Source organism: Saccoglossus kowalevskii, chromosome 1, assembly GCF_978046115.1.
Source record: "Saccoglossus kowalevskii chromosome 1, keSacKowa6.1, whole genome shotgun sequence".
NCBI lineage: Eukaryota > Metazoa > Hemichordata > Enteropneusta > Harrimaniidae > Saccoglossus > Saccoglossus kowalevskii.
The window spans coordinates 19,560,812-19,667,730 of NC_140641.1; the positions used below are offsets into that span (position 1 = coordinate 19,560,812).

At 35.3% G+C, this 106,919-nt stretch overlaps 7 protein-coding genes and 1 long non-coding RNA gene across 8 annotated transcripts; 2 read left to right on the forward strand and 6 right to left on the reverse strand.

Annotated features, from left to right (window-relative positions):
* Positions 1-24,001: 24,001 nt before the first annotated feature.
* On the reverse strand, positions 24,002-24,421 carry LOC146750418 (uncharacterized). Its single transcript, XM_085496718.1, has one exon. The coding sequence runs from the start codon at positions 24,419-24,421 to the stop codon at positions 24,002-24,004; it is 420 nt and encodes a 139-aa protein (XP_085352844.1).
* Positions 24,422-24,527: 106 nt separating this feature from the next.
* On the reverse strand, positions 24,528-24,857 carry LOC146750419 (uncharacterized). Its single transcript, XM_085496727.1, has one exon. It carries the CDS (start codon positions 24,855-24,857, stop codon positions 24,528-24,530), a length of 330 nt encoding a protein of 109 aa, XP_085352853.1.
* Positions 24,858-26,428: 1,571 nt separating this feature from the next.
* Positions 26,429-33,706, reverse strand: LOC146750420 (uncharacterized). Its single transcript, XM_085496736.1, has one exon. The coding sequence runs from the start codon at positions 33,704-33,706 to the stop codon at positions 26,429-26,431; it is 7,278 nt and encodes a 2,425-aa protein (XP_085352862.1).
* Positions 33,707-33,794: 88 nt separating this feature from the next.
* Positions 33,795-38,206, reverse strand: LOC146750421 (uncharacterized). Its single transcript, XR_014929613.1, has 3 exons — positions 38,184-38,206; positions 35,202-35,232; positions 33,795-34,363 (listed from the first exon to the last, which is right to left on the reverse strand). It is a non-coding gene; the product is annotated as an uncharacterized LOC146750421 (long non-coding RNA).
* A 26,077-nt stretch (positions 38,207-64,283) lies between these two features.
* Positions 64,284-66,744, forward strand: LOC100371718 (solute carrier family 68 member 1-like). Its single transcript, XM_085499769.1, has 3 exons — positions 64,284-64,348; positions 65,543-65,626; positions 66,150-66,744. Exons 1-3 carry the CDS (start codon positions 64,290-64,292, stop codon positions 66,424-66,426), a joined length of 420 nt encoding a protein of 139 aa, XP_085355895.1. The 5' UTR covers positions 64,284-64,289; the 3' UTR covers positions 66,427-66,744.
* An 882-nt stretch (positions 66,745-67,626) lies between these two features.
* On the reverse strand, positions 67,627-77,940 carry LOC100371566 (uncharacterized). Its single transcript, XM_002734204.4, has 8 exons — positions 77,913-77,940; positions 77,727-77,794; positions 75,510-75,635; positions 75,164-75,299; positions 73,063-73,226; positions 71,927-72,188; positions 71,087-71,288; positions 67,627-70,079 (listed from the first exon to the last, which is right to left on the reverse strand). Exons 1-8 carry the CDS (start codon positions 77,926-77,928, stop codon positions 69,821-69,823), a joined length of 1,233 nt encoding a protein of 410 aa, XP_002734250.1. The 5' UTR covers positions 77,929-77,940; the 3' UTR covers positions 67,627-69,820.
* A 467-nt stretch (positions 77,941-78,407) lies between these two features.
* Positions 78,408-80,586, forward strand: LOC100371408 (parkin coregulated gene protein-like). Its single transcript, XM_006815779.3, has one exon. The coding sequence runs from the start codon at positions 78,522-78,524 to the stop codon at positions 79,230-79,232; it is 711 nt and encodes a 236-aa protein (XP_006815842.1). The 5' UTR covers positions 78,408-78,521; the 3' UTR covers positions 79,233-80,586.
* A 3,430-nt stretch (positions 80,587-84,016) lies between these two features.
* Positions 84,017-101,398, reverse strand: LOC102810056 (uncharacterized). Its single transcript, XM_085496744.1, has 5 exons — positions 100,961-101,398; positions 96,814-100,741; positions 87,383-87,577; positions 86,699-86,861; positions 84,017-84,486 (listed from the first exon to the last, which is right to left on the reverse strand). The coding sequence occupies exons 1-5, from the start codon at positions 101,396-101,398 to the stop codon at positions 84,417-84,419; spliced, it is 4,794 nt and encodes a 1,597-aa protein (XP_085352870.1). The 3' UTR covers positions 84,017-84,416.
* Between the last annotated feature and the right edge of the window lie 5,521 nt (positions 101,399-106,919).

The following is a 106,919-nucleotide window of genomic DNA, read 5'->3' on the forward strand; positions in this document are numbered from 1 at the left end:
ATCTTGGATTTAATAAAAAGTGAAAGTACGCTATAACTCATGAACAATTTGCCAGATTTAAACCAAAGTTGGCATACAACATCCCTTCAATAAGATGATTATGTGTTCATAAAAATATTTCCCATGATTCAAGTGGTTTTGGCGGCCATAATGAATTTATCAAAAAATTGCAAAAAACCTCAAAAAATTATCTTCTTAAAAACTGCTTGTTTGTTTGACAATCAATTTAGCATATAGTATCTCTGTTGATAGCTCTACAAAGTTACGGAAGCAGATTTTTGAAAAATGGCTTTCTTTGGCAGCCATCTTGGATTTAGTGAAAAGTGAAATTACGCTATAACTTATGAACAATTTGCCAGATTTAAACAAAACTTGGCATACAACATCCGTTCAATAAGATAATTATGTGTTCATGAAAATATTTCCCATGATTCAAGTGGTTTTGGCGGCCATGTTGAATTTATCACAAAAATGCCAAAAACCTCAAGAAATTATTATCTTAAAAACTGCTTGCTTGTTTGACAATCTATTTAGCATATAGTATCTCTGTTGATAGCTCTACAAAGTTACTGAAGCCGATTTTCGAAAAATGGCTTCCTTTGGCAGCCATCTTGGATTTAGTAAAAAAGTGAAAGTACGCTATAACTTATGAACGATTTGCCAGATTTAAACAAAACTTGGCATACAACATCCGCTTAATGAGATGATTATGTGTTCATGAAAATATTTCCCATGATTCAAGTGGTTTTGGCGGCCATGTTGAATTTATCACAAAAATTCAAAAAACCTCAAAAAATTATCTTGTTAAAAACTGCTTCCTTGTTTGAAAAGCAATTTAGCATATAGTATCTCTGTTGATAGCTCTACAAAGTTACTAAAGTAGATTATCGAAAAATGGCTTCCTTTGGCAGCCATTTTGGATTATTTCGAAAGTGAAAGTACGCTATAACTCATGAACAATTAGCCCGATTGAAACTAAAGTTGGCATAAAACATGTGTTCAATAAGATGATTATGTGTTCATGAAAATATTTCCCATGATTCAAGTGTTTTTGGCGGCCATGTTGAATTTATCACAAAAATGAAAAAAACCTCAAAAAATTATCTTCTTAAAAACTGCTTGCTTGTTTGAAAAGCAATTCAGCATATAGTATCTCTGTTGAAAGCTCTACAAAGTTACTGAAGCAGATTTTTGAAAAATGGCTTCATTTGGCAGCCATCTTGGATTTAGTAAAAAGTGAAATTATGCTATAACTTATGAACAATTTGCCAGATTTAAACAAAACTTGGCATACAACATCCGCTCAATAAGATGATTATGTGTTCATGAAAATATTTCCCATGATTCAAGTGGTTTTGGTGGCCATGTTGAATTTATCACAAAAATGAAAAAAACCTCAAAAAATTATCTTCTTAAAAACTGCTTGCTTGTTTGAAAAGCAATTCAGCATATAGTATCTCTGTTGAAAGCTCTACAAAGTTACTGAAGCAGATTTTCGAAAAATGGCTTCCTTTGGCAGCCATCTTGGATTTAGTAAAAGAGAAAAAGTTCTATAACTCATGAACTATTTGTCCTTGCATTAAGTTTATCATATTCCTGTGAAATCAAATCCATATGTTGTGTAGTTTGTCTGCTATCTTTCATTCTAGACATGAAACATTCGTCAAATAATCACATTGAGCAAGTGCAATTTGCCATGAGCCACGCAGGCTCGAAACCCGTCATCGCTGCTATGCAGCTATATTTATTAGGGTTTCGAGCCCTATGGGGCGAAACCCTATTGTAATTGCTATGTTTATTATTATTATTATTATTTTTCCGCCGTTTTTTGTAACCACTGTAACTTGAAAAATAATGCTGCGATTGACTTGCCATTTCGCATTCTGATAAAGGGCCATGAGTTGTGGTGCATATCCCAAAACCAGCTATGTAGGTCACCTGACCTGGCCGCCATCTTAGGTAGAACACAGACCGGAAGTACTCAATTGCACCACTTTCTGAGGGTCTAGGAACTTCCGGTTTTTTTGTGTGGCATCATTTGCTCATGTCTAGCAAATATAAGCAATAAAATCTTTAGCGGTCATGTGACCTTGGCCGCCATATTGGATTTTCCGAAAATTGACAAAAAACTTTTAAAATCTTCTTCTCGAAAATGGCTCATTCATGTGATTATACATTTGCTTTGCAGCACCTATGGCCATAGCTCTACAAAGTGACTGAAGCAGATTTTTGAAAAATGGCTTCCTTTGGCAGCCATCTTGGATTTAGTAAAAAGTGAAAGTACGCTATAACTTATGAACAATTTGCCAGATTTAAACCAAAGTTGGCATACAACATCCCTTCAATAAGATGATCATGTGTTCATAAAAATATTTCCCATGATTCAAGTGGTTTTGGCGGCCATATTGAATTTATCAAAAAATTGCAAAAAACATCAAAAAATTATCTTCTTAAAAACTGCTTGTTTGTTTGACAATCAATTTAGCATATAGTATCTCTGTTGATAGCTCTACAAAGTTACTGTAGCATATTTTCGAAAAATGGCTTCTTTTGGCAGCCATCTTGGATTTAGTAAAAAGTGAAAGTACACTATAACTTATGAACGATTTGCCAGATTTAAACAAAACTTGGCATACAACATCCGCTCAATGAGATGATTATGTGTTCATGGAAATATTTCCCATGATTCAAGTGGTTTTGGCGGCCATGTTGAATTTATCACAAAAATTCAAAAAACCTCAAAAAATTATCTTGTTAAAAACTGCTTCCTTGTTTGAAAAGCAATTCAGCATATAGTATCTCTGTCGATAGCTCTACAAAGTTACTAAAGCAGATTTTCGAAAAATGGCTTCCTTTGGCAGCCATCTTGGATTTAGTAAAAAGTGAAAGTACGCTATAACTCATGAACAATTTGCCAGATTTAAACCAAAGTTGGCATACAACATCCCTTCAATAAGATGATTATGTGTTCATAAAAATATTTCCCATGATTCAAGTGTTTTTGGCGGCCATGTTGAATTTATCACAAAAATGCCAAAAAACTCAAAAAATTATCTTCTTAAAAACTGCTTGCTTGTTTGAAAAACAATTCGGCATATAGTATCTCTGTTGATAGCTTCACAAAGTGACTGAAGCAGATTTTTGAAAAATGGCTTCCTTTGGCAGCCATCTTGGATTTAGTAAAAAGTGAAAGTACGCTATAACTCATGAACAATTTGCCAGATTTAAACCAAAGTTGGCATACAACATCCCTTCAATAAGATGATTATGTGTTCATAAAAATATTTCCCATGATTCAAGTGGTTTTGGGCGGCCATATTGAATTTATCAAAAAATTGCAAAAAACCTCAAAAAATTATCTTCTTAAAAACAGCTTGTTTGTTTGACAATCAATTTAGCATATAGTATCTCTGTTGATAGCTCTACAAAGTTACTGAAGTAGACTTTTAAAAATGGCTTCCTTTGGCAGCCATCTTGGATTTAGTAAAAGAGAAAAAGTTCTATAACTCATGAACTATTTGTCCTTGCATTAAGTTTATCACATTCCTGTGAAATCAAATCCATATGTTGTGTAGTTTGTCTGCTATCTTGCATTCTAGACATGAAACGTTCGTCAAATAATCACATCGAGCAAGTGCAATTTGTCATGAGCCACGCAGGCTCGAAACCCGTCATCGCTGCTATGCAGCTATATTTATTATTATTAGGGTTTCGAGCCCTATGGGGCGAAACCCTATTGTAATTGCTTTGATTATTAGGCTTTCAAGTCCCTTCAGGCTTGAAAGCCTATTGTTTTTGTTATGTTTATTATTATTATTATTATTATTATTATTATTATTATTATTATTATTATTATTCTTCCGCCAAGTTCAAACGACTTCTTCTCTGAAACGGCTGGACCGTTTTGCCTGAAAATTTGTATATACCTTCTACATGTCATGCCATTAAAAGTGACTGAAACAGATTTTCGATTAGTCACGTGGTTCGGCCGCCATCTTGGAACTCATTAAATATGCATGTCTCTTGTATCTCAAAAACTATTGCATGTACAAACATGGAACTAATGGTATATTGAAGGCAACGGACAAGAGAATTGGCCAAAATATTCGTTGACCATATATGGTCATAGAACTCATTTAATATGCATGTCTCTAATATCTCAAGCGCTATTCCATGTACAAACATGGAACAAACACTATATTGAAGACAATTGAAAAGAGAATTGGCCAACATATCCGTTGACCATATAAGGTCATATACCTCATTAAATATGCATACCTATAATATCTCAGGCACTATTTCACATACAGACATGGAACCATTGCTATATTGAAGGCTTTGGACAAGAGAAATTGTCAACATCTTCAATGACCATATATGGTCATATAACTCATTAAATATGCATGTCTCCAATATCTCAAGCACTAATGCATATATAAACATGGTACCAATGCTATTTTGAAGGCACTGGGAAAGGAAATTGGCCAACATATCCGTTGACCATATATGGTCATAGAACTCATTTAATATGCATGTCTCTAATATTGCAAGCAGTATTGAAGTTAGAGACATGGAAATAGCGCTATAATGAAGGCATTGGGCCAGAACGTCATGTAAGCTACACTTATATACATTGCACAAATCAAATCTTCAAACTTTTTTTTCCAAATTTAATGGTGTTATGGCCCTTTTTTCTTGAAAGCCGTTAATAGCTGCTCTGCAGCTATATTTATTATTATTATTATTATTATTATTTTTCCGCCGTTTTTTGTAACCGCTGTAACTTGAAAAATAATGCTGCGATTGATTTGCTATTTTGCATGCTGATAAAGGGCTATGAGTTGTGGTTCATACCCCAAAACCAGCCATGTAGGTCACATGACCTGGCCGCCATCTTGGGTAGAACACAAACCGGAAGTGCTCAATTGCACCACTTTCTGAGGGTCTAGGAACTTCCGGTTTTTTTGTGTGGCATCATTAGCTCATGTCTAGCAAATATCAGCAATAAAATCTTTAGCGATCATGTGACCTTGGCCGCCATATTGGATTTTCCGAAAATTGACAAAAAACTTTTAAAATCTTCTTCTCAAAAATGGCTCATTCATGTGATTATACATTTGCTTTGCAGCACCTATGGCCATAGCTCTACAAAGTGACTGAAGCAGATTTTTGAAAAATGGCTTCCTTTGGCAGCCATCTTGGATTTAATAAAAAGTGAAAGTACGCTATAACTCATGAACAATTTGCCAGATTTAAACCAAAGTTGGCATACATCATCCCTTCAATAAGATGATTATGTGTTCATAAAAATATTTCCCATGATTCAAGTGGTTTTGGCGGCCATATTGAATTTATCAAAAAATTGCAAAAAACCTCAAAAAATTATCTTCTTAAAAACTGCTTGTTTGTTTGACAATCAATTTAGCATATAGTATCTCTGTTGATAGCTCTACAAAGTAACTGTAGCAGATTTTCGAAAAATGGCTTCTTTTGGCAGCCATCTTGGATTTAGTAAAAAGTGAAAGTACACTATAACTTATGAACGATTTGCCAGATTTAAACAAAACTTGGCATACAACATCCGCTCAATGAGATGATTATGCGTTCATGGAAATATTTCCCATGATTCAAGTGGTTTTGGCGGCCATGTTGAATTTATCACAAAAATTCAAAAAACCTCAAAAAATTATCTTGTTAAAAACTGCTTCCTTGTTTGAAAAGCAATTCAGCATATAGTATCTCTGTCGATAGCTCTACAAAGTTACTGAAGCAGATTTTCGAAAAATGGCTTCCTTTGGCAGCCATCTTGGATTTAGTAAAAAGTGAAAGCACGCTATAACTTGTGAACAATTTGCCAGATTTAAACAAAACTTGGCATACAACATCCGCTCAATGAGATGATTATGTGTTCATGGAAATATTTCCCATGATTCAAGTGGTTTTGGCGGCCATGTTGAATTTATCACAAAAATTCAAAAAACCTCAAAAAAATATCTTGTTAAAAACTGCTTGCTTGTTTGAAAAGCAATTTAGCATATAGTATCTCTGTTGATAGCTCTACAAAGTTACTGAAGTAGATTTTTAAAAATGGCTTCCTTTGGCAGCCATCTTGGATTTAGTGAAAAGTGAAATTATGCTATAAATTATGAACAATTTTCCAGATTTCGACAAAACTTGGCATACAACATCCACTCAATAAGATGATTATGTGTTCATAAAAATATTTCCCATGACTCAAGTGGTTTTGGCGGCCATCTTGAATTTATCACAAAAATGCCAAAAACCTCAAGAAATTATTATCTTAAAAACTGCTTGCTTGTTTGACAATCTATTTAGCATATAGTATCTCTGTTGATAGCTCTACAAAGTTACTGAAGCCGATTTTCGAAAAATGGCTTCCTTTGGCAGCCATCTTGGATTTAGTAAAAAAGTGAAAGTACGCTATAACTTATGAACGATTTGCCAGATTTAAACAAAACTTGGCATACAACATCCGCTCAATGAGATGATTATGTGTTCATGAATATATTTCCCATGATTCAAGTGGTTTTGGCGGCCATGTTGAATTTATCACAAAAATTCAAAAAACCTCAAAAAATTATCTTGTTAAAAACTGCTTCCTTGTTTGAAAAGCAATTTAGCATATAGTATCTCTGTTGATAGCTCTACAAAGTTACTAAAGTAGATTATCGAAAAATGGCTTCCTTTGGCAGCCATCTTGGATTTAGTAAAAGAGAAAAAGTTCTATAACTCATGAACTATTTGTCCTTGCATTAAGTTTATCATATTCCTGTGAAATCAAATCCATATGTTGTGTAGTTTGTCTGCTATCTTTCATTCTAGACATGAAACATTCGTCAAATAATCACATCGAGCAAGTGCAATTTGCCATGAGCCACGCAGGCTCGAAACCCGTCATCGCTGCTATGCAGCTATATTTATTCTTATTATTTTTCCACCGTTTTTTAAAGCACTGTAACTTGAAAAATAATGCTGCGATTGATTAGGCATTTTGCATGCTGATGAAGGGCCATGAGTTGTGGTGCATACCCCAAAATCAGCCATGTAGGTCACATGACCTGGCCGCCATCTTAGGTAGAACACAAACCGGAAGTGCTCAATTGCACCACTTTCTGAGGGTCTAGGAACTTCCGGTTTTTTTGTGTGGCATCATTGGCTCATGTCTAGCAAATATCAGCAATAAAATCTTTAGCGGTCATGTGACCTTGGCCGCCATATTGGATTTTGTGAAAATTGACAAAAAAATTTTAAAATCTTCTTCTCAAAAATGGCTCGTTCATGTGATTAGACATTTGCTTTGCAGCACCTATGGCCATAGCTCTACAAAGTGACTGAAGCAGATTTTTGAAAAATGGCTTCCTTTGGCAGCCATCTTGGATTTAGTAAAAAGTGAAAGTACGCTATAACTCATGAACAATTTGCCAGATTTAAACCAAAGTTGGCATACAACATCCCTTCGATAAGATGATTATGTGTTCATAAAAATATTTCCCATGATTCAAGTGGTATTGGCGGCCATATTGAATTTATCAAAAAATTGCAAAAAACCTCAAAAAATTATCTTCTTAAAAACTGCTTGCTTGGTTGACAATTTATTTAGCATATAGTATCTCTGTTGATAGCTCTACAAAGGTACTGAAGCAGATTTTTGAAAAATGGCTTCCTTTGGCAGCCATCTTGGATTTAGTGAAAAGTGAAATTACGCTATAAATTATGAACAATTTTCCAGATTTCGACAAAACTTGGCATACAACATCCACTCAATAAGATGATTATGTGTTCATAAAAATATTTCCCATGACTCAAGTGGTTTTGGCGGCCATCTTGAATTTATCACAAAAATGCCAAAAACCTCAAGAAATTATTATCTTAAAAACTGCTTGCTTGTTTGACAATCTATTTAGCATATAGTATCTCTGTTGATAGCTCTACAAAGTTACTGAAGCCGATTTTCGAAAAATGGCTTCCTTTGGCAGCCATCTTGGATTTAGTAAAAAAGTGAAAGTATGCTATAACTTATGAACGATTTGCCAGATTTAAACAAAACTTGGCATACAACATCCGCTCAATGAGATGATTATGTGTTCATGAAAATATTTCCCATGATTCAAGTGGTTTTGGCGGCCATGTTGAATTTATCACAAAAATTCAAAAAACCTCAAAAAATTATCTTGTTAAAAACTGCTTCCTTGTTTGAAAAGCAATTTAGCATATAGTATCTCTGTTGATAGCTCTACAAAGTTACTAAAGTAGATTATCGAAATATGGCTTCCTTTGGCAGCCATCTTGGATTTAGTAAAAGAGAAAAAGTTCTATAACTCATGAACTATTTGTCCTTGCATTAAGTTTATCATATTCCTGTGAAATCAAATCCATATGTTGTGTAGTTTGTCTGCTATCTTTCATTCTAGACATGAAACATTCGTCAAATAATCACATCGAGCAAGTGCAATTTGCCATGAGTCACGCAGGCTCGAAACCCGTCATCGCTGCTATGCAGCTATATTTAGGCTTTCAAGTCCCTTCAGGCTTGAAAGCCTATTGTTTTTGTTATGTTTATTATTATTATTATTATTATTCTTCCGCCAACTTCAAACGACTTCTTCTCTGAAACGGCTGGACCGTTTTGCCTGAAAATTTGTATATACCTTCTACATGTCATGCCATTAAAAGTGACTGAAACAGATTTTCGATTAGTCACGTGGTTCGGCCGCCATCTTGGAACTCATTAAATATGCATGTCTCTTGTATCTCAAAAACTATTGCATGTATAAACATGGAACTAACGGTATATTGAAGGCAACGGACAAGAGAATTGGCCAAAATATTCGTTGACCATATATGGTCATAGAACTCATTAAATATGCATTTCTCTTATATCTCAAGCACTATTGCATGTACAAACGTGAAACTGACGCTATATTGAAGGAAATGGTCAAGAGAATGAGCCAACATATTCGTTGACCATATAAGGTCATATACCTCATTAAATATGCATACCTATAATATCTCAGGCACTATTGCACATACAGACATGGAACCATTGCTATATTGAAGGCTTTGGACAAGAGAAATTGTCAACATCTTCAATGACCATATATGGTCATATAACTCATTAAATATGCATGTCTCCAATATCTCAAGCACTATTGCATGTACAAACATGGAACTAACGGTATACCGAAGGCAATGGACAAGAAAATTGACCAACATATTCGTTGACCATATATGGTCATAGAACTCATTAAATATGCATGTCTCCAATATCTCAAGCACCATTGCAAGTATAAACATGGTACCAATGATATATTGAAGGCAATGGACAAGAAAATTGGTCAACACATCCGTTGACCATATATGGTCATAGAACTCATTTAATATGCATGTCTCTAATATCACAAGCGCTATTCCATGTACAAACATGGAACAAACACTATATTGAAGGCAATAGAAAAGAAAATTGGCCAACATATCCGTTGACCATATATGGTCATAGAACTCATTAAATATGCATGTCTCTAATATTTCAAGCAGTATTGCATGTACAGACAGGGTACCAACGCTATAATGAAGGCAATGGAAAAAAGAATTGGCCAACATATCCGTTGACCATATATGGTCATAGAACTCATTAAATATGCATATATATAATATATCGAGCACTATTGAAGTTAGAGACATGGAAATAGCGCCTTAATGAAGACATTGGGCCAGAACGTCGTGTAACCTACACGTATATACATTGCACAAATCAAATCTTCAAACTTTTTTTTTCAAATTTAATGGTGTTATGGCCCTTCAGGCTTGAAAGCCGTTAATAGCTGCTCTGCAGCTATATTTATTCTTATTATTATTATTATTTTTCCGCCGTTTTTATAAACCACTGTAACTTGAAAAATAATGCTGCGATTGAATAGGCATTTTGCATGCTGATGAAGGGCCATGAGTTGTGGTGCATACCCCAAAACCAGCCATGTAGGTCACATGACCTGGCCGCCATCTTAGGTAGAACACAAACCGGAAGTGCTCAATTGCACCACTTTCTGAGGGTCTAGGAACTTCCGGTTTTTTTGTGTGGCATCATTGGCTCATGTCTAGCAAATATCAGCAATAAAATCTTTAGCGGTCATGTGACCTTGGCCGCCATATTGGATTTTGTGAAAATTGACAAAAAATTTTTAAAATCTTCTTCTCAAAAATGGTTCGTTCATGTGATTAGATATTTGCTTTGCAGCACCTATGGCCATAGCTCTACAAAGTGACTGAAGCAGATTTTTGAAAAATGGCTTCCTTTGGCAGCCATCTTGGATTTAGTAAAAAGTGAAAGTACGCTATAACTCATGAACAATTTGCCAGATTTAAACCAAAGTTGGCATACAACATCCCTTCGATAAGATGATTATGTGTTCATAAAAATATTTCCCATGATTCAAGTGGTTTTGGCGGCCATATTGAATTTATCAAAAAATTGCAAAAAACCTCAAAAAATTATCTTCTTAAAAACTGCTTGCTTAGTTGACAATCAATTTAGCATATAGTATCTCTGTTGATAGCTCTACAAAGGTACTGAAGCAGATTTTTGAAAAATGGCTTCCTTTGGCAGCCATCTTGGATTTAGTGAAAAGTGAAATTACGCTATAAATTATGAACAATTTTCAAGATTTCGACAAAACTTGGCATACAACATCCACTCAATAAGATGATTATGTGTTCATAAATATATTTCCCATGGCTCAAGTGGTTTTGGCGGCCATCTTGAATTTATCACAAAAATGCCAAAAACCTCAAGAAATTATTATCTTAAAAACTGCTTGCTTGTTTGACAATCTATTTAGCATATAGTATCTCTGTTGATAGCTCTACAAAGTTACTGAAGCCGATTTTCGAAAAATTGCTTCCTTTGGCAGCCATCTTGGATTTAGTAAAAAGTGAAAGTACGCTATAACTTATGAACGATTTGCCAGATTTAAATAAAACTTGGCATACAACATCCGCTCAATGAGATGATTATGTGTTCATGAAAATATTTCCCATGATTCAAGTGGTTTTGGCGGCCATGTTGAATTTATCACAAAAATTCAAAAAACCTCAAAAAATTATCTTGTTAAAAACTGCTTCCTTGTTTGAAAAGCAATTTAGCATATAGTATCTCTGTTGATAGCTCTACAAAGTTACTAAAGTAGATTATCGAAAAATGGCTTCCTTTGGCAGCCATCTTGGATTTAGTAAAAGAGAAAAAGTTCTATAACTCATGAACTATTTGTCCTTGCATTAAGTTTATCATATTCCTGTGAAATCAAATCCATATGTTGTGTAGTTTGTCTGCTATCTTTCATTCTAGACATGAAACATTCGTCAAATAATCACATCGAGCAAGTGCAATTTGCCATGAGCCACGCAGGCTCGAAACCCGTCATCGCTGCTATGCAGCTATATTTAGGGTTTCGAGCCCTATGGGGCGAAACCCTATTGTAATTGCTATGTTTATTATTATTATTTTTCCGCCGTTTTTTGTAACCACTGTAACTTGAAAAATAATGCAGCGATTGATTTGCCATTTTGCATGCCGATAAAGGGCGATGAGTTGTGGTGCATACCCCAAAACCAGCCATGTAGGTCACATGACCTGGCCGCCATCTTGGGTAGAACACAAACCGGAAGTGCTCAATTGCACCACTTTCTGAGGGTCTAGGAACTTCCGGTTTTTTTGTGTGGCATCATTGGCTCATGTCTAGCAAATATCAGCAATAAAATCTTTAGCGGTCATGTGACCTTGGCCGCCATATTGGATTTTCCGAAAATTGACAAAAAACTTTTAAAATCTTCTTCTCAAAAATGGCTCGTTCATGTGATTATACATTTGCTTTGCAGCACCTATGGCCATAGCTCTACAAAGTGACTGAAGCAGATTTTTGAAAAATGGCTTCCTTTGGCAGCCATCTTGGATTTAGTAAAAAGTGAAAGTACGCTATAACTCATGAACAATTTGCCAGATTTAAACCAAAGTTGGCATACAACATCCCTTCGATAAGATGATTATGTGTTCATAAAAATATTTCCCATGATTCAAGTGGTTTTGGCGGCCATATTGAATTTATCAAAAAATTGCAAAAAACCTCAAAAAATTATCTTCTTAAAAACTGCTTGCTTAGTTGACAATCAATTTAGCATATAGTATCTCTGTTGATAGCTCTACAAAGGTACTGAAGCAGATTTTTGAAAAATGGCTTCCTTTGGCAGCCATCTTGGATTTAGTGAAAAGTGAAATTACGCTATAAATTATGAACAATTTTCAAGATTTCGACAAAACTTGGCATACAACATCCACTCAATAAGATGATTATGTGTTCATAAATATATTTCCCATGGCTCAAGTGGTTTTGGCGGCCATCTTGAATTTATCACAAAAATGCCAAAAACCTCAAGAAATTATTATCTTAAAAACTGCTTGCTTGTTTGACAATCTATTTAGCATATAGTATCTCTGTTGATAGCTCTACAAAGTTACTGAAGCCGATTTTCGAAAAATTGCTTCCTTTGGCAGCCATCTTGGATTTAGTAAAAAGTGAAAGTACGCTATAACTTATGAACGATTTGCCAGATTTAAATAAAACTTGGCATACAACATCCGCTCAATGAGATGATTATGTGTTCATGAAAATATTTCCCATGATTCAAGTGGTTTTGGCGGCCATGTTGAATTTATCACAAAAATTCAAAAAACCTCAAAAAATTATCTTGTTAAAAACTGCTTCCTTGTTTGAAAAGCAATTTAGCATATAGTATCTCTGTTGATAGCTCTACAAAGTTACTAAAGTAGATTATCGAAAAATGGCTTCCTTTGGCAGCCATCTTGGATTTAGTAAAAGAGAAAAAGTTCTATAACTCATGAACTATTTGTCCTTGCATTAAGTTTATCATATTCCTGTGAAATCAAATCCATATGTTGTGTAGTTTGTCTGCTATCTTTCATTCTAGACATGAAACATTCGTCAAATAATCACATCGAGCAAGTGCAATTTGCCATGAGCCACGCAGGCTCGAAACCCGTCATCGCTGCTATGCAGCTATATTTAGGGTTTCGAGCCCTATGGGGCGAAACCCTATTGTAATTGCTATGTTTATTATTATTATTTTTCCGCCGTTTTTTGTAACCACTGTAACTTGAAAAATAATGCAGCGATTGATTTGCCATTTTGCATGCCGATAAAGGGCGATGAGTTGTGGTGCATACCCCAAAACCAGCCATGTAGGTCACATGACCTGGCCGCCATCTTGGGTAGAACACAAACCGGAAGTGCTCAATTGCACCACTTTCTGAGGGTCTAGGAACTTCCGGTTTTTTTGTGTGGCATCATTGGCTCATGTCTAGCAAATATCAGCAATAAAATCTTTAGCGGTCATGTGACCTTGGCCGCCATATTGGATTTTCCGAAAATTGACAAAAAACTTTTAAAATCTTCTTCTCAAAAATGGCTCGTTCATGTGATTATACATTTGCTTTGCAGCACCTATGGCCATAGCTCTACAAAGTGACTGAAGCAGATTTTTGAAAAATGGCTTCCTTTGGCAGCCATCTTGGATTTAGTAAAAAGTGAAAGTACGCTATAACTCATGAACAATTTGCCAGATTTAAACCAAAGTTGGCATACAACATCCCATCGATAAGATGATTATGTGTTCATAAAAATATTTCCCATGATTCAAGTGGTTTTGGCGGCCATATTGAATTTATCAAAAAATTGCAAAAAACCTCAAAAAATTATCTTCTTAAAAACTGCTTGTTTGTTTGACAATCAATTTAGCATATAGTATCTCTGTTGATAGCTCTACAAAGTTACTGAAGCAGATTTTTGAAAAATGGCTTTCTTTGGCAGCCATCTTGGATTTAGTGAAAAGTGAAATTACGCTATAACTTATGAACAATTTGCCAGATTTAAACAAAACTTGGCATACAACATCCGTTCAATAAGATGGTTATGTGTTTATGAAAATATTTCCCATGATTCAAGTGGTTTTGGCGGCCATGTTGAATTTATCACAAAAATGCCAAAAAACTCAAAAAATTATCTTCTTAAAAACTGCTTGCTTGTTTGAAAAACAATTCGGCATATAGTATCTCTGTTGATAGCTTCACAAAGTGACTGAAGCAGATTTTTGGAAAATGGCTTCCTTTGGCAGCCATCTTGGATTTAGTAAAAAGTGAAAGTACACTATAACTTATGAACGATTTGCCAGATTTAAACAAAACTTGGCATACAACATCCGCTCAATGAGATGATTATGTGTTCATGGAAATATTTCCCATGATTCAAGTGGTTTTGGCGGCCATGTTGAATTTATCACAAAAATTCAAAAAACCTCAAAAAAATATCTTGTTAAAAACTGCTTGCTTGTTTGAAAAGCAATTTAGCATATAGTATCTCTGTTGATAGCTCTACAAAGTTACTGAAGTAGATTTTTAAAAATGGCTTCCTTTGGCAGCCATCTTGGATTTAGTAAAAGAGAAAAAGTTCTATAACTCATGAACTATTTGTCCTTGCATTAAGTTTATCATATTCCTGTGAAATCAAATCCATATGTTGTGTAGTTTGTCTGCTATCTTGCATTCTAGACATGAAACGTTAGTCAAATAATCACATCGAGCAAGTGCAATTTGTCATGAGCCACGCAGGCTCGAAACCCGTCATCGCTGCTATGCAGCTATATTTATTATTATTATTTTTCCGCCGTTTTTTGTAACCACTGTAACTTGAAAAATAATGCTGCGATTGACTTGCCATTTCGCATTCTGATAAAGGACCATGAGTTGTGGTGCATACCCCAAAACCAGCTATGTAGGTCACATGACCTGGCCGCCATCTTAGGTAGAACACAGACCGGAAGTACTCAATTGCACCACTTTCTGAGGGTCTAGGAACTTCCGGTTTTTTTGTGTGGCATCATTGGCTCATGTCTAGCAAATATCAGCAATAAAAACTTTAGCGGTCATGTGACCTTGGCCGCCATATTGGATTTTCCGAAAATTGACAAGAAACTTTTAAAATCTTCTTCTCAAAAATGGCTCATTCATGTGATTATACATTTGCTTTGCAGCACCTATGGCCATAGCTCTACAAAGTGACTGAAGCAGATTTTTGAAAAATGGCTTCCTTTGGCAGCCATCTTGGATTTAGTAAAAAGTGAAAGTACGCTATAACTCATGAACAATTTGCCAGATTTAAACCAATGTTGGCATACAACATCCCTTCGATAAGATGATTATGTGTTCATAAAAATATTTCCCATGATTCAAGTGGTTTTGGCGGCCATATTGAATTTATCAAAAAATTGCAAAAAACCTCAAAAAATTATCTTCTTAAAAACTGCTTGCTTGGTTGACAATCAATTTAGCATATAGTATCTCTGTTGATAGCTCTACAAAGGTACTGAAGCAGATTTTTGAAAAATGGCTTCCTTTGGCAGCCATCTTGGATTTAGTGAAAAGTGAAATTACGCTATAACTTATGAACGATTTGCCAGATTTAAACAAAACTTGGCATACAACATCTGCTCAATGAGATGATTATGTGTTCATGAAAATATTTCCCATGATTCAAGTGGTTTTGGCGGCCATGTTGAATTTATCACAAAAATTCAAAAAACCTCAAAAAAATATCTTCTTAAAAACTGCTTGCTTGGTTGACAATCAATTTAGCATATAGTATCTCTGTTGATAGCTCTACAAAGGTACTGAAGCAGATTTTTGAAAAATGGCTTCCTTTGGCAGCCATCTTGGATTTAGTGAAAAGTGAAATTACGCTATAACTTATGAACGATTTGTCAGATTTAAACAAAACTTGGCATACAACATCTGCTCAATGAGATGATTATGTGTTCATGAAAATATTTCCCATGATTCAAGTGGTTTTGGCGGCCATGTTGAATTTATCACAAAAATTCAAAAAACCTCAAAAAATTATCTTGTTAAAAACTGCTTCCTTGTTTGAAAAGCAATTTAGCATATAGTATCTCTGTTGATAGCTCTACAAAGTTACTAAAGTAGATTATCGAAAAATGGCTTCCTTTGGCAGCCATCTTGGATTTAGTAAAAGAGAAAAAGTTCTATAACTCATGAACTATTTGTCCTTGCATTAAGTTTATCATATTCCTGTGAAATCAAATCCATATGTTGTGTAGTTTGTCTGCTATCTTTCATTCTAGACATGAAACATTCGTCAAATAATCACATCGAGCAAGTGCAATTTGCCATGAGCCACGCAGGCTCGAAACCCGTCATCGCTGCTATGCAGCTATATTTAGGGTTTCGAGCCCTACGGGTCGGAAACCCTTTTGTAATTGCTATGTTTATTAGGGTTTCGAGCCCTATGGGGCGAAACCCTTTTGTAATTGCTATGTTTATTATTATTATTATTCTTATTATTTTTCCACCGTTTTTTAAAGCACTGTAACTTGAAAAATAATGCTGCAATTCATTTGCTATTTTCCATGTTCATAAAGGGCCATGAGTTGTGGTGCATATCCAAAAACCAGCCATGTAGGTCACATGACCTGGCCGCCATCTTAGGTAGAACGCAAACCGGAAGTGCTCAATTGCACCACTTTCTGAGGGTCTAGGAACTTCCGGTTTTTTTGTGTGGCATCATTGGCTCATGTCTAGCAAATATCAGCAATAAAATCTTTAGCGGTCATGTGACCTTGGCCGCCATATTGGATTTTGTGAAAATTGACAAAAAAATTTTAAAATCTTCTTCTCAAAAATGGCTCGTTCATGTGATTAGACATTTGCTTTGCAGCACCTATGGCCATAGCTCTACAAAGTGACTGAAGCAGATTTTTGAAAAATGGCTTCCTTTGGCAGCCATCTTGGATTTAGTAAAAAGTGAAAGTACGCTATAACTCATGAACAATTTGCCAGATTTAAACCAAAGTTGGCATACAACATCCCTTCGATAAGATGATTATATGTTCATAAAAATATTTCCCATGATTCAAGTGGTTTTGGCGGCCATATTGAATTTATCAAAAAATGCAAAAAACCTCAAAAAATTATCTTCTTAAAAACTGCTTGCTTGGTTGACAATCAATTTAGCATATAGTATCTCTGTTGATAGCTCTACAAAGGTACTGAAGCAGATTTTAGAAAAATGGCTTCCTTTGGCAGCCATCTTGGATTTAGTGAAAAGTGAAATTACGCTATAAATTATGAACAATTTTCCAGATTTCGAAAAAACTTGGCATACAACATCCACTCAATAAGATGATTATGTGTTCATAAAAATATTTCCCATGACTCAAGTGGTTTTGGCGGCCATCTTGAATTTATCACAAAAATGCCAAAAACCTCAAGAAATTATTATCTTAAAAACTGCTTGCTTGTTTGACAATCTATTTAGCATATAGTATCTCTGTTGATAGCTCTACAAAGTTACTGAAGCCGATTTTCGAAAAATGGCTTCCTGTGGCAGCCATCTTGGATTTAGTAAAAAAGTGAAAGTACGCTATAACTTATGAACGATTTGCCAGATTTAAACAAAACTTGGCATACAACATCCGCTCAATGAGATGATTATGTGTTCATGAAAATATTTCCCATGATTCAAGTGGTTTTGGCGGCCATGTTGAATTTATCTCAAAAATTCAAAAAACCTCAAAAAATTATCTTGTTAAAAACTGCATCCTTGTTTGAAAAGCAATTTAGCATATAGTATCTCTGTTGATAGCTCTACAAAGTTACTAAAGTAGATTATCGAAAAATGGCTTCCTTTGCCAGCCATCTTGGATTTAGTAAAAGAGAAAAAGTTCTATAACTCATGAACGATTTGTCCTTGCATTAAGTTTATCATATTCCTGTGAAATCAAATCCATATGTTGTGTAGTTTGTCTGCTATCTTTCATTCTAGACATGAAACATTCGTCAAATAATCACATCGAGCAAGTGCAATTTGCCATGAGCCACGCAGGCTCGAAACCCGTCATCGCTGCTATGCAGCTATATTTATTATTATTATTCTTATTATTTTTCCACCGTTTTTTAAAGCACTGTAACTTGAAAAATAATGCTGCGATTGATTAGGCATTTTGCATGCTGATGAAGGGCCATGAGTTGTGGTGCATACCCCAAAATCAGCCATGTAGGTCACATGACCTGGCCGCCATCTTAGGTAGAACACAAACCGGAAGTGCTCAATTGCACCACTTTCTGAGGGTCTAGGAACTTCCGGTTTTTTTGTGTGGCATCAATGGCTCATGTCTAGCAAATATCAGCAATAAAATCTTTAGCGGTCATGTGACCTTGGCCGCCATATTGGATTTTGTGAAAATTGACAAAAAAAATTTAAAATCTTCTTCTCAAAAATGGCTCGTTCATGTGATTAGACATTTGCTTTGCAACACCTATGGCCATAGCTCTACAAAGTGACTGAAGCAGATTTTTGAAAAATGGCTTCCTTTGGCAGCCATCTTGGATTTAGTAAAAAGTGAAAGTACGCTATAACTCATGAACAATTTGCCAGATTTAAACCAAAGTTGGCATACAACATCCCTTCGATAAGATGATTATGTGTTCATAAAAATATTTCCCATGATTCAAGTGGTTTTGGCGGCCATATTGAATTTATCAAAAAATTGCAAAAAACCTTAAAAAATTATCTTCTTAAAAACTGCTTGCTTGGTTGACAATCAATTTAGCATATAGTATCTCTGTTGATAGCTCTACAAAGGTACTGAAGCAGATTTTTGAAAAATGGCGTCCTTTGGCAGCCATCTTGGATTTAGTGAAAAGTGAAATTACGCTATAAATTATGAACAATTTTCCAGATTTCGACAAAACTTGGCATACAACATCCACTCAATAAGATGATTATGTGTTCATAAAAATATTTCCCATGACTCAAGTGGTTTTGGCGGCCATCTTGAATTTATCACAAAAATGCCAAAAACCTCAAGAAATTATTATCTTAAAAACTGCCTGCTTGTTTGACAATCTATTTAGCATATAGTATCTCTGTTGATAGCTCTACAAAGTTACTGAAGCCGATTTTCGAAAAATGGCTTCCTTTGGCAGCCATCTTGGATTTAGTAAAAAAGTGAAAGTATGCTATAACTTATGAACGATTTGCCAGATTTAAACAAAACTTGGCATACAACATCCGCTCAATGAGATGGTTATGTGTTCATGAAAATATTTTCCATGATTCAAGTGGTTTTGGCGGCCATGTTGAATTTATCACAAAAATTCAAAAAACCTCAAAAAATTATCTTGTTAAAAACTGCTTCCTTGTTTGGAAAGCAATTTAGCATATAGTATCTCTGTTGATAGCTCTACAAAGTTACTAAAGTAGATTATCGAAAAATGGCTTCCTTTGGCAGCCATCTTGGATTTAGTAAAAGAGAAAAAGTTCTATAACTCATGAACTATTTGTCCTTGCATTAAGTTTATCATATTCCTGTGAAATCAAATCCATATGTTGTGTAGTTTGTCTGCTATCTTTCATTCTAGACATGAAACGTTCGTCAAATAATCACATCGAGCAAGTGCAATTTGCCATGAGCCATGCAGGCTCGAAACCCGTCATCGCTGCTATGCAGCTATATTTCTTATTATTTTTTTTCCGCCGTTTTTATAAATCACTGTAACTTGAAAAATAATGCTGCGATTGATTTGCCATTTTGCATTCTGATAAAGTGTCATGAGTTGTGGTGCATATCCGAAAACCAGCCATGTAGGTCACATGACCTGGCCGCCATCTTAGGTAGAACACAAACCGGAAGTGCTCAATTGCACCACTTTCTGAGGGTCTAGGAACTTCCGGTTTTTTTGTGTGGCATCATTGGCTCATGTCTAGCAAATATCAGCAATAAAATCTTTAGCGGTCATGTGACCTTGGCCGCCATATTGGATTTTCCGAAAATTGACAAAAAAGCTTTTAAAATCTTCTTCTCAAAAATGGCTCATTCATGTGATTATACATTTGCTTTGCAGCACCTATGGCCATTGCCCTACAAAGTGACTGAAGCAGATTTTTGAAAAATGGCTTCCTTTGGCAGCCATCTTGGATTTAATAAAAAGTGAAAGTACGCTATAACTCATGAACAATTTGCCAGATTTGAACCAAAGTTGGCATACAACATCCCTTCAATGAGATGATTATGTGTTCATGGAAATATTTCCCATGATTCAAGTGGTTTTGGCGGCCATGTTGAATTTATCACAAAACTTCAAAAAACCTCAAAAAATTATCTTGTTAAAAACTGCTTCCTTGTTTGAAAAGCATTCAGCATATAGTATCTCTGTCGATAGCTCTACAAAGTTACTGAAGCAGATTTTCGAAAAATGGCTTCCTTTGGCAGCCATCTTGGATTTAGTAAAAAGTGAAAGCACGCTATAACTTATGAACAATTTGCCAGATTTAAACAAAACTTGGCATACAACATCCGCTCAATGAGATGATTATGTGTTCATGGAAATATTTCCCATGATTCAAGTGGTTTTGGCGGCCAAGTTGAATTTATCACAAAAATTCAAAAAACCTCAAAAAAATATCTTGTTAAAAACTGCTTGCTTGTTTGAAAAGCAATTTAGCATATAGTATCTCTGTTGATAGCTCTACAAAGTTACTGAAGTAGATTTTTAAAAATGGCTTCCTTTGGCAGCCATCTTGGATTTAGTAAAAGAGAAAAAGTTCTATAACTCATGAACTATTTGTCCTTGCATTAAGTTTATCATATTCCTGTGAAATCAAATCCATATGTTGTGTAGTTTGTCTGCTATCTTGCATTCTAGACATGAAACGTTCGTCAAATAATCACATCGAGCAAGTGCAATTTGTCATGAGCCACGCAGGCTCGAAACCCGTCATCGCTGCTATGCAGCTATATTTAGGGTTTCGAGCCCTATGGGGCGAAACCCTTTTGTAATTGCTATGTTTATTATTCTTATTATTTTTTTTCCGCCGTTTTTATAAATCACTGTAACTTGAAAAATAATGCTGCGATTGATTTGCCATTTTGCATTCTGATAAAGTGTCATGAGTTGTGGTGCATATCCGAAAACCAGCCATGTAGGTCACATGACCTGGCCGCCATCTTAGGTAGAACACAAACCGGAAGTGCTCAATTGCACCACTTTCTGAGGGTCTAGGAACTTCCGGTTTTTTTGTGTGGCATCATTGGCTCATGTCTAGCAAATATCAGCAATAAAATCTTTAGCGGTCATGTGACCTTGGCCGCCATATTGGATTTTCCGAAAATTGACAAAAAACTTTTAAAATCTTCTTCTCAAAAATGGCTCATTCATGTGATTATACATTTGCTTTGCAGCACCTATGGCCATAGCCCTACAAAGTGACTGAAGCAGATTTTTGAAAAATGGCTTCCTTTGGCAGCCATCTTGGATTTAATAAAAAGTGAAAGTACGCTATAACTCATGAACAATTTGCCAGATTTAAACCAAAGTTGGCATACAACATCCCTTCAATAAGATGATTATGTGTTCATAAAAATATTTCCCATGATTCAAGTGGTTTTGGCGGCCATATTGAATTTATCAAAAAATTGCAAAAAACCTCAAAAAATTATCTTCTTAAAAACTGCTTGTTTGTTTGACAATCAATTTAGCATATAGTATCTCTGTTGATAGCTCTACAAAGTAACAGTAGCAGATTTTCGAAAAATGGCTTCTTTTGGCAGCCATCTTGGATTTAGTAAAAAGTGAAAGTACACTATAACTTATGAACGATTTGCCAGATTTAAACAAAACTTGGCATACAACATCCGCTCAATGAGATGATTATGTGTTCATGGAAATATTTCCCATGATTCAAGTGGTTTTGGCGGCCATGTTGAATTTATCACAAAACTTCAAAAAACCTCAAAAAATTATCTTGTTAAAAACTGCTTCCTTGTTTGAAAAGCAATTCAGCATATAGTATCTCTGTCGATAGCTCTACAAAGTAACTGTAGCAGATTTTCGACAATCAATTTAGCATATAGTATCTCTGTTGATAGCTCTACAAAGTAACTGTAGCAGATTTTCGAAAAATGGCTTCTTTTGGCAGCCATCTTGGATTTAGTAAAAAGTGAAATTACGCTATAACTCATGAACAATTTGCCAGATTTAAACCAAAATTGGCATACAACATCCCTTAAATAAGATGATTATGTGTTCAAGAAAATATTTCCCATGATTCAAGTGGTTTTGACGGCCAACTTGAATTTATTGAAAAAAAACGGAAAAACCTCGAACACATTTTCTTCTTAAAAACTGCCCGCTTGTTTGACTAGCAATTTAGAATATGGCACCTATGTTGATAGCTTCACAAAGTTACTGAAACAGATTATTAAAAAATGGCTTTGATTGGATTGAATCTTGGATTTAGTAACTCATGAACTATTTGCCAGACTGATACAAAATTCGGTATGTGGAATCCTTGCATTAAGTTTACCATATTCATGTGAAATCGAATCCATATATTGTGTAGTTTTTTTGCCATCTTGCATTTAGTTAAAACAACAAAGCTTCCTAAAACTATCGTTATGCCATTCAACATACGGTCTCCATGTAGTGAGTAGATCATGTTCGTGAATTTAATGTTAACTACAAATGCCCTACAGCATATGAATGAAACACAAATTTTAGCATATTTTATCATTATAAGGTCTCAAAAGTACTTTTATTAATGATGATATAAAAATATTGAAAATAATTATTTTTATTAACCAAAAGTATCACAGAATAAGGACTGTCATTCCAAGTGGATATATAGATATATTTTCATCCGTTTGATTTAATTGCAAACATGTTAGTCAATAGTATATTATTCATTAAGTGTGCCTGAACCTAATGTTATGAGAACTATTGTAGATAGAGAAGGAAGATTGAAAAAAAAAATATGGCACAATATGTGGCAAACCGTTTAGATAGATATGGTTAAGTGGTTCATCAAATGTGTACAATTATAATATCCTGAACAGTTTTTAGTATGAATATGCATCATGTGTCATGCATTCATTGTTCTAATTCTCACATTTGTAATATAAGAAACATTTGCTTAGGAGATTCCTTAACATATAACTGAGTAAATCACGTAGTTTTGTTATTTCAGTAATGAGTCATTTATTTTGGCAACATCAATAAAAATATGTACAAAAACTATTACATGTGGTTTAGGATACATCTGATACAGTCATCTAAATAAGCAAATGACATTATATATCAGTAAAGAAGTTCATTAGGTAAGTTCATAATGTGAAACAAAAAAAAATCATGTATATTCAACAACACTAGAATATATCAACAGTTACATGATTATACAATCAATACAATGTAGATGATGCGGTATTCATTGTCTTTCTTAGATAACTATGTCTATCACGTCAGATTTCATGTTTTTAGCGTTCTGATAGAGTCATAGAGTGTATACACACGCACAAATAATTTTTGACTGACACTGACATTATAATAGATGCTCCTAGTACTTCACTAAATATATAATATATGGTCTTGTTACATATTCATAATATATATGGCAAATATGAGTGCACAAATTCAGAGAACGCATGCTCGGATTTCTTCTATGAAAATATGTTTAACATAAAATTGAGAATCAACAAGCCTACAGGATTAAAAATGAATCTTTACATTTCGTTGCTTTGAAGACATTGTTCTAACCATACATTAAAGTTTCGTTTATTTTACCTAGTTGGTGACACAACAACGTACAACACATGCACGATAATATGAACAGTTTATCCATCACATGACAGTAAATACTATGAATAGTTAATTGGGTCCATATTAGATGAATACAAAGTCAATGAAATTACAATGTTATATCAAGTATTGCCGTCGTTGGCCTCCGTCCGTCTAGGAAGACGATTGGTTGCACCATGATTTGGTTGAACTTGAGCAGCATCTGTAGTGGCTGTAGAGCCCAATCCTTGAGTGACAGTTTCTGTCACAGTTCCCGCAGATGAAAACTTAGTTGTTGAGTGAGCTGGTAGATACTTTACTCCTCAGTCGCTTCTGTCGCTGTCTTTCATGTATGTCCTCCTCCGCGCCATGGATGCCTCTGCTGACTGTTTGTCTCCATGCTGAGCAGTCATCGGCTGTTATCTCCCATGACTGTGTGTCTATGTGAGTAGCCTTGAAGTCTCTTTTACAGACATCAGAGAACCTCAGGCATGGCCGACCAACTGGGCGTGTTCCTTCCTCTAGTTGACCGTACAGCAAGTCCTTTGTAAGACGTCCCTTGTCTATATGGCTAACATGACCCAGCCAGCGCAGTCGTCTTTGGCTCAGCATGGCGAAGATTGATGTTGTCTTGGCCTTGCTGAGAACTTCACGGTTGGTGATTCTGTCCTCCCAGGTGATCCCTAATGGTCGATGTAGGCACCTCATGCGGTTGGCGTTTAGTTTAGCCTTCTGTTTTGTGTAAGTTGCCCATGTTTCACTACTGTATAGAAGAGTGCTGAGAACACATGCATAGTAGACTTTCAACTTCGTCCTAAGAGTCAGGGTTTTTGGTCTCCCAGACTCTCTTTGTCAGCTTGGACATCACTCCTGTGGGTTTTCCAATGCGAGCATTTATCTCTGCATCAAGGGACAGGTTCTGAGAGATGTTTGAGTCCAGGTGTCTGAAGTTGTCGACCACAGTCAACTGCGAGTCATCGATTTGGATGGAGGGTGGTATTTGAGGGTCCTGTGCCATTACCTCTGTCTTCTTAATGCTGATTGTGAGCACGAACACTTTGCAGGCTTTAGAGAAGCAGTCCATAAGTCGTTGAAGACCGTCATGGGTGTGACTCGCAAGAGCAGCATCATCAGCAAACAACATTTCTCTGAGAGGAAAACGTGTGATCTTGGACTTAGCCCGGAGCCGAGTCCGGTTGAAGAGTTTTCCATCGTGCCTGGTGTGGATGTAGACGGCTTACCAGGTCAAAGTCCTTGGTAAGGTCAACGAAAGCCAAGTATAGGTTTCCCTGCACTTTTCCTGGAGTTGTCTCACAGAGAAGATCATGTCTATGGTGGAGCGACCTGATCTGAAACCACATTGTGATTCTGGATAAACTTGTTCTGCGAGGGAACCAGTATTGACATAGGCAATATGTGACATCAAGTGCATGGTGTGGCTCGGTTTACCATTTCAAACTTCTACAACATATATTCGTTGTCCAGTAGGCTTATATGTTTGATGTAATTCGGTTATGGAGCGGGGGAGACGTTAATCAACTTTTATCATAATGCTGTCACCACATTAAGTGATTATGCTATCCGACTGTGGCATCGATGAAGTGTTCACCAGCCTGTATGAAACGATAATTCGATCACATCATCCATGAGATCATTGACTCGGCTTGGTCATTCACCTTGGTTTGATTTATGTTCCAAATGCGCTGAATTTGACATTGATGGCCATAGTTTGGCTGTTAAAACCTACGACAAGATGGTATCACTCTCATCTAAAGTTGTCACAAATGGGTGACTTAACCTTAGTCATTTCTGTGCTGTTGAAACGTTTTGACACATATAGTGTCACAGTTATTATTTGTCCACTTCCATGCTCAAATTATTAATGACGTGGTGTCATGCGCTGTAGAATGTGTGACAACATAACATGCATTCAAGCAGGTTTATGATAAACTTTTCAATTTCATTGCTACATTTAATTTTCCTATATTGGAACCCAAACCAAACATGCAAGGTTGTGTCAATATAACAGTTACTTAACATTAAACAATATATAATGTCAGATGATTGTGTTCACTAAATTGTTTTGAGTAGTATAGATAAATTATATTTGTTTATTGGGAGGGGGCACTTGACCGTATAATTGAAATAATTATAAATGATGTCTTAAAGTAAAGTTGCAATTACGTTACTGCTCTGTTGAAATTATTAGACCTCACAATATAGATTCTATACTCAAAGTCCTTAATTACATTATATATCTTGCATAACAACCTATACTAAGCACGTGCAAACAATGACATTATGGTGGTCAACATTATTACATTGATCAGCAAAACAATTTAACATAAAATAGATACAATAAATAAAAGCAACGTAACTGCAACTATCTCATCTGTTAAAAAAACAATCAAATTCATTTTTTGTTATAAAAAAATAAGTTAGCGAGATATCCATGTCAGTAAGTGCCCCCCTCCCAATCCTATAATGAGTGAAGTGGAGTGGATGGGTGGGCGTGTCCCTAGTTTTACTTTCACGCCCAGGAATGCTATTTGTGCAGTAAAAGTAGGGAGTCTTAATATCTTAATACATTGGAATATTTTCCCCTACAATAGACTTATCACTTAAGTGTGATTCTAGCATTCCAGTTGTAGCAATATTGACATATATATGACGGTAGGAAATTGGAATTTCAATAATAATAAAATAATGATACATTCAGAACCGAATAATCACAGCATCGTGAAACCCATAATATGTTTGTATAACTTCAACATTAAGAATGTCAGCGTTTTTAGTGTATACATGGTCAATCAACGTTCCACTTTCTGTAGTTGGTAAGGCAACACATTGTTTGAATCCTTGCTTTTCCAAAATGTTCTGCACACTGGAAGACACAAGTATATTTTCGTTGAAATCACCAATAATAATATTACTTGCAGATATCTTACTCATTTCACTAACCAGACACAATAGGTTTTCTCTAAACACATCAGCTCTATATGACCGCGGTCTATATATAACAGCTATTGACACACGTACATCTTTCACATAAAAAGCTAAGTACTCCAAGTTAGACACACGTAGCTTGAGGAATTCAGTATCTTTATGAATGCTAGAATAAACTGCTACACCTCCATGTGTCTGTTGTTTCAAATCTGACGTTATCTCATTAGATGTATCATAAGATAATGGCCGTGGTTTGTGATGAAAATCAAAATCTTTTAATTTCAATTCACTATATAGTTGCCCATCCAGTAGCCAGGTTTCTGTCAAACACATAAAATCAACATTAACAAGTCTTTTATCGCATTTGATGTCTTCAAAATGAGATAATAATCCTTCAACATTGTGTAGCAAGATAGTATATTGGCAACTTCTGTCTGACACTGATTTTGACGTCAAGTATTTTGGCATGCTTAATAGAGCTGATTCAATCCTTTCATTGCAATACATGCTCGATTCCTTGAAATCTTCAATAATAAGGCCACTTAATGTCTTAACTCTACTCAAGGCTACATAAGCTTGCCCTGGAGAAAATATTTTATTTAATGATACTACAGCTTTCTCCACTGTTAATCCTTGTACTTTGTGTATAGTGCATGCATAAGCTAGCTTTAATGGATATTGTCTTCTAATGCCTCCGCCATTGTTTACTCTGTCCTCTGATGGCTTTATAGGTGTGCTATTTGGTGATAATACAGAGAAGCTTCCAGATTTACTGCGTAGTTTAGTACCAACCTGCACGTTATCAAACAATACATATATACAGGATGGAAATATGTTATTCTCTTCAAAAGAAATATGTGAAATTTTGCCAAAAACACCATTTACTAGACCATCAGATACATCAATGTTTTTAATTAACATCACACGAGCATTTATAGCCAAAGTAACCGTCTTTGCCAAGTTTGTATTGTAGACTTTGACATAGTTCCTCTCTCTATGTTCTAGTTTTTTAGTTTTAGTATTTCTAGAAAAGTCTTGAGCATTAATACATATGGGGTTTGAACATGTTGCATGAAGCATGTTTATATTACATAGATCCACATCTTTATTTGTTGCAAATATATGCATACCATTGTACTCTTCACCAGTTTCACACTGACGAAACATGTTCACAACACTTGCTGGTAATTCATCAGATTTTCTTCGTGTTCTGACTCTATTTAATGCCTCAGCAAACTGTTGATCTTGCTGCCTTACTACATCTGTTAATTCAGCAATGGCGAAATAATCATTCCACAGATCTATACCTTCGCTACTAACATATAAAGCCTTTCCTTTCACAGGTGGTAATTGATAAAAATCGCCTACAGCAATAACAGAAACATTTCCAAATGGTGAATAGTCACCAGTCTGTTTGATTTGCCTTAATCTCCCATGTATATAACAAAGCAACTTCTTGTCAACCATTGAAATTTCATCAATAATAAGAATCTGCAGACTACTAAGTTTGGAACGAATGGTAGTTAATGTATCTTGTCCTAGTGGTTGATATGGCAATTTGGCATCAACTGCTATTGAGAAAGTACTATGGACAGTGGTTGCATTTATGTTGAAGGTAGCTACACCGGTCGGTGCTGTCAACAGAACAGAAATATCATCTGGATTGGGTAGAATACGAGCAAGAATTCTTGAAGCCTCATAATACAAAGCCTTGATAACATGAGATTTTCCTGTTCCTGCTCCTCCACTTAAGAACATGTGAAATGGTGCAACATTCTTGCCATTAGCTTTATCTAAACACCATTGTCGAACAGTGTAAAATATATCACGCTGTTTATCATTAAGTGATCTCATCAATATTTTAGCCTCATTTTTGGACATTCCACACTGATTATATACTTCTTTACAGACGTCTTTTTTATCTTTGTGCAACAAGTCTGGAATTGAATCTTCACTTTCTGATTCATTAGATATCGAATTCGTACTAGCTGATTCCAAACATTCTAATCTTTCCTTCTCGGACTCTGGGTGAATTTGTGCCCATGCATCTTCCAAAAGAGGGCATGACTCAAGCATTTGCTCGGCTGCATCCATAACATCAGCATCTTTCTCAAATATTGCTTTATTTCTGTCAACTATAGATTTTACCCTTTCAGGCCAATTGTTCCTGTATTTTACAGCACCAGTTTGATAAAACTCTTCAAATGAATGGAATTGTTTAGGTTTCAACTGGCATTCAGCTCTGTATGGTAGAAACAGTTGCAATATACTTTGATAATGCATCTCTGGTTGCTTGGTTACTGAAAATCTTGCATATCTGACAACTGCAGGATCAGTTCTTGTTCTCTTTTGCATATAACCTAGACCACTATTAAGTTTAATAACTTTATTGTTATCAATATTTCTTTTTCTTTCTACCTCTGACGTAGGTACAATTCTGTATTCAGAAGCAAAACTTGCAAGACACATGGTATTGATTTTATTTGGTCTATTCTTATAACGATCAAGCATACTTGTCATCCAGATGTTTTCATTGTTGAGATCTCCGCCTTTACTCATGCTCTTTAAAATTGCTAGTGGAAGACTCATTTTAATTGGATTATCGCCTGTAGGAATAAATTGTACTTTTCTTGAGCATTCTTTTAACCTCAAATTACAAACTCTGTATACAGCTTCCTGGGCACTCAACTCACGGTTGTGAAGATATACACCTCCAATTTTTTTCATTGCAAGTTTTGCATCCATATTCCCTTCTTTTGATGCTTCCCTCTGTGCATGATCTAACAACAAACCCATTTCTCGTTCCGCTTTTGAAATGTAGCTAATAATGTACACAACACAACTGTAGGCATCCACAATATATTGTATGTCCATATTTGCATTCCAACATCTCAGAAGATCTTTGTTATATTGATTTACCCAAACATCAGAAGGTTGCCGTTTTAAAACTATGCTTGTTTTTTTTGTCAACACGCCACATGCTTTCTCAAAGTTTTCTTGGGTTAATTCAATGTAAGCAAACAAGGATGAAACAGATGTGAAGTTCTTTTCAGAATTCAGAAGTATGTTCCAGATTTTTGTCAGAATTGCCGTGGCTGTATCTTTGGTCATCTCGTTTTTTTGGTCTGTTTCTTGATATTCTGTTTCACTATCAACACAATCCTGTATGACATTATCAGTTTCAATTGTTTTCTCTTCTTTGTCCTTAGCTTTTTCTGCATCAGTTCGAGCAATAAAGGTTTTCTCTGAAGGTGGGCGCGGGAAATTAAATCTACAAGTAGTACCAAGTTTTCTGCAAGTTTTTGAATGTCTTGTACTGTGTTTTTGTACACTATTCACAATCTCATTAAGTTCTTCATCTTGTTCCAGAGATGGCATTTCACAAGTGACATATTTGTCCACAAATGTTGTTACTTCTTCGTCATCATTTTTATCAATAATTGGTGCATCCTTTACCCAAAAAAGACAATGTGTATGAGGAGAACCACGTTGCTGAAATTCAACACGGTAAAAATAATCTACTATTTCGCCAATAGGTGCTGCGGGTGACATTATTACCTGTTTTAAAAAAGAGTGGAATCTGTGTTCAAACATTCGAGCTGCAGTTACAGGATTATTTCTTAATACAGAACATTTTTCAGACCAATCAAGCTCTTCAAAACTTCGTGTATCACCTTCTTCTCGAAGAATACATTCAATTATTTCAGGCCATCTTGTGTCAGCTGATGAAAATGAACAAAACCATGTAGGTATGCCAAGCTGTCTTAACATTGCAAATAAATCTTTCTGTGCACTTTGCCAAAAAGGTGGTGTTCCACGGATGGGTTTCAAAAACTTGTATCCCTCATTGTGCTTAAGAATGTCAGTCAATGACTGGGAATTTGTTAAAGTTGCAGCTGTTACAGATTGACCACCTGCTTTACCAGAACCTTTGCGTAAGGCAATAGACACATTTGACACAACTTGTTGTACTTCTGACAAATACTGTGCATAAAATATAAAATCTGTATTTTTTGCAAATCTACCATCTGCATTCATCAAACGAGTATGCAGATATCTTGACAATGTTATTTTTTCACTGCGTTTGTCATGAAATGTTGGTGATCCTTCAGGATACAATACAGGAAAAGACTTTGCTTCATTGCCTTCATCCATTAACATTTTAACTGGACTATTTCCTTCGGCAGGAGCAATACAAGATATTTCATCAGAAGGTTGATCAAGAACTTTGGGTCCGACATCAACTGGTTGAAGACATGTATCTAAAAGTAATCCATCTTTTTCTTCTTCATTGTCCTCAAAATCTCTATTTTTTTCTTCAGAATGTTTTGAGGCACTATCCTTGTTATCTGGTGTTTCAATTTCTTCTTCAATTTTTGCTAAAGGGTTAACCCAATCTTTGTTAAAACAAACATCGCTATACCATTTATTGTTCTTCTGAAGATATACTAATGCATTTTTAATGTGAGCCTCATTTACAAAGTGATACTGATAATGGCCCTTGTATGTTAGTTTCCGCTTCAGTTTTACTTTTATCATTTGGTCATCTGATTCACATCTTGGTAAAATGGATGTAGCTTTATCAATGCTAGAAGGGACACATACAACAGGTCCATGAACACCATTCTGTCCACCTTTTGGCAAAGCTAACAGTTTCATAAAAGGAATGTGCAATGCCACCAAATGTTGTTCAAGAGAGTTTAAGCATTTTAATTCATCAGGAATAGGCTTCAGATTAAGATTGTTGGTAACTGCTTCACATGGAATTTTACCACTCAGAATTTTCCTTTGACAAGTAAAACAAATCCATAATTTACACTGTTCATTTTTCAAATATAAACATTCACTATTACTAGAACACACACTGCTACATTTGTGTAGATAATCTTCAGTAATACACTTATCTGCAATTAATGCAACATTCCCACCTTTTTTGGTGTACACCTCTTTTTTACAGTGAATAACTTGATTTCTGAAAAGTCGCCGATGGCATACTGCACAGACAAAATCTGGACCATTGGCAATTTCATTTCTAAACATAGCCAATACATTTCTAAAATGTTGTTTCTTATTGGACTCTATTAATCTCTTGGTGGTTGTTCTATTTAAAACATCTTTTCTATGCTGTTCATTCTTTTTATTTGTTGTAATACTCCTTGCTTTCACAGCTTCTCTGTGCGACAGATTATATTTATATTTTGCTCTACTCCTTGTCTTACAAACTTCCCTATGTATGTCATTCTGTTCATATTTCACTTTGCTTCTTGCCTTTACAGATTCTCTGTGTAATTCATCATGTTTATATTTAGTAATGCTTCTACATTTCACAGACTCCCTGTGTAATTCATCCTCTTTATATTTAGTAATGCTTCTAGTTTTTGTAGACTCCTTGTACATTTCGTCATATTTATATTTTGTAATGCTTCTTGTCTTCACAGCTTCTCTGCAAGACTCATTATTTGCATAATGTTGAATCATGTTCTTTTTTTTTCTTTGGCAAAAACTGTCATCATTGTAATATCGCTCTCGCTCTTTCTCTAGTTTACGTTTTTTACCCACACGTTGCCCAGCTTGTTTAGCACCTTGTTTTCTTTGAAAATATTCTTTCAAACATTTAAGATGGGCACGTCTGCCCCGAGATCGTGTAATTTTTGCTGGTTTAGTTAAAGTATTTGGTACATCATCTGACTCTATATTGCTATCATTTTTAAATAATTTCATTGTTGTTCCAATATCAGTTTCTGTGCTTTCTAAACGTCTTTTCTTCATTCCAATTTTTGACACCCTGTGTTGTTCTATAATATTGCTCTGGGAGCAGTCACACAACACATCACCAGCATGCTTGACACATTCAACCACTTCATAATGTATTTCCATGGCGTGTTTTAAGTATATTGCTTTTCCATTATTGGATACACTCTTGTTAAGCTGATAGTTGGAGTATTTAATCCATTTACCTCGGCTAAATGTGCAAATATCTGTTCTTAATAGATCAGCAGCTCCAAGTATTTCAACTTCTGTTGCCCATGTTTGAGCATATTGCATACCAGATGCTATAATGTAATCATCAACAGACTCATGGCCTGGTCTTAAAAATGGGCAAAATACAGGGTTATTCTTCTTTAGATGATTTACAATGGCTAATCTGATTTGCATGTGGTTATCCTCACTTCCAGATAGTACATATGACAAAGCCCGGAAAAAACAATTACCATCCCCTTGGATAGATTTGGTTTTGCATGGTTCACCCATTTCAAAATTTTCAGTATGAAACCCAAATCTTTCTCTTTCATTTTGTAAACTAAGTTCAGTGCACAATCTTTGACACATCTCAGAGGACAAGGGTTGATATAAAAAAGGTGTATGATCTGATTCAACTAACTCCACTTCATTATCTGACTGAGTTTCAGTGTCAATAACATACTTTTCAGCATTAACATTTATACCCGTAACTTCAAACTGTTCATTTTCATGCACGTGCATGGATACAGCAAGATCACAACAATGTTTATACACCATCTCAATACTACTGAACTTGATTACTATGCTTAATCCATTAGGTGCTACCATGCCTTTGGAATTTCTTGAATGTGAATCAAAGATCCAATAAAATCCATCATTCTTGATCACAGCAAATGCTGCTCCGCCAAATATAACAAAGCATGAATTATATTCAGTTAATGATATATCAAGAGCATTGTCAAATGGTGTAAGAAATGTGTTCTCATCATCACTTTCACCAATAATACCAAATAATGAGTCACCAACACTCAAAGTAAACTGGGTGTCAAATAAATCAACTGTTTGTGGTAATTCTGTCACTAATAACAGTTCTGAATTAACAGTTGTAGACTGTTGTAAAAAGCCATACAATTCATTACCAGTTTGCAGTATTATATCCAAGTCTTCCGATTCCCATGAATCTACACATTTGATTTGACTGAATATCATAGAAACTAAGCTATTTGCAACACACTGTTTTCCACTGTTATCTAGAAATTGATGATGACCTTGATGAAAACTTCCTTGTACTGAAGTTTTTAGCATGAACTTATTACCTGTTGTCTGATCATTAACATTTCCAACTGAATCATTTAACAAATGAAATTGCTCTAATGAGAAACTCTCTGCAACATTATTTGTTTCTTCATCATGTACTTTATTAAAAATACTTTCAGCACTAATTTGCAACTCGTTCTGATCCCGAAAGATAATACTTACAGATTCATTCTGATCCCGAAGGACAATACTTTCTGATTCATTCTGATCCCGAAGGACAGAACTTTCTGATTCATTCTGATCCCGAAGGACAATACTTTCTGATTCATTATGATCCCGAAGGACAGTATTGCAATGATCCCGAAGGACAGTATTGCTATGATCCCGAAGGACAGTATTGCTATGATCCCGAAGGACAGTATTGCTATGATCCCGAAGGACAGTATTGCTATGATCCCGAAGGACAGTATTGCTATGATCCCGAAGGACAGTATTGCTATGATCCCGAAGGACAATATTTTCTGATTCATTATGATCCCGAAGGACAATACTTTCTGATTTATTATGATCCCGAAGGACAGTATCGCTTTGATCCCGAAGGACAGTATCGCTTTGATCCCGAAGGACATTGGTTGGTGGGTTTCTACCCAAGGCCAACCTCTTCTTTAGAGCTTCACCTCTCTTCCATCCTTTCTTTCGAGGCATCTGAAAGATACAATTGTCAAAATACGAGTGATTTATTTAATATATTTGCTAAATTGAGCACTGTTTTTACCTACAAGAGATAGGTACATTGTTATTAAAATACAGATGCTACCTGTGTCAATTTCATTAGCAATGCTGCAAGCAAAACAGTGAGATAAATTGCAAACTTGCATTGTGAGTTTTTTCCTTCACAGTTAAATACCACACAGCTGTCTTGAATTGGATCATCACACAAATGCATGTACATAGGTCTGATGTCTGTGTTTATGATTTTTGAAGTTTATACAGTTGTTAATAAAGAGCTAAACATACACTCATATCTACCCCTAAACATGTTCAAACATGATCTAAGTGTTTGTGTGAATGAGATCTGGTTGTAAAAAATGGTTGATTTCAAAAATATGTTACCTAAAAATTGTGGACATACAGCTGTCTTGAATTAGAACACTATACAACTTTATTTACTGCTTAGAATGTCTATTGAATTACTAAACTAAAAACCTGATTGGTCCAGATATGTATGCATAGGCTAGAAAGATTGACACATATATATATATATCAATTCCCCAGTTGAGTGACAAAATGATCTACATATAGCACTAACTCCCACAAATCATGTGAACTTGGATATATTTTACCATAATGCTGACATGTAGTAATAATGTGTATAAGTATCAATACATACTGAGCAGTATATAAGCATATATCCAGAATTCACACTTCATTATTAACGGCTAATAAAATGTGCACATGTTTGATACATAATTTTTAACCAAATTAAAACTATATAAGGTATAGATCATAACTAATTCAACTTTCATGCCTAGACATTTCTTACCTTTCAATATACAGGAATAGATTGTTATAGACTGCAAGTGAAATATAGAGAACTGTTAAATTATGCAACATAGTGAATTTACAATTATTATAGTAATGTGACGGTCAACACAGCAATTTTTGGTATTAATACATTTACAGTATTGTAAATGGCAAACCAATCTCTATTCACTAAACTATTCACTCTTCGCTACAAATTATTTACAAAATTGTTCGCCCTGTTAATTGATTCAGGTTGATTTCAGGAAACGTGAAATAGCAAATCATTACAACCAATGATTATTGACAAAGGGTCATTAACTTGACCAGTGGCTGAAACTGCAACATGCAGTTAGTACTATAGGTCAAAGGTCACAATACAAAATAAAACAAGCAGCCTGTCAGCTGAGATAGCCCCGATGTTAGCTGTTCAAAATTAGATATCATCATGAATTGAACAAATCTCAGATAGGTATACCTGAGGTACCTATATGAATGGTATCCAAACAATAGGCTCAAAATCAACCATTAGATAGTACACACAAGACGATTGAAATATCAATGCAACATACCCACAAGTAACAAAAATAGCAATTAAGGGCCAGCAAGAAAATTTGGTAAAAAACACATGTGCAAAGAACTGGATGACTCCAGGTTTTGAAATTGTTAACACAAACTATGGGGTAACCCTGAATCTCTGGCCCCCGGTCAAATTGAATGGCCCCCTGGCCAATGAGCCATTTACATGTTTTTCTCACATATTTTTGTACATTTAACACCACTAGCCAATCTCTGGCTCAGGCCAAATTGAATGGCATACATATAAAATATGTTCTTTGAAATTCAGTCCCTCATCCCCTTGGCTTTTATCGCCAATTTTTTCGTCACCAGAGTGATTTACATCATCAATTTTGTTTCACGAGCGTCTCTAATGAATAACCTATCTAACTGCTGGACTGAATTAATGATATTATCAAAAAATCATAGAAGATTTGGCGAAAATCGGTCATTTTTGGCATCAACATATTTTTGCTCAGAAACGCAATGGCGATAAGACTCATTTTCAAGGACGCAGGTTGTTTGGATCGAAATGTTTCCTTTGTTTTGGGTTCGTTGTGAGTCTAGAGACATAACAATGTTATTTTTAGAGAATATAAAATATGTTCTGTTTCAATACAAGATTTTGATATGCCAATCGGGCAATTTTAACAATTTCTTACTGGAGCGTCCCCCTGTATAAATAGTCCTCTTCTGTCCAAAAATTGGCAATGGTACTAGCACAGAATGGACTTCCTGTTCTGCGCGTCTTTGATTGTAGCAATGTTCACGGCACTGTACGAAATACGCACACTCACGAATTTGACAACATTCACGGAAATACCAGTTATATCACTCATAACGATTGATGATTCGATTGCTGGCAGGGATAGATGTGTTTATTTCTTAGCTATATGTCTACACTTGCGTTTCTCAATTTCGATGTTTGAAATCATATCGCTGCTTTGGATGCAGTCGATTGACAGATTGTTTTGCCTTTGCGGCTCTTTGGGCATGGGCAATTGATTTTTAGGTTTCTTTTTTTAATATTCTGACGTTTACTTGGTCGTATTTTGTATATACCAGTCAGACACTGACAACAAGTAAGTAAACAGGCCTGGACTCAGAAGGCCCCAGAGAAAGCGTCATCGTACAACATTAATGAACTAAATTTACATTACAATCTCATGCTTCCGAACAATTCGATATTTATGATGGAAAACAAAGTATACAAGTACTGTCTACGATATACTGCAAAGTGGAAATAATATACTTATTTAACCATTGATTTTTGTACAAAACTCCAAGAACACAAAACAAACAACTGACAACAAAAGACAAAAAAAAAACTGCCGAGTACACTACACAGTCACTGTAGTCACACCAATAAGAAAAACATACAAAATAAATGTCAGTGAACACAATCTTTATAAAAAAAATTGCAGTTTGCAGCCTCTATGGACAAGTTCACAACCTCTAATATTGCAAAACTGTCAGTTGTGAACTGTACATTAAATCTTATTAGGATTTCCACATAAAGTTACACAGATCAAAAAAAAAATTCAATATTAAGACAAGGAAAAATAATGCTTTTTTGTCAAGGGTATAAACTAAATTCTCTTATCCTGAGGGTATTTTTGTGGGTGTACAAGTATGCATTAAAATTATCGAAACTTCAAAAGTAATCATAGTACAAATGTTAAGTGAACAAAATTATCAAGTGATTTTGGATTTGTTGGAAAAGTGGCCGAAAGGCTGTGACATTGTTTATTTGGTGATGAGAACTGCCAAGCCAGTTTATAAAACAGTGAACAAGGATTTTTTCGTAAATATTACCGACCACGAAAGACGCCCATCGCGAAATGTCTCTGTATTACTGTCGAGTCATGGTAACTTATCGGCCAATTCACTTCCGCGTTTTACGTACATTGGCGAGTGGCGTTAAATATATAAACATTTGCGAGAAAAACATGTAAATTAATAACTCATTGGCCAGGGGTCATTGGCCGGGGCCTGAGATTCGGGTTACCCCATACATTGCTAGTTTTGGGAATTGACGTTTGACCTTTCTAAATAATCGACACTATAAAATAGCGCCATTGTTCAATTATGTCACCCATTAGAGCTGTAAAATAATGTCTTTGTTTGTTTGTGACGCTCAAATGACACGTCTGTGACTTTCTAAATTGCCAAATTGATTAACATGTGCAATGTTTTCAAGAGTTGAACACGGTGCACGCACTTCCGGTCGACATGACTGGGCGACGCCATGATTGTTTTACACGATAAATGACTAGAAAATGCACAAAATCTATCATGTTTAATATCTTACACCGAAAACTGGACCTGAGAATGCGACTACTAGACCTTTACATTTCGGATACGTTCACTTATAGTAACATATATTGTCATATATTATCAATATTCAACTTTTGAATCTCCGATCATAAAATAAACGTGTACTCACCAAAACGAAAGCGCAGCATATAAACTTCGACCGTCTGGTGGCGCTATATAGTTTTCACAGTCACGGCCTAAGAGACGGGTCGTTGTCCAAGTCCAACATTCTTAGTTATACCATGGAACTATAAACCAGTTCCATGGTTATATTAGTAATTAGTAGTGCAATAAAATTTACGAAATCAAATCACATCTATTTTTTTTTCAGATTGATTTGTGGAAATTTTATGCCTTTATTTTAATCGTGTTCAAATGCAAAAATGTGCATATTTTGCACACGAATTAAAGTTATATATACTTGTAGAGGCTGTAAATATAAACGACGCTGTATTGATTGTCAGTGTTTTATCGAGTACATGACATGATTTATGTACGGTTTACATTAAGACTATACATGTGTTGTAAATTGATCAAAATTAAAGTACGCGTCTGTCACTGCTAGACCGTCGTTTGTTTTTTTTTGGTAACTGTTATGATATGACAGTTTATACTGGGCGTACTCTGTCCCGGGACTCGCCCACACAGATGTAAACAACATATTATACATATTAATTTTATAACCAGAACTTGACATGACTTAGACGTCTCTGGTATCATATTGACAACATAATTTTACAACATATATATAATAATAATTATAAGTTATTAAACTAAGTACAAGATAGAATGCGAGAACTGGGGCACATGTGCAAGAAAATATTTAAAATGTTTTGTTTATGGTGCGCCAATTAACAGTTTCAAAAACGACTGTAGGTTCTATCATGTAAGTTCCGTGGTTACATGCACTTCTAGTATAATGTGCGCCCTCTATGGCAGCCAGGCCGCAGTAACTTCTTAATACATCTCCGCAATGAAGCCTCATATTTTACGCTGACATGACATGACATGCGTTATATTTTAGTATTTAAAATGTTTTCAGGTTATTTCAAATGTGAAATACACGCATTGCCGGATTAGTGAGTCACAAGAAATTAATTCATCCAATAAAGAAAGAAACTGTATAATGAAATCACTGCAATCGCCGCTATGTCAACCAGCCAGAAAACAACATGCTTGATTTAAATTACTATGACAAACAGTAAACTACAGGAAGAGTCATGTCTAGCAAATATTATCAATAAAATCTTTAACGGTCATGTGACCTTGGCCGCCATATTGGATTTTCTGAAAATGACAAAAAACTTTAAAAATCTTTTTTTTTTAAATGGCTCATTCCTATGATTAGAAATTTGCTTTGCAGCACCTATGTTGATAGCTCTACAAAGTTAATGAAGCAGATTTTTGAAAAATGGCTTTCTTTAGCAGCCATCCTGGATTTAGTAAAAAGTGAAATTACGCTATAAGTCATGAACAATTTGCCAGATTGAAACTAAAGTTGGTATACAACTTCTGTTCAATGCGGTGATTATGTATTCATGAAAATATTTCCCACGATTCAAGTGGTTTTGGCTGCCATCTTGAATTTATCCAAAAAAATGTAAAAAAAAAATCAAAAAATCATTTTCTTAAAAACTACCCGCTTGTTTGACAATCAATTTAGCATGTAGTATCTCTGTTGATAGCTCTACAAAGTTACTGAAACAGATTTTCGAAAAATGGCTTCCTTTGGCAGCCATCTTAAATTTAGTAAAAAGTGAAATTACGCTATAACCCATGAACAATTTGCCAGATTTAAACCAAAGTTGGCATACAACATCCGTTCAATATGATAATGTGTACGTGAAAAAATTTCCCATGATTCAAGTAGTTTTGGCGGCCATCTTGAATTTATCACAAAAATGCAAAATACCTCCAAAAAAATCATCTTTATTATGAATAACATTGGACAGATGACTATCAATGGTTATGTCTGTTGATTCCAGTGTGGTTCATAAACCAAAATACCAGAGGACTTGTTAAGAACATTGCATTCAAGACATGAAACGGTCGTCAAATAATCACATCAAGCAAGTGCAATTTGCCATCAGCCATGCAGGCTCGAAACCCGTCATCGCTGCTATGCAGCTATATTTAGGGTTTCGAGCCCTATGGGGCGAAACCCTTTTGTAATTGCTATGTTTATTATTAGGGTTTCGAGCCCTATGGGTCGGAAACCCTTTTGTAATTGCTATGTTTATTATTAGGCTTTCAAGTCCCTTCAGGCTTGAAAGCCTATTGTTTTTGTTATGTTTATTATTATTATTATTAGGCTTTCAAGTCCCTTCAGGCTTGAAAGCCTATTGTTTTTGTTATGTTTATTATTATTATTATTATTATTATTATTATTATTATTCTTCCGCCAACTTCAAACGACTTCTTCTCTGAAATGGCTGGACCGTTTTGCCTGAAAATTTGTATATACCTTCTACATGTCATGCCATTAAAAGTGACTGAAACAGATTTTTGATTAGTCACGTGGTTCGGCCGCCATCTTGGAACTCATTAAATATGCATGTCTCTTGTATCTCCAAAACTATTGCATGTACAAACATGGAACTAACGGTATATTGAAGGCAACGGACAAGAGAATTGGCCAAAATATTCATTGACCATATATGGTCATAGAACTCATTAAATATGCATGTCTCTTATATCTCAAGCACTATTGCATGCACAAACGTGAAACTGACGCTATATTGAAGGAAATGGTCAAGAGAATGAGCCATCATATTTGTTGACCATATAAGGTCATATACCTCATTAAATATGCATACCTATAATATCTCAGGCACTATTGCACATACAGACATGGAACCATTGCTATATTGAAGGCTTTGGACAAGAGAAATTGTCAACATCTTCAATGACCATATATGGTCATATAACTCATTAAATATGCATGTCTCCAATATCTCAAGCACAATTGCATGTACAAACATGGAACTAACGGTATACCGAAGGCAATGGATAAGAAAATTGACCAAAATATTCGTTGACCATATATGGTCATAGAACTCATTAAATATGCATGTCTCCAATATCTCAAGCACTTTTGCATGTACAAACATGGTATCAATGCTATATTGAAGGCAATGGACAAGATAATTGACCAACATATTCGTTGACCATACATGGTCATGGAACTCATTAAATATGCATGTTTCCAATATCTCAAGCACCATTGCAAATATAAACATGGTACCAATGCTATATTGAAGGAACTGGGAAAGAAAATTGGCCAACATATCCGTTGACCATATATGGTCATAGAACTCATTTAATATGCATGTCTCTAATATTTCAAGCAGTATTGCACGTACATACAAGGTACCAACGCTATATTGAAGGCAATGGAAAAGAGAATTGGCCAACATATCCGTTGACCATATATGGTCATAGAACTCATTAAATATGCATATATATATATAATATCTCAAGCACTATTGAAGTTAGAGACATGGAAATAGTGCTATAATGAAGGCATTGGGCCAAAACGTCGTGTAACCTACACGTATATGCATTGCACAAATCAAATCTTCCACCTTTTTTTATCAAATTTAATGGTGTTATGTCCCTTTTTTCTTGAAAGCCGTTAATAGCTGCTCTGCAGCTATATTTAGGCTTTCAAGTCCCTTCAGGCTTGAAAGCCTATTGTTTTTGTTATGTTTATTATTATTATTATTATTCTTCCGCCAACTTCAAACGACTTCTTCTCTGAAACGGCTGGACCATTTTGCCTGAAAATTTGTATATACCTTCTAAATGTCATGCCATTAAAAGTGACTGAAACAGATTTTCGATTAGTCACGTGGTTCGGCCGCCATCTTGAAGCTCATTAAATATGCATGTCTCTTGTATCTCAAAAACTATTGCATGTACAAACATGGAACTAACGGTATACTAAAGGCAACGAACAAGAGAATTGGCCAAAATATTCGTTGACCATATATGGTCATAGAACTCATTAAATATGCATGTCTCTTATATCTCCAGCACTATTGCATGTACAAACGTGAAACTAACGCTATATTGAAGGTAATAGTCAAGAGAATGAGACAACATATTCGTTGACCATATAAGGTCATATACCTCATTAAATATGCATATCTATAATATCTCAGGAACTATTGCACATACAGACATGGAACCATTGCTATATTGAAGGCTTTGGACAAGAGAAATTGCCAACATGTTCCATGACCATATATGGTCATATAACTCATTAAATATGCATGTCTCCAACATCTCAAGCACTATTGCATGTATAAACATGGTACCAAGGCTATATTGAAGGAACTGAGAATGAAAATTGGCCAACATATCCGTTGACCATATATGGTCATAGAACTCATTTAATATGCATGTCTCTAATATCTCAAGCGTTATTTCATGTACAAACATGGAACAAACACTATATTGAAGGCAATAGCAAAGAGAATTGGCCAACATATCCGCTGACCATATATGGTCATAGAACTCATTAAATATGCATGTCTTCAATATCTCAAGCACTGTTGCATGTATAAACATGGTACCAATGCTATATTGAAGGCAGTGGAAAAGAGAATTGGCCAACATATCCGTTGACGATATATGGTCATAGAACTCATTAAATATGCATGTCTCTAATATTTCAAGCAGTATTGCATGTACAGACAGGGTACCAACGCTATACTGAAGGCAATGGAAAAGAGAATCGGCCAACATATCCGTTGACCATATATGGTCGTAGAACTCATTTAATATGCATGTCTCTAATATCTCAAGTGCTATTTCATGTACAAACATGGAACAAACACTATATTGAAGGCAATAGAAAAGAGAATTGGCCAACATATCCGTTGACTATATATGGTCATAGAACTCATTAAATATGCATGTCTCTAATATTTCAAGCAGTATTGCATGTACAGACAGGGTACCAACGCTATACTGAAGGCAATGGAAAAGAGAATCGGCCAACATATCCGTTGACCATATATGGTCGTAGAACTCATTTAATATGCATGTCTCTAATATCTCAAGTGCTATTTCATGTACAAACATGGAACAAACACTATATTGAAGGCAATAGAAAAGAGAATTGGCCAACATATCCGTTGACTATATATGGTCATACAACTCATTAAATATGCATATATACAATATCTCGAACATTGGGCCAGAACGTCGTGTAACCTAAACGTATATACATTGCACAAATCAAATCTTCAAACTTTTTTTTCCCAAATTTAATGGTGTTATGGCCCCTTTTTCTTGAAAGCTGTTAATAGCTGCTCTGCAGCTATATTTATTATTATTATTATTATTATTATTATTCCGCCAACTTCAAACGACTTCTTCTCTGAAACGGCTGGATCGTTTTGCCTGAAAATTTGTATATACCTTCTACATGTCATGCCATTAAAAGTGACTGAAACAGATTTTCGATTAGTCACGTGGTTCGGCCGCCATCTTGGAACTCATTAAATATGCATGTCTCTTGTATCTCAAAAACTATTGCATGTACAAACATGGAACTAACGGTATATTGAAGGCAACGGACAAGAGAATTGGCCAAAATATTCGTTGACCATATATGGTCATAGAACTCATTAAATATGCATGTCTCTTATATCTCAAGCACTATTGCATGTACAAACGTGAAACTGACGCAATATTGAAGGAAATGGTCAAGAGAATGAGCCAACATATTCGTTGACCATATAAGGTCATATACCTCATTAAATATGCATACCTATAATATCTCAGGCACTATTGCACATACAGACATGGAACCATTGCTATATTGAAGGCTTTGGACAAGAGAAATTGTCAACATCTTCAATTACCATATATGGTCATATAACTCATTAAATATGCATGTCTCCAATATCTCAAGCACTATTACATGTACAAACATGCAACAAACGGTATACTGAAGGCAATGGACAAGAGAATTGGCCAACATATTCGTTGACCATATATGGTCATAGAACTCATTAAGTATGCATTTCTCTAATATCTCAAGCGCTATTGCACGTACAAACATGGAACTAATGCTATATTGAAGACAATGGACAAGGGAATTGGCCAACATATTCGTTGACCATACAAGGTCATATAACTCATTAAATATGCATGTCTCCAATATCTCAAGCACTATTGCATGTACAAACATGGAACTAACGGTATACCGAAGGCAATGGACAAGAAAATTGACCAACATATTCGTTGACCATATATGGTCATATAACTCATTAAATATGCATGTTTCCAATATCTCAAGCACCATTGCAAGTATAAACATGGTACCAATGATATATTGAAGGCAATGGACAAGAAAATTGGCCAACATATCCGTTGACCATATATGGTCATAGAACTCATTAAATATGCACGTCTCTTATATCTCAAGCGCTATTGCATGTACAAACGTGAAACTAACGCTATATTGAAGGTAATGGTCAAGAGAATGACCCAACATATTCGTTGACCATATAAGGTCATATACCTCATTAAATATGCATATCTATAATATATCAGACACTATTGCACATACAGACATGGAACCATTGCTATATTGAAGGCTTTGGACAAGAGAAATTGTCAACATGTTCAATGGCCATTTATGGTCATATAACTCAATAAATATGCATGTCTCCAATATCTCAAGCACTATTGCATGTATAAACATGGTACCAATGCTATATTGAAGGCACTGGGAAAGACAATTGGCCAACATGTCCGTTGACCATATATGGTCATATAACTCATTTAATATGCATGTCTCTAATATCTCAAGCGCTATTCCATGTACAAACATGGAACAAACACTATATTGAAGGAAATAGAAAAGAGAATTGGCCAACATATCCGTTGACCATATATGGTCATAGATCTCATTAAATATACATGTCTCTAATATTTCTAGCAGTATTGCATGTACAGACAGGGTACCAACGCTATATTGAAGGCAATGGAAAAGAGAATTGGCCAACATATCCGTTGACCATATATGGTCATAGAACTCATTAGATATGCGTATATATAATATCTCGAGCACTATTGAAGTTAGAGACATGGAAATATCGCTATAATGCAGGCATTGGGCCAGAACCTCGTGTAACCTACATGTATATACATTACACAAGTCAAATCTTCAAACCTTTTTTTCCAAATTTAATGGTGTTATGAATCCTTTTTTCTTGAAAGCCGTTAATAGCTGCTCTGCAGCTATATTTATTCTTATTATTTTTCCACCGTTTTTTAAAGCACTGTAACTTGAAAAATAATGCTGCGATTGATTAGGCATTTTGCATGCTGATGAAGGGCCATGAGTTGTGGTGCATACCCCAAAATCAGCCATGTAGGTCACATGACCTGGCCGCCATCTTAGGTAGAACACAAACCGGAAGTGCTCAATTGCACCACTTTCTGAGGGTCTAGGAACTTCCGGTTTTTTTGTGTGGCATCATTGGCTCATGTCTAGCAAATATCAGCAATAAAATCTTTAGCGGTCATGTGACCTTGGCCGCCATATTGGATTTTGTGAAAATTGACAAAAAAATTTTAAAATCTTCTTCTCAAAAATGGCTCGTTCATGTGATTAGACATTTGCTTTGCAGCACCTATGGCCATAGCTCTACAAAGTGACTGAAGCAGATTTTTGAAAAATGGCTTCCTTTGGCAGCCATCTTGGATTTAGTAAAAAGTGAAAGTACGCTATAACTCATGAACAATTTGCCAGATTTAAACCAAAGTTGGCATACAACATCCCTTCGATAAGATGATTATGTGTTCATAAAAATATTTCCCATGATTCAAGTGGTATTGGCGGCCATATTGAATTTATCAAAAAATTGCAAAAAACCTCAAAAAATTATCTTCTTAAAAACTGCTTGCTTGGTTGACAATCAATTTAGCATATAGTATCTCTGTTGATAGCTCTACAAAGGTACTGAAGCAGATTTTTGAAAAATGGCTTCCTTTGGCAGCCATCTTAGATTTAGTGAAAAGTGAAATTACGCTATAAATTATGAACAATTTTCCAGATTTCGACAAAACTTGGCATACAACATCCACTCAATAAGATGATTATGTGTTCATAAAAATATTTCCCATGACTCAAGTGGTTTTGGCGGCCATCTTGAATTTATCACAAAAATGCCAAAGACCTCAAGAAATTATTATCTTAAAAACTGCTTGCTTGTTTGACAATCTATTTAGCATATAGTATCTCTGTTGATAGCTCTACAAAGTTACTGTAGCAGTTTTTCGAAAAATGGCTTCCTTTGGCAGCCATCTTGGATTTAGTAAAAAGTGAAAGTACGCTATAACTTATGAACGATTTGCCAGATTTAAACAAAACTTGGCATACAACATCCCTTCAATAAGTTGATTATGTGTTCATAAAAATATTTCCCATGATTCAAGTGGTTTTGGCCGCCATCTTGAATTTATCAAAAAAATGCAAAAAATCTCAAAAAAATATCTTCTTAAAAACTGCTTGCTTATTTGACAATCAATTTAGCATATATTATCTCTCTTGATAGCTCTACAAAATTACTGAATCAGATTTTTGAAAAATGACTTTCTTTGGCAGCCATCTTGGATTTAGTAAAAAGTGAAATTACGCTATAACTCATGAACAATTTGCCAGATTGAAACCAAAGTTGGCATACAACATCCCTTCAATAAGATGATTATGTGTTCATAAAAATATTTCCCATGATTCAAGTGGTTTTGGCGACCATCTTGAATTTATCAAAAAAATGCAAAAAAACTCAAAAAATTATCTTTTAAAAATTGCTCGCTTGTTTGACAAGCAGTTTAGAATATGGCACCTATGTTGATAGGTCTACAAAGCTTTTGAAGCAGATTTTTGAAAAATGCCTTTTTTTTGGCAGGCATCGTGGATTTAGTAAAAAGTGAAATTATGCTATAACTCATGACCAATTTGCCGAACATTAGACAGATGACTATGAATGGTTATGTCTGTTGATTCCAGTGTCATTCATAATAGCAAAATACCAGAGGACTTGTTAAGAACATTGCATTTTAGACATGAAACGTTCGTCAAATAATCACATCAAGCAAGTGCAATTTGCCATGAGCCATGCAGGCTCGAAACCCGTCATCGCTGCTATGCAGCTATATTTATTATTATTATTAGGCTTTCAAGTCCCTTCAGGCTTGAAAGCCTATTGTTTTTGTTAAGTTTATTATTATTATTATTATTATTATTATTATTCTTCCGCCAACTTCAAACGACTTCTTCTCTGAAACGGCTGTACCATTTTGCTTGAAAATTTGTATATACCTTCTACATGTCATGCCATTAAAAGTGACTGAAACAGATTTTCGATTAGTCACGTGGTTCGGCCGCCATCTTGGAACTCATTAAATATGCATGTCTCTTGTATCTCAAAAACTATTGCATGTACAAACATGAAACAAACGGTATGTTAAAGGCAACGGACAAGAGAATTGGCCAAAATATTCGTTGTCCATATATGGTCATAGAACTCATTAAATATGCATGTCTCTTATATCTCAAGTACTATTGCATGTACAAAAGTGAAACTGACGCTATATTGAAGGAAATGGTCAAGATAATGAGCCAACATATTCGTTGACCATATAAGGTCATATACCTCATTAAATATGCATACCTATAATATCTCAGGCACTATTCCACATACAGACATGGAACCATTGCTATATTGAAGGCTTTGGACAAGAGAAATTGTCAACGTGTTTCATGACCATATATGGTCATATAACTCATTAAATATGCATGTCTCCAATATCTCAAGCACTATTGCATGTACAAACATGCAACTAACAGTGTACCGAAGGCAATGGACAAGAAAATTGACCAACATATTCGTTGACCATATATGGTCATAGAACTCATTAAATATGCATGTCTCCAGTGTCTCAAGCACCATTGCAAGTATAAACATGGTACCAATGATATATTGAAGGCAATGGACAAGAAAATTGGCCAACATATCCGTTGACCATATATGGTCATAGAACTCATTAAATATGCATGTCTCGAATATCTCAAGCGCTATTCCATGTACAAACATGGAACAAACACTATATTGAAGGAAATAGAAAAGAGAATTGGCAAACATATCCGTTGACCATATACGGTCATAGATCTCATTAAATAAGCATGTCTCTAATATTTCAAGCAGTATTGCATGTACAGACAGGGTACCAACGCTATAATGAAGGCAATGGAAAAGAGAGTTGGCCAACATATCCGTTGACCATATATGGTCATAGAACTCATTAAATATACGTATATATAATATCTCGAGCACTATTGAAGTTAGAGACATGGAAATAGCGCTATAATGAAGGCATTGGGCCAGAACGTCATGTAACCTACACGTATATACATTGCACAAATCAAATCTTCAAACTTTTTTTTCCTAATTTAATAGTGTTATGGTCCTTTTTCTTGAAAGCCGTTAATAGCTGCTCTGCAGCTATATTTATTATTATTATTATTCTTATTATTTTTCCACCGTTTTTTAAAGCACTGTAACTTGAAAAATAATGCTGCGATTGATTAGGCATTTTGCATGCTGATGAAGGGCCATGAGTTGTGGTGCATACCCCAAAATCAGCCATGTAGGTCACATGACCTGGCCGCCATCTTAGGTAGAACACAAACCGGAAGTGCTCAATTGCACCACTTTCTGAGGGTCTAGGAACTTCCGGTTTTTTTGTGTGGCATCATTGGCTCATGTCTAGCAAATATCAGCAATAAAATCTTTAGCGGTCATGTGACCTTGGCCGCCATATTGGATTTTCCGAAAATTGACAAAAAACTTTTAAAATCTTCTTCTCAAAAATGGTTCATTCATGTAATTAGACATTTGCTTTGCAGCACCTATGACAATAGCTCTACAAAGTGACTGAAGCAGATTTTTGAAAAATGGCTTCCTTTGGCAGCCATCTTGGATTTAGTAAAAAGTGAAAGTACGCTATAACTCATGAACAATTTGCCAGATTTAAACCAAAGTTGGCATACAACATCCCTTCAATAAGATGATTATGTGTTCATAAAAATATTTCCCATGATTCAAGTGGTTTTGGCGGCCATGTTGAATTTATAACAAAAATGCCAAAAAACTCAAAAAATTATCTTCTTAAAAACTGCTTGCTTGTTTGAAAAACAATTCGGCATATAGTATCTCTGTTGATAGCTTCACAAAGTGACTGAAGCAGATTTTTGAAAAATGGCTTCCTTTGGCAGCCATCTTGGATTTAGTAAAAAGTGAAAGTACACTATAACTTATGAACGATTTGCCAGATTTAAACAAAACTTGGCATACAACATCCGCTCAATGAGCTGATTATGTGTTCATGGAAATATTTCCCATGATTCAAGTGGTTTTGGCGGCCATGTTGAATTTATCACAAAAATTCAAAAAACCTCAAAAAAATATCTTGTTAAGAACTGCTTGCTTGTTTGAAAAGCAATTTAGCATATAGTATCTCTGTTGATAGCTCTACAAAGTTACTGAAGTAGATTTTTAAAAATGGCTTCCTTTGGCAGCCATCTTGGATTTAGTAAAAGAGAAAAAGTTCTATAACTCATGAACTATTTGTCCTTGCATTAAGTTTATCATATTCCTGTGAAATCAAATCCATATGTTGTGTAGTTTGTCTGCTATCTTGCATTCTAGACATGAAACGTTCGTCAAATAATCACATCGAGCAAGTGCAATTTGTCATGAGCCACGCAGGCTCGAAACCCGTCATTGCTGCTATGCAGCTATATTTCTTATTATTATTATTATTTTTCCGCCGTTTTTATAAACCACTGTAACTTGAAAAATAATGCTGCGATTGAATAGGCATTTTGCATGCTGATGAAGGGCCATGAGTTGTGGTGCATACCCCAAAACCAGCCATGTAGGTCACATGACCTGGCCGCCATCTTAGGTAGAACACAAACCGGAAGTGCTCAATTGCACCACTTTCTGAGGGTCTAGGAACTTCCGGTTTTTTTGTGTGGCATCATTGGCTCATGTCTAGCAAATATCAGCAATAAAATCTTTAGCGGTCATGTGACCTTGGCCGCCATATTGGATTTTGTGAAAATTGACAAAAAATTTTTAAAATCTTCTTCTCAAAAATGGTTCGTTCATGTGATTAGATATTTGCTTTGCAGCACCTATGGCCATAGCTCTACAAAGTGACTGAAGCAGATTTTTGAAAAATGGCTTCCTTTGGCAGCCATCTTGGATTTAGTAAAAAGTGAAAGTACGCTATAACTCATGAACAATTTGCCAGATTTAAACCAAAGTTGGCATACAACATCCCTTCGATAAGATGATTATGTGTTCATAAAAATATTTCCCATGATTCAAGTGGTTTTGGCGGCCATATTGAATTTATCAAAAAATTGCAAAAAACCTCAAAAAATTATCTTCTTAAAAACTGCTTGCTTAGTTGACAATCAATTTAGCATATAGTATCTCTGTTGATAGCTCTACAAAGGTACTGAAGCAGATTTTTGAAAAATGGCTTCCTTTGGCAGCCATCTTGGATTTAGTGAAAAGTGAAATTACGCTATAAATTATGAACAATTTTCAAGATTTCGACAAAACTTGGCATACAACATCCACTCAATAAGATGATTATGTGTTCATAAATATATTTCCCATGGCTCAAGTGGTTTTGGCGGCCATCTTGAATTTATCACAAAAATGCCAAAAACCTCAAGAAATTATTATCTTAAAAACTGCTTGCTTGTTTGACAATCTATTTAGCATATAGTATCTCTGTTGATAGCTCTACAAAGTTACTGAAGCCGATTTTCGAAAAATTGCTTCCTTTGGCAGCCATCTTGGATTTAGTAAAAAGTGAAAGTACGCTATAACTTATGAACGATTTGCCAGATTTAAATAAAACTTGGCATACAACATCCGCTCAATGAGATGATTATGTGTTCATGAAAATATTTCCCATGATTCAAGTGGTTTTGGCGGCCATGTTGAATTTATCACAAAAATTCAAAAAACCTCAAAAAATTATCTTGTTAAAAACTGCTTCCTTGTTTGAAAAGCAATTTAGCATATAGTATCTCTGTTGATAGCTCTACAAAGTTACTAAAGTAGATTATCGAAAAATGGCTTCCTTTGGCAGCCATCTTGGATTTAGTAAAAGAGAAAAAGTTCTATAACTCATGAACTATTTGTCCTTGCATTAAGTTTATCATATTCCTGTGAAATCAAATCCATATGTTGTGTAGTTTGTCTGCTATCTTTCATTCTAGACATGAAACATTCGTCAAATAATCACATCGAGCAAGTGCAATTTGCCATGAGCCACGCAGGCTCGAAACCCGTCATCGCTGCTATGCAGCTATATTTAGGGTTTCGAGCCCAGATGGGTCGAAACCCTATTGTAATTGCTATGTTTATTATTATTCTTATTATTTTTCCGCCGTTTTTTCTAAGCACTGTAACTTGAAAAATAATGCTGCAATTTATTTGCTATTTTGCATGCTGATAAAGGGCCATGAGTTGTGGTGCATACCCAAAAAACAGCTATGTAGGTCACATGACCTGGCCGCCATGTTAGGTAGAACACAAACCGGAAGTGCTCAATTGCACCACTTTCTGAGGGTCTAGGAACTTCCGGTTTTTTTGTGTGGCATCATTGACTCATGCCTAGCAAATATCAGCAATAAAATCTTTAGCGGTCATGTGACCTTGGCCGCCATATTGGATTTTCCAAAAATTGACAAAAAACTTTTAAAATCTTCTTCTCAAAAATGGCTCATTCATGTGATTATACATTTGCTTTGCAGCACCTATGGGCATAGCCCTACAAAGTGACTGAAGCAGATTTTTGAAAAATGGCTTCCTTCGGCAGCCATCTTGGATTCAATAAAAAGTGAAAGTACGCTATAACTCATGAACAATTTGCCAGATTTAAACCAAAGTTGGCATACAACATACCTTCAATAAGATGATTATGTGTTCATAAAAATATTTCCCATGATTCAAGTGGTTTTGGCGGCCATATTGAATTTATCAAAAAATTGCAAAAAACCTCAAAAAATTATCTTCTTAAAAACTGCTTGTTTGTTTGACAATCAATTTAGCATATAGTATCTCTGTTGATAGCTCTACAAAGTTACTGTAGCAGATTTTCGAAAAATGGCTTCTTTTGGCAGCCATCTTGGATTTAGTAAAAAGTGAAAGTACACTATAACTTATGAACGATTTGCCAGATTTAAACAAAACTTGGCATACAACATCCGCTCAATGAGATGATTATGTGTTCATGGAAATATTTCCCATGATTCAAGTGGTTTTGGCGGCCATGTTGAATTTATCACAAAAATTCAAAAAACCTCAAAAAATTATCTTGTTAAAAACTGCTTCCTTGTTTGAAAAGCAATTCAGCATATAGTATCTCTGTCGATAGCTCTACAAAGTTACTGAAGCAGATTTTCGAAAAATGGCTTCCTTTGGCAGCCATCTTGGATTTAGTAAAAAGTGAAAGCACGCTATAACTTATGAACAATTTGCCAGATTTAAACAAAACTTGGCATACAACATCCGCTCAATGAGATGATTATGTGTTCATGGAAATATTTCCCATGATTCAAGTGGTTTTGGCGGCCATGTTGAATTTATCACAAAAATTCAAAAAACCTCAAAAAAATATCTTGTTAAAAACTGCTTGCTTGTTTGAAAAGCAATTTAGCTTATAGTATCTCTGTTGATAGCTCTACAAAGTTACTGAAGTAGATTTTTAAAAATGGCTTCCTTTGGCAGCCATCTTGGATTTAGTAAAAGAGAAAAAGTTCTATAACTCATGAACTATTTGTCCTTGCATTAAGTTTATCATATTCCTGTGAAATCAAATCCATATGTTGTGTAGTTTGTCTGCTATCTTGCATTCTAGACATGAAACGTTCGTCAAATAATCACATCGAGCAAGTGCAATTTGTCATGAGCCACGCAGGCTCGAAACCCGTCATCGCTGCTATGCAGCTATATTTAGGGTTTCGAGCCCTATGGGGCGAAACCCTTTTGTAATTGCTATGTTTATTAGGGTTTCGAGCCCTATGGGTCGGAAACCCTTTTGTAATTGCTATGTTTATTATTATTAGGGTTTCGAGCCCTATGGGTCGGAAACCCTTTTGTAATTGCTATGTTTATTATTAGGGTTTCGAGCCCTATGGGTCGAAACCCTTTTGTAATTGCTATGTTTATTATTATTATTATTATTTTTCCGCCGTTTTTTGTAACCACTGTAACTTGAAAAATAATGCTGCGATTGACTTGCCATTTCGCATTCTGATAAAGGACCATGAGTTGTGGTGCATACCCCAAAACCAGCTATGTAGGTCACATGACCTGGCCGCCATCTTAGGTAGAACACAGACCGGAAGTACTCAATTGCACCACTTTCTGAGGGTCTAGGAACTTCCGGTTTTTTTGTGTGGCATCATTGGCTCATGTCTAGCAAATATCAGCAATAAAAACTTTAGCGGTCATGTGACCTTGGCCGCCATATTGGATTTTCCGAAAATTGACAAGAAACTTTTAAAATCTTCTTCTCAAAAATGGCTCATTCATGTGATTATACATTTGCTTTGCAGCACCTATGGCCATAGCTCTACAAAGTGACTGAAGCAGATTTTTGAAAAATGGCTTCCTTTGGCAGCCATCTTGGATTTAATAAAAAGTGAAAGTACGCTATAACTCATGAACAATTTGCCAGATTTAAACCAAAGTTGGCATACAACATCCCTTCAATAAGATGATTATGTGTTCATAAAAATATTTCCCATGATTCAAGTGGTTTTGGCGGCCATAATGAATTTATCAAAAAATTGCAAAAAACCTCAAAAAATTATCTTCTTAAAAACTGCTTGTTTGTTTGACAATCAATTTAGCATATAGTATCTCTGTTGATAGCTCTACAAAGTTACGGAAGCAGATTTTTGAAAAATGGCTTTCTTTGGCAGCCATCTTGGATTTAGTGAAAAGTGAAATTACGCTATAACTTATGAACAATTTGCCAGATTTAAACAAAACTTGGCATACAACATCCGTTCAATAAGATAATTATGTGTTCATGAAAATATTTCCCATGATTCAAGTGGTTTTGGCGGCCATGTTGAATTTATCACAAAAATGCCAAAAAACTCAAAAAATTATCTTCTTAAAAACTGCTTGCTTGTTTGAAAAGCAATTCAGCATATAGTATCTCTGTCGATAGCTCTACAAAGTTACTAAAGCAGATTTTTGAAAAATGGCTTCCTTTGGCAGCCATCTTGGTTTTAGTAAAAAGTGAAATTACGCTATAAATTATGAACAATTTTCCAGATTTCGACAAAACTTGGCATACAACATCCACTCAATAAGATGATTATGTGTTCATAAAAATATTTCCCATGACTCAAGTGGTTTTGGCGGCCATCTTGAATTTATCACAAAAATGCCAAAAACCTCAAGAAATTATTATCTTAAAAACTGCTTGCTTGTTTGACAATCTATTTAGCATATAGTATCTCTGTTGATAGCTCTACAAAGTTACTGAAGCCGATTTTCGAAAAATGGCTTCCTTTGGCAGCCATCTTGGATTTAGTAAAAAAGTGAAAGTACGCTATAACTTATGAACGATTTGCCAGATTTAAACAAAACTTGGCATACAACATCCGCTTAATGAGATGATTATGTGTTCATGAAAATATTTCCCATGATTCAAGTGGTTTTGGCGGCCATGTTGAATTTATCACAAAAATTCAAAAAACCTCAAAAAATTATCTTGTTAAAAACTGCTTCCTTGTTTGAAAAGCAATTTAGCATATAGTATCTCTGTTGATAGCTCTACAAAGTTACTAAAGTAGATTATCGAAAAATGGCTTCCTTTGGCAGCCATCTTGGATTTAGTAAATGAGAAAAAGTTCTATAACTCATGAACTGTTTGTCCTTGCATTAAGTTTATCATATTTCTGTGAAATCAAATCCATATGTTGTGTAGTTTGTCTGCTATCTTTCATTCTAGACATGAAACATTCGTCAAATAATCACATCGAGCAAGTGCAATTTGCCATGAGCCACGCAGGCTCGAAACCCGTCATCGCTGCTATGCAGCTATATTTAGGGTTTCGAGCCCTATGGGGCGAAACCCTATTGTAATTGCTATGTTTATTATTATTATTATTATTATTCCGCCGTTTTTTGTAACCACTGTAACTTGAAAAATAATGCTGCGATTGACTTGCCATTTCGCATTCTGATAAAGGGCCATGAGTTGTGGTGCATATCCCAAAACCAGCTATGTAGGTCACCTGACCTGGCCGCCATCTTAGGTAGAACACAGACCGGAAGTACTCAATTGCACCACTTTCTGAGGGTCTAGGAACTTCCGGTTTTTTTGTGTGGCATCATTTGCTCATGTCTAGCAAATATAAGCAATAAAATCTTTAGCGGTCATGTGACCTTGGCCGCCATATTGGATTTTCCGAAAATTGACAAAAAACTTTTAAAATCTTCTTCTCGAAAATGGCTCATTCATGTGATTATACATTTGCTTTGCAGCACCTATGGCCATAGCTCTACAAAGTGACTGAAGCAGATTTTTGAAAAATGGCTTCCTTTGGCAGCCATCTTGGATTTAGTAAAAAGTGAAAGTACGCTATAACTTATGAACAATTTGCCAGATTTAAACCAAAGTTGGCATACAACATCCCTTCAATAAGATGATCATGTGTTCATAAAAATATTTCCCATGATTCAAGTGGTTTTGGCGGCCATATTGAATTTATCAAAAAATTGCAAAAAACCTCAAAAAATTATCTTCTTAAAAACTGCTTGTTTGTTTGACAATCAATTTAGCATATAGTATCTCTGTTGATAGCTCTACAAAGTTACTGTAGCATATTTTCGAAAAATGGCTTCTTTTGGCAGCCATCTTGGATTTAGTAAAAAGTGAAAGTACACTATAACTTATGAACGATTTGCCAGATTTAAACAAAACTTGGCATACAACATCCGCTCAATGAGATGATTATGTGTTCATGGAAATATTTCCCATGATTCAAGTGGTTTTGGCGGCCATGTTGAATTCATCACAAAAATTCAAAAAACCTCAAAAAATTATCTTGTTAAAAACTGCTTCCTTGTTTGAAAAGCAATTCAGCATATAGTATCTCTGTCGATAGCTCTACAAAGTTACTAAAGCAGATTTTCGAAAAATGGCTTCCTTTGGCAGCCATCTTGGATTTAGTAAAAAGTGAAAGTACGCTATAACTCATGAACAATTTGCCAGATTTAAACCAAAGTTGGCATACAACATCCCTTCAATAAGATGATTATGTGTTCATAAAAATATTTCCCATGATTCAAGTGGTTTTGGCGGCCATGTTGAATTTATCACAAAAATGCCAAAAAACTCAAAAAATTATCTTCTTAAAAACTGCTTGTTTGTTTGACAATCAATTTAGCATATAGTATCTCTGTTGATAGCTCTACAAAGTTACGGAAGCAGATTTTTGAAAAATGGCTTTCTTTGGCAGCCATCTTGGATTTAGTGAAAAGTGAAAGTACGCTATAACTCATGAACAATTTGCCAGATTTAAACCAAAGTTGGCATACAACATCCCTTCAATAAGATGATTATGTGTTCATAAAAATATTTCCCATGATTCAAGTGGTTTTGGCGGCCATAATGAATTTATCAAAAAATTGCAAAAAACCTCAAAAAATTATCTTCTTAAAAACTGCTTGTTTGTTTGACAATCAATTTAGCATATAGTATCTCTGTTGATAGCTCTACAAAGTTACGGAAGCAGATTTTTGAAAAATGGCTTTCTTTGGCAGCCATCTTGGATTTAGTGAAAAGTGAAATTACGCTATAACTTATGAACAATTTGCCAGATTTAAACAAAACTTGGCATACAACATCCGTTCAATAAGATAATTATGTGTTCATGAAAATATTTCCCATGATTCAAGTGGTTTTGGCGGCCATGTTGAATTTATCACAAAAATGCCAAAAACCTCAAGAAATTATTATCTTAAAAACTGCTTGCTTGTTTGACAATCTATTTAGCATATAGTATCTCTGTTGATAGCTCTACAAAGTTACTGAAGCCGATTTTCGAAAAATGGCTTCCTTTGGCAGCCATCTTGGATTTAGTAAAAAAGTGAAAGTACGCTATAACTTATGAACGATTTGCCAGATTTAAACAAAACTTGGCATACAACATCCGCTTAATGAGATGATTATGTGTTCATGAAAATATTTCCCATGATTCAAGTGGTTTTGGCGGCCATGTTGAATTTATCACAAAAATTCAAAAAACCTCAAAAAATTATCTTGTTAAAAACTGCTTCCTTGTTTGAAAAGCAATTTAGCATATAGTATCTCTGTTGATAGCTCTACAAAGTTACTAAAGTAGATTATCGAAAAATGGCTTCCTTTGGCAGCCATTTTGGATTATTTCGAAAGTGAAAGTACGCTATAACTCATGAACAATTAGCCCGATTGAAACTAAAGTTGGCATAAAACATGTGTTCAATAAGATGATTATGTGTTCATGAAAATATTTCCCATGATTCAAGTGTTTTTGGCGGCCATGTTGAATTTATCACAAAAATGAAAAAAACCTCAAAAAATTATCTTCTTAAAAACTGCTTGCTTGTTTGAAAAGCAATTCAGCATATAGTATCTCTGTTGAAAGCTCTACAAAGTTACTGAAGCAGATTTTTGAAAAATGGCTTCATTTGGCAGCCATCTTGGATTTAGTAAAAAGTGAAATTATGCTATAACTTATGAACAATTTGCCAGATTTAAACAAAACTTGGCATACAACATCCGCTCAATAAGATGATTATGTGTTCATGGAAATATTTCCCATGATTCAAGTGGTTTTGGCGGCCATGTTGAATTTATCACAAAAATTCAAAAAACCTCAAAAAATTATCTTGCTAAAAACTGCTTCCTTGTTTGAAAAGCAATTCAGCATATTGTATCTCTGTCGATAGCTCTACAAAGTTACTGAAGCAGATTTTCGAAAAATGGCTTCTTTTGGCAGCCATCTTGGATTTAGTAAAAAGTGAAAGTACACTATAACTTATGAACGATTTGCCAGATTTAAACAAAACTTGGCATACAACATCCGCTCAATGAGATGATTATGTGTTCATGGAAATATTTCCCATGATTCAAGTGGTTTTGGCGGCCATGTTGAATTTATCACAAAAATTCAAAAAACCTCAAAAAAATATCTTGTTAAAAACTGCTTGCTTGTTTGAAAAGCAATTTAGCATATAGTATCTCTGTTGATAGCTCTACAAAGTTACTGAAGTAGATTTTTAAAAATGGCTTCCTTTGGCAGCCATCTTGGATTTAGTAAAAGAGAAAAAGTTCTATAACTCATGAACTATTTGTCCTTGCATTAAGTTTATCATATTCCTGTGAAATCAAATCCATATGTTGTGTAGTTTGTCTGCTATCTTGCATTCCAGACATGAAACGTTCGTCAAATAATCACATCGAGCAAGTGCAATTTGTCATGAGCCACGCAGGCTCGAAACCCGTCATCGCTGCTATGCAGCTATATTTATTATTATTATTCTTATTATTTTTCCACCGTTTTTTAAAGCACTGTAACTTGAAAAATAATGCTGCGATTGATTAGGCATTTTGCATGCTGATGAAGGGCCATGAGTTGTGGTGCATACCCCAAAATCAGCCATGTAGGTCACATGACCTGGCCGCCATCTTAGGTAGAACACAAACCGGAAGTGCTCAATTGCACCACTTTCTGAGGGTCTAGGAACTTCCGGTTTTTTTGTGTGGCATCATTGGCTCATGTCTAGCAAATATCAGCAATAAAATCTTTAGCGGTCATGTGACCTTGGCCGCCATATTGGATTTTGTGAAAATTGACAAAAAAATTTTAAAATCTTCTTCTCAAAAATGGCTCGTTCATGTGATTAGACATTTGCTTTGCAGCACCTATGGCCATAGCTCTACAAAGTGACTGAAGCAGATTTTTGAAAAATGGCTTTCTTTGGCAGCCATCTTGGATTTAGTAAAAAGTGAAAGTACGCTATAACTCATGAACAATTTGCCAGATTTAAACCAAAGTTGGCATACAACATCCCTTCGATAAGATGATTAGGTGTTCATAAAAATATTTCCCATGATTCAAGTGGTATTGGCGGCCATATTGAATTTATCAAAAAATTGCAAAAAACCTCAAAAAATTATCTTCTTAAAAACTGCTTGCTTGGTTGACAATCAATTTAGCATATAGTATCTCTGTTGATAGCTCTACAAAGGTACTGAAGCAGATTTTTGAAAAATGGCTTCCTTTGGCAGCCATCTTGGATTTAGTGAAAAGTGAAATTACGCTATAAATTATGAACAATTTTCCAGATTTCGACAAAACTTGGCATACAACATCCACTCAATAAGATGATTATGTGTTCATAAAAATATTTCCCATGACTCAAGTGGTTTTGGCGGCCATCTTGAATTTATCACAAAAATGCCAAAAACCTCAAGAAATTATTATCTTAAAAACTGCTTGCTTGTTTGACAATCTATTTAGCATATAGTATCTCTGTTGATAGCTCTACAAAGTTACTGAAGCCGATTTTCGAAAAATGGCTTCCTTTGGCAGCCATCTTGGATTTAGTAAAAAGTGAAATTACGCTATAACTTATGAACGATTTGCCAGATTTAAACAAAACTTGGCATACAACATCCGCTCAATGAGATGATTATGTGTTCATGAAAATATTTCCCATGATTCAAGTGGTTTTGGCGGCCATGTTGAATTTATCACAAAAATTCAAAAAACCTCAAAAAATTATCTTGTTAAAAACTGCTTCCTTGTTTGAAAAGCAATTTAGCATATAATATCTCTGTTGATAGCTCTACAAAGTTACTAAAGTAGATTATCGAAAAATGGCTTCCTTTGGCAGCCATCTTGGATTTAGTAAAAGAGAAAAAGTTCTATAACTCATGAACTATTTGTCCTTGCATTAAGTTTATCATATTCCTGTGAAATCAAATCCATATGTTGTGTAGTTTGTCTGCTATCTTTCATTCTAGACATGAAACATTCGTCAAATAATCACATCGAGCAAGTGCAATTTGCCATGAGCCACGCAGGCTCGAAACCCGTCATCGCTGCTATGCAGCTATATTTATTATTATTATTCTTATTATTTTTCCACCGTTTTTTAAAGCACTGTAACTTGAAAAATAATGCTGCAATTCATTTGCTATTTTCCATGTTCATAAAGGGCCATGAGTTGTGGTGCATATCCAAAAACCAGCCATGTAGGTCACATGACCTGGCCGCCATCTTAGGTAGAACGCAAACCGGAAGTGCTCAATTGCACCACTTTCTGAGGGTCTAGGAACTTCCGGTTTTTTTGTGTGGCATCATTGGCTCATGTCTAGCAAATATCAGCAATAAAATCTTTAGCGGTCATGTGACCTTGGCCGCCATTTTGGATTTTGTGAAAATTGACAAAAAAATTTTAAAATCTTCTTCTCAAAAATGGCTCGTTCATGTGATTAGACATTCGCTTTGCAGCACCTATGGCCATAGCTCTACAAAGTGACTGAAGCAGATTTTTGAAAAATGGCTTCCTTTGGCAGCCATCTTGGATTTAGTAAAAAGTGAAAGTACGCTATAACTCATGAACAATTTGCCAGATTTAAACCAAAGTTGGCATACAACATCCCTTCGATAAGATGATTATGTATTCATAAAAATATTTCCCATGATTCAAGTGGTTTTGGCGGCCATATTGAATTTATCAAAAAATGCAAAAAACCTCAAAAAATTATCTTCTTAAAAACTGCTTGCTTGGTTGACAATCAATTTAGCATATAGTATCTCTGTTGATAGCTCTACAAAGGTACTGAAGCAGATTTTTGAAAAATGGCTTCCTTTGGCAGCCATCTTGGATTTAGTGAAAAGTGAAATTACGCTATAAATTATGAACAATTTTCCAGATTTTGACAAAACTTGGCATACAACATCCACTCAATAAGATGATTATGTGTTCATAAAAATATTTCCCATGACTCAAGTGGTTTTGGCGGCCATCTTGAATTTATCACAAAAATGCCAAAAACCTCAAGAAATTATTATCTTAAAAACTGCTTGCTTGTTTGACAATCTATTTAGCATATAGTATCTCTGTTGATAGCTCTACAAAGTTACTGAAGCCGATTTTCGAAAAATGGCTTCCTTTGGCAGCCATCTTGGATTTAGTAAAAAAGTGAAAGTACGCTATAACTTATGAACGATTTGCCAGATGTAAACAAAACTTGGCATACAACATCCGCTCAATGAGATGATTATGTGTTCATGAAAATATTTCCCATGATTCAAGTGGTTTTGGCGGCCATGTTGAATTTATCACAAAAATTCAAAAAACCTCAAAAAATTATCTTGTTAAAAACTGCTTCCTTGTTTGAAAAGCAATTTAGCATATAGTATCTCTGTTGATAGCTCTACAAAGTTACTAAAGTAGATTATCGAAAAATGGCTTCCTTTGCCAGCCATCTTGGATTTAGTAAAAGAGAAAAAGTTCTATAACTCATGAACTATTTGTCCTTGCATTAAGTTTATCATATTCCTGTGAAATCAAATCCATATGTTGTGTAGTTTGTCTGCTATCTTTCATTCTAGACATGAAACATTCGTCAAATAATCACATTGAGCAAGTGCAATTTGCCATGAGCCACACAGGCTCGAAACCCGTCATCGCTGCTATGCAGCTATATTTCTTATTATTTTTTTTCCGCCGTTTTTATAAATCACTGTAACTTGAAAAATAATGCTGCGATTGATTTGCCATTTTGCATTCTGATAAAGTGTCATGAGTTGTGGTGCATATCCGAAAACCAGCCATGTAGGTCACATGACCTGGCCGCCATCTTAGGTAGAACACAAACCGGAAGTGCTCAATTGCACCACTTTCTGAGGGTCTAGGAACTTCCGGTTTTTTTGTGTGGCATCATTGGCTCATGTCTAGCAAATATCAGCAATAAAATCTTTAGCGGTCATGTGACCTTGGCCGCCATATTGGATTTTCCGAAAATTGACAAAAAACTTTTAAAATCTTCTTCTCAAAAATGGCTCATTCATGTGATTATACATTTGCTTTGCAGCACCTATGGCCATAGCCCTACAAAGTGACTGAAGCAGATTTTTGAAAAATGGCTTCCTTTGGCAGCCATCTTGGATTTAATAAAAAGTGAAAGTACGCTATAACTCATGAACAATTTGCCAGATTTGAACCAAAGTTGGCATACAACATCCCTTCAATAAGATGATTATGTGTTCATAAAAATATTTCCCATGATTCAAGTGGTTTTGGCAGCCATATTGAATTTATCAAAAAATTGCAAAAAACCTCAAAAAATTATCTTCTTAAAAACTGCTTGTTTGTTTGACAATCAATTTAGCATATAGTATCTCTGTTGATAGCTCTACAAAGTAACTGTAGCAGATTTTCGAAAAATGGCTTCTTTTGGCAGCCATCTTGGATTTAGTAAAAAGTGAAAGTACACTATAACTTATGAACGATTTGCCAGATTTAAACAAAACTTGGCATACAACATCCGCTCAATGAGATGATTATGTGTTCATGGAAATATTTCCCATGATTCAAGTGGTTTTGGCGGCCATGTTGAATTTATCACAAAACTTCAAAAAACCTCAAAAAATTATCTTGTTAAAAACTGCTTCCTTGTTTGAAAAGCAATTCAGCATATAGTATCTCTGTCGATAGCTCTACAAAGTTACTGAAGCAGATTTTCGAAAAATGGCTTCCTTTGGCAGCCATCTTGGATTTAGTAAAAAGTGAAAGCACGCTATAACTTATGAACAATTTGCCAGATTTAAACAAAACTTGGCATACAACATCCGCTCAATGAGATGATTATGTGTTCATGGAAATATTTCCCATGATTCAAGTGGTTTTGGCGGCCAAGTTGAATTTATCACAAAAATTCAAAAAACCTCAAAAAAATATCTTGTTAAAAACTGCTTGCTTGTTTGAAAAGCAATTTAGCATATAGTATCTCTGTTGATAGCTCTACAAAGTTACTGAAGTAGATTTTTAAAAATGGCTTCCTTTGGCAGCCATCTTGGATTTAGTAAAAGAGAAAAAGTTCTATAACTCATGAACTATTTGTCCTTGCATTAAGTTTATCATATTCCTGTGAAATCAAATCCATATGTTGTGTAGTTTGTCTGCTATCTTGCATTCTAGACATGAAACGTTCGTCAAATAATCACATCGAGCAAGTGCAATTTGTCATGAGCCACGCAGGCTCGAAACCCGTCATCGCTGCTATGCAGCTATATTTATACATCTTTCCCTTCCAAGGATACACTTTAGGAATACCGAAATCCAAAAAGTTTAGAACAGAATCAGCAAACTTCTTTGTGTGGATTCCGGTCAAATTCTTGTGGCAGCCATGTTTGTTTTTATTATTAGAGGACTCTTACGTGCGTATTCATTCCATATTTGGAATTTGCATTTCCTTATATGGTAGAATAAAAATACCTCGTAAAATGCCGCAAAATTACGGCACACTGTATGTAACTTATGGGGTGACGGTGACAGATGTATAATAATGTGTATTATCAAAAGGTTTTGATTTAAACCAACAATAATAAATATGAACCACCAGTCAGTTTATTTTTTATATTCGACAAAATTTTAAGCCGTGACCTTTGATGTTGTTTCAATATTAAGTACATCATCGGCCAATATAGAGTACTTTTTACATATGGGTATAGTAAAACATGCAATATTTCCACTGATAAATGTGTCCACTTGTAAATCTGCCAAACATTAAAATCAAATGTGTTGAAATGCCAATCATGCAAGCTGAAGTTGAGAGAAAACATGCCAAATGGGAAAGTTAATCTTGCGAATATACCTTGTTTTCTAAAATCTACATTCAACTCATCAAAAATCAGTGAAAATAAACTCAAAACACACCCAAAAAGTTTATCCCAAAGTATTTTACAGTATGTAATAATAGTATTCATTGTTTTCTCGTCTTACAGGTGCTTATAATATTATTTGGAAGTCTAGTTATGGAACGATTTGGTTCGTATAAAGTCATATTGATATCTTTTTATATAAAAGTTATTACTGGAATCTTAATGTTCAGTCTTGGAAGATCTCATACATGGTGTCTTGTGATATTCTTCCTCATGGATAGGTGAGTGTTTGATTGGTTGATTTTACTGTGAATGACAGAAACTTGTACATTAATATGACAGTGTAGCGAAAACAAATCTCTCTATATAATCAGTTCTTTTGAAATGTTGAATTGTTCAAGTCACGGACATCAAATTACAAGCATCAAGTTACAAAACATAAGGTTGCAAAACATAGAGTTCCAAAAATGACCACGCCCATATTTTAAAAATCATGCTCAATTTTGCAAAACCACTCACAAATTGTAACTTGATATGCAATTAAAAATTAACTGAACTTTGAGTTTAGGGACAACATACATTTTTGTTTAGATGCCTGTAACTAAAAGCTCTGTTGACTGTTAATTGAACAATTAAGTTACAATATGTGATTTTCCGTACAATTGCGAGATCTCGCAAGATGCATGAAAGATATGCGTCAAACGTCTGCCGCAAAAATCGAACGATTTGATTTTGAACTCAAATTTCTTTATTTCGTAGCTCACATCGACCGGCCATCTTCGACAGAGGAATATTGCTTCCGAATACCCTTACTTAATTGAAATTGCCTATCATCAAATGTATACAACAGATTATTAAGCATGGAAATGTCCCCCAAAATACTTTCGCGTTTGTTGAATCCCACGCGATGTTTGACGTCACTACGACGCTATGACCTTTGTTTGTCCTGTTTTTACGTTCGATTTCACGCATAACGCGTGATTCTCGCAGTGTATGGAAAATGGTCTATTTGGGTGTGGTTTCACAAAGGTGGTTTCTAAAATATGGGCGTGATCATTTTTGTAACTCAATGTGCATAAGTCAAGCAATTCAGCATCACCTAAAACTTAAAATAATGAGTAAAATGATGAGGCTTCAGCAATGATTCGCTACTGAAACTGCTATCGAGTATAAAGTCAACAAACTTTTCAGTCTTATTTCTTACCAGCTGGGCATCCATAAAACATATCAAGGTTTGACAAATATGGTCATATTTGTTTTTTGTTACATTACATGTAGCAAGGTTTTATATTCTGTGAACTGCTTTAATTTTAATAAGTTTTCGCAAATATTGCAAGTCTGAAAATTGTGCTCTCAACAAGATTAAATAATAAAATGCTAAATTAAATAATTTACAATAGGCTGAATTGGTAGGCTGCAAAAAATATTTGTTTTGGTTTTGTTTAATATTTTGCATTTTATTTATTTAAATACAGGAGTCTGCCCTATTGTGCTTTCAGCTTTTTCAAAATGCCGCTGTCTGATATCATCGACGATGATGCGGCCCGATTTAAGCGAAAGTAAGTAAATTTATGCATTGATATTGTAATGGAAGAATGTTTTTGTTGATCTCTCAGTACCGGTATTACATAAGAGTACGCAACACACAGGTGATTCTACTTGGATCACAAAAGATCATAAGTAAACTTACAGCGGAAATCAATTCAGCTCAACAACAACCGCATAGAACATTCGTTTTGTTTGTTGATTTTTTACTAAAACAATAATTGGAAGCTTATCAAAGGTGTACATAAATGGGTGGTGCATGTTGATAAACACTAGGTGACAACTAGTGTGACCTTTTGCATTTAGAGTCTGTGTCAGTATCAACAATGTTTACAATAACCATTGCCTACATCGCCTCTGACGAGTCTGTGGATGCTATTTTAGTTCCTTCATGATATACAAAACAGTGTCTAACTGCTAACATATCTCATTCTTTTATGTGTTGTATGCCAAGAAATCAGACCAAAATATAGCTATGGGCTCATTCAACTATTTCCACTTGAAATGGAATTGAAATGCATAATTTTTTTTATCTAGATCACCTCTGTCTTCTATGATGTTCGGTACCAATGCGTTGTTTACAAAACCAGCCCAATCTGTCGCTCCTATGTTGGTAGTCAGTATACTCAATCGTCATGGATATCAGTCAGCTATATCTCATGGACATATGGAAGACAATTCTGAATTGCTTGATGCAATATTTCTATTGGTTTGTGCAGTGCCCACTGTACTAGGAGTGTGTCAGTTGTTGGCATGGTTACAGTATACACTACGAAGCAGCCATCTTGTAACACCAAAATCTATGGAAGTTTAAAGGACAACAGTTGTCGTGCCGCACCCTGTTCGATATGGGACTCATAGCGCCGTATACAACGCATGTAAAATACATTGTTTATTTACATGAAATTCGAACACGCGCTGTGCGACGACCACCGTGCTTTAAACTTGGATTATTTATTTTAATAGGATTTTGTGTTCGGGGGATTTCAGCACCTCAGTTTAAAGCAAAAAAATGTTTCTGGTCCAGCAACAAACACCTTTCAAACTGATGTACATGATGATGTTTTTCTGTTCACTGTAAGATCCTGCCTTATGCATGAAATTAAATGAATTTAAAACAGTACAAACAAAGGTTGTAGTGGCGTCAAATATCGTGTGAGATTTGACAAACGCGAAGTATTTTCTGTACACATATGACAGTCATTTTAAGTAAGGGTATCTCAATTGAATATTCTACTCTGAAAGAACTTCCTTCGACATTGAATGAAATTCAAGTTCAAAATCAAATCATCGCATGATTTTTTCACCTTTCACGCACAATGCAAGATCTCATAGTTGAACAGAAAATCATGTATTTTGGGAAACCACATTTCATATCTCAGAATTATTTCTTTCATTGGGATTTATTACCGTCCATGAACAATTATAGTAAATCTCAATGTTATATTTTCTATGTCGTAAATAGAAGATGATAGAAGATAAATTATTACAAACAAGCATTGACAATGTATAGACTAACAAATTGTGGTGGTTATAATTGCACCAAGAAACCACGTAACCAAGTGTATATGATCGTGATACAAAGTTTTATATCTGTAAGAAAGGATTCCAGACACATTTTTACAGACTGCAGTTTTGGGAATGCAATGACAGTTAAATACAACAAATTTGATCACATCACATCACAAAATAAAACAATCTATAAAGTTTTATTGAATAAGGCAATATATCAGTGAGGAATTGGCATGAACTTGAACAACAAAAATGTCAGAAGCAGTCTGTGACACGTTTAATTATCAGTCAGCTATTATTTATCGGATGAATGATATTGACATGCAAATGCAAGTCGTCATACATGGTCAGTGTGTTTGGTCAAAACATGTGGCTCCAGACGCACACATACACGGAACCCAAATTAATGCTCCCTGGAAACTAAAAATATAGCACTCGTCACTTTCATACTGAAAGGTGGTGTTATTTTCATCTTGTGTACAAATTGAACAAAGAATGCACATAGTGTTAAGCTTTTATTCTGATTCTTATAAAATGTTACAATGTGAATCCAATTGTAAGATACATACATGATGTATGTACATTTAATGAACTAAAGTAAAGGGTACACCTTTTACAAGTCATGGATATTTTCGGATAATCCGAAGAAAGGTTTTGGTGTAGAATTCCTCCCCAAGTTTTTTTCTTCATGGTTTAGTAATATTAATTCTACATTTTTTTTTTGTATTGTACCGTATTTGCACTATTTGTAGTGCAAAACGAGTCTTTGTTTAATGATCGAGTATACTTTTTCTATATTTATTGAGAAAAGCAGAACTGGTCTGACCAAAGGGTTTTAATGTATAAATAAATTAAACATTTCTTGACAGCGAGATGCTGAATTGTTAAAGTTTGAGACATTGAGTAAGCGATGTTCAATTAACAGTTAGCAAAACTTTGAGTTATGGGCAATATATATATTTTTGTTTTTGTTGAACGTCCACATTTAGTAATTCGAACTTTAATAAATAGTTAACCGAACATCAAGTTACAGGCAACATAGATTTGTTTTACGTTCAAATTTAGTAACTCTAATTTTAATTAACTGTTAACCGAACTTCAAGTTACGTTAAAGAAAAACAATATGTTGCCCGTAACTCACAGTTGGGTTAAAGTGAAAGTTATAACTTTGAGTTATAATTTGGGCGTGGTTTGTAAAATATGGGCGTGGTCTTTTTTTGTATCTATATTTGTAACTCTAACAATTCAGCAGCTTAACAGTCATTATTAAAAATCATGATATCTTTACACTAGAAATGGATGTGTAGCCCATAATGTTGGTTCTCAGTAAGTATCGTGTTAAAAAAAAAAAAGACAAATTACGGAAAAATACAATGAAAATTTTGATTGTGGGTTAATTCTATATTTACATGGAAAATTGTGTTGTATAAACTTGATGCTGCAAAATATATTGGAGAAATACTGTTACAATAACTGTACAATGTAATGCATTCATGGTATCATTTGTATTGATTCCTCATATGACCTCATGAGTCTAATATTTAGATATTAAATTTCCAATCGTGTTCAGCCACATTGTCTGCATCACAAATAATTTAGATATGACTATTTCCTGCATCATACTCTCATGACACCTAAAGGTCACACTTCATCTAGGACACGGTTAGTAACCGTGTCTAGGAGTACTGAAGTTGTATATGAGAAATATTGTCTCATACCAGTATTGACGTCATTTTCTGTCTTTGGTTATGATTGTCATTTTTTTTTTAAAAAAACAAACAATTGAAAGTTATATGGACGGCTTGATTAATATTATAAAAATATTTACTCTTGATTGTACTTGTACAAAAGCATTGAAATGCTGTATATTTTACAGTAAATGATGGTAAAGAAAAATATATTTAATTTAGTGAATGGGCTAAATTTATTTTTTTTGTACATAGATTATTTCCTAATATATATTTACGTAAAAAACGTATCAATTCTATCTGTCACTACTCGTAAATAATATTTAATTCATACTACTGAAAGCAGTTGTACTACAAAAAATGTCATGGTTTAAAAACGGCACCTTGCTACCTAAAAAACCCCAGACATATTCTTACTGAGTATTAATTTACATTGAAAAAAATGTTGGTATAAAAATAACTGAATCATCAGGATATATCTCTATAATTTGTTTAAATAAATTATAAGTCTGAATCAAAAATTATTATGATAACCAGTATCAAATACAATTGTTAACAGAGAAGAAACTCAATAGATTCCTGTATACTCTAATCAACTTTCTATAAATTTACAGAATATAGAACGGAGAGGGGAAGACTTTTTTTATCAGCTGAGACTAATTGTTGTGTATTCTAAATATGACTGGAGAAAGCCCAGGGCATAGAAAAAGTCTTGTAGAGTGGGATAGGAAGGGATCAAAGTGGTGGTGGCTTGTCACTGAACTCTTCGTTAGTTCACATCTGGTGAACATTACCTTATTCAAACGATGTGTCTTAATTTGGTGGCCAGGATCATCCGGGACCCCATCATTCATACAGAAAACTAATGACCACAATAGAAAAGCGGTGTTAAAGGCCCATGTTGGGCACTAACTAACCATGCTAACATTAGCTCCAGTGTTAACATGGAGATTGGTTTTCAGCCTATCAGTAAATGCCTCAATTTTGAAGTAGCATTCTGCTACCTGATTAGTATGTCCCTGTTGTTATACCTAAATCCAGTCCACGTCTGACACCACAATTACAACAGAACCGTGATGTTGTGTCCGGGAATCGATCACCACATCTGTTACAGTAGTCCTCGTACTCTGGACTAGTATAACCCATACTTCTCAGCTTGCCCGTCTTCAGACTACTCTCAGGTCCTAATGTAGTGTATCGTGGTAATTTAGCAGGTCGTCTCTGATTTCTTGAGTTCAGCACACGTGATACAGGTGGTAAACCAACACTGAAAAGTTAAAATGGTCTTATTGTTTATATTGCCCAAAAATATTTACATTAATAATACAGTTATAGTGTGAATATTACTTGCATGCGTACATGTGAGCATCAGTACCAGTATACTAGACTAAATATGCAGTAGTTTTTATAATCAATGTTCTAAATTATAAATACGGAACAATTACACATGTCCTCTAATAATAAAAAAAAAAGCATGGCAGCCCCCAGGGTTTGACCTGACTCCACACAAAGAAGTTCGCTAAATCTGTTCTAAACTTTTTGGATTTCGGGATATTACGAGGATACCGCAAAGTATGCACTCAGACAGTAAGCTGTCACATCGACCTCCACTGCTAGTCGGACGATACTGTCTTCATAATAACCTCATATTATAGTTTTCAACATTTTCTGCCATGTAATAAACTACAAACTAGCATTCTTCAGTCATGCCATGCTACTTCACAAGTGTCATTTTCAAAGAAATGATACAAGTTATCTGAATTGTTTGAGTTACGGACATCGAATTACGAACATTAAGTCATTGCCCATATAACAGTTAATCGAACTAAGAGTTACAGGCAACATACATTTTTGTTTTTTTTGAACGTCAACATTTAGCAACTCAAAATTGCATTAACAGTTAATTGAATTTTGAGTTACGGACATAAATTTTTTTTTTGTTTAACATTTTATGGTTTTGCAAAAGTGGGAGTGGTTTCTAAAATATGGGCGTGGTCATTTTTGTAACTCTATGCTCATAACTCTGTAACAATTCAGTATCTCCCTATATGTACATTGTGGTTTTGTTTCAGGAAATCTGGAGGAAATCTAGGCCTTAGCAAGTTACACAAGACGAATCCTGTGAGGATAAAAAAAGGTAGCTGCCTGAATATGACTAGCATAGATAGATGAAATAATCCGACTAGTTGTGCACCATTAAGATAGAAACCGTTGTTCTATGTCTTACACTTCTTAGGACAATGATTGATATGTTCATTATTCAAATTGTCTTACTTGAACTGTTCTTGTGAGTCTGAGCTCTCTACACTATCATAAAGGTGAGCAGACTTCCTACCATTCATGTGCCGATATTTTGCACTAATAGCTCTACTTCTCAATGCAGTAGGACCAGTTTGATGTTTGGCTTTCTTTCCATACTGATTCCCATGTGTCATTATTGGTGTTAAACCAGTGGCAGAAAATGTACATGGCTGATCTGTGATGAAAAGAAAATTAATGCATGTGACTTTCATAAGCACAGTTACAAAATATACCGGTAGTGCCAAAAAGTGGGGTTTTGGCCAAGTGTATCCTTACACAATTTGAATGTGCAGAAATTGTCATATGGAAAAAAATACTTCAAAATGTTGTAACTCTTTGAGTTCCTAAGTCCACTTTCACAACATACTGGTACACAGGCATAATTTTTTTGTCAATAATTAAAATTGAGAAATTATGGCTATTAGATCCACAATTAACAAAACAATTAAAGTTGAATAACAAGTTTGAAAATAATCAGGTAATGGTTTAATAACCATATTATATGCTGATTGAGATTAATGCTGATTAACAACATATTCAAATTGGAAATTGGTCAGATTAAAAATTTGGTATTTGTAAAAATAGTAAAAGTTCATAACCAGGATGACAATAACAATTACTATGAAATGGACATTTTTCTTTGATGTATCTTTCTCATCATTTACGTACATGATGGGCAAACTAACTATGTGCAAAATGTTGCATTTTAAAAGTTGGCAGATAATCTGTTCAACTAATCTGTACAATCCATGTATGTTTCATTACTGGGCCAACATTTGACACTGAACTGCAAATAGTATTGTGGGTACATACCTTGGTAGACTCTTGGGCTATGTGATCCCATGTACAAGCCAAATGTGAATGGAGAGCTATTCGTAACTCCATTACTGAGATTGGTCGGTATCGGTGAATCATAGTCGTACGGAATATCTTGAAATGGATCGGCTATCGGTGCATTGGTGGATTTCCTGCTACTTTTGTAACTTCTGCTGGTGAATGAACTCTTCTTACTGTAGTTAGATAAAGAACTACGTGGTCTGGGTATCGGCCTTGGTTTGGGAATAGATCTAGCATACTGAGATAACAATGAAGGAAACTAAAAGTTACTGTACTGTACAGTAATAATTGCAGCCACAGAAAATGTTACGTTATGAACCAATCTCATAAACATGTTGCACTTTTATGATAAATACAAATAGAAACAATTCGCCATATACTGGAAAACTGAAATAATGACAATGAAAATATAATGAAAGAACCTTTCATTTTAAGAAATTTTAAAAATTAAATACATGTAACATTATCAATGATACATTGTATCTACCTGGCCAAATTAGAACATTTTGAACTATGTTAATAGTTATGCAGATTCCCATTTGGCAACCAATGACTGAGAAAGGTACACACACACAAAACTCCAACTGCAAATAGGATTTATGAATTATGTGAAAAAGGAAGACATAATAGAAGTATGTACAAGAAACTTTGATTGACATCAGATCAGATTAGTGTATTTTAGGTTTGCAGTTTGTAGCTTCTATTGAAACCTGTCATGCAAGGTAGACATCCTTGCAGACAAGAGCTACAAGGTAGAACTTGTTAATAGTGAAGATGTTTTAAAGTGTGCCCTCTTTTGTTTTTACATCCCACCATTTTATTTCCAAATTTTCATATGGCACACTAACTGTGATTGGATGCATGTTTTAGACGCATGACCTATCAAATCTATGTATTTTATGTGACCTCTCAGATAGAATAATCACACACAGGTTACTGGGAGTACATGTTCACATCAAGTTCACAAATCCACGCGTGATTTGGACAATGTGGAAAAGTAGGCAACTAGTAATCATTTTTGTAGGCATAACACTGGACATACAAACTAACTATAGATCAATACTCATGTGATAAAAGATTACAGTACTGATGTTTCAGCAAAGTATATTCACCTCTCTACCAGCTGAGTCTTTGCTGCCATAACCCTTGTTCACAGATCTGCCAGCAAATGAGATGGGCTGACCTAATTCCTTCTTACGTGATTGACAGAATGGAATGTGTCTTTTAGCCGACTGTTTATTGAATTGTCTATGGCAGCTGTTGCAATACACATAATCTGTGAAAGGAATCACATCATGGTGGAAAGAGCTGGTAATTGTGAAAAATTAGTTCCATTATCGGATTAATTAATATAAAGAAATCCAAGTGCTTGTACCTAATTGAATCAATTTCATTGTCTATGAATTTCTAAATTTAATTATTGTGTGAAAAATTTGATAATTTGTGGTAATTTATGTATAGAAATTTGTGAAAGTCATGTTTCCTGCTACAAAATTTCACTCTTTTTCACAGACATTTATTCCTGAAAATTAAACAAAAGCGGTTTACAGTAGTATCTAATTTGGTTAAAATCAGACGTAGGAGCAGCTCCGGTTCCTTTAAAGTTGTATTATCAAATATATTTCGTTTGTACACGTTGACATATGTTGTAGTATGTGCAACACACCATGCAACAATTGTGCTATATGTCAAATATCTAGGTCAGAATCATTTTGCAAATAGGCAAACATTACTGATCACTTTCGTAGATTTGGTTCTGATTCAGCTTTAAAGTGTCATCGAATGCAGCTTTTTAATTAATCAATATTTGATGTGAAGCATTCCCCACAGGATTGGTTGCCGATGTACCCACGTCTCTTTGTATTTTTCATCCTGCTTACATTGTAACACCTGTTGCCATGGCATCCAAAAGAACATTTCACATTTCCTAGTATCTTCTGATACAGAATTCAAAACGGCATTACATGCCTTGATTTTAGGTTGTTCAGAGTTACAACATGCATAACTTTGGAAGGCAGCAACTACTGATTTAGGTTCATGGCTCATTTTACTACATATACATATTAAAGATTTTAAATTGAAACAAGTCATTGAAAATGACACAGTCCCCGTAAAACTTTTGAAAGTTCCCTTTGTGCTAGTCATATTAAAGCGGAGGGGTTGTCCGAGCGTGTCCTTGAAACTTGAGTTCCAAGTGGCATATACAACAGATTGTTTATTTACATCAAAACACGTGTTCTGTGTAGTAGTAATATGGCCAAAAATAAAAACAGCCTTTATTCTGCCATCTTTGATCTGATTATGAAACACACTGATATGTATGATGTATGTGCCAAATACAAATGAAAATGGTACATAAATTGTGGAAATATAGTAGTAAGGCCAAAAAGTCAGATGGCTGTCAATTGGCCATTCTTGACCAGATTTTGAAACAAATTGTCATGGACATGCATCCTAATATGTATAAAGTACATGTATGTGCCAAATTTGAATAAAAACTGACAGAGCACGTCCAAGATACCGCATATAAAAAAACAAGATGCCTGCCAGTTGACCATCTTTGATCCAATTGCGAAATAAATCATCATGGACATGTATCCTAACATGTATATAATCTATGTACCAAGTTTCAATGACAACTGACAAAGCATGTCCAAAATATACAACATTTTCAAAAAACAAGATGGCTGCCAGTCGGCCATTCTGAATCGAATCGTTAAACCACTGCATGTGCATATGTCCCACATAAGGTACTAGGCACATACGAAGAATAAACGAAATCGGTCCACAGGATTCTGAAATATGACTCTGGACAGACTGACGCTCGAACGGACGGACACACGGATGGACAGACTCAGGAATGGTCGGGGACATTGTCATGGACATGTATCCTAACATACATGATCTATGTACTAAACTTGAATGAAAACTGACAAAGCATGTCCAAAATACAACATTTTCAAAAAACAAGATGGCTGTCAGTCGGCCATTTTGAATTGAATCGCTAAACCACTGCATGTGCATATGTCTCACATAAAGTACTAGGCACATGCAAAGAATGAACGAAATCGGTCCAAGGGATTCTGAGATATGACTCTGGACGGACGCACAGACGCACGGACGGAGACCGAATTATAAGTCCCCGGTTTTCGGACTTCGTCCGAACGGGGACTAATAATTTAGCAGATAATACAACTTTAATAATCAACTTACCAGGGTTTTCAGATGGTTGAGGTGGTGGTGGCAAGGGTTGACCTGCTCGCATAGCTCGGACAGCTGCCCTGGCATTCCGAATGGTTTCGACAAACTCTTTGTGTGCTGCTCTCCAGTTGTTTTTGGATCTGACCGGCTGTACAAAAGCAAGAGTAGCTATCTTGTAAGTTAAATGGACTTTCAATTTGTAAATGGAATAAGTGATAACATTTGGGAAGTAATGAAAATGTTATAAACACTTTTCAACTGTCACATTGTTTTGAAATGTAATGTGATAAACACATACTGAATGACAAGGACATAATGCATCTTTTGTGTCAAACTCATTACTTGTTTCTGCACGTACCTGGGGCTTTTTGCCGGGTTTGAGGGTGGCTCCGAATGGAACATCTGAATCTGATGCTCTTTGTCTACCAGAATCAAATACAGGACGTTTGTAGCTAAGTCTCTGGCACACCCTTTGATGTTTCACCTGCAATAACAACATAATGTTTTTGAGATTTTTAATATAAAGTTTCAGTGTGGGTGGAAAAATAGTACAAGGAACTGAGAATGTATTTGGCTGTATCAAATAGGGATTTGCTCATAAAAACGTGTGCAGCTGCACATATACTCTGAGATGACAAGCAATAATTGTTGACCTTTGTAATATGTCACTGGGTCAATTACAGAGTAAGTTATTTTGTAACAAGTAAGCCAGTTAATATTAAAGTTTTAATAGCCATACTATATAAGCATTATCATTTAGAGTCATGATAATACTTTATTACTGCAACTATTTGCAGGTACTCATTGATGGAAATGGGAGGGCTTGAAATTGAGGCCATGAATGACAACTATTGCCTTGTATGACAACTTAATTGTCAGGGTGTTCATTCGAACAGTGTCTGGCAATTTCAGGGCACTGTATGAAGCAAACCAATCAGCAAGCAACAGTGACACACATACAATATGGAATAAAGTGATTTTATGTATCTTTGGTTACACCCATGTTTACGATAATAATCTGCTTAGCAAACAATATTATGAAATTTTAGCGAACCATACTAAATTATTTCCTACTTTTACATTTCAACTCTCAGCCAACAGAATTGCTTTAACTTCCGTTTTACTGGCAACCAATCCTGTGTCAGCCTTTTCTCATTTTTTACCAATCAGAGATTAGCCTATTAGTTTGACTTGTTTTGTTTATGTTGAACTCTAGCAGTTCGGGATGAGCAGTTTCCACCTGCTACATTCGCTTTGTTTGTCTTGCATTCATCCCCCCCCCCCCATGTTGTTGAAGTTTTCCTCTGTAGCTTCAGTATCTCACATTTTTAGTTTGCTTTATAGTGCTAATAAAACCATACTATGTTTTTACGTAGAACTACTCAGTCTTCTCATTTCTAGCATAACTACAAAACCTTAGTCTACCTAGCCTAACATGTAGGCGTCAGTGGCGCCCTCGCCGGCCGAACAGCATTATACCCCACTAACGCCTGACAGAATAGTGTACGTCTCGTCGGCAAGATCAATACTGGGAATTTGCAAAGTTCACGCCTTCTTGCAATGAATTTTTAATGAATATTATTAATTTTGGTGGTCATGGTAAAACCGCACGGAGGGCGCAACTAACAAATAAACTCTGCCATGAATAGTTACTCTTAGACGTTCCTGCAACTTGATTGGTACCGGGAAAAAATCGTTTGGGAAGTGAAAAACTACATCGTTCTGTCAGACTCGTGCGACCTTGTCAGGCTATAGTTTAATACCCTATAAGCACAGAGACGATTTTTTACTTGACTTTCACACAGATTTCCATTACTTTATTTGTTCTATTAGTATCGCATGCACTTATGTTTATGACACAGGTATATTTACGGTCGGAATAAGTTGTACTTGAATGATTTTAGCCACAGACCCTATTTTTGGGATTCTATGATTCAGCATACAATAAATGCAATTTTTGATTTATGTATGTTCCTATACGAGATGTATCGCTTTTGGGAAAAACATACATTTGTTTGTATTTGTTTTCTCTAAAATTGTTTAATTATAGTAATTTCCTTATATTATTATTAAAAAATTAAATATTATAAACTCCATACAAAACACCCAGATAGTCTTTTCCGTGAAAATTAATTGCAGCTAAAATAAAGTATTTTACAGTGGATAGCAGTTTTTGGAGTGTTGAGAAAATAAAAATGCTCATAATATAAACAAAGTTATCACTATTACTACTCATTCCAAAATTATTAATGTTTTCCCGCTATGTTAACAGCTATAAAATAGCTTTAGGATTAGTTTCATTCTGCAAAATATACGTAAACTGGTGTAATCTAACTACTTAGTATGTTTATACTACAACTTAAATGTAACTAAATCACAGTCCCCTTGTAAACTTTATATTAGACTCTTTTGTTATTTTTTATTTACTAAATTTTATAATTTAAACTATATACGGTTTCTAAGTGCCCATTTTCTCTATTGAGTACTCACAGATTAACTGTATGCATAAATCATATACGTTATCATGTCGTAAACAAGACATGGGGGGGAAACAAAAGTACGCAACTTCACTCACCAAGCTATTTGAGTTGAAAGTCCGGCCACAGTGTCGGCATGGACTCAGCGGCCCTGCTTCACCATAGGCTGTGTGACAATGAAAAACGTAAAGGTTCTGTTATGATCGGCTCGTCAAAAAATTAACACAATTGATTAGTTTTAATCCGTTAACACAAACATAACTCCCTGCAGAATTCGGTCTCACCTGAAGCAGCCGCCATGATGGACGTTTTTATTGTAAATATCTTCGATCAACGGGGTAAGGACAGCTTACAAAGTGAGGGACAAGTTGCGCAGTCTAAATATGCAGTTACAACCAAGTTGTATATAGAAGAGAAACGAACTTCCACCAACTTTTCTTAATGTTTGTAATAGATTAATACTGTGATTATATTTTGCAAGTGTACAGTATGATATACCAACCATTTTCACGATTGTCTACCCTCGAATCGAAATAATCTGTGGGTCCTTAGCCATGAACGCACGTCGATTTAGTTTATATTTATATGTGTATTAAAATATCCATATGAAACTGTTACAATATTATTTTTGTGTTATGGATAAATATAAATTACATACATGTAGATGATTATGGAGCTCGCATTGTAATATAGAGTTAAAATTCAATACGTTATAAAGTATGTGGCGACAGAGGCTGGTTGCCATGAACTCGTGACGTCATTGTTTTGACAGCAACAGTGCTGATAGTTCTCCATCTTGGTTTCACACAACAACACAATCACTGTTGAGAGTGGTTACCAACGACTTATTTCTCTGCTAAATCTACTACATTCGTCAAGCAGAAACAACAAAAATGTCTCTAGTCGCTGCACACCCAAAACACACATCGAAAGGAGGTGCACAGGCCGATGGATTTTCGACAAAATCAAGACTGAAGGGCGTCAAGGTGACTGGACCACCGGATGCTGGTGCATTCAGAGAGCGACCAGCCAAACCAACTTCGTTTAGGAAATTCTACGAGCGAGGTGATTTCCCAATCGCACTCGAGCACGACACCAAAGGAAATAAGATAGCATGGAAGGTAGAAATCGAGAAGCTAGATTATCATCATTATCTACCATTGTTTTTTGATGGGCTTTGCGAGACGACTCACCCTTACGAGTTCTTTGCACGCCAGGGCGTACACGACATGCTGGAGCATGGCGGTCCAAAGATTCTGCCAGTTATTCCACAACTCATCATCCCCATCAAGAATGCACTCAGTACGAGAAACAGGAAAGTAATCTGCACAACGTTGAAGGTCCTGCAGCATCTAGTGGTGTCAGCCGACATGGTAGGAGAAGCACTGGTGCCCTACTACAGACAGATTCTTCCAATCCTCAACATCTTCAAGAACCATAACCTCAACTCGGGCGATGGCATTGACTACAGTCAACAGAAGAGAGAAAACATCGGCGATCTAATCCAGGAAACACTAGAAGCTTTTGAAAGGCACGGGGGCGAAGATGCATTTATCAACATCAAATATATGGTTCCAACGTACGAATCATGCATGCTGAACTAATTCTAAACTTTACAACATCAACATTACAGACTTTTTTTATTGACTGGCAGATTGTGAAGGGACTTTTACACAACTAAATACAGAAGCAACTTGGAATGTTTATATGTCTTTATTGTATAGTTGGAAAAGGTTCTGTGAACCAGAATTTATTTCACTTGCGTGTGGATAGTAAGACATGTTTCATGCAATTATATTGAGTAAAAATGGAAATGTATTATTTGCAATTTATTGTTGTTTCTTAACCCTGGAAACCTCCATTTCCATGGTTCGTAGCTTCATAACTGTATCTATGTTGGTGCCTTCCCCCTCATTATTTGTATCTTTTATTTTACATTGTTGCTTCCATGTATTGTCACTTACCCTTAGAATTTAGAACTGGGGAATTTTTATTATTATTAATTATATATATATTCTTTTCTCAATTTAGGCCTACTTTTCTCCCATGCTTTTTAAAAGTAAATTCTTGAAAAAAAATGTGTTGTTACAAATTTTTGGCAGGAAAAATAGGGATTACGGGATAAATATTATTGCACTTGCTTGCAACAAAGTTTTGAATACATTTCTGAAGTATTGTGACCAGGGGTTTCACCAAGGCAGGCCATACAGAGTCGAGAGAAGTCGTTCTTCTCTAAGGTTTACGAGTAGACTAACAAATTGTTCACTTGGTCTTCTCAGCTTCACACCATTCTAAATATGGCTGCTTACTCAGAATGTTGGTGGAACCCCTTATTATAACATATATATTTGGTCCCTCTGAATCTATACATTTTTACTATTTAATTGGTATGTATTACCATGGTAAATTATATCAGACATCTTGGTTTGTTGACCAACTGCCAGGCTGATGTTTTATTCTATTTCTTGGTTTGTTTAAAAAGACAAGTATCGATACCAAATAATATATGGTACTGTTGAACAAATGCAATACTACAGCTTAGATCGTATCAACCAATGAGATATTTAGAAAATTCAGCAACTGCTTGTTGAAAATGTCTTTCACAAATATAGTGTCTATGTGCTTGTACCAATTTTTTTGCTTTTTAAACTCAATATAGATATTAGATTTCAGTCAACTACAATATTTCCGTTGTCTCTAAGACAATTTTTTAAGATCTCCTTTTTCCCTGTACATAATAATTAAAAAAAAAAGTGGCTGAGGAAAGATGTAAATCAATGTGTACAGTTTTGTTTTGAAATCAAGTAGTTGTGTAGATATTAATGTATTTCCAAGTCATTTGCCAAGGATATTTAATAGTTCTATATATACATTGTAGTTGGTCTGGCTGTCATACTGGAGACATTGGAAATTTGCATTTTTAAGTGGAATAAATTTATTTGTGTTTATCTAAATATATATCATTGTGGAAAGTATTTTTGACAAATGTTGTAAGTGAAATGAAAACCTCATATTCTGTTTACTTGTATTATCTCCCATCTAAATTATTTTTAGTGAATGTTTTTGCATTTAGAAGTATGTACATACATATATATCATATGTAAAATCATTATATAGGGTCATTAATATCACTAGCCCACTGAAGTTTTGGGTTGCTGCAACCATGGAGGTAATAAGAATTATTACCTCCATGCTGCAACAATTGTAGACTAAATGAATCATTGACCCTTGACACAAAAGTGGTCTGTCACTTGAGGATCTAAATATGCATTGTGGTTTGAGCAAAGTCAACACAGATGATAGCTCATGATTTATGAATGTTTTACTTTCAATGTTGTCCTACAGCATGTCCTGCTGTGCACAACAGAAGAGTAAGGTCTATGATCAGACATACTAGTATCTCTTTGTCTTTCTGAACACTGATATAATCCTGCAATATGTCACTATTCTTTAAAGTATACTTTAATATTTCTATTTTAAAGTGTTTTTGACATGGGCTCATATTTTACTGATATTATCTTTAGGTCAATATAATCTTCTCACTGTTATTTTCTGGTAACTAATATTGCCATATCTACTGTCAAAACAACATTTTTATTTTACCCTCGTTATTGCTGGTTTAATTCATGTGTGGCCTTTATGGTGTAAGGAAAACTTGAATAATAATATTTGTAAGTAAAATATTCTAGAATATTTTCTTGGTTGGATGGACTGAATATTTTCAGGCTGAAAATTGATTGGAAATCCTAAAACAAAGATTATTTTTCACCTTTAAACTGGCATTAAACAATAGTATCCAACATGGAGAAGATGTTTCTGGTCAATTCGCAATTTTTAGTAGGCCCTCGATGGTAAAAGATATTCGCTTCAAAAGTTTCTTGCACGAGCACGAGTTTTCAGCATCTTAGGGTATAATCATGAATTTTTGAAGATCAAAAATAGACTATATTATAAAATCAGTATTTGATGTCAAACATTTTTCATTAAGACAGACCGATTTTAATGATTTTTGACGTAATTATAGATAAAAGGTAGGATGCTAAACATACGGTAATAAACGCGCCGTCATGACGTAAGCAAGCTACCGTACTGTTCTACCTAAAGATTAGTCAGAAATGCACATCAGAATCTTTGAGTTGTTTCTTGTCGTAAAAATTTTTTTTTTTCTATCTTTATAGGACTATTTATTACCTTGCCCGTACCATCAAAGATGGAAGGGATAGGTATATTAAGGGAAAGATTTTGTCCGGCATTGTCGTCGTTGTTGTTGTCGTCGTCGTCGTCGTTAATAATTGTTATTGTGTGCATAATAACTTTACTTTATTCTATTCCAAACTTCATCAAACTTGGTCACCTTATTCATCAGTATAATGTCTTCCCTGAGTTTGAACAATAGATGTCCTGTATGAAAATATCATGCAAAAATTGAGAAAATCTGATAAAATATTTTCACTGTTTCTACTTGACTGATCACTGGTGATACACATCAAAGGTCACTGATCTCAGTGGAAATATGCATTGTTGTATGTGTTCAATGAAGCAAATGATTTATCTTGTAATAATATCCTTGGTAATGTATCCCAGAATCCCATACTGGGTTTCAAAACCAACTCATGGAGAGATTGCACAGTCTGATACACATTTTTAAACCTACCAATAAAATCTTTACAGAAAACAAGATGTCAGAAAATCAATATAAACACTCCTATGAACTGGGTGCCAAACTTTGATCAAGATCTGAAGCTAATAGAAAATCTGTTTAGTTCAAAGTTATCAAATCAAAAACAATACATAAAAAGCAAAACATTTCATCCACATTTTAAAAAGAAAATTGTTCTAAAATATATGTATTCTGTATTTGACAAACAGTTCATTCGACAAATGAAAACTCGCAGGAATATGTTTCAGCTATTAGAACAGAATGATAGTTTTCATAATACTAGTTTAAAAACACACTTCGAAGATTGCAGTGTTTGAAGATGTAGATTCTCAGGAGGCAACAGTACTGTTGACTTCTCCCTCCACTGCTAAGCCAGCTAAGATTTTCTGTTATCTTGCATGTTTTATGAATCTGTTCACGTCTAAATGCAGAACTTTTTTTTTGCGATGAGGCATTTATTTTTATACTAAAATATTTGAATTACTTTGAATAAAACTGGAAATTATGTCCCTTAAAATAATTAAACAAATAAGGCACCAATGTTTTTGTAAGATATTTACATCTTTTAAGGACATTCGGTAGACTGATTCCCCACTGTTGGTTCAACCCCAAAACTTGTTTGTATTCAAAATTAATTATGACAATGCATATTTATATTGAAACAAACTGTGATAAAGGGAATTATTTTTACTGTTAGCACTGGAAACACTTTTCCACTATTTTAATCATTTTAGCACAATGTTCTAGAGAACATTAAATGGCGGTGGTGGTCTCACAGAGCATGTTCAAGTTTTATGTAAACAAACTATGCATTTTACACATATTGTGTACATTTCCATCAGTCATAACATCAAACAGGACGCGGCACAACGACCACCCAAATCCTAAGTTAGTGATTACACACCCAAAGCAGAATGCAAGCTGCAATGCATGATGGGATTTATTGTAGAACAAATTGTTAATTGCTGACAATGCAACTTTACAATGGGGCAATACATTGAAGCCACTGATACAAGAACAAAAATTTCCCATCAAAATCAGTTGTCAAATTTGATAGGTTTAAGTTGTCCTTATCCATTGTCACAGACAAAACAGTTCAATTGTGAAAATTAAAACAAAAAAAATTGACCAGAATCATTTTTAGGTCTATTGATTTGTTTTAAATTGTGAATTTAAGGTGACTCATAATTCTTGGTTGGGCTGAAATGTCTATGGAATGGGAAATTTTTTATATATTGAACATTTTAGTGCATCCTAGGAATCCCACTAACTTTTTCGTCATTCACCAGATTTGTGTACATACATGTAATAAAATTCTGTTAGCTTTTCACTTGTTGCCATATTTGAATGCATTGTGGCTTTCCACTTATCTTTGCCAGTTGCCAGACTTGAATGTATCCTGTGATTTCGCTGACACTTTTCCAGTCACCAGATTTGAGTGCACCCTGGGAATCCGACTAATTTTTGCCAGTCACAAATTATGTCACTTTCCCCACCTATGACAAAGAATAGAATTTCTAACCATGAATTATTCACGAAAATGTCTAAAAAACATGTCATCATCCACAGAAATGTAAACCAGGGCAAACATCCTGACAAACATCAAGAAAAGGTATTCCTTGATATAATGTAAATGTTACAGCAGCATAAGTAGATAAAACTATTCTATCCTTTGTGGAAGCCCAGGAATTCAGATTCGTGCACCCAATACACATCCCTCTATGAAATGTGAATTTGTGAAGGATATAAATGAAATGAAAGACAAGCCTTTCTGTAAATAATAGGAATGGAAAAATGTATTATAAAAACTATATATCGGTAGATTATCTTAACAGATGGTATCTTGATGTATACAACAAGTTGTAACAATTTCAATATAAAATAAATAAATAAAATTCCATTTTTTTTGTAGTTAGATATTACAGTATCATGAATTTGTTAGTTTAATGATTATTTCTGTACACTATTATAGTAACTTGACACATGGTGAATAGTCAGTGCGGATAATCAAATCATCTAGCTATTTAAAAGTCAGTTGATTTATAAACTAATACTGCAACACAGGAAAAGATAACAGAATGATTTTCAGAGATGGAAGAAGAAAAATTATTAGTCTTCTGATGGAGTTTCATTCTTTTTTCAAAGGAAGTCCTTGCTTTTCAGACCATTCTTCCCATCCACCTGGATAATGTCTGGCTCTGTAAGACAATGTAAAAGCTGACAATTATATATAAATACATATTAGATGTACCAGTTTATAAAACAACTGTCATGTAGTCGCATTCCATTTTAGCCACATCCTTGGTTAGCTGCAAATTAGCTAAATAATCATTTCTAAAAATGATGTAATTATAAACTTTAGCTAAATTAGGTGTTAAATTAGCTTTGGACAGGACAATATATATGGAAATATTATATAGGTTTATTTTGGAGAAGGTCACTAAAATTTAATGCTAACTATTAAAAGTAGTACCTTCCAGCCATACATTGTGGCATAAGTTATTGCGCCCTCACCAACAGATTCATTTGTACATAAACTAATCTTGCCATTGAGGGCGCAGTAACTCATGCTGTCAGAGTAATTACCATTCAGCTTTATTTCATTCGCTGGTAGGGAATTTCGTACTACTGGTTTCTGCATCTTTTGTAACATTTATTTTATGGTGAAGATAAATGTAATTTACACAAGTATAATTCACCATACTATGCCTATCACTTAAACTATTGGCTAAACAGTCCCTTCATCAAAAGAGGGACTGCGGCTAAACCAATAAACACAAACAAAAGTAGTCAACACAAAGCTGGTTAGAGGGCGCTATAGTACCTTGAACCCTGCAGCTACTACTGGTAGTAATCATAACTGGCAGTAATTGATGTCTGTGATGAGTTTGTGTGATTTATGAAAATGCTGTACTGTAGGAAAATTTATTTCTGCTGAAAACATTTTCTTAACATAAAAAACTGAGCAAAATTATCTTTGAAAAATATTATTGAGGAAAGAGAAAGTTAAAATGAGATTTTATGTAAAAATATATTAAATACAGCTTCCTAATTTGACAAAAAAGATGGAGGTTGGGTTCTCCAGAACCAGAAAAAAATGTTTAACAGATGTGGTTTGACCTCTCTAGTCCCAGAAAATAGGTTTAACAAGTGGGGTTTGGGTTATCTAGTTTCAGAAAAAAATGTTTAACAGGTGGGGTTTGGGTTTTCCAGACCCAGAAAAAAAGGTGTTACAGATGGGGTTTGGGGTTTTTTATTTCCTCTATTAGATGCACATATGAACTTCAACATATGAAAATGTCTTGAGCTCTCATTGAAGCTATTTTTATGTAATTTTCTGTTTATGCAATGTATTTGTACATTTTCACCTCCTGACTCACGAGAATTATTATTTATAAGAAATTGTTGATGTAAACTGTTCAGCAAGGCACCAAAGTGACATCACTTTTACATGGTAGCATTTTAGAACAATGATGATAAATCATTCTGTCAGCAATGTAAAACAAATACAGTAGTCATGTATACTAATAATTACAGTGAGGCAGAGGAACTGATATTTGATGGTGCTAAGAGAATACTAAAACCTTGCTATGTGATACAGTCATAACAAACATACATACTGTGTGTATGTGTAACTCATAGCAGTACTTTGGTACTGTGGATACCGCCAAGGCAGTACTGTACAATATTCTTATCACATGGCATAGGCATGACATGTTTGTATTGTTCTCAAAATTTTGCAGGGTCCATGATTCAATCTGCTTTAATTACTGAATGTAAAAAGAAGTTATAAAAGAGAATTGGAAAAACAAAACATAAAAATAAAACAAACAAAAGTCATAGCATTGTAGTGGTGGCAAAACATTACATGGGATTTGACAAACGCAAAACTATGTGATATACCCAATTGATGATGGTTAATTTTAATGTACCTAAAACTGTAAAATACATTAATTTCGCTTAGAATTAATTTTCGCTGAAGGAATGATTCAGTGAAAATAAAATCCAGCGAATATACCTTTTTCCTATATTTTACATTCAACTTGTCAAAAATCAGTTAAAATAAATTCAATACAAAAATCCCAAAATGTCTTTTCAGTGAAAATTAATTCCAGCTAAGATAAAGTATTTTACAGTAGTGTCTCAATGCCAATTTCTTCTCTGAATGATAAGAATTTATACATTGAAATTCAATGTCAAAATCAAATCTTCCTATTTTTTTGCAGCAGACATTTGATCCACGTCTTTTACGCTTAAGCGAGATCTCACAGTAAACGAGAAAAACACCTTATTGTATAATACAAACCTGATGAATTGAGTTTGATTTCTGGTTCCAAGACATGACCTTCGTAAAAGGACAATATAACACATTCTGAAACAACGGTAATCTTTAGGACAAACAGAACTTACTTCAAGAATCCTAGTTTGTGGGCCAGCTTCATAGCTGCTTTACTTCTAATTGGACCCATACTATGAAAAATTAAGTTAATATTCCATTTCATAGGCATTTCCTTTCCAAACTGCTCTATAAAATTTGATTCATTCATGCTTAAACTCTTAGTTAGTCGGCTCACTGTAATGAAGAGATGAATTACCATGAATGGTGTGAAAAACTTTCAGAATGCCGGTAATAGAACTTACAGAGATTATAAACAATGAGGTAAGTTATCGGTAAGTTGATCTCATGTTGGTATTGACTATTTTTGATTATTCATTTTTTTTCAGTTTTCATCATATGTTGGCACCCAATATATATGAAAAATTGCAAATAAAACAAATAGAAAAGACAAAAAAAAAAGGATGGTGTGGTAAAAATATTCAGGAGAAAAATACAGAAAAGGGCATGAAGCCGTGATTGCTATAAAAGTTTTATGAATATATAGATATGTTTTTATGAATCAAAATGGATATTAGAATTCAAATTGACCAATCCAAAAATGGTATTGTAACATCAACATCAGTTCTAGTTAATATTAATGAGATAAATATAGTTAAACATTATCTAATCAGCAAGTGCTCCTTTTTGAAAATGTGGGCGGTTGCAGTTGCCATGTCTTGAATGAAATTAAAATATCTCTAAAGTTCTAGACTTACATGGTATATTCAAAGATTTCGGTATTTTTCCATATTCTATTAATTCATCCGGTTCCCGGACATCAATAAGTTGTACATCACCGGAATCTAGTAAAGCTATCAGATCATTGTAATCCACTGATGGGAAATCTTCAGGATTAATGTCGCTGCTAAGCCATCTTTGTGGTTGTTGAAGATACAGATCTGTAAATAGTTCTAAATTTGATACAAATGTTGAGTGTTAACAGGCAATCTGTTGTTTGTAGCATGTCTATAGTTTTTTGGTCGTAGTTAGGAGGCGAAGGCAGATAATGATATCTCCTAGTTTACAGTGTTTCAAACAGCCTGTGTAATTCATAAGTTATTTGTGTGACTGAAAGTGTTAAAAATAGTGTTTTTAATATACTCTTTACTGTACTATCAGCACAACAAACCCATTCCCATAAATTTCACAATTTATACTGAAATGAGAGGTTTCTATTGGTTGACTAAATAAGACTGAAACATTTTCATACAACATAGTTTTGCACTGCAATGGGATTCAACTGCCATTGAAATTTATAAATATTTATAAAATGAAGGGAACAAGTTTGTTGCGTCGATAGTATATTGCCCGAAAGTGGAATTTATTGAAAAATTAATAAATTATGGGTATTTGTATTCATGAGTGGGCTTACACTTTGAAAATTGGGGTGGTAGAGGATTTTGTGGTGAGAGGGACTATTTGTGGGAGGGAAAAAAAGGGGGGTGTAAATTATTTGCCCAGAAGGGAGGGGGGGTTCACTCTATATGCCGTTACTACCCCATGTGCATTCCAAATATAGTGGGAAAAGGGCGGTGTTTTTCACCTTCTAAAGCGGGCTCGTGCGAGAGGCAAATAGACCCCCTTTAAAATGCCAATGTCTGCAATAGGCCCCCAGGAATAAACTCACAAGGTTGCTGCACCCGCTGTAGTCTCCCTCTTGCAACAATCACTCCCATACACCGCCATAGGCCCTGAATTGGCAGACCCATAGCCGCGACCAGGGTCCAACCGCCCGCCTGAACTTTCGCACCGGGACTTTCCCGCCACTTCCAAAACGAGCATATGGAAAGTCACACCCGAGGTCATCCACACTTCCGAATTCATGCCAAAGTCACTCTGGGTTGAACATAAAATTGCATACCGGTATCTGATGGAATAAGAATCTGGGCAAAGATGTGTGCATTGCCTATTAAACAATCAAATAAATGATCATATTCACAATCATGTCAATATAGTTCTCATCTTTCTTCATCAAACAACGAATTACACCAACAGGAGTTGTATACACAGCAAGCGCATAAGTAGCTGAGTTGAGTTGATCACACTCCACTTGAGTGCAAAAAACGGCAGAGAATGCTCACAATAGGGGGTAGGATGTTCTCAATATGTGTCAGCAGTAGTTGGTGTTTTTTTCTTAAGGTAGAAAGAAGCCTAGTCATAATTTTTGACAAAATTGGTCATAAATCACATGACAATGTTCATTAGTTTATTATGTACAATCATGAAGCTAATGTCTCATGGTACAATGAAATAGCATTATTTTGTGTGTTACAGTTTTCGAGAAACGCGTCCTAATATTTCTTGAAAATTGCTATTTTTAGAACATTTCCATAGAACACAATGTTGAAGAAAAACTGCATTTTTTGACACTTTTTGACACCCAGATTTTTTAAATAATTCAGAACAACAAAAAGTACTCCATCATTAATAATATATGTTTTTTTCATCCTATGTCACCAGGCTAGATTTTGAGATATTGCATAATATCTCTGCCATAGAAACCTGTGGTAAAAGCATTATAATAGTGTCAAAATGGCGATTTTCCACTAAAATAAAACCATCAATTTCTCGAAAAAAATGCTGGTGACACCCAACTTTTTTCAGGTCAATATCCTTATATTGCCTTGGAGTACAATTTATTGCAAAATGAATAAATTCTGGGTTTTTTAATTTATGAGCAGGCTTCTACCTTAAATATGTCTAGGAGGTATGGCTTGCCAATGGGCCATTCCAGTTTATATCCACCCCCCCCCCCACCATTCACCATACAGTAATGGAAATCCAAAACTATAGTTGCTACTTATGGTGTTGATGACTTCCATTGTGCCACCATACAGAGTAGGATTTCCAAATATAACTCTCATCATATGCTAATTTACCAAGTTCAAAATTTTATATCTGATAATGGAAATCCAAACTAGTCCTGATTCACGGTGTTGATGAGCTCATTCGTCCCACCATCATTATCTAATTTCAGAAATAACTATTTCATACTGGCCCAATACAGTCAGAATTTTTTCAGTCATACAGTGTTTGAAATCCAACCTCATCAACCGGTATGTGGTGAGATAAACTAGGCCATATTTAATTTAGTAGCCATAACTGCCTGGATTTCCAGAATTTTTTTTCCATACTCGTCTTGATTTCCAGATTCTGTTTCTCCATATACAGTTGGAATTCCGGGGTATTTTCCCCATCATACAGTGCTGGAAATCCGACCTGATCAACGGGGGGGGTGCAGATGTAAACTGGAATGGCCCAATGTGCTGCCAGCCCCAGGTGCCTATTATCTTTAGCAAGAATGCACATGGTGTAAGGTTTTAATATATAGTGCCCCCCCCCCTCCCGGGTCCCGCCCCAATGATACTGTGAGAGAAAACTTAATGCATACTCGCCTGAATTTATGACCGGTGACAACTGAGTGTCATTTCCCCTGACGAAGAGTGTTTTACTGTGTGATACTGAAAATGTTCTCACATTTTGTGCTATAAATGTCTTTGTTCTACAGTGACTGACAACTGCCCGAGTTAATCGAAGGCTGTGAAAAAGCGTCATCTTCGTGTTTCAGTGATACAAGCTTCGTACTGCTAAATCATATATAAAGTTGATTCTTCGGCTGTGGATAAAATCAGCCAAGAACAACACGCCCTCTTCGGCGGTATTTATAACTGCTTTCATCAGATCAACGAAAGTATCTCTGCCACCCATTCTCCTTCCCAAAGCTCCTTGCGTTTATTCGTAGAAATGGAACTCTACCTGGGAGATTGAAAACACACAACAACAGTGGTCACGGAAATTATTTTTTATTCGTATTTGCACAGTATATTTAAAGTCTGATCAATATAATATAAATTAAACTTTTATCATACACTATTTCATGAAGGCATGAACGGCTTTAATGGAAATTTATAAATTATTTATAAAACATTTACCCGAAGGACTCTCAGACATGCAGGAAAAAGACCATTACATAAGGTCGCACCAGAGTTCCGGTCGCAGGCCAAGGTTCATTTATTTGGCCATCGCCTGGCCGTTATTATAACGGGTTCGCAAGGACGGCGGTAAGGTTTTGGGTCAGTGTTTGGTCAAGTTGTCCTTTCATATTGAAAAGATTCACGCTTTCATGAATCGGACTGTAACCTTTTTTCGTTGGATTTTAAATGTATTAAAATGCGGTTATTAGATTCCCATTCCTTTATTCGATTTCGGGGATATGGTTCTATAGAAATCATTGTATTTGTTGACTCTTGGCGCTGTTTTCTAAAATGATAATGTTTTATATTGTTCCCCTGACCCTATAGAATCAAATCATTTCCCTCTCCTTGTTAGCATGCTGTTCTTTTGTGGTACATGTATTAAAAACTGTGGTAGCCATGGTCTGACCAGAAGTGTAGAAATTGAAAAAAAAAATTATAAATGTTTCGCAAAATAATGAAAATCATTCACCTGGCTATGATTATGTATTGACTTCATGTACCAATGATATTATTTATTCGCACAAATTCAAACATATTTTAGTCGTCTCTTATGCGTGTAAACTGCCTCAAAAAACAATAACCGTAACAATACGGTTGGCAGAAAATTTGGTAAAAAAAGTAAGTAAACAGTAAAATATTTAAAATTCTGTCAAATACGTACTCCAGCATGAACTCATGTGTACGTCACGGTATTGTCAGTGAACACACCGATCACTGGGTACTTTGAGGTTCCAGCTGATGCACGGCATGGTGATATGATAATTTCGTTTCGATTTTTTGTTCATACACATTAAGTTATCTCTTTGAGAATTCGCAATAGTTTTGTTGGTAATGAGTTCTGGCTGAACTATGGTTTTATTTATGCATGTTTTTTCGATCCACGAAAATCAACGACCATAATCAATTATCAAACGTATTTTAAGTGTTTATATCTGTAAATTAACTTATTTTTTACTTTAGTAGATACATGTTTATTAAAATACCGTACCACTCACTGTCTATCTTATCTTTGGGTATGTGTTAAATCACGACTACATACATCTTGCCACAGAAACACGCTTCACAGAATGGAACGAATCATGATGTTTTCTATCTCCCGCTTCTAGACGTCACGTTTATATAGAAGTTGGTCTCTGTTGAAAATAACCAGAGACGCAATTACCGGTACATTGCGGCATTTATAGGCGATCTAAATACTGACTAGAATCTATTTAGATATTCGCAGTAATTATCTCATAACTGATAGCTAATTATGTATTCTTGGTTATGTTCGTGGGGAATATACTCCTGTTGGGTTTGCTAATATCGGTCGTAATAATTGAAAAATGTAGTCACTGTTTTCGTCATCCTATGGATGTTTGCGCCAATTTCAATTTTTGCGTTCTGTATTTGCTGTTAGCTGGTTTTGGCTTTGCACGTGGAAGCGTTACCCCGGAGTCAACTATAAACACCTGTAATGAACTTGACGTCGCTCAGGTCAGAATTCCTGTTGCGCCATCATCAGTGAAACTCGTAATGCGTTTGTTTTTTCAGTTCAACTCAAACCTCGCGCTGTCAAACCAAATTACGTTATCGTTACAGATTGTCATTACAATTTAATTTAAACATCTATAATTGGACATCTGGTATAAAGAATCTGTTGACTCATTTAAACATGAGTCACATTTGGGAAGAAAATCATTACAAGGATGAAAAGCTGCCTAAATCAGTCTCTGAAAAGCTTGCACTACAGCCAACTTTCAAACATACTGTTTAGATTCAATGTATGATGATAATAAGGGGGGAAAAAAACATCAGAATAAACTCTGCACATACAGACATCTATAAACAAAATTCACTTTTGAAAAATATTTAGAAACTGTGCAAAATCCCTTTCACAGGTCATCCATGACCAAACTAAGAATTAGAGCTCATGTGTTAGGAATAGAAACTGGAAGACATAAAAACATTGACATTTCAAAAAGAAAATGTCAGTTTTGTCAATTAAACGAAATAGAAAATGAAGAGCACTTCCTTCTTAAATGCGGTCTCTATAAAAAAAAAGAAAAAAATGAGCTTCTCAAAAATTTGATGCTACCTCCAAAACTTCCTGACAAAGAAAAAATAGTTGCAATACTAAACAATGGTTGTAACAAATTAGCTCCTCAAATTGCTAAGTACATAGATGATTGTTTTAAAATCAGGGAGAACAACTTGAAAAAAGTACTGCCAGCTGCCTCAAAATGAATAAAAACATTTACTTTAATTTATTATATTTTATTAATAACTTTGTTTTATACTCTTTTATTTTTTTTTTCCATTGCTATACTTTTATTGTGATTTTTGATTTACGGGTATGTAAAACGAAATTACATTAACGGATGTAATTGATAACTTTTCCAATGAAATCCTTAGTACCCCGTTGGCAGGCCAGTCACACTGGTTCTTACCACAAGAGGTTACGATCCCCCCTGCCAAATGCTAAGTACAACTGAAACTAATATCTACATATTTACATGAAAAATTGTCCACCTGTGCGGATCTATTTGTGCAGGAGTTTTACGACCGTATGCCCTTACTGACGTCAACCGAACTTGTTATGTGGGAAGTTGGCACCCAAGGCTCACAGGTGCTACACCTTGCCCAAGGGTGACCTGGAGGTAGTTGCGGCAAAGGGTAACCTCATTCTCCCGAGTACAAAAACTCCGCAACCGGATGCAATTTTAACGTCGTACCCAGGACATTGTATTCTATAATAAAGTCCCATAGAGGATACGATTACAATAAAGATGATTATTATTACAAATGATGTTCCATCATTACCACAAGAACTTAGCACACGGTACATTAAACTGATTTGCATATCAATTAGCACAGGGGCTTGTCAATTGACGACGAATCCCCTTGTGCATGCGAGCACGAGGGGATACGCCGTCAATTGGCAAGCCCCTGTGTAACTTAGGAGGTATTGTACGTTTAAAGCATGGAAGTCGTCACCTGCGCTTGCGTCAGTTGGCCATAGCGTGTCATTGTTTACAAACAAGCGTCTGCCCACAGGGAGCCCAGGAATCATGATCAACTGTACGCACTCCCTATGGGGGGGGGGGGGTATCGGCTGGTATCTAGTGTAAGAAATAGACAAGGAATGAAGGCTCCAGTCAGCTCATATTTTTTAAACTTGAAAAAACAGACGAACAGATTGAAAAATAAAATCTATAAAAAATACAAGGTTGAAGATTATTAGTTGCTCTTTCACATTTCGCCAAAGCCTTACCTATATTTTACCTATATCTGCAGAATCAAGAAAACTACACAAATTGACTCAATTTACGAATAAGTAACGGTTTGCACAGCTGGAGGCGTGGCCTGTTCAGCATTTTGTCAACAACCAATTATAAGACTGGTTACGAACAACATCGAGGTCACGACTCGGTTAGCCTTGCTCAACTGGTTCGTAACCAATCTTGTGATTGGTTGTTGACAACATTTTGACAATGGCCATAGCGTGTCATTGTTTACAAATATGCGCATACCCATGAGCTTTTGCGATTTTTAGCGTGTGTTATTATCGTCGCTTGGGACTCAATTCCCGCGCGTGCGCAGGTGACGACCATCCCGCTTTAATTAAACAAGTTATAATTTGGGCATGGTCATTTTTGTAACTTGAGCAACTCAGCTCCCCAGGAAAACAATACAAGTGAATGAATTATCAAACTTGCCATCTTAACATTACCAAGCAACATACTTGCAATCCAGACACTGAACAAATAAAAAAAGCATTACAGTTATATCTCAGTTGAAGTTCTTTTATTGCAATCCAAACCTTACACGTACATTTCATGCAAGTGTTATTAAAACAAGCAAGATAGGCATTTTAACTAATAGTACTCATGAAAATGAAAATCCACCCACATTCAGGAAACCTAAACTTTCCTGGTGTTCGACCAATACAACATAAAGCAAGTAAAATTAAAATAACAACATTACCGATAACACATCTACCAAACTGTCTTTTCAGGTTTCGCATAATATATTTGTATAGGGGATGTGTGATAATGTACTGTGAACAGATCGGTCTTTTGCATACAATCATAGTAACAACTCAACTATAGCAGTGACATATACAAATGCTGCTACAGAATTCAATCAATAAACATTATACAAAACAGCAACAAATATTCCACATAGCACCTCTAGTAAGAATACAATTTCCCTGAACATACCACACTTATCTAACACTACAATAGAAACAATGTACTCATACCAGATTTGGAATTATTTCTGAATCTTCACATTGACATCTATTAGCATCAATGAGAATTTTAATGTTAATAACATACAAAAATAGGGTAAGACTTCCTTAATATCCCTCAACTCGAAACCTAACCATGCCCCCTCTATTTTAATTGTATATGCCCCTCTTCACAAATCTGGAGGGGCATATACAATTACAATTGGATCTTGAGGGGTGAGGTTTAAGTTAGGGGCGGTGAGGCCCATAAAGAAGTCTTTTTAATAATAGATATAGCAATTGCATGTGGTGTTTATACAGTGGTTTTGTTAGCTTATTAGCATATTCATAAATGACAAATTGTTTGAGTTAAGAACATCAAGTTAACAAAAACAAACCCACTTTATCAAAACCATGCCGACTTCAAGTTCATGTTTCATGAAAGAGAAATTCCTGTAGATAACTTCAACTTTAATTAACTGTTAACCAGACTTTGAGTCAGTAATTTCAAGTTCAGCTAACTGTTAATAACTCAAATTTTAGTGAACAGTTAATTGAACATCCAAGTTATAATTTGGGAGTGATTTTGCAAACTGGTTTTTAAAATATGGGCATGGTCATTTCAATACACTATACCCTTACATCCTTGTGTATGGACAATTCTCATTTTGAATATAGCCATTCACTCAAAAACAGTATTTTGAATGGATTAATCAAAAATCGGTGAATAACACTATGATTAGGCCTTTTTTTTTCATCTACTATATCAGAGATTTAAGGTTAGTACTGAAGTACAGCGAGCTATTCATGAAAGCAGTAGTATGTGTGGTGGATAAGTTTATATCGCAAAACTAGGCGTTGGGGTGTTCTTTTCGTCACATAAAACGAACTGACTAATCATGCGGAATTGTTATTGAAACGGACATCGATTGCGTTGTGTTTTCTTGAGTTGAACAGACGTGAGATATAATTCAAATTGGTTTATTTGTACTCAACATGAACATCAATACGTTGTACAGCAAATACTTCTTGGTATAAAATATAGATCGCTAAATAATAGCTCCATGAGGAGTTGGCATCGTAGAGAGCATAGAAAGGAGGGTGTGCATAACGAGCATCAAGTTGCGAAGCTACCATAGAAGGAATTACAGCGACGGCCTGAATCGGACTTCTCACGACAGCGCTTTGCCTGGTTAATGTAATTGTCAACGTTAGCGCGGCATTTGTCTCGGTGACAGCTAATCGGAGAAGTGCCAAACACGTGTTTGTACTCTAGAATATATCATGTCAAAACGTTCCGAAAATAAAACAACGCTAATGATTGGCGCATACAAACGAAACATAGCGCTGTCATTCCATATTAGGTGTGACACGCGACTAACACGAGGCAGAACTTTGGTGGGAATTTTGGGCGGTAAACAGACAAGTACCACGAGAACGCAATGGGAAACAATGTAGCGAACGTTTGGATATAGCGTCACGGTTGCTACAGAAACCGATCTAGTCTCTCAGGACTCAACTCGTAGTTATCAAAACAATGTCTGAAATTACAAACTAGCTTAGAGAACATCATACAGAAAGTAAAATTTGTTCATGTTAGATAACTGCGCGCGACATACTCCGGGGCGCAAAAATCACGAGAAGATCTCGGGATAACCTGAATCGAACATGATAAATTTTAAAATTAACTTGAATAAATCTCTGAAATTTAAATGACAGACTCTCAACAATAAACACATGTCAATCACATTGAACATCAGATATGAATTGTGAGTTTCAATCTTAGCTAAAACAGCAAATAACACGGTATATCAAAAACAATACAGTATATCATGAACACATTGCAGATTTTGCTTTACAAATGATTCTCATTGAAAACTTGAAATAAAGTTACAGTGCAATACAAAGTTCAAAATTCTACAAAGTTATACAACACCATCACGGCACATTTGCCGTATACTTTCGCTCGCTTTGAGCGCTGAAGCCCTTGGTTCGGGCCGACTAGAAAAGTCGTGGATTTGACTAGAAAATTCATTTTCAACGGAGGGACTACCAATAACTTCTTCGGGAATTGAGAGTGTATTCTCTTGTGTTTCTGCATTTAGTTCGAGTGGATAAAGATGGTGTATAGAACGATTTGTTGAGCCGTTTTTGGTCTGTATTTCTACTACTCGGACGATACCGTCCTTGCCTGGAAGCAATTTAGTTACACGACCTAGTAACCAATGACATCGTTTTTTGATGTCCTGGTGTAATTGGACAATATCCCCCACCTTTATACAATTATTGGTTGTCCCTTTGATTTGATTCAAGTGACGCTCAGTTAGTGACGTCAAATATTCTCTTTGCCATCTCTTACTAAAAGCATTGTGAAGGGAGGATAAATACATAGCTCTTTTATTTGCAGTAATATTATCAATCTCAAAATTGGGTTCAGAAACACTAGGAATAGCTGGGGGTAACATTCTAATCTGACGTCCATTTAACAAGTGGGATGGAGTCAGTGGAGCTAAATCGTCGACACTTGCGGAGAGATGAGTTAATGGGCGGTCATTTATTGACGACTCGACTTCGACTAAAATTGTGGATAGTTCGGTAAAAGTCACGTTGGCACGACCTAGAATTTTCTTCAAGCAATTTTTTGTTATGGCTATCATTCTCTCGAATAGGCCTCCGGCCCACGCCATTCGTTTAGGATTAAAACGCCACGATATACGATTTTTGGTAAGATAGTTTTGTACCTCAGGACTGGACTCGAGTCCTTTCAAAATCTTAGCGGCGGCTATAAATGTGGAACCGTTATCTGAGATCATTTTCCGGGGCGTTGACCGTCGAGCAGTGAAACGTCGCATAGCCAAAATGAATGATGCGGCGGTCAAATCTTGAGTTAATTCTAAGTGAATACATCGAGTTGAGGCGCACGTAAAAATTAGTACATAAACTTTACTAGAAAGACCAGTGTGTTGGTCCCTAACGAACAAATGTCCCGTGTAATCTGTTCCGCAGAATTCGAATGGGACTGCTTCCTTCACTCGAAAATCAGGAAGTGGAGCTTGAGTAGGAAGGGGAAATGGAGTTCCATCGACCTTCTTACAAACGACACAAGATCTCAATGTAGAATTCACATGTCTGCGAATCGCGGTGATCCAATATTTTTCCCAAATTTTGTTAACTGTGGTTAACGGCCCACCGTGGTTTAATAAATGATGAGCATCAAGAATTATGAGCGTAGTAAACCGATGTTTACCAGGAAGGAGTATTGGATGCATGGTTTCGAAAGGAAAGTCGGTATTCTGAAGCCGACCACCAATTCGCAGTATTGACTTATCGTCAAGAAATAGTTTAAGTTGTTTTTGAAGTACGCCATGTCTAAATTGTTGTCTCCGAATAGAACTGACAACGTCTCCGAAATGTGTTGACTGAATCGATGTCAACCAAGCGTGTTCCGCGTCGTATATCTCCTGTGTTGAGAGAGCAAGTCTACTTGACAAATTACTCGGAGTGTGGTTCAATTTGGATTTGAGTTTCGAAATGAAACGAAATATATAAGCAGTTGCTTTCAACAGACGATGTAGATCGTTGAAACGGCGAATATCGATAATCTTTTCAAGACTAGGTTCTGAGTTTGATTCAGTTGCGTGAATAATCTCCTTCGGTGCGATGTTTGGCTCATTGTGAAGTTCAAAATGGTGGCCGAGTAAATTGTCAGATTCAGAGGCGACATGTAACGAAACGATCTGATCATTAATTTTGGAGTTTTGTAGCTCAGGAGGTTCGCGGTTTGTATCGATGATATCTCCTGACACTGTTTCAGCAGTTTTTATGAAATCTTCTGCTGATTTATGGAAATGAGGACTAATTTCGTTCTCCGAATTGACATGTCCTCTGGATTGACTTGGGGGCGTACAAAGTAGCGGTCGATCGCTAACGGTGTCACTCGTACCAGTGGTCGGACACTGGGCACATTTCTCGGACACTTTTGGGGTCGAAATATTATTTTCAATTTTGGATTTTTCGGTATATTCTTTGTATTGTTGTTCATGTGTAATGTTGAGTGCCTGCTGTCTTGTAATCGTATCTTTAACACCCACTGACTCCAGGTCCCAGTAACTAGCAATCATTTTATCCATTACACTGTCATGTGCTCGGATAGAAGCAATGGTGAATGAATTTGTTTTGTTTGTCCTGTTGTGCGTAGTGAAAGGCCCTGACAGTAGGTACCCAAAGACAGTCGGTATAGCGTTTGGTTTGCCCCTAACTATGCGTGAGTTGTGTATAACAAAATCCCAATAATGATCGGCGCCTATCAAAATATCGATGTTTAATGTGGATCGATTTGACGGCGGATAGGCCAACGATAGACCTCTCAAATGTGGCAAACGTGCAATATCGTAAGTTACAGTGTTCTCCAATCCCTCAGAAATACAGTCGACCATCAGTACATCGATCGTGGATTTAATGCCATCTTTGCTTTGTAGTGACAGCGTGGTTCTCGGTATGGACTGCACACCGGAACGCGGATTGGAGAACGAATTCAGACTCAATAATTCGTTATAATTTGGGATTACACCTAGTTTACGTGCGAAAGAGTTTGTGACAAAGTTTCTATCACTGCCATTGTCAAATAGAAGGGTAGCAACACAGTTAGTACCTCGAAAATGCGTACTAACTCGTGCGGTTTGAAGCATTGCGCGTCGCGGACTGTCAGAGTTAATTTTTGAGTCACTACCGGTAAAACGCGATTGTTCACCAGTATTTGCTGAATGTGAAAAATGCGAGTTTGCCGTTCTAGAATTCGTTGAATTTGTTTGCGCAGTTCCAGATTTATCAAAATGAATTGACGTATGATGTTTACTCATACAAACACGGCAAGTGAAATGCGACTTACATTGAGACAACATGTGCTTTCCCAAACAATTAAAGCATCGTTTATTTTGGGTAATAAATTCGACTCGATCCTTCCTAGTTGAAATATTTGTACAATTTGTGGTGTAATGCTTGCCTTTGCAATATATGCAATGTGGGGTTCTGTCACCAATTTGTGTTCTACCATGAGTGTGATCAGTTTGTGTGACATGGTTTTGTTTCTGTTGATCAGAATATGTGGTACCACTGTAAGATTTGTCAGTATTATTGTAATTACGACGCCCATATCGTTTGGACTTGAACTGTGTTGAGTCATGTGTACTCTGGGTGAAAGCATGTATTGCTGAAGGGTTTGTGTCGTAATGTACCTGACCTATGGCGAGGATTTTAACCTCATGTAACATGTGCTGACTGAGTGTGACTAACGTCCATTCCCCGCTTGGGTTGGATCGCGCTAAACTTTGTTGAAATTGAACTGGGAATGTATCCAGTATCATGGGTATGAGGAGTTTCTCATAGCCCGCCTCTGGTACACCTAATAAACGAAGTGCCCTGATGTGCTTTTCCAGGGTATCATGATATTTCCGTAAAGAATTGGCATCATAATTCGGTGCGTCTGCTGTGCGTAATGCACGCATGTGAGCAGCGATAATTTGATGTGGCTGGCCGAATCGTTCGGTCAAAAGCTGGAGTGCCAAACTGTAATTTACTATAGTAAGATCTAAGCCGGTTATTACTTCTAGAGCCTCCCCCTCTAACGACCTTTTCAAATAAGCAAATTTGATTATAGGACTAAGTTGTGGATTTAAACCTACAGCAGCATTGAACATATCCCAAAATTCAGCCCACCCCGTATACTCGCCTGAATAGACGGGCAAATCAATACGTGGCAATTGAACAGAATTAAATTGAGTGTATTGTGGATTCATACCTGAAATATGAGCTGTTGGAATTGAATTGTTCAAAAAGTTATTTTGTGTAACTTCTACTTGAGGCACTGGTGCATTAGCGGGTTGATCGAACTGTTGTACAGGTGGTTGAAACGCGACTTGAAACGTCGGTACTGGGGGCGCGACTTGAGGTGTCGACGGCGGCGCGACTTGAGGTGTCGACGGCGGCGCGACTTGAGGTGTCGGCGGCGGTACGACTTGAGGTGTCGGCGGCGGTGCGACTTGAGGTGTCGGCGGCAGTACGACTTGAGGTGTCGGCGGCGGTACGACTTGAGGTGTCGGCGGCGGTACGACTTGAGGTGTCGGCGGCAGTACGAGCTGTTGGACCGGTGCTTGTTGATCATCTGGAGGGATTGGTTGTTGATTTACTTCGTGTTGACCAAGTTGTGGGACTGGATGTAATTCTTGCTTCGCTGGCTTGTTTTCTGTCAGGAATAAATTGATCGAACTAAACCTCTCTAGTAATTTGAGTTCGATTTCTTCAGTTTCCGTAAACTCTGCGTCCAGAACATCGGCGTAATTTCTGACTTCATCGCAGGCCTTTTGTAAGTTTGAGATACGATTGTCAAGTGCTAGTATGCTTACTTTGATCAGCCGATATACTTCAGATTTGTTGTCAGTGACTTCAAAGTCTTGGATTCTATCCTCAGCAAGTGTCAACGCGATATTTAATTGAGTCACAACTTTGTTCAGTCTATCTATTGCTTTGTTCAGGATTCTTCGAGGCATGATGAATCAGTATTGAATATCCTGGTCTCGGCACCAAATTTATGTGGTGGATAAGTTTATATCGCAAAACTAGGCGTTGGGGTGTTCTTTTCGTCACATAAAACGAACTGACTAATCATGCGGAATTGTTATTGAAACGGACATCGATTGCGTTGTGTTTTCTTGAGTTGAACAGACGTGAGATATAATTCAAATTGGTTTATTTGTACTCAACATGAACATCAATACGTTGTACAGCAAATACTTCTTGGTATAAAATATAGATCGCTAAATAATAGCTCCATGAGGAGTTGGCATCGTAGAGAGCATAGAAAGGAGGGTGTGCATAACGAGCATCAAGTTGCGAAGCTACCATAGAAGGAATTACAGCGACGGCCTGAATCGGACTTCTCACGACAGCGCTTTGCCTGGTTAATGTAATTGTCAACGTTAGCGCGGCATTTGTCTCGGTGACAGCTAATCGGAGAAGTGCCAAACACGTGTTTGTACTCTAGAATATATCATGTCAAAACGTTCCGAAAATAAAACAACGCTAATGATTGGCGCATACAAACGAAACATAGCGCTGTCATTCCATATTAGGTGTGACACGCGACTAACACGAGGCAGAACTTTGGTGGGAATTTTGGGCGGTAAACAGACAAGTACCACGAGAACGCAATGGGAAACAATGTAGCGAACGTTTGGATATAGCGTCACGGTTGCTACAGAAACCGATCTAGTCTCTCAGGACTCAACTCGTAGTTATCAAAACAATGTCTGAAATTACAAACTAGCTTAGAGAACATCATACAGAAAGTAAAATTTGTTCATGTTAGATAACTGCGCGCGACAGTATGATAATATTAACCAAAGCCATAGAATCCAGGGGTCCAGCACTCATTTACAAAATACAAATATGAAAAAATTGACAAAATCAAATATGTGTTATATTTAGAGGATTTTTGTGATGACAAGAGCTAGGTTTATTTTTTTCCAGTCATAATTACCTGCATTTAAATGAACTGTGTATTTTGTGTAGCGCACACGATGCATGTCGTAACCAAACAGAAAACAGAAGGGATACAATAGAATGTTCGAATGCGTACAGTTCAGTGACATTGTCCTTTTAATTTAAAAAATATTTGACGATAACAGTGCTATTGGGTGAAAAATCAAACAAGCAATTCCTATACTGGAACCAGCCAGTAAGACAAGAAACATAGCATACATATAGAAGTAAAAATTTATCAAACTTTGAAAGATATTCTATATTTTCTAAATCACAAAAAATAATTTCCATAAAATTAGTGAAACTAGGAGCGTATTATTCATTCATGCAGAATAATTACTGTATTTGTTCTTCTGTTATAAGCACATCACAAACAGAAGTGAACATAAACCAAAAATCAAAGAAAGCTTAGAAAGAACTCCCGTGTGCTGAGAGTTTTGGAGACACATTAAAAATTAATTCAAAATTACTTATACTTGAGATATTGATGGAATACCTGAAAACTAATTATGCAAATAAGGTAACTAATATGAACAGATTTAAGTGTAAAACTAAAGGTCTGCACAATGTACCAAGTTTCATTGAAATGTGATTAGAACCAAAAAAATAATTATATTTATATAATAATTATTAATTATTATGCTAATTAGAGAATTAATATGAACAGATTTTAACCTAAAATTAATCAGGCTGTCTATTGTCCTAGAGCATTTATGTACCAAGTTTTATTCAAATGCGATGATCAATACTTGAGATATCAGTATTAATTAATTATGTTAATTAGGTGATTAAGAAGCATAAATATTTACCAAAAACTAATATGGTGCATGGTCCGAGGTTCATTGAAATGTGATGGGTACTCTTTAAAAGTTTCATTGAAATCCAATGAGTGGTTTTTAGACATCAGTGCAACAGCCATAGAACAGCAAAAAATTAACTAATTATGCAAATTACCGGTGAGTAATTAATAGGCACAATTATTTATCCCAAAATTAATCAGGTCTCTGCATAGTCCTAGAAAAAATCTCATTGAAATGTGATGATTAGTACTTGAGATATCAGGTGAAAAGCTGAAAATTAACTAATTATGCTAATAAGGTAATTAATATACACAAATATTTTACCCAAAAACTAATTAGGTCTCTGCACAGTCCTCAAGTAACTATGTACCAAGTTTCATTGAAACGTGATCATTACTACTCGAAATATCAAAAGCTGAAAATTAATTAATTATGCAAATTAGGTACTTAATATGTACTGATATTACCCTAAAAACTATCAGGTCTGTGCAGTGTCATATGACACCTATGTACCAAGTTTTATTGAAATGTTATGATTAGTACTTGAGATATCAGTGGAAAAACCGAAAATTGATTAATCATTATGTAAATTAGGTAATTAATAATATTAACAGATTTTTACCCAAAACTAATCAAATCTGCTCATTAGTTCAGAGCATCCATGTGCCAAGTTTCATTGAAATCCAATGAGTGGTTCTTCAAAAATCAGTGGAACAGCTTAAAATCAGTTAATTATCATGCAAATTAGGTAATTAAGATTCATAGATTTTTACCCAAAACTAAACAAATCTGCGCACTAGTTCAGAGCATCCATGTGCCAAATTTCATCAAAATCCAATTAATGGTTCTTCAGATATCAGTGGAACAGTCTTGAAACAGCTAAAAATCAGCTAATTATCATGCAAATTAGGTAATTAATATTCATAAATTTTTACCAAAACCTAATCAACTCTGCGCATTATCCCAGAGTATCTATTTACCAAGTTTCACCAAAATTTGATTAGTGGTCCTTGAGATAACGGTGGAACAAAAAAAGTGACATACATACATACAGACATACAGACATACAGACAGGGTAACTGCAAAGACTCCCTTTTGTGCTTCGCACACGGGAGTCAATAACATTTGTAAATCATTGAAATATTGCCAATTTTGACTGTAGAAACACTTCTGTAATTTACATAAGCACATGTGCTATTAATAGAACGAATACACACATGTATAAACACATTGTACTGAAACCTTCTTTGAAGATGCAATATGTAAAAAAAAAAAAACACATTTTTTTAATAATGTTGTTCAATATACTATATACGGTTTATCATAAACTGAACACCGCTGATATGCATGCACAGTGACTGTTATTGTACGTACCAAAACAACCAGTGCACATGGGAATTAATAATTTTATCGTTTCAGCGAACAAATACTGTAGACCACGTTGAAATAGCTGCATGCAATTTTAGCAGATTTGACTCTTGGCATGAATTAACAGAATCTTAATTTAGCTAAAGTGTTGACTATCTCATTGCAAGAATATACTTTATGTTAAATTAGCTGCATTTTGAATTAGCGAAATTACAGATTAGCTAAATTAGCTAAAATAACATGCTAGCTAAAAAAAACATGTTTTACAGTACTCAGATGTGTGGTACAAGAACAGTGTTTTTATTTCATGATAAAACATAGCCTAATGTATCTGTTTATATGAGAGTATAAAACAACAATATTAAAAATTACACGTTCTTGTCCATGTTGCATCTTTAAATTTGCAAAAGACAAAATTTTATAATAACAGTGAAAACTTCCCTGGGATCTAAAAACACAGATCACAGCAACTTTTAGCAGAATTTTGTCTTCACAAATATCATTCAATTGGCAAATCATTCACAGTAATTTAAATAACAATACACATTTGAGCTTCCAAGTTGAAATTTATAAATCAGCACACTGAAATAAAGCAGTACACATGCTCACTCACAATGGTCCAGTCCAAAGAAAACAGCACCATCACAGGTGGAATTTAATATACATGTAGAGGGCACGATACCCAACATATGGTCCACCTTAGTAAAAAATTTCATTTGATTTTTAATTTTATCAAATTAATCTTTACGTATTGATGATAGGTTCTGTTTATTAGTTACAAATATATATTATACACTTGTTAAAAAGTACCAGCTAATTTATTCTGTGTTCTTAGAACTGATGCACATGATATATTATATCAACAATATTTGGAGGGGGTGAAAAACAGAGAAAATCAAAATTATTGAATAAAAAAGGTTATAAGGGATGCACCAATTTAAAGAGAGGGGGGTCTGAAATATATCTGAAATTGTGAAGTGCAGTATATTAACAGCCAACTCAAGTGATGTTTACAAATTTTGCATTGCTTTTGTAATTCTTCATCATTGCTATTTGATAACATATTACTTTTTGCCACATACTTAAAAAAACTACTTGATTTTTGTCACATACTTGAGTAAACCTATTTGTTTTTTGTGACATACTTGAGGAAACCTATTTGCTTTTTGTGACATACGGTACTTGAGGAAACCTATTTCCTTTTTGTAACATACTTGTGGTTACTTATTTGCTTTTTGTGACACACTTGAGGAAATCTACTTGCTTTTTGTAACATACTTGTGGTTACTTATTTGCTTTTTGTGACATACTTGAGGAAACCTGGTTGCTTTTCGTGACATACTTGTGGTTACCTATTTGCTTTTTTTCACATACTTGAGGAAATCGACTTGCTTTCTGTCAAACAATCAAGGAAACCTATTTGTTTTTTGTCACATACTTGAGGTAACCTATTTGCTTTTTGTGACATACTTGAGGAAACCTGGTTGCTTTTCGTGACATACTTGTGGTTACCTATTTGCTTTTTTTCACATACTTGAGGAAATCTACTTGCTTTCTGTCAAATAATCAAGGAAACCTATTTGCTTTTTGTCACATACTTGAGGTAAGCTATTTGCTTTTTGTCACAAACTTGAGGTAAGCTATTTGCTTTTTGTCACAAACTTGAGTTAAGAAGAAATAGTAATTCTGGAATGAATTCAAATATTTTGACGCAAACAACGTTAACTAACAATGCAATGTCACATGGTTTTGGCAGCTATAGAAATATAAATGCTATGAATTGCTCGCAAAGTTTGTGGAATAATCTTTTATCTGGTCGCTTTTGTGACATTGTCTATCTCTCAATCAATATCATCCGTACCTTAAGTCAGACATCATGGCCATTTATTAATTATAAATAAATGTTCATCTTGTCTCTTCATGGGTTATTTATTAAAATCATTGGGGGGGGGGGGGTCTGTGTAGGCAAAACAAATCACATGGACAATGCAAGAACAAAACCAACAGAAAAATTTTAAAAAGAAAATCCTACACACATGTGATCTTCAGCAAAATCACCAGTAAAACATCAAACATTCTGGAAATAAGTGAAGAGAAATAAAAAAATAATTTGCACATTTGTTCTCCCATCTTGCCACACAGAGTTCACATGCACAAATTATTCCCTGTCAAACAGAAACCACAACATATATAATTCAGTTGAATGCAGTGTCTATATCACTGATTCATATCAAGAATTACAGTGATACAGCTCTTACATCACTTGTTATTTTCTCCGGGTGAACAAAGAAAAATATAAGGGAATAACACAAATGCAAGTATAGCTTGAATTGTATCCAAAGCATGACTATATTAAACCCTC

What these genes read in the sequence shown, in the direction of transcription:
- LOC100371718 (XM_085499769.1), top strand. Translation starts at nt 64,290, where the DNA reads ATGTTCAGTCTTGGAAGATCTCATACATGGTGTCTTGTGATATTCTTC. An exon ending in ATATTCTTCCTCATGGATAG is followed by an intron (nt 64,349 to 65,542) that starts GTGAGTGTTTGA and finishes ATTTAAATACAG; the next exon opens with GAGTCTGCCCTATTGTGCTT. An exon ending in GCGGCCCGATTTAAGCGAAA is followed by an intron (nt 65,627 to 66,149) that starts GTAAGTAAATTT and finishes TTTTTTATCTAG; the next exon opens with ATCACCTCTGTCTTCTATGA.
- LOC146750420 (XM_085496736.1), bottom strand. Translation starts at nt 33,706, where the DNA reads ATGCTAAAAACTTCAGTACAAGGAAGTTTTCATCAAGGTCATCATCAA.
- LOC102810056 (XM_085496744.1), bottom strand. Translation starts at nt 101,398, where the DNA reads ATGCCTCGAAGAATCCTGAACAAAGCAATAGATAGACTGAACAAAGTT. An exon ending in GAAATCTTTGAATATACCAT is followed by an intron (nt 86,862 to 87,382) that starts GTAAGTCTAGAA and finishes TCTTCATTACAG; the next exon opens with TGAGCCGACTAACTAAGAGT. An exon ending in CACAAACTAGGATTCTTGAA is followed by an intron (nt 84,487 to 86,698) that starts GTAAGTTCTGTT and finishes ATTGTCTTACAG; the next exon opens with AGCCAGACATTATCCAGGTG.
- LOC100371408 (XM_006815779.3), top strand. Translation starts at nt 78,522, where the DNA reads ATGTCTCTAGTCGCTGCACACCCAAAACACACATCGAAAGGAGGTGCA.
- LOC146750418 (XM_085496718.1), bottom strand. Translation starts at nt 24,421, where the DNA reads ATGAGGTGCCTACATCGACCATTAGGGATCACCTGGGAGGACAGAATC.
- LOC100371566 (XM_002734204.4), bottom strand. An exon ending in CTTTCAACTCAAATAGCTTG is followed by an intron (nt 75,636 to 77,726) that starts GTGAGTGAAGTT and finishes TTGTTATTGCAG; the next exon opens with GTGAAACATCAAAGGGTGTG. An exon ending in TAGCCCAAGAGTCTACCAAG is followed by an intron (nt 71,289 to 71,926) that starts GTATGTACCCAC and finishes TTTTCATCACAG; the next exon opens with ATCAGCCATGTACATTTTCT.
- LOC146750419 (XM_085496727.1), bottom strand. Translation starts at nt 24,857, where the DNA reads ATGTTGTTTGCTGATGATGCTGCTCTTGCGAGTCACACCCATGACGGT.